General features: G+C 40.3%; 1 protein-coding gene across 1 annotated transcript; it reads left to right on the top strand.

Moving 5' to 3' along the window:
• Positions 1–116,654: 116,654 nt before the first annotated feature.
• Positions 116,655–117,426, top strand: LOC138875655 (putative receptor-like protein kinase At3g47110). Its single transcript, XM_070154508.1, has 2 exons — positions 116,655–116,740; positions 116,814–117,426. Exons 1-2 carry the CDS (start codon positions 116,655–116,657, stop codon positions 117,424–117,426), a joined length of 699 nt encoding a protein of 232 aa, XP_070010609.1.
• The last annotated feature ends 26,753 nt before the right edge of the window (positions 117,427–144,179 follow it).

Below are 144,179 nucleotides of genomic sequence, written 5' to 3'. Positions count from 1 at the left end.
ACATGACGGTCCAGGACCGGAGACGATACAGGAACTTTGCATCCAAGCGCCTGATCCACCCCTCCAAGTCTAGGTCCGCCTCGGGATACCAAGCAACCGCTGGAGAAAGCGCAAAGGGGATTATCATGACATATAAAAGAATAATTGAGTAATGGCTAAAGAAAAGTTCACTCACGCTGATCGTTCCATCGCTCTGGAAAGGGTATCCTCCAGGCCGGGATGATATCCGAGGTCCTCACTCAAACGAACCTGCTCATCGATCCCCGGTCCTTCCCCTCGTCAACGCTTGTGAAGAAAGATTTCTTGGACCGGTGTCGAAGCTTGATTAAGCCTCGATACAGCCACGGGCGGTACAACCTGATCAAATGGCTGAGGGTAAAAACCTCATCCGTGACCCCTTCTGTAAAATGTCTGAGCATCAACACAATCCTCCAAAAGGACGAGTAGATCTGACCGAGGGTCACCCGATATTGAGCGCAGAAATCAAGGATAACCGGGTCAATTTCCAAAGGAGGGGATCCAGCCGATTTACTAGGGCGCAAGGTGAATGGGTAAGTGTACACATAGAGAAAGCCATCCTTAAAGTCAGTAATGTTGTCACGGTAGTTAGTAATTTCTACCTCCACTGCCTTACACTATCGGCAGTCCTTCTTCACTTTGTCGACATCGGTCACGATGCTGACGTATCGGGATACATGCTCACATCGACCTGGTGTAGATGATGGAGTTTCTATGTCGAAATCATCTGATGTATCAGTATCGGGAGGGGTCAATTGTTCCAAAGTGGGAACCGATTTATTTTCCCCCTCAGGCGATCGAGACGACGATGCAGTATCACCCCGTTGAGGGACCGTCCTAGAAGTCCTGGCCATAGAAGATGGTAAAACCTTTTTCGTAAAGAGAAAGAAAAATGTAAAGGTGTCAAACTGCAAAATTCTGGGTTAAAATCCTGAGAAAAGGATGAGGAGGGGGAGTATCTAGCAGTCGAAATATTTATAGCAAACGCAGGGGAAGCAGAAGATACGAACCTACGGCAGTTCATGAGCTTATCGATTACCGCATTTGATGGCTGCCCTGCACGGTTCCCTGGGACATGGCATTTAATGCTCTTAGATAGTTGACGTCAGGGCAATGATGGCCTCGAGATGACGATTCAACATCGTTTCCTATCACTCTGATCTAGGAAATACGGAGACTATCTGTGTATGGCGAAATCAGGATAATCCATCTCCTGCCATTAAGGCCTGTTCAGAATATCGAGATGACACCTCGAGGCTATGAGATCGAGATCGGGCTCTCTATCTCGAGGATCATCCGCGGTCCTGCAGTAGGTCCGAGGCTCAAGGGTCCGTCCGCGACCCGACAAGACTTATGAAGATGGGGAACTCCCGAGACGAGCAGCTAGAGTCAATATGCCCTGGCACCATGCCATGCCTAGTCGTCCCATCCCCGTGTCTTCACATTTAATGCATTATGTATCATGTCGTGTTCCCCCGCCTATATAAGGGGAACCCATACAACTTTATAAAGGACTGATGTTGCTCCATTTCTCCCTAAGTGCAATAATATCTCTCTCTCTTCTTTCTTCTAAGCCATTTGTTCTCATTGGACCGAGGCCACCTCGCATTCATTATTTTCTTACTTGTTCTACGCCCATCTAGCTGTGTAATGGCCATAAAGAGCCTCACTTAATCGTATTTTTTCTTGTTATCCATTCCCCGACTGTCCCCGATAGCTCGAACCTGGCTCGAGCCTTGGCCCGAGGCCTCTATTGATCTGCTCCACGTTCGGGTAACAGGCCCTTTCAGTTTTCTTACTACTTTGTCTTAGCTCACATCTTATCTTCGCACTTAGAATTTCAAGCATCAACTGCCCGAAAAACTAGCTCGGGAATAGATCACGTATTTTTAGAACCCCATTTACAAATTTAATTGTTGTTACCATTTTCATGGTAAACATCCTCTCTTTTTATCTCAGACCGTGTGATATAAGAATTCATGTACCTAATAATATGCTATATTTTCAGCAATGCCTACAAAGAGTACGACTTCCAAGAAGGTAAAGTCCGTGGCCGGTGAGACTACTAGTCGAGCGCCATGAGTTACTAGGGCTCGAGGAGAGTTTCATAGCGAGGTTCCATATTAGACTTCACATACCCCGCCCTTTCCAGAAGAGATCCGAGGGGCACCAGCTCCAGGGCCCGCCCCTGTACATTCAGTACCTCAGCCGGATGCACCGGGTCAGGAGATGAGAGATGCTATTCAGTTGTTGACCCGATTAGTAGCTGCACAGGCTCGGCATCAGGAAGTAGGTATTGGTCATGCAGATAGGTCCGTGAGTGCGAGGGTTCGTGACTTTATTAATTTAGACCCTCCAGTATTCACTGGAGCGGATCCAAATGAGGACCCTCAGGTATTCATTGATAGAGTGCAGAGGATATTACGGGTAATGAAGGCCACTGTGACTGAGTCAGTTGAGCTAGCTTCCTATAGACTCCGAGATGTTGTAGTTAATTGGTACGAGTCTTGGGAATTGTCCAGAGGTGAGGATGCCCCTCCAGTAGTATGGCAGGAGTTTACAGAAGCTTTTCTTTGTCATTATCTGCCACCAGAGCTTAGGCAAGCCAGAGTTGGTAGGTTATTGACCCTTTGACAGGGTAACATGAGTGTTCGGGAGTACAATCTTCAGTTTAATTTGTTGGCTAGGTATGCTCCCACTATTGTATCTAAGATGGAGGATCGAGTTCACCGGTTTGTAATGGGATTAGAGACTCACTTGCTTAACGATTGTATGTCGGTCTTGCTTCATCCAGACATGGATATTTCTTGTATTCAGGCATACGCTCAGGGTGTAGAGGAGCGTAAAAAGAAACAGAGGGCCGATCGTGAGCATGATAGGGCCCAGAATAAGAGAGCGAGATCTTCAGGTCCTTCTGGTGAGTTTCGAGGTGGTCAGAGGCAACATTACCTGAGGTATCCAGCCCAGCCATCGGCTAGCGCACCCTCTCAGTTTGGCGGTAAGAGATTCGATCGTTCCACATATTCAGGGTCTGGTCAGAATTTCAGGGCCTCAGGTTCTCAGTATAAGGGTGAGTCAAATCAGATGAGGCTGCCCTTGCCACGATGTGCTTAATGTGGTAAGCAGCATACCGGGCAGTGCCATATGAGATTAGGTATTTGTTATACGTATGGTTATCCGGGCCACGTTATTAGGGATTGTGCGATGAGAGGTGATGCAAGCATAGCTCAGCCAGTGGGATCTGTAGCTGGTTCGTCATTATCAGTACGCCCCCTGGGCAAGGTCCCCAAGCACCAATGAGTCGTGGTAGAGGCAGAGGCAGAGCATCTAGCTCGAGCAGCCCTTAGAACCACATTTATGCGTTGGCAGGACGACATGACAAAGAGTCATCGCCTGATGTTGTTACATGTATATTATCATTCTCCTCCTATGATGTATATGCGCTGATTGACCCAGGTTCCACCTTATCATATGTTACTCCATTGGTTTCTAGTAAGTTTGAAATAAAACGTGAATTGGTTAAACCTTTTGAGGTGTCTACACCTGTTAGGGGCTTGGTGATAGCTAAGCAAGTATATAGGGGTTGTATAATAGTAGTTCATGGTCAATCTATTGTAGCAGATCTAATCGAGTTAGATATGGTAGAATTTGATGTTATAATGGGTATGAATTGGTTGGCTTCTTGTCAAACGTTGATTGTAGAGCAAAGATAGTCTGATTTCAATTTCCAGGGGAGCCTGTCTTGGAGTGGAAAGGTAATAAGGCGTCACCGAGAGGAAAATTTATTTCCTACCTCAAGGCAAGGAAGATGATCAGAAATGGCTGTATTTATCACTTAGTTCGGGTTCAGGATGTGGAAGTTGAGTTACCAACCATTCAGTCCATCCCTATGGTGAATGAGTTTCCCGATGTTTTTCCCAATGAGATTTTGGGTCTCCCGCCAGAACAAGAAATTGAGTTTTCTATTGACCTACTACCAGATACTTACCTAATATCTATTCCTTCCTATAGAATGGCCCTTGCAGAACTGAAAGAGTTGAAAGAACAACTAATGGACTTGCTTGAAAAAGGTTTTATTAGACCTAGTATGTCACCATGGGGAGCACCTGTTTTGTTTGTGAGAAAGAAAGATGGTTCCTTATGAATGTGTATTGATTATAAGCAACTGAATAAGGAGACAATCAAGAATACGTACCCGCTCCCGAGAATTGATGATTTATTTGATCAGTTACTAGGTGCCAAGTGTTTTTTAAAGATAGACTTGAGGTCCGGGTACCATCAGGTAAGGGTTAAGGATGAAGATATTTCTAAGACAACATTCAGGACTAGATATGGGCACTTTGAATTTCGGGTTATGTCGTTCGGTCTGACCAATGCCCCAACAATATTCATGGATTTGATGAACCGTGTGTTCAGGCCTTTCTTAGATCCGTTCGTAATTGTATTTATCAATGATATATTGGTATCTCGTTCAGAGGCTGAGCATGCAAATCATCTACGTACTGTGCTCAGAGTTCTACAAAAGGGGAAGTTGTATGCAAAATTCTCTAAAATGTGAATTCTGGTTGAACTCTGTAGTTTTCCTTGGGCATATCATTTCGGGTGAAGGCATCCGGGTGGATATACAAAAGATTGAGACAGTGGAGACTTAGCCTAGACCCACAATACCGACGAAGGTTCGTAGCTTTTTCGGTTTGGTAGGTTATTACCGGGGATTTGTAGTGGGATTTTCTTCCCTTTCAGCACCTTTGACAAGGTTTTAGGAAGACACGAGGAGGGATAAGAAAAGATGAGTGAAAGGGTGGCGAGAATGGATAAGTCCTTGGGGTTAAGTTCATAAGAGAGCTGATAGTTTCTCTAAGTTATAGAAGGCTCAGTATGGCCTGAAAGAACTTAAAGGAGTCTAAGACTAGTAACTTTTAGAATAGATGAAATACTACCCTAATAGTGGGATACAGGCGTAATTGTGATGGATAAAGGATGAAGTTTGGGCCTCTAAAGAGGGGAATTTCCTAAATTGTAAAAAAAGTAGGATACCCATGTAAGTTAACTCAGAAGGGAACTATGTTTCAATGGACCAATCCTTGTGAACGGAGTTTCCGAGCATTGAAGGATAGATTAACTTCAACACCGGTTCTATCGCTCCCAGAAAGGACCGATGGTTATGTTATCTATTGTGACGCTTCAAGCGTAGGATTGGATCTTGTGCTGATGCAGCTTAGTAAGGGTTGTAGCTTATGCTTATGGACAACTACGTAAGCAAGAGAAGAACTACCCGACCTACGGTTTAGAGTTAGCCTTGGTGATTCATGCACTAAAGATATGGAGGCACTACTTGTATGGAATTCATGTTAGTATCTATGCGAATCATAAGAGCCTCCAGTATATCTTCAAAAAAAGAAGAAGAAGAAGAAAAAGGAATTGAATCTACGTCAAAGGAGATGGTTGGAGCTACTTAAAGACTATAACATTGATATTTTATATCATCTGGGGAAGGTGAACATAGTAGCCGACGCCTTTAGCCGTAGATATATGGGTAGCCAGTCATATTTATAGCCAGAAAAGAGGGGAATAGCCTATGAGGTTCATCAGCTAGCTAGTCTTGGTAGTTCGGTTACTAGACTTAGGTGATATTGGAAATACTATTCAATATACGACAACATCCTCTTTAGTAACCGAAGTAAAGAAATGCCAATACGAGGATCCTGTGTTAGTTCATTATAGGGATACTACCCTCCAGAAGGAGAAGACACCGTTTGAAATTACAGAATATGGGGTCCTCAGATATCAAGGGCGATTATGTGTGCCTAATGTTGCAGGGCTATGTCGGCAGGTTATGGGAGAAACTCACTATTCTTGTTATTCTATTCATCTAGGAGAAACAAAGATGTATCATGATATCAGGGAAGTGTATTGGTGGGACGGAATGAAAAAGGATATAGCAGAATTTGTTGCTCAGTGTCCTAACTGTCATCAAGTTAAGATTGAGCATCAAAAAGCTGATGGATTATTGCAGGCTATGGAGATTGTGACTTGGAAATGGGAAATAATCAATATGGACTTTATCGTAGGCTTACCTCGTACTCAGCGTAAGTTCGATTCGATATGGGTGATTGTTGATAGGCTTACAAAGTTAGCCCATTTTCGGCCCGTTAGGACTACATATTCCTCAGAGGATTATGCAAGACTTTATATTAAGGAAATAGTACGACTGCATGGTGTCCTTGTATCTATTATCTCGGATAGAGGAGCTCAATTTACAGCTAACTTCTGGAGGTCCTTCCAAAAAGGATTGGGGACTCAAGTAAGTCTTAGTAACATTTCATCCCCAGACAGACGGACAGGCTGAGCGTACTATTCAGACATTGGAGGATATGTTACGAGCTTGTGTAATAGACTTCAAAGGTAGTTGGGATGATGATCTGCCGCTTATTGAGTTCGCATATAATAATATTTACCATTCCAGTATTCAGATGGCTCCATACAAAGCTCTTTACGAATGGAAGTGTAGGTCGCCTATATGGTCGTTTGATGTTGGAGAATCTGGATTGCATGGGCCAGACCTGGTTTAGCAAGCTCTAGAAAAAGTAAAGCTTATCCGGGATCGACTATTGATAGCTCAGAGTCGTCAGAAGTCATATTCTGACGTGCGGCGATGAGATTTAGAGTTCGGGGTTGATGATTGGGTATTCTTATAGATGTCACCTATGAAGGGTGTGATGAGGTTTGGCAAGAAAGGCAAACTTAGCCCACAGTATATTGGGCCTTATAGGATCATTCGGAGAGTGGGCCAAGTAGCTTATGAGTTAGAATTGCCCTCGGAGTTGGAGTCTGTCCATCCGATTTTTCATGTATCTATGTTACGAAAGTGCATTGGCGATCCTACCCAACTGGTGCCTATGAATGATGTACAGATTACAGAAGACTTATCATACGAGGAAGTTCCGGTTGCCATCCTAGACCGACAAATCTGCAAGCTGTGGAATAAGGAGGTAGCCTCCATGAAAGTACTTTGAGGAAACAACAATGTGGAGGAAATGACTTAGGAGGCCGAGGAAAACATGAAGTCTAGATATCCCTACTTATATCCTCCTCCAGATAAGGGTCTGACTGAGACGTTATAATCATAAGGTACGTGTATAAATTTTTGTGTTGGTTATTGTCGTTGGTCATGTGAGGCCATTGTCGTTATTCATAATTATGGTCCCATGTGTCGTTAGGTTATTAAGCTTTTACGGGGAGAGTTGGTAGTGGTGTTGTTACAAAGGCGACCTTGCCAAAGTTATATAAATCACGGGCAGTTGAACATTCGAGGACGAATGTTTCTAAGGGGGGAAGGATGTTACATCTCGCATTTTTGTACGTTAAAATTTCGTTTTCAATTAACCGACGTAGACTTGGGGATGATATCATCTTGACGTTAACGTATTTACGCTATTTATAACAAGCAATAAATAAGTGTTATGAAGGATAAAGGGGTACACGGATTAAAGAAAACGAGGTTTGTTGAAAGTGGCCAATTTGGAATAAAATACGGGTCAAGCGATAATGCCCAATAATTATAAACTAGTACCATGCAAGTTACCATATGACCACGGTAGTATAATATATAAAGTATATATGAAGTATTTTAAAAATAAATAGATTTTTAAGTAATTTGTGGTAATATTTAAATTATGCGGTTAATTGGTTAATTACCGGGTAACGGAACATTACCCAGTTAACTAATAAGTGGGTAAAGATTATAATCTTCACCCCTACTCCCCACGTGACAGAATGCCACCATTCAAGCATATGACTCATCGTCATATATGCTTGTATGGCAATGTAATGTGTAAAGTCATTTAATGACTCATAAGAATGAGTCATTTTAAAGAAATACTTGATTAACTTAAAAATGTTGGGTTCCTTTTGGATAGTCCAAGTCTAAAGTCCAAGTCTAATTCTTGGTTTTAATTTCAAAAAATAGAATTCCAACATTGAGAAAATGTTAAAGAATAGAATTCCAACATTTCAAATCCAAGCCAAGTTCGTTCCAATTTCAAGTAAATCCAAGTGTAAAATTCCGTTCATATTTTGTAGAAGTAGATTCGTTCAAATAATTCAAGAAACAGGTATGTTAAGGCCATCTCTTCTTTCTTTTGGCATGGTCTAAATTATACTGAAGAAACGAGCAAACACACAGTTTCCATAAATTACTCTATTCATAGAAATAGTAGGGGTGTCTATATTCTTGATTCCCCATGAGAATTATTATTATCTTCTGTTCATGGGTCTCAGAATAATACACAGTTGAAAAAGTTTATCCGGAAGGAATGTTGAGATTATTACGTATTTTTCATGCATTTCACACATTTATACATATGCATTGACCCATGGCCAGATGGCGTTATATACGCGTATATATGTATATGGGATATGGTAAAAGGTTACGTCGTTATATACGCACCACCACCTGATCAGCTGGTATATGTTAATGATGTCCCCACAGTGGCCGAGACGATATGATGGGATGCCCTCACTGGCTTGATGATATTATGTACACCCATACCTATGTATGACACGACATTTGTACGCATGTGCATGACGTTATAAATGTTTAAGAATTTACAAAATTATTAAGATTTAAAGACGTGTTTCTATATTTCATGTTTCATCTATGTTTGTTACATACTAATTTTCATGCCTTACATACTCAATACATTTTTCGTACTGATGCCCTATTTCACGGGGCCTGTGTTTCATGCCCGCAGGTGCAGGTAGGCAAGCTGACGACCCCCCTTCTTAGGATCCCTGATCAGCAAGAGTTGGCGTGATCCACTTGATTTGGAGCTACTTTGATTTTGGTACGTTACATTTGTATATATATATATATATATGTATGTATGTATGTATGTATGTATGTATGTATGTATGTATGTATGTATGTATGTATGTATGTATGTATGTATGTATGTATGTATGTATGTATGTGTGCGTGTGTGTGTGTGTATGGGTGTGACGTGGCTCAGTCCAGTCTTTGTACAATTATGTTTCCATTAGAGGTCTGTAGACAATATGTCTAGTTGGGTTGTATGTGGCCTTGTCGGCTTTCAGTTTTGGATGTATAGTTGTCTATAGCAGCCTTGCCGGCTCGCCCACTATATTCTGCCTGTATACGTACATATGCCTTAAAGGCAGGATTCCTTCTTGTATGTTATTTTCGTAACTCAATAGATGTTATTCAGGCTCATATCTTAGACGCATGCTTAGGGGCATTTGACAGGTAGGACTCAAGCACCCGTTGCGGCCCATCAATTTGGGTCGTGATAGTACAGAATCCATAGAAGGAACCTCCGCACTAGAATCACGCATATAAGTCTAATATGCCAAACACCCCTTCTCAACCATACGCCAAGCCTCCAAATATGAAACCGCCCTGCTAGTGGAGTGACTGAGAATCCCTCGCCACTTTAATCTAGGAAACCCTGGCATGTCTAAAGTCATAGTCTTGGCATAAAAATCCAAGATAGCGTGATATGGAGAGAACCAATCCATACCAATAATAACCTCAAAATCCACCACATCCAACAACAAAATATCAACTACTGTATCATAACCTTTAAAGATAACGACACAAGACTGATACATCCAATTAACTACTATAGAATTTCCAACCGGTATAGACACAGAAATAGGAACATCTAGAGAATCACGAGGCATACTCAGATGCGAGGCAAAATATGAAGACACATAAGAATCTGTGGAACCCGGATCAAATAACACAGAAGCATCTCTATGATAGACTGAGATAATACTTGTAATAATTGCATCAAACGACTCCGCCTAAAGTCTAGCTGGAAATGCATAACAACAGGGCTAAGCCTGACCTCTACCTCTCGGATGGCCTCTCACTAACTGGACTTCACCTCTAACTTTCTGACCTCCACCTCGGGCTGCCTGACCCCTACCTCTAGTTGGCTGAGCGGGTGGTGGAGCAATTAGTGCTGGAATCATAGCACGAGTACACTGTAGTGGCATACTGCTCTGAAGTCTGAGATAATACCTCTTGATATGACTCGTACCTCCACACCCAAAGCATTATCTTAGGTGGCATGACTGATGCATCTGAGGCTGAACATGACAACCCGAATAACCACTATGATAGCTCTGAATTTGTGATGCACTAATGGGAGATGAAGGTGCACTGAATGGTAGCTTCTCAGACTGAGACTCATAAGCATTACGGCTACCTGAAGTACTATGTGTAACATGTAAAGTTGTCGGCCTGATAAGATGAACTTTATTAAAAGAACCCCTGACTCCAAACAGGGCACTACTAAATCCTCCAAAATTATGAGGCCTCTTGTCAGAGGTTGTCTACCTAGACCGGCCCTTGATGCGCTCGATCCTCCTAGTGATCTCCCCAACCCGAGTAAGAGAAATACCATCTTTGGTCTCTCTAGCCATCTGTAGCCTGATGCCATAGGTAAGGCCATCTATAAACCTCCGTACCTTCTCCCTCTCAGTAGGGATCAGGATAGCTACATGGCATAATAAATCCACAAATCTGGTCTCATACTGAGTAATGGTCATGCAACCTGCTGGAGGTGCTCAAACTGACTATGAAACTCCTCTCTCTGAGTGAAGGGAATGAACTTCTCCAAAAACAACTATGAGAATTGAGTCCATGTAAGAGGAGGTGAACCTGGTGGACTTCCCTAAACATACACCTGCCACCACCTCTTGGCAGAACCATGCAATTTAAACACTATAAAATCAACTCAGTTGGACTCCACTATACCCATGTAGTGCAATATCTCATGGAAACGGTCCAAGAAGTATGGGGTCTTAAGAAGGTGCACTAAAGTGAGGGGGAAACAACTTGGTGAACTTGTCCAACCTCTTCAGCCCCTCATCTGACATTGCAGGTCTTTCCTCGAGCTGTATATTAATAACAGGTTGAACTTCCCAACTGGTAGAGCTGCTAGGGTCTGATACCCGTGAGCCAGTTGCTCTGGAGTGTGAGTAGCGGGAGTCTAGGCTCCTCCCCTAGCCTGAGATAGGGTTGGTGCCACAAGAAATATACCGGTCTGTGACATACTCTCCATCAAGCCAATGATGCGTACTAGGGCGTCCTGAAGCAATGGGGTAACAATGAGCTCTGGGACCTGTCCTGGTCCTACTAGCTCGGTTGGAACAGGGATCTCAACATCCTACTCTATTTGAGGGTCAAAAATAGGTGCCTCTATGAATGCTCTAGGATGAGCTCTACCTCTACCTCGGCCCGGCCCCTACCCCTGGTAGTGGCTGCAACTTGGGGCTCCGGCTCCTAATTAACTGCAGATGTTGTATGTGTCCTAACTATCTGTTAGAGAAAAAGAGAAGAATTATTCAAACTCAGCGATAGAACAAAATTGCACGATAGAGAAAGAAAGAAGTGAAATTTTCTAAAGCCTTGTAGCCTCTAGAAGATAAGTATAGACATCTCTGTACCGATCCTCAAGACTCTACTAAGCTTGCTCATGAATCGTGGACCTATGTAACCTAGGACTCTGATACCAATTTGTCACGACCCAAAATCCCAACCAAGGGGCCAAAATGGCGCCTAATATCGGCTTGCTAGGCAAGCCAATATTAGGTAAATAATTAAAATAATTTTAAAAGCAAATTATTAAGAAAATAAGACTGAAATACTTGAAATATGTAATAGAATCCATAAACAGCGTTGTCTAGTCTAATCCTAGAAACTAGTGTCACAAGTACATGAGCGACTAGAATACTACAAACAAAGTCAGAAATGAAATAAAAAGTAATACAAATATGAAGGAGACTACAGGGTCTACGAATGCTGTGCAACTCAACCTCAAGTCTCGAAAAAGGATGGGTCCGAGCAATATCCTCTAGCGTCACTGAGACCAATACCGAAATCTGTACAAGAAGTAAAGAAGTGTAGCATGAGTACAACCGATCCCATATACTCCCTAAATGCCGAGCCTAACCTCATCAAAGTAGTGACGAGGCTAAGACAAAACACTCACTATAAATCTGTGCAAATATAAGTGGAAAACAATAACGGAATAGAGAAACAACAAACTAATATAAAAACAGACACAAGAAATACATAACAGAGGGCCCCGGAATATCATCACTATTGAGTTTCACAACACAGTAGGGTAACGGAAACCAATAACCAAGAATAACCATAATACAACTTCTCCGTTATGGCGCACAACCTAATCCACATATATAATACTAATATCGTTGCAGCGTGCAACCAGATCCACATATCTGTATAATACCATTATGGCGTGAAACCCGATCCATACATATATATATATATATATATATAATACTATTGCGGCGTGCAACTTGATTCAAAAAAGGGAACTAAACGTATAAATTCTCTATGACAGTCCAATATAACGTAGTAAAGTAAAGTAGAAGCAAACAAGGCGAACAATAGTAAAAGCATCTCCGAATAACATGTAAAAGCATAGAGCAAGTAAAGGTGGACAATAAATAAAGGCATAAATACATGAAAACATATAGCAAGTAAAGGAATGTAACAAGTGAAGAAATGTAGTTAACAAGTAAAGACAAGTAGCAATTAAAGCATAAAACGAGTAATGGCATGGAATAAAATAAGCCATGATATAAATGAAAACATGCAGTTAAGTAGTCCACCCTGCATGCTCTAACCCATGATAACGTATATACACTCTAACCTTGCATATACGCCACCCCGACAGATAAATAAAGTAGTAAATAGACCAATAGAGTTATATTTCCCTCAAGTCAAGGTTAACCATGTTACTTACCTCTTTTCGGAACACAATCAATAATCAACCATGGCTTTTTCTTTAGAACAAGCCTCCAAACCAATCTAATCTAGCCAAATATCATTCAAGCAATTTAAAACAAACTTTAGAAACTACCCACGAATGAAAAAGATTCAATCTTGATTATAATTGAAAAAGTCAACAAAAAGTCACCCCGGGATCACATGGTCGGAACCCTAGATTAAGACCAAATCCTGATTTCCATTCACCCTTGAGACCGAATATATGATTATTTCGAAATCCGGCCTCAATTTGAGGTCTAAATCTCAATCCTACAAATTTCCTAAATTTTATCAAAACCCTTAATTTCTACTTTGAAATTCATAGATTTGATAATTAAATTCACGAAAAAGTAATTTAAATTGATTAAAAACAAGTTAAAGTTGTTTACCAATGAATTTGGAAAGATACTCCTCTTCGAAAATCGCCTCTATGGAGTTTAGGATTGAAAAATGGTGTAAAGTGAGCTAAGTCTCGATTTTTCAACTTTTATCCAGCTGCAGATGTTGCAATTGCGAACTCTTGTTTGCAATTGCAACCATCGCAAAAGCAAACCACTGATCGCAAATGCAATCATTGTCCCAGCCACAGAGTTGTCGCAAATGCGACATTTCCTTTGCATTTGCGAAGGACCCCTTCATCGCAAATGCGGTGTTGGTTCCCCAAGTACACGCAAGTATACGTGGCCATCAAGTAATAAAATGACTCGAAAGTCGGATGTCGAACCCACAGAGACTTAGATTAACCGTTAACTAAGCGAACTAAAATCAATTTACTGTCCAAGATAATCAAAGGTTTAACTTTTCTATTACAACTACTATTGCAAAATTTAAACACGTAACCAAGGGAGATATAGATTCCAGGGTTGTGGTCGGTTTATCAATCCTATTGAGTTCGTAATTACACCTGTTAATCCAAATTATCTATAATTGCTAGTTGACCGGATCATGTATATAAATAGCTTGTTCCGACAATACTATCCGTCTATCCATAATATATCAACCCTATATTCTTATGGTCTTGAATCTATCATGAACGAATATAATATGGTATTCAACTAAGCAAGACTGTTAGGTATATTACTATCCTAACCGCGAAATCTTTCCCCAGGCCACGGGTTCAGAAATAAGCTCTCTCCAATTCTACTCTAATCTAAACACGACATCATAGCATAGATAGTAAATAGAACTCAACTGCTGGCCAAATAATTAAGCAATTATGCACAAAATTAGAGAAAAAACCAAAGATGAAAACTCGAATAAACGGTAATATAATTAATAAACTTCAATATTCATGACAACCACAACCCTAGAACATGAAGTTTAGCTCCACATAGACATGATAGCAAAATAACAAATCATCAAGAAAAAGTAAAGTTTACTAAGTTTGATGGAAGAAAGATGGAATCTGATGAATTCCGGCCTCCACGGCGGCTCCGTGCTCTCCCTTGGTCTATAGTTCGTCAAAATTTATGTTTAAGGACTATTTACAGGTGTAGGTAAAAGGCTTAGACAAAACAACCAAGTCCAAGACCTAAAAGGAGACAAGAATAGTTTTAAAACTGGACCCACGAGGGCTGCGCAACTCGATGCTTGTCGCGAGAAAACAATCACGCGTTGCTTGGCCTCTTCAAACACATATGCTATAACGTGACTTTGTCCAAGGTAATCTCCTTAAGTTTACTTTCATTATTCTTCCATTTTTATGTCTCCCATAATTATGTCACAATGATACTATGTCATAATGAGCACATCATTACTGCCCACTATATTGTAATCAATTAGGAGAACTTCTCATGAGCCAAACAAAATGAGATCCTCTATCAATTACTTGAACTAATCACATCATCTTGGTCAAAAGAAATTTCTTCTCCAAAGTATCTACATATAAAATATACTGAATTAAACACAAATATAGTACAATTTAGCATTAAAGTATACAAATGTAAGGTATGTAAGGCACAAAAAATATATAATTATAGTCGAACATCACTACCCCACACTTAAACGTTGCTCGTCCTCGAGTCAACCAACAATTCACTCTATCTTTGAGGACTTTATATGTTACATAATCGAATCACAAATACACCTATGACTATGGTTGATAGCAACAATTAAATCTTAGCATATGCATACACTTCTCTTAACTTATGCCATACTTCAAAAATATTTACAACAAAGACAACACGCTCATGCTCCTAGTCTCAAAAATCAACTAAATGTCACAATGCACTCGTGGCTTGAACACTCAACATCGTAGAAAAGTCTAATAATGTCATTTATCCCTCGTGAATCTATGTGCCCTCACAACAACAATAAGAGCGTAATTTGAATCCACACATTCAAATCTCATGATCAAATATAATTTAAGGACTCACATATACCGAAGAAAATCTCTCACTCTCACAAAAGAAGTCGCATGCCTGCAATTAGTTGTCACAACCCCAAAACCAATCCGGTCGTAATGGCGCCTATCATGGAACTAAGCCAGCCGATACAATCCCAAAACCAATCATTATTTTCATTCTTAGGATAAAAATCAAAGCTACATAATGATAAACTTTTATAAAGTGTTTAAAATAGAATAATAGTACGGAAAGAAAGCCCGACATCAAGGTGTCACTAGTCATGAGCATCTACTACAACTGTATGACAACATCAATAACAACATGGCCGGGAAAATCACAAAAATACACTAAGGGAGAATAAGGAGGGAGAAAAGCAGGGCTTCAATCGCCGGGCAGCTACCTTGCTAACTCCGATGAACCTGCCACTGAGTAATCTACACCCGCCACCGGGTTTAGAAATACCTGAATCTGCACACAAGGTGCAGGGAGTAATGTGAGTATGCCAACTCAGTAAGTAATAAAGGTAAATAGAGACTGAGCAGTAGGAAACAAATAAGATCCATATCATGATAAACTCAGTAAGCACAACATGCTTTCAAATCAGAATATGAGTCAAATCATCTCATTTAAAATCTAGTTTTTGGTAAAAATCATTTGAAGATGCTTTCCAACAGCTTCAATAGAGGTTCAATGAAGTTTACAGTAAAAGTGATGAAGATCATAATCGGCCCCTCGAGCAAAACATAGTTCGTATACAGCCCCTCGGGCAAACATGAATCATAAACAGCCCATCGAACAAACCTCTCGATCACTCATATACATCTCAAAACATAAAAATCTCAGTGGAAATAACAAAGCCAAATCTGTAATTAAATTTCGAACATCTCGTAAAAACTCTAGTTTCAATGAAAGTTGTTTAAAATATTCGTTCAACATTTTCAGCAGAGGCTTAATATAAAGAGGAGTGAAAATAGCAATTTCATAAAAACAAGCCCCTCGGGCAAAGTATGACTATATATATATATTTAGCCCCTCGGGAAAGCTTCTCAGTCACTCGAGACTCAACTCTCATCAATCAGTGCTCACACTCAAAACTCACGCTCAATAGATACTTTATATATATATATATATATATATATATATATATATATATATATATATATATATTTAGCCCCTCGGGCAAGCTTCTCAGTCACTCGAGACTCAACTCTCATCAATCAGCGCTCACACTCAAAACTCACACTCAATAGGTACTTTATAATAACTGCTGCAGCGTGCAGCCCGATCCATAAATATATCGTCGACTGCGCTCACTAGGGGTGTGCAGACTCCAGAGGGGCTCCTACAACCCAAGTGCTATATCGCTGCGGCGTGCAACCCGATCTAATATATCGCTACGGCGTGCAACCCGATCCATATATCGCTGTGGCGTGCAACCCAATCCATATACATATATTTATATATCGCTGCGGCGTGCAGCCCAATCCATAATTATATAATCCTCACCAACAGGCCCTCGGCCTCTCTCAGTCATCAACCTCACAAGCCACTCGGGCTATTAATAAAACAGGGTGCTCAACCTAAAATATCATTTTGTATGCATCAAAGGAGTAATAAATATTGAGTTATGAAATCAATAAAAACATAACATGACTGAGTACAGATCTTACGTCAAAACAGGGAGGAGACAATAAGGAAAAACCCCTAAGGGTGGGTCCAAACAACTTGGCACGAGGCCCAAATATGGCATTCAGCCCAAACATAGTAATATTTTCCAAAACACAAGTGTATCAAACAGTTTTCAGTCAAATACGCAACTTACGAGTCGCGATGGGACAAACCAAGTCACAATTCCCAATGGTGCTCGCCCACACGCTCGTCGTCTAGCACATGCGTCACCTCAATATAGTGAAACAAAGTGAAATCCTGGGTTTCATACCCTTAGGACAAGATTTACAATCATTACTTACCTCAAACAGGACGAAAATCTACATCGCGATACCCTTGCTGATCGACTCGGCCTTAAATCACCCCGAATCTATCCAAAATCAGAATCATATCATCAATACATGCTCAAACCCGGCCCCCAGGCCCATGTCTCGAAATCCGATAAAAATTGCAAAACCAGAAAGCCCATACCCTCACGAGTCCACCCATCTCATATTCACCGAAATCTGACACCAAGTGGCCATCCAAATCCCCAAAATCAACTCTCTAAATTTTCTTCCATTTCCCCCAATTTTCACCACAAATTCCCAAATTAAATGATAAAAATCAAGACACAATCATGGAATTTAACCAAATTTGAGTGAAAGAACACTTACCCCAATCACTCCTCTGAAAATCCCCTCCAAAATTGCCTTTTCCTGAGCTCTCTAATGAATTTTGTAATTATGAACTCAAGCCCTTATTTTTGAACTTAAACATTCTGCCCAGACGATTCCTTTATCGCGATCGCGGAAATTGCCTCGTGATCGCGAAGCACAAAATGGACTGCCCCTCATATAACCTTACGCGATCGCAGAAATGCACACGCGATCCCAGATAACAAACTCACACAACAACGCGAATGTGACCCTCACTACGCGATCGCGTAGAGTGATTCCTTCACCTCACGACTGGTCCAAATCCTTCTTCGTGAACGCGACCTCAGCCACACGTTCGCGATAGCCAGCTCCATAGACCTTTGCGATCGCAGACCCAAATTGGCGATAACATAGAACAATTTCCCAGCTGCCCTCAACAGACCTATGTGATCTCGGCCCTACTCTTGCGATCGCATATAAGGAAACTAGCAGAAGAAAAATACAGCAGCAACAACAAACTATTTAAAGCCAAACATACTCCATAACCACGTGAAACTCGCCCGAGGCCCTTGGGACCTCAACCAAACATACCAACACTTCCCATAACATCATTCAAACTTAGTCGAGTCTTTGAATCACTCAAAACAACACCAAAACACTGAATTCACCTCGGATTCAAGCCTAAGAACTTATAAACTTTCAAATTTCACAAATGATGTCGAAACCTATCAAATGACCTCCGAATAACCTGAAATTTTGTACACACGTCACAAATGACACAACGGACCTACTCGAATTTCCGAAATTCCATTCCGACCCCGATATCAAGATTTCCATTGCCAATCGGAAAATGCCAAATTTCCAGTTTTGTCAATTCAAGCTTAAATCTACCACGAACCTCAAAAATACATTCCGAACACGCTCCTAAGTCCAAAATCACCCGACGGAGCTAACCAAATCATAAAGAATCCAAATCCGAGATCGAATACTAAAAGTCAAGACTGAGTCAAGCCTTTCAAATTTAAAGTTTCAAGCGGAGAATCATTCTTCCATATCTATTCAGATTAACCTGAAAACCACAACCAACGATTTACATAAGTCATAATACATCATACGGGGCTAGTCATGCCTGAGAACTTGCGAGCAAAGTGCAAATGCTCAAAACGACTGATCGGGTCGTTACATCCTCCCCCACTTAAACATGCATTCGTCCTCGAACATGTCCAGAGTTATTCTAAAAGCCAACAAATCGCTGTATAACCTTACCAGGCACATACCCGGGGGTGCTCCCACGTCACCCTGTCTCATATAGGTCCGATATCACAATGTAACTGAAATTTAACAATCCAACCTAGCCCATTAACCTTAGACCCAAATTTCCACTTCCGAAATTATCTATAAGATCAAAATCTCACATCTATACTCTGAATAAGTCTGAACAAGCTGTAACAAACCATACATGTAACCTTAGATGCAATTACATGATATACCACATAACTCAAACACTCGTAGCGATAACTTCTAATCACGACAGCTGCTCAAAACAACCAAATACTGATAATAAGCCTCTTATCAAATAAAGACCCATTCCAACACTTTTATATACTGCCAATGATGAATGAAACACACAGAAAGTCATAACCATTCCTCAGATCAACCATTCATGAAGCTCCCTCTCCTTTGGCAAGGACCATAGTAAATTTTTAAGCCCAATCCCGATATTATCCTTCCAACATGCTGAAATCGAATCCGATAGTATTCATTCAAGATCCCAATGACCTCATCTCATCCAATATGGCTACTCTAGTGACATGACACATCGATACAATCTCAAGCCACATCCCATGCATCAATATGCAACAGTCCAAATATACTCAAATCATGGAATGTGAATCAAATGAGAGAGCTGTACCGCAAGCTTACCAATACCACCACAACACGATGCTAAAAACTCATCACACACCGTAGGACCAGAACACACGAATCCAACCCGAAGGATTATACCTCCACATAACTTCGCTACAATGAAACGACCCTTTCCAAACACTGGTCCACATGAATCACCTCAAGCCACCAGGTTCAAAGTCAACAACCATACTCCAATTGATTTCTAGTACCAAAAGTGAATCACCATAACCACGGAGAGCAAGCGGCGCAATGACACATCGGCCCGAAAGAACATACCCAATGCGCAATCAATCGTGCAATACCCAAATACTCATTTCGCTCAAATTCCGCTATGAAGCTCAAATTGAACCGCATCATATGTGCATATAACCAACGAATCACAACTTCCTTGTAACACAGAAGAGTAAATCATAGATCACTCCAGAACACGAATAAGCTCAACAATAATCGAATGGCACATCCCTCAACAATAGTAGTTCGGAGTCAACAAATCTGACCCAGTGCAAAACACACATCCAGTTGGCCTACCTATGAACCCCAAGTCAACTCTGGTCACCCACAATAGATAAATAACCCTCTAAAAGTCCACAGTGACTGAACTACAACACATACTACCCTCTGACCAACCTTAGCTACATTTTCACAGTCCACAACCACGAAACAAGCTACTCATGAAAACTCTCAGTCTCTAAATCCATAGAACATATGAATCACCATCTCTAGTCTCAACTCCACCGCTTGAATGTATAACACACATCTAATATCCAATCATTCCATGAGGGATACTCCTATAATTCTTCTATACCACCAAGCAAACTCGAATATCAGCAGTCGATCAAACAAGAGAGTGCCGCAATACCAATAATGTCATGCCTCGAGCCTGGGGCGAGATCGGCACCCAGTGCCTCACCTATCCTTGCATACCACTTACGAGTAAGAGACTCTGAACATGTAATGTCATACTTTGGCCATGGTCCACATTACAAAATAATGTGCGATGCAAAATATAAGACTGGATAAAGACTAATGCTGACTAAATGTCGACATAAAGCTGGGCCGGCAAGGCCATCATAATTACTACAACTGACAAGCTAACAAAATATATGTATAGGGCCTACAAGCCCAACATACTGCACTAACTAACAGGATATGTCTACAAGCCTCTACTGATAGATGTACTGTAATCGGAACAAGGCCCCGACCTACCCATAACCTATCTACATATATACACAAGATGTACACAAAACTTCTAGACCCGGCAACTTCGAAGGACGGGGAGCTTACCGATAAAGCTGAGCTCGGGCAAACACCTACTGAGGAGGTCTACCCGTCTGTCTATCTGAACTTGCACGCAAGAAATGCAGCACCCCTAGAAAGGGACGTCAGTACGAAATAATGTACCGAGTATGTAAGGCAATGTACTGAAAGCTGAAACTGAACTGATAATATAATAACTGCAAGTAGGTGGAAGTCAAAGATAATATGAATATATGCTTAACTGTTGATACTGACTCAACTCTCTCAATATATTAAGTAAAATAGCTGTCTGGCCTTATTAGGCTTGGTATATATATATAAATGATCTGCGGTAGTAGGTTCACTCATAGGCGCTCATTCATACTAGGCTCTATATCTCGACCATCTGGGCTCGCTCATAGACGTTCGGCCACAGTAGGCTCGGCATATAACTTACCATCTGATCAGAGGTTGCCCAATAGGCGCCTACCCATCGATTATAGCTCGATGGTAATGAAAATACTTTAATACTGTATATATAAACTCTCTACTCTCTTGACTGGAAGAAAAAAATACTCAATTGAATATGAAGTCCTGATCAGGAGAATATTGCAACTTATAAGACTAGGAAAATATACGTAAATTTCGGGATATGAAATTTTATTTATGCCTCGTTATCAAACTCGTGCAGTTACAAGATCATGACAAAATAAAGGAAAAGCTTAGCCTTAACATACCTGGAGTAGGGAAAAATCCGTATGATGTTTTTGGGAAAAGGTTGCACCGTACTCCTTTAGAACCGTAAAATTTTACGTTGCTAATAATTCTCGTTGGATCCCTTTTGGTTGCAAAAATTCATGTTTCTTAACATAACGCTTAGGATCTGACTGGAGTATTTTTGAATGAAACTTGTTGAAAGTTTTTAGGGTAGCTAACATTCCCCATTTCTTAATGGTGGTGTCTTGATATGGAAAATGTTTAAAGTTAAGTAAAGGTATGACTAACATGTTGTGACACCTAGTAAGAATAAGTGTTGTTGTAAGAATTAGCCACCTAATCAAGAAAGACTCTTAGTCATTTCTTTAACTAATTACCACATTTTGGGTTATGTAGTCTCATAGTTTAATTATTAATTAGGTAATATCCCACTATCCAGTAATTAACCAATTACCCGCATAATTAAGAATTATCTTAAATTACTTAAAATTCTACTTATTTTTATTATACCTTATATATCATACTATCATGGTCATATGGTACCTTACATGGTACTAGTCCATAAGTATCGGGTATTATCGCTCAACGCGTAGTTTATCCCAATTCGACAACCTTCAACAAAAATCATTTTCTTTAATTTGTGTACCCCTTCCTTCATGACACTTACTTATTGCTTGGTATAAATAGCTTAAATATGCTAACATCAAGGTAATCTCAACCCCGCGTTTATGTCAGTTTACTGAAGACGAAACTTTAAGTATGAAAAATGTGAGATGTAAGAAATGATGTATCATTAACTCAATCACATTGCCCTTTCTGAAATGTATACCATCATACAGCCACACCAATTAGTAATATCATTTGCCTAACCATCTGAAACTACCCGTGTTGCCTAAAACTTTATGACCTTCCTTTAGGAACTGAAATGTGACCTTACACATGTAATCTCAACCCTACACAATATACCACATATATCATTCCATCCTTTGTCAAATATGGGGACTTCATAATCCATTCCGAGCCACAAGTAACTACGTACTCAACTAGCCAAGAACTTTCCATTTGATCTCACCTAGAAGAAAATCATTATACATCACATACTCCTCACGCCAATAGAAAATATACATCTCTAACCGTGGTAGAAAACCATCAAGAACCCTCTGAATCCCATTTGCACAAAACCAAACCGTCAGGACTGAATCCTTTTAACGCAACCAAGTTATGTAGGTCACCAAAAACCCAAGAGCATTGCCATGAAACACATGTAGAAACCCATTACCTCATAAGCACCCAAAGAACTAATCACAACCCTTACCATACCGATCCGCCCTACTACCAAGTTGTTCTATTTATTCGAGTTCCTTCTGAATTCCCTTCAAATTGATACTTCCCCTCGCTATAATATCGCAATCCTCGACCCAGACTCACTACACGAGACCCAAGCATAAAATCACACCGTTTAAGGCTCATAAGCCGCTGAACACTCTCTTAGATATCCCCAAAAGCACCACATTTCAAATACTTACCCTGAAGAGACTTCCTGTGAATCTAAAGCCATTAACTTCACCCTCCTGATACTGATATATATAATCCATAATGATGTAAAAATGCCACAAGTCTTAACACCAACCAATGAAATCCTTAGTTTCTAGCCAAATACACATCCTGAAGATCTACAATTATTACATGTAAATTTTGAATCCTTTAAAACCATTCTCGGGTGTCATCCACTCTACTCAGGTTTCAATTAAACTGATCAAATGAACCGAATGACATGTGCCCCATTAGCACTCCAACACCCTAGGAAGTAACCCCACCTTAATGCAACCAAATAAATTCCTACTCATGCACATTACGTCCTTCACCAATAACACTCAAGTCATTCCATGATTCCTGTAACCCATAAAGCATAACACAGCCCCTACCCAAAATTTCCTTTACTCGAGTCATCCTCGATTATCAACCTTTGTAAGCCATAACTGATTCACTAGTATGCCTCAAACTGGAACCAACATAGCAAATAACTAGGCAATCAGCTGATCAATAGCAGACTTCCTCACATGGCTTAATGCCATAGATCAAACACACAATAACTCACAATGCCTATACTCTATTACTGCCATAAAACCATAGTGAGATTAAACTCAATCCTTCATAAGCTCGTGCAACACAATCATCTAATACTTCAAATCATCTGAAAATCTCACATTCACAGTGGTAACAGTCAAGACAACTCCCATACGCGATCCAAACTCAAACATCGACACATATATTTCACTGGTAAAAGAGGTGTTCTAACAAATAACATAAGGATCACACAAAATTTAGAACACTTCGCTGGAGATAACCTACCTACTTAGTCTCAAACTAACATCTCTTTATACTCTTCCACCGTCATAAACATCACACAATCACTTAATTCTTCATAAGTCTGAACTCATATCACAACGTGAAATCTACTTCACTCCCCAACTAGACAACATGAAAAGATCCTTCAACACATCCACAACTCGGGGCTATGCATCAAATCACGATGGAAATCAAGCACCAGATAGTTCTTTCTACCCTTAAGCAGACCCTTCTCATCACATTCAAATCATATGAACACATCTTACATTCACATCATACTCATCACGTAGCCATCTAGTCATCACTTCCCCAAATAGGGACACTATCAAACATATAAATCCAAAAGGATGTGCTCACACAATCAACACCTCAGTGCTCAAGCTACAAGCAGAGCATGGCCTCAAGTCCTCCAGACTGGCCCAACACAACACACAAAAATCACATCTCGCCCCTCGATCAGGGAATCACAAGCCATCGATGCACAACTGATACCGAGCGCTCATGCGTGCATACGAACACATGGAAGGAATTCAAAGAGTTACATTTCAAGCTAAATCAATGACGCACGATAAGAATTCAAGAATGTGGGATTTCCTAAAGGTTTTACAACCTCTCAAAGATAAGTACAGACGTCTCCGTACTGATCCCCGAGACTCTACTAAACCTGCTCATGACTCGTGAAACCTATGTAACCTAGGCACTGATACTAATTTGTCACGAACCCAAAACCAACCCGGTCATGATGGCGCCTATCATGGAACTAGGCCAGCCGACACAATCCAAAAGCCAATAATTATTTTCATTCTTAGGATAAAAATCAAAGCAACATAACGATAAACCTTTATAAAATGTTTAAAATAGAACAACAGTGCGGAAAGAAAGCCCAACATCGGGGTATCACTAGTCATGAGCATCTACTACAACTGTCTGACAACATCAAGACCAACATGTCCGGGAAAATCACAAAAATATACTAAGGGAGAATAAGGAGGGAGAAAAGCAGGGCTGCGATCGCTGGGCAGCTACCTTGCTAACTCTGATAAACCTGCCACTAAGTAATTTACACCCGCCACCGGGTTCAGAAATACCTGAATCTTCACACAAGGTACAGGGAGTAATGTGAGTATGCCAACTCAGTAAGCAATAAAGGTAAATAGAGACTGAGCAGTAGGAAACAAATAAGATCCACATCATGATAAACTCTGTAAGCACAACATGCTTTCAAATCAGAAGATGAGTCAAATCATCTCATTTAAAATCCAGTTTTTAGTAAAAATCATTTGAAGATTCTTTCCAATAGTTTCAGTAGAGGTTCAATGCAGTTTACAGTAAAAGTGATGAAGATCATAATCAGCCCCTCGGGAAAAACATAGTTCAAATACAGCCCCTCGGGCAAACATGAATCATAAACAGCTCCTCAGGCAAACCTCTCGGTCACTCATATACATCTCAAAACATAAAAATCTCAGTGAAAATAACAAAGCCAAATCCGTAACTAAATTCCGAACATCTCGTAAAAACTCTAGTTTTAATGAAAGTTGTTTAAAATATTCGTTCAACATTTTCAACTGAGGCTCAGCATAAAGAGGAGTGAAAATAACAATTTCATAAAAACAAGTCCCTCGGGCAAAGTATCACTCATATATATATATATATATATATATATATATATATAGCCCCTCGGGCAAGCCTCTTAGTCACTCGAGATTCAACTCTCATCAATCAGTGCTCACACTCATGCTCAATAGTTACTTTATAATACCCGCTGCGGTGTGCAACCCGATCCATAAATATATAGTCGACTGCGCTCACTGGAGGTGTGCAGACTTCGGAGGGGCTCCTACAGCCCAAGTGTTATATCGTTGCGGCGTGCAGCCCGATCCATAAGTATATAATCCTCACCAATAGGACCTCGGCCTCTCTCAGTTGTCAACCTCACAAGCCACTCGGGCTATCTGTAAAACAGGGTGCTCAGCCCAAAATATCATTTTTTATGCATCAAACTAGTAATAAATACTGAGTTATGAAATCAATAAAAACATAACATGACTGAGTACAGATCTTAAGTCAAAATAGTGAGGAAATAATAAGGAAAAGCCCCTAAAGGTCCAAATAACTTGGCACGAGGCCCAAATAAGGCATTCAGCCCAAAACATAGTAATATTTTCCAAAACACAAGTGTATCAAATAGTTTTCAGTCAAATACGCAACTTAAGAGTCGCGACGGGAGAGACCAAGTCACAATCCCCAATGGTGCTCGCCCCCACGCTCGTCATCTAGCATGTGAGTCACCTCAATTAGTGAAACAAAGTGAAATCTGGGGTTTCATACCCTCAGGACAAGATTTACAATCATTACTTACCTCAAACCGGACGAAAATCTACACCACGATGCCTTTGCTGCTCGACTCGGCCTCAAATCACCCCGAATCTATCTAAAATTAGAATCATATCATCAATACATGCTAAAGGAACAAGGCCCACGCGAAAATTATCAATCTAAATCAAAATCCCCGAAATTGCTCAACCCGGTCCCTGGGGCCCACGTCTCGGAATCCGATAAAAATTTCAAAACTAGAAAGCCCATACACTCACGGGTCCACCCATATCAAGTTCACCAAAATCCAACACCAAATGGCCACCCAAATTCCCAAAATCAACTCTCCAAATTTTCTTTCATTTTCACCCAAAATTCCCAAATTAAATGATAAAAATCAAGACACAATTATGGAATTTAACCAAATTTGAGCGAAAAATACTTACCCCAATCACTCCTCTGAAAATCCCCTGCAAAATCGCCTTTTCCTGAGCTCTCTAAAGAATTTTGGAATTATGAACTCAAGCCCTCGTTTTTGAACTTAAACATTCTGCCCAGACGTTTCCTTCATCGCAATCGCGGAAATTGCCTCGCAATCGCGAAGCACAAAATGGACTGCCCCTCATATAACCTTACACAATCGCAGAAACACACACACAATCGCGGATAACAAGCTCACACAACAACGCGAATGCGACACTCACTATGTGATCACGTAGAGCAATTCCTTCACCTCACGACTGCTCCAAATCCTTCTTCGCGAATGCGACCTCAGCCACACTTTCGCGATAGCCAACTCCACAAACCTTCGTGATCGCTGACCCAAATTGGCGACCGCATAGAACTATTTCCCAGCTGCCCTCAACAGACCTACGCGATTGCGGCATCACTCTTGCGATCGCATATAAGAAAACCAGCAGAAGAAAAATACAGCAACAACAACAATCTCTTTAAAGCCAATCACACTCTGATAACCACCCGAAACTCACCCGAGGCCCTCGGGACCTCAACCAAACATACCAACATATCCCATAACATCATTCAAACTTAGTCGAGCCTTCGAATCACTCAAAACAACACTAAAACACCGAATCTACCTCAGATTCAAGGTTAAGAACTTATAAACTTTCAAATTTCACAAACGACGCCGAAACCTATCAAATCACCTTCGACTGACCTGAAATTTTTCACACACGTCAAAAATGACACAACAGACCTACTCCAATTTCCAGAATTCCATTTCGACCCCGATATCAAGATTTCCACTACCGACCGGAAAATGCCAAATTTTCAATTTCGTCAATTCAAGCCTAAATCTACCACGAACCTTCAAAATACATTCCGAACACGCTCCTAAATCCAAAATTACCCGACGGAGCTAAATAGATAATAAAAAATCCAAATCCTAGATCAAATACTAAAAGTTAAGACTGAGTCAAACCTTTCAAATTTAAAGCTTTAAGATGAGAATCATTCTTCCATATCTATTTTGATTAACCTAAAAACCACAACTGACGATTTACATAAGTCATAATACATCATACGAGGATAGTCATGCCCGAGAACTGGCGAGCAAAGTGCAAATGCTCAAAACGACCGGTCGGGTCGTTACATCGGTACTATAGGCATGTCCATAATTTAAATCTCTACTAATGTAGGCTCGCTCGATCTAAAATCAATTAGGACTTTTTCATGGTTGTAATGTGGGTTAATGGACGGGTAGGATATATTTAGGAATAGTGACTCAACCTCCTACCACTTTAACACATCACATGATAACTTAAGCACAAATTTCTCAATCCACTTTAATTTCACAACTTCAAGCACTCCCAATAATATTCCCTTTTTCTTTAAGCACTACTTTAATTTATACCCCACTAGCAAGAACAAGACAACAATTTATTCACCTATATTTTTCCTTCTATTTTTTCAGATTTTTCTTTTTTTTCTTTTTTATTTTTCAATTCCGATAGTGGTATATTTTTTTACAATACAAGTGCACCTTTATTCCTTTCATTGGTTCCACTCAAAAGCCACCCCACACATAGTCCCTTCTCACTCCTTTTAGCGCTCATCTCATAATTAAAGTGCTTTAAGAGGCAAAAGGATCAAAACAACATCAATTAAGAATAAAAAGTGTATAGGCTTGTAATGTGGGTGCCAAATAAAAGTCTATATGCTCAAAAAGGGTTAACTAGGGACAAATTTTATTTGTGATAGAGATAACGCTCGAATAGTTCAAAGAAATCCTAAAATCATTTTTCAAACCGAGCTTCACCTAAACATTCGCTCCGACTTACATATGGGGTAATTCTAGATACAAGTACAATGACATGGACTACCCAAAAATCTCACTTCACACATGGCACATGATTCATGAAGTACGGTTTCATTCCGACTCTCAAACTAATGCAAGTATTCACAGAGCCAGAAGATATTAAGCATTAAGCACAGAGTGAATATAAGTCAAGAAAATGAGATATAGGCGTCACAAATTATGCTATCCAAATAACCAAGGCATCATAATCAATTTCAAAACATAGGGAAGATACTACACATGCCAAAGTCTAAATATGCTACTATAAAACAAGTCAAAGGCTCCTATGAATATCATCTTTCTTCCGCTATTTATTCCCTAAATTCTAATCTACTATAAAAATAATAAAATAAGAAAATACTACTACCCGGTTCAAACTACATCCCATGAAAAAGAACCGAAGTACAAAGAAAATTATGGGGGATTATTACTACCTAAAAAATTAAATAATAAAAAGACATATTTTTGGATTTTTGTTTCGACTTTAATCCCTCAAGAAAACTGTCGAGGAGATCAAATCTTTGGGAAAAGTTTAATTTTTCTACCTTTTTCGATTTTATTTTATTTTTCTTATTTTTCACTTTTTAAAAAATAAATTAAGCTACTAAAATACTACACAACTACGAAAAAAGTAAGAAGCTAAAATCAAAATAAAAAGTTAACATTTTCTAGCATACTACTTCTAATTATCTAGAGGAATTGTCCCACCCCATACTTAAAAGAGTGCAACATCCCCAATGCACAAATAAAGCAAAACAATAACGAGGGTGGACAAGAAATTCCGTGAAAGGCCAAATGCCGAAGTAATCACGACTCATGAGGTACTCAGACTTTCCCCAGACATGGTCCTTTGTGTGGGCACCCTACACTTAGTTCACACCATCTAGCTTGCTTTTGCACTATTTCAATGCCTTTGCTTACTGTGCTTATAAACCTACAAAACAAAAACAGACACTACAACAATAATAAGATAAAAATAAAAATAAAAATAAAAGAAAGAAGTAAAGCTGGGTTGCCTCCCAACAAGTGCCTGATTTAACGTCGCGACACGACTTGAATTATTTTTGCCTCCACTCGTACTTATGAATTGAGTCCCTAATTTGATTTCAAGCTTTCTGTTATGCTCCCTGGGCGGTGAGACAACTTTAATTGGGCCAAGCAACCAATATCGCATTTTACACTTCTTGGCCTTCAGATGAGGTATGCAATTCTGTCTCTCTAGCACAACGAATTCAAGAATGTAGCCACCCCGTTCTTCATCCATTGGCTCATCCAAAGGCTCAGATGATTCGATTTCAATGTCATCATCCAAACACAATGTTGAAAAATGTATGGAATGAGGACCAATACGCCTTAACCCTAGAATTGTATTACTTTTTACATCCTCATATTTACATGCACTAGACTCTTCAAATATAATATTATCTGCTTCCTCGCATGGCTCTAGTGTACTTTTCTCAACATAGGCATCATCAACAAATATATGCTCGAATGATTGACTCTCCAATTTTAGCTCCTCAATTTGGCGTATAATCTTTTTTTCAACTTCACACAACTTATTACTATTTTGTTAGGCGTTAGACGCATCAACCTTTGCAATCAGTTGAGCACCCAAGTCATGAATAGCAGTGCCAAAATTTTTGATCTCTTGTCCCAGTCCAGCTCTTCCTTCTATTAAGTCTTTCATCCCGTCTGTAATTTTTCCACTTTGAGCCTCATATATTTCCAATCTTTCAGCTTGTTCCACCAGCCAAGTTTGACTCAAAATCTCCTATTTTTCAAAATGTTCCTCTTGTTGGTACTCGCTCTCTTCATTTAATTCTTCCATATCGGCCTTCATTCTTGTGATTGCTGCCCTCATTCTTTTCATATCTTTTTTGAGTTCATCCTGTTGCTCTGCTACTTGCCTCAGAATACTCCTAACATATGGATTACGTTCCATATCCTACACTTCATTTCCCTTATCAAACTCACAAACACTATTAGCAAGATCATAACAAGGTCTCAGAGAAGGATGAAAATAATTAGGACAACCATCCCAATGGCCATCTTGACCACCACACATATTACAAATATTCCACTCAAAGGATTGAGATTGTGCACGCAACTCGCTCCCGGGAATATTCTGACAATTTTTCCACCAGTGGGTCCTCCAGAATATGGACAAGTATCATCAAAATAATAATAACCATCATTCAAACAATTTGCATTCCAAGATGCCATGTGAAAGTAAGTAAAAGAAAAAAAATACTAGCTAAATAAGAAAATTACAACTTGAACAAAAATCAATTAAAAGCTTAAATGTAACGATCCAGCCGGTCATTTTAAGAATTAACGACCCGATCCCCTATTAACTGCTTTTCCCATGTTTATTTCTGCTATTGTGAATTGTTGGGAGGATTCGTTTGGAGTTTCGGAGTGTTTTGGAAAACTTAGTCTCTAAATGAGAGTTTAAGCTTTAGAATTTGGACCGTAGTCGGAGCAATATGAAGACGACCTCGGAATGGAATTCCGTTAGTTCCGCTAGCTCCGTTGGGTGATTTAGGGCTTAGGGACGTGTTCGGATTATATTTTGGAGGTCCATAGCTTATTTAGGCTTGAAATGCCGAAAGTTGAATTTTTGAAGTTTTCGGTTCGATAGTGAGATTTTGATATAGGGGTCGGAATGGAATTTTGGAATGTTGAGTAGGTCCGGGGTGTCATTTGGGACGTGTGTGCAAAATTTCAGGTCATTCAGATGAGGTTTGATAGACTTTTTAATCGAAAGCAGAATTTGGAAGTTTTGGAATCCTTAGGCTTGAATCCGAGGGTAATTTGGTGTTCCGGTGTCATTTCGAGTGTTTTGAGGATTGGTACAAGTTTGAATAGTGTATTGTGACTTGTTGACATGTTTGGTTGAGGTTCCGAGGGCCTCAAGTGAGTTTCAGGTGCTTAACGGAAGTAGAATTGAACTTAGGAAAATCTGAAGCTTTGCTGAACCTGTCATAAATGCACCTGCGTGTATGGGACCGCAGGTGCGACACCATAGAAGCGGTTAGGGGACCATAGGTGTGGTCTGAGTCAATGTTGAAATTGGTCACAAATGCGGCCCAGGTACCGCAGAAGCGGCACCGCATCTACGGGTAAGAAGTCGCAGGTGTGGAAGTTTGTGCTTTAAAAGTCACAGGAGCGGTCTATTTGCCGTAGAAGTGGGACCACAGGTGCGGTTCCATGGTCGCAAAAGCGGATTCGCTAGTCAAAAAAAGGTAAGAACGAGGGTTTGAACTCAAAACTTGGAAAAAATGATTTGGAGCTCGGTTGAGGCCGATTTCTCAAGGGCTTTTGAAGTAGAAACATTGGGTAACGTTTTCTATCCTAATTTTGATCCTAGAACCATAATCTATTGTTGTTTCCTCTTCTAATTAAGGAAATTGGGGGTAAAAGTTTGGAAAATGGGAGAAGGTTTCCCCAATTGGAAATTCGAGTTTTGAATGAGATTTTGACGTCGGATTTTGGTAATTTTTGTTTGAGTATGTTCGTGAGTGATTGGGGCTCTGAATTTGTAAATTTTATCCAATTCTGAGACGTGGGCCCGGGGGACTTTTTTGGCATTTTTCTTAAATTCGCGTGTTAGCTTCGAATTAATTAGTTAAATTAGTTACTTGAAGTTATATTTACATTATGCAATCACTTTGAATAGATTTGGGCCATTTGGAGTCGGGTACTCATGGAAAGAACGTGATTTCGAGTTGATTGAGCTAGTTCGAGGTAAGTGGCTTGTCTAACCTTGTGTGGGGGAACTCTCCTTAAGATTTGGTATTGTATTATGTGAGTACCGTGTACGTGATGTGACGATTGCGTACACGTGTTAATTGTTGAAATCCTGTTTTCATTAAGTAAAACCTATGTTTTCTTGTAATTTGAAAATACTTGTACTTGAAGCCTCTTGTTTAGATTAGGAAAAACATGCTTACATGAATTAATTGTCTTACCTGTCTGAATTGCCTACTCGTACTCTGTGCAACATTAATGTTATAGGTTAGGGGAAAGTTGTGAATATTTCTACAGCACAATAAAGTGAGACTAGCCAGTTAGGAGTTAGTCTGAGGATGCTACTGGTCATCTACTAATGCAGATCTTTATCTGCTGGTTTTTACTATACCATCCATCTATTTCGTATTTCGTATTCCGTATTTTATATCTCTTATATTGCTGTTATTTTATTATGAGTCTAGTGATGGTACTAATATATCGTCTCTTGTTACTTTCTTGAGCCGAAGGTCTCCTGGAAACAGCCTATCTGCCCCTCGAGGTAGGGGTAAGATCTGCGTACATATTACCCTCCCTAGACCCCACTTGTGGGATTATACTGGGCCGTTGTTATTGTTGTTGTTGTTGTACTCTGTGTAGCATGTTAGAGTAGAAATTCATGTTTAATTCTTGAATAGAACTATATATTCTTATGAGATGATTGTGTGTTTACTTTGGGACAATATCCAGGGAGATCCCCCTGCTTGTTTAATTTGGGAATACGAATCAGTATTCCGGTAGATCCCCCTACACATTTATGATTGGGACTACGGGACAGCACCCGATAGATTCCCCGTACTGGATATTTACTTTGGGACTACGAATTGGTATTCCGGGAGTTTCCCTTGCACATTTATGATTCAGACTATAGGACAATATTTTGGGAGATCCTCTTGAGAAATTTACGTTTGGGACTACGGGACGATATCCCAGGAGATCCCCTGTTGCTATTCATGTGTACTGAGTTAGATTCTTTCTGTGATTTTATTCATTATAGACTGATAGCATTTTAATTATATTGTCGCATTCTATATTGTTTTACCTTTTTTTTCATCTATAATCAGTAGGGCCCTGACCTTCCTCGTTACTACTCGACCGAGGTTAGACTTGGCACTTACTGAATACCATTGTAGTGTACTCATGCCCTTTCCTGCACATGTTTTTCGTGTGTAGATCCAGGTTCTTCGGCTCAGCCATACTTCCAGTGAGGCGAGGCGATCTTCAGAGACATCGAGTTATATCTGCCACATCCGCAGACCGATGAGACCCTCTCTATTCTCACTTCTAGCTTTAGCTCTCTTGTATTTACTTTTGTTTAGATATTCTGGAGTTAGAACACTTTGTAGTTATTACACAGCTTGTGATTTCATGGGATTATGGGTTTTGGGAGTTGATTCAGTTTGAGAGATTATATTTGTATATGCCGAGCGGCATCTTAATCGTTTTATTATGTTTTATCCGTAGTTTTTGGCTAGTTTTTATCTTTCATTTCTTTTTCCACAAATCATTAGGCTTACCTAGTCGTAGAGACTAGGTGCCGTCATGACAATTCACAGAGGGCGAACTTGGGTCGTGACATTAAATTAGATAAACAATTAATAACTAAGTCCCCGACAACGGTGCCAAAAAATTGTTGGTTCCCCAAGTACACACAAGTATACGTGGCCGTCAAGTAATAAACTGACTGGAAAGTCGGATGTTGAACCCACGAAAACTTAGATTAAACGTTAACTAAGCAAACTAAAATCAATTTACTTTCCAAGATGATCAAAGGTTTTACTTTTCTATTACAACTACTATTGCGAAATTTAAACATGTGACCAAGGGAGATATACATTCCAGGGTTGTGGTCGATTTATCAATCCTATTGAGTTCATAATTACACTTGTTAATCCAAATTATCTATGATTTCTAGTTGACCGAATCATGTATATAAATAGCATGTTCTCACAATACTATCCGTTTATCCATAATATATCAATCCTATATTCCTATGGTCTTGAATATATCATGAACGAATATAATACGGTATTCAATTAAGCAAGACTATTAGGTATATTCCTATCCTTACCGCAAAATCTTTTCCGGGGCCACGAGTTCAGAAATAAGCTCTCTCCAATTCTACTCTAATCTAAACACGGCTTTCCCAAGCATAACATAGATAGTAAATATAACTCAACTGTTGTAACGACCCGACCGGTCGTTTTGAAAAAATTAAGCTCTGTTTGGCAGCGTAAGGTCTGAAACAGCTTCATAATATGTATATCAACTAGTGTGCATGGTTGTATTAAGTTACCGGGGGATTCGGAGTTGAATTGGAAGAAGATTCTAGTTTTGAAAACTTAAACGGTGAGAATTTGACCAGAATTAGACTTTTGAGTAAACAGCTTCGGAATGGGTTTTGGGTGATCTCAACAGCTTCGTATGGTGATTTTGGACTTAGACACACATCCGGATTTGGAAGTCCGTAGAGTAAATTGAGGCAATTAGGCGAAAGTTGGAAAAAGTTGAAGTTTGGAAAATGGACAAGTTTGACCCATAGTTAACTTTTGTGATATCTGGGTCGGAATGCGATTCTGAGAGTTGGAGAATCTCTGTTATGTCATTTTGGACTTGTCTACAAAATTTGGCATCATTCTGGGTTGATTTGATAGGTTTCGGCGCGAGTTTTGAAAGTTGGAAGATTTGAAAGTTCCTAGTTCGATTCATGGTGTGACTCGTAGTTTCGGTATTGTTTGTTATGATTTGAGACCTCAAGCAACTCCATGTTAGGTTATATGACTTGTTTGTATGTTTAGATGGGGTCCCGAGGGCCTCGGGGTGTGTTCTAGGTGGGCTACGGGTATTTCTCCCCCTATTTTGAACTGTTGTTCTGTCTTCTGGTGTTCCCTTCTATGCGATCGCATAGGCATAGCCGCGATCGCGAAGGCTCATTTGGTGGCTAATAATTTTCCTTCTTCGCATTAGCATATAACTGCCCGCGATCGCGTACGTATATTTCTACCTTCTCCGCGTTCGCAGTCCATCTCCCGCGTTCGCGTAGCTCAGATATCACAACTGGTGACTTCTTCCCTTCCTCTTCTGCGATCACATGCATAATCATGCAGTCGCGTAGTGCATTTTTGGGCAGTGGCCATTTTCTTCTTCGCAATCGCATTGATTCTTCTACGATCACGATGTACAATTCCTAGGCAGGCGAATATAATCTTCAAATCGAGGGTTAGGCCATTTCCACTATATTTTGAATTTTAGACCTCGGTTTTGGGAGCTTCTTTGTGGGGTTTTTCAAGAAATTCAATTGGGTAAGTGTTCTTCACCTAGAATCTAACATATTCAATGATTTTATCTTCATTTTCATCATTTAATTTGTGTTTTTGGTGGGGAAAAATGTTGGTTTTTGAAAAAAAAATTAAAATTAAAAATCATAATTTGAGGGACCAAATGACATCAGAATTTAATAATTTTTGTATGGTTGAACTTGTATTGGAATGGGTATTCGGAGTTTTGTAAAATTTGTCGGGTTCCAAGGTGCGGTCCTGGAGGTCGACTTTTGGACCAATTTTTGAATTTTGTTAAAGATTGAAACTTTATGATTTGGAACAGTTTCTTATGTGTTTTATATGTGCTTTGAAGTTATTTTGGTTGAATTTGAACCGTCCGGAGGTCTTTTCACCCGAGAAGTGCATTATAGAATATCGGTTTGTCGTCTTTGAGGTAAGTATCTTGCCTAACCTTGTGTGGGGTATTTCCCCTTAGGATTTGAGTCTTTTATGTTGATTGTAATCCGTGTACGCGAGGTGACGAGTGCGTACTCGAACTTAATTGTGGATAGTTGGCCTTTTAGGGTTCTTAGGTTCTTATATTCACTAGGTATGGAGTTATTCTTGATATGAAAGAGTTCCTATTTACTAGTTTCACCTTTTCATGCTTTAATTGGAATTAATTGCTTATGATTTATTCTTATTGCCTATTTGACTCTTATTTTGTTTAACGGAAGATTTTTACCTCTTTTATTGTCTGGCTATCTTTCGTAACTGCTTGTCTTTATTGGAAATCATTATAATTTCTCATGTAATTATTTAGTCTAAATTGTGGTTATGATTATCTTCCCGCTGCTCATCCTTAACTGAAATGGTTATATATTCTTCGTGATTTGCCCAACCTTAAAAGAAGTTTAGATATCCTATATTTAGTCGGCTTTTACTTATTTGGAATTATTTGACTAGTGTTAGCTTTATTGTTTTGAACTACATATTGTGGGGTTGTTGATACATATTATTTCCTCCCTTGTTGAGCTGTTCTTACTACGCTTAATACTCTCTATTGTTGTTATTCCTTGTGAGCTAGTTTTACCGTCTCCTTGTGATCGAAAGTTCTTGAGTTGATTACTTGTCGTGTTCTTATATATATTGTCATTGTTGCTATTGTACTTGTTGTGGTGGTGCACGAGTTTTCTACCGTGCGGTTGTTAATATTGTGATGCACAAGGTTTCTGTCATGCGGTTGTTGTCGTGGGGTTGCACGAGGTTTCTGTGTGCTATTGCTACTACTGATATATTGCACATGCAGTTTGACAAGGCGGGATATGTATATATGCTTATATGTGGGTTGCGCATGTGGCGAGACAAGGTGGGAACATTATGATGCACGTGTGGCGAAACAAGGCGGGCATTTACTATATTATGGTTGAACATGTGGCGAGACAAGGTGGGCTATGTCAGGGATTGATTGTGATGATTTGTGATGGCCTGGGGGCATTCTTGCTGTTCGATATTGTGTTGTGGTATGCTTACTTGTATGATTTTTATCTCGTGGAAGTTGTGAGGAAACATCTTACGTGTTGTTTGTTCTTTTCCTTATGCTTATTAGCTGGTAGGAACTATGTTAGAGCACTTGTACAAGCATACACGTAGTTGAACACTCCCATTGGATATGAAGTTCTCTTGATATTGCTGAGTTTAGATGTACACCCTCGTTTACTTGTCATATATGTGAGAGTAGCTCTAATTAGTAAGTGAGTTGTCAGCGTAACCATGAGATGTGATGAGGGAACAAGATGCCAAGTATTAGTGTTCATGTATTAAGACCCGTGAGTTGTAATTTGTGCGAGATTTCATATTTCGTGGAGTTGTTGGCTGAGACCTGTTGTGAACACTATCGTAGGTTCTGAATTATTGCTTACCTTTATTGTGTTGTGATTCAGGATTTGGGTTTGTGTTGTCGTTCGCCCTTCTATGTCTTTATTTTGGTATTTCCCCTATTACTTGATGTATCTTCCCTTATTGAAATTGTAGTATTGTTAACCATTTCGTGTAGTCTTTATATATATACATCATGTTCCGTATTCTTATGCTTATATTTGTATAAGCTTATTAGACCGATACGTGTCTTGACTGTTCCTCGTCACTACTCCACCAAGGTTAGTCTTGATACTTACTAGGCACCTCTGTGGTATGCTCATACAAATCTTCTGCACATCTTGTTGTGCAGATCCCAGGTATCGATTATTAGTAGCTGTGTGGATCATTGCTGAGGAGACTCAAGGTAGACCTACTGCTGCGTTCGCAGGCTTCGAAGTCACCTTTTTACTTGTATTCAACTGTTTTCACTCTTTTCAAACAATTTATGTAGAAGTGGTAGTTAACTCTGTAGAGCTTATGACTTGTACTACTGGGTTTTGAGAGTATGATCATTGTATAAAGGATTCATTACAAATTTTTTTTAAGATGATACTTATTATTGTTGTTCTCCCGTAAATATTTGGCTTACCTAGTCCTTAAGACTAGGTGTCGTCACAAAACCCAAAGGAGGGGAAATTAGGTCGTGACAAATTGGTATCCGAGCTCTAGGTTCATAGGTGCTACGAGTCATAAGAGAGTTTAGTAGAGTCTTGCGGATCGGTACGGAGACGTCTGTAATTATCTTCGAGAGGCTACAGAACTATTAGGACAATCTCACTTCTTTTATTCCTATCGTGCAAGCTTATTGATCTCGGTGTCTAAACTATTATCATTCCATTCTCTCACAGATGGTGAGGACACGCGCTGCAGTTATCGATGACGTTGCTCCCGGAGCAGGTGTCGCTGGAGGCAGAGACAGAGGTCGAAGAGTGGTACGTGTCATAGCTAGAGCACCTACCAGAATAGTTGTTGAGGAACTGCCTGTAGCTCCAGTTTTGGGGAAGGTACCGGAGGCGCCTGCTGTTACCCCTGGACTTTAGGAGACCTTAGCACAACCTTTGAGCATGTTTGGTATATTGGCTCAAGCAGGGTTGATTCCGGCTACACTAGCTACTTCACAGACGGGGGGAGGGACTCAGACTCCTGCCACCCACACTCCAGAGCAACAAGTTTATGTAGGTCAGGTTCCAGGCGTCATGGCAGCACAACCTGTAGTTCCAGTTTAGCTCGCAGTCAGGGCAGCAACATTTGAAGAAGAGTAACTTAGGCTTGAGAGGTACAAGAAGTACGACCCTCCTACCTTCAGTGCTTTGGCTTCAGAGAGTGCACATGGTTTTCTGGAGGAGTGCCATCGCATTCTCTGCATTATGGGTGTTGTTGAGACGAGTGGGGTTGCTTTTACTATGTTCTAGCTTAGGGGAGCGGCTTATCAGTAGTGGCGGGCATATGAGTTGGGAAACCCGGCTGAGTCAGTTTCACTTACATGGGTTCAGTTTTTAGAGATGTTCTTGAGAGAGTTCGTACCATAGTCCTTTCGGGATGCATGGCGTGTGGAGTTTGAGCAGCTGTGCCAGGGCACTATGTCAATAGTAGAGTACACCGTCAGATTTAGTGATTTGGCCAGACATGCCCTGATTTTGGTTTCTACTGTTCGCGAGAGGGTCCACAGGTTCATTAAGGGACTCCATCCCAGCATCAGGACTAGCATGGCTCAGGAGTTAGAGATAGATATTTTGTATCAGCAGACCGTGAGTATTGCTAGGAGGGTGGAGGGCATGCTGGCTCGAGAGAGAGAGGAGAGAGAGTGCAGACGAGATCAGGAGAGAGAGTTTAAGGAGGCGAGGAGGCCTCGTAGACCGGGGAGATCTGCTGGTCCTTATTTTGGAGGTAGGGTGCGACATGGTAGAGGTTTTGTGGGTCATCCAGTTCAGTTCGCGCTTTGCATAGTGACTTAGGTGTTCATAGGTCTCGGAATACCCGTACCACACAGTTCCCTCAGCCTCATCAGTAGAGAGGTTTCTTTGAGTGTGGAGATACTAGCCATATGGTGAGAGATTGTCCCGGACTTTAGGCTGATGTGTCACATCGAGGTATTCAGGCGAGTAAAGGGCGCCCAAGAGAGGGAGGCCCGGCTTGTTGATGTGTTTCATATAGTAGGCTTAAGGCCGCTATGCCAGATGATGTCATTCAGGTATGCTTTCGGTTTGTTATGGAGGGGCACCATCCGTATTTCATTTCAGTTCTGCTTATCAGGGTGAGTTCCCCTATTTGTTGCTCCACTTATGGGTGCGTTCCATGATTTGCACTCTGTTTATGTGATTACCCTGTTGGGAGGTTCTATGAGTGATAGTCGTGCCTATCATCTGTTTCTAGGCCTTGTTGAGAGTTATGAGACTAGTAGTAAATTCCTGTTGTCCTTTTCGGTAGGGTTGATGTAATTTATGAGCATTTTTGGCTACGAGCCATGATGTTTATGCTCCACTGGTGTGGGAGCCAGTACGTGTTGTAATTTTGTTGGCGGAATTGATCTAGTGAGAGTTTCTAGCTGGTTTGATGTGTACCCTACTTGTGATTTAGATTTGAGGGCGGGACCCTCATGGTATCATGTGATTTGTTGTGTTGAGACCAGGCTGCGTATAGCGGTGAGAGTTATATCAATGTGAGACCCTTGTGATCTTTTATATGCTTTAATTCTTTCTTGTTAGATTATTTTGTAGATTAGTATTGATAGAAAAATTGTGATTGTCGGGCTTGTTTGATAGTTCCCTTATGTGTTTTCCTTTCCATATTTAGTCATTTCGTTCTGTGTTTCTTGAGTTTTAGCTTATGGGATGTGTACCCATTTGTATTAGTTGTGACTTGGTGATTCGAGTGTTTAGCTATGTGGCTTTCGTGGTTATTGTATCATTGCTAGTGTTGTGGAGGTTTGAAATGGGTTCCTATTGAATATGAGGCTTATGGCCAATGCTGAATTTGATTTCGGGTAGATATAGTGATCAGAAATGTTACTGTGGTCCCATGTGTGATGTGTCATGCTGTGTGGTTGTCCTATATGGGCGTTGTCATAAGTTGATGCAGCTGGTTGAGATTGATATCGGATATGGATTTAGGATTGGGTCTCTTGGAAATGAATGGGGGATGATAATCCTGGCTCTAAGGCTTATTGGTATTGCTGGAAAGCCCAAAAACTTCAGTTGAGATGATTTCGTCAGGTTTACGTGGATTGGGGTGACGTGGGATCACCCCGCGGGTGTATGTTGGAAGTGTGTATTCAGTGACTTGAGGACTTCGAGGTGAATCTTGGCACGTTCGAGGACGAACGTTGGTTTTAAGAGGAGGATGTAACGACCTGACCGGTCTTTTTGAGAAAATTAAGCACTATTTGGTGGCGTAAGGTCTGGAACAACTTCATATTATGTGTATCGACTTGCGTGCATGGTTGAATTACTTTACCAGGGGATTCATGGTCAAATTGGAAGAAGGATTCTAGTTTCGAAAACTTATACGGTGAGAATTTGACTGGAATTGGACTTTTGAGTAAACGGCTCTGGAATGGGTTTTGGGTGATCTCAACAGCTTCGTATGGTGATTTTGGACTTAGGCGCACGTCCGGATTTGGAAAAAGTTGAGGCAATTCGGTGAAAGTTGGAAAAAGTTGAAGTTTGGAAAATGGAGAAGTTTAACCCATAGTTGACTTTTGTGATATTAGGGTCGGAATGCGATTCCGAGAGTTGGAGCAGCTAAGTTATGTCATTTTGGACTTGTCTGCAAATTTAGCGTCATTCCGGGTTGATTTGATAGGTTTCGGTGCGAGTTTTGAAAGTTGGAAGATTTGAAAGTTCCTAGTTCGATTCATGGTGTGACTCATTGTTTCGGCGATGTTTGATGTGATTTGAGACCTTGAGCGAGTTTGTGTTAGGTTATATGACTTGTTTGTACGTTTAAATGGGGTCCCGAGGGCCTCGGGTGTGTTCTGGGTAGGCTACGGGTATTTTCCCCCCTATTTTGAACTGTTGTTCAGTCTTCTGGTGTTCCCTTCTATGCAATCGCATAGGCATAGCCGCGATCGTGAAGGCTCATTTGGTGGCTAACAAGTTTCCTTCTTCGCGTTCGCATATAACTGTCCGCGATCGTGTACGTATATTTCTGCCTTCTTCGCGTTTGCAGTCCATCTCCCGCGTTTGCATAGCTCAGATATCACATCTGGTGACTCGTTCCCTTCCTCTTCTGCGATCGCATGCATAATCACGCGGTCGCGTAGTGCATTTTTGGGCAGTGGATATTTTCTTCTTCGCGATCGCATTGATTCTTACGCGATCGCGATGTACAATTCGTAGGTAGGCAGAATATAATCTTCAAATTGAGGGTTAGGCCATTTCCACTATATTTTGAGTTTTAGACCTCGGTTTTGGGAGCTTCTGTGTGGGTTTTCAAGAAATTCGATTGGGTAAGTGTTCTTCATCTAGAATCTAACATATTCCATGATTATATCTTCATTTTCATTATTTAATTTGTGTTTTGGGTTGGGAAAAATGTTGGTTTTTGAAGAAAATTTCTAAAATGAAAAATTATGATTTGAGGGATCAAATGACATCGGAATTTAATAATTTTTGTATGGTTGAACTCATATTGGAATGGGTATTTGGACTTTTATAAAATTTGTCGGGTTTCGAGGTGCGGGCCCGTGGGTCGACTTTTGGACCAATTTTCAAATTTTGTTAAAGATTGAAACTTTATGATCCGGAATAGTTTCTTATGTGTTTTATTTGTGCTTTGAAGTTATTTTGGTTGGATTTGAAACGTTCGGAGGTCCTTTCACCCAAGAAGTGCATTATAGAATATTGGTTCGTAGTCTTTGAGGTAAGTATCTTGCCTAACCTTGTGTGGAGGACTTCCCCTTAGGATTTGAGTCTTCTATGTTGATTGTAATCCATGTACGTGGGGTGACGAGTGCGTACTTGGACTTAATTGTGGATAGCTGGCATTTTAGGGTTCTTAGGTTCTTATATTCACTAGGTATGGAGTTATTCTTGATATGAATGAGTTCCTATTTACTAGTTTCACCTTTTCATGCTTTAATTAGAATTAACTGCTTATGATTCATTATTATTGCCTATTTGACACTTATTTTGCTTAACTGAAGATTTTTACCTCTTCTATTGTCTTGCTATCTTTCATAACTGCTTGTCTTTATTGGAAATCATTATTATCTCTCATATAATTGTTTAGTCTAAATTGTGGTTACGATTATCTTTCCGCTGCTCATCCTTAACTGAAATGGTGATATATTCTTCGTGATTTGGGCAACCTTAAAAGAAGTTTAGATATCCTATATTTAGTCGACTTTTTCTTATTTGGAATTATTTGACTAGTGTTAGCTTCCTTTTTGTTGAACTACATATTGTGGGGTCGTTGATACATATTATTTCCTCCCTTGTTGAGCTGTTCTTATTATGCTTAATATTCTCTATTGTGGTTATTCCTTGTGAGCTAGTTTTACTGTCTCCTTGTGATTGAAAGTTCTTGAGTTAATTACTTGTCGTGTTCTTGTATATATTGTCATTGTTGTTGTTGTACTTGTTGTGGTGGTGCACGAGGTTTCTGCCGTGCGGTTGTTGATATTGTGATGCACGAGGTTTCTGCTGTGCGGTTGTTGATATTGTGATGCACGAGGTTTCTGCCGTGCGGTTGTTGATATTGTGATGCACGAGGTTTCTGCCGTGCGGTTGTTGATATAGTGATGCACGAGGTTTCTGCCGTGCGATTGTTGTCGTGGGGTTGCACGAGGTTTCTACCGTGTATTGCTATTATTGATGGGATATGTATATATGCTTATATGTGGGTTGTGCATGTGGCGAGACAAGGTGGGAATATTATGATACACGTGTGGAGAAACAAGGTGGGCATTTACTATATTATTGTTACACACGTGGCGAGACAAGGTGGGCTATGTCAGGGATTGATTGTGATGATTTGTGATGGCCTGAGGGCATTCTTGCTGTTCGATATTATGTTGTGGTATGCTTACCTGTATGAGTTTTATCTCGTGTAAGTTGTGAGAAAATATCTTACGTGTTGTCCGTTCTTTTCCTTATGCTTATTAGCTAGTAGGAACTATGTTAGAGCACTTGCACAAGCATACACGTAGTTGAACACTCCCATTGGATATGAAGTTCTCCTGATATTGCTGAGTATAGATGTACACCCTCGTTTACTTGTCATATATGTGAGAGTAGCTCTAATTAGCAAGTGAGTTGTCAACGTAACCATGAGGTGTGATGAGGGAACATGATTCCAAGTATTAGGGTTCATGTATTGAGACCCGTGAGTTGTAATTTGTGCGAGATTCGGTATTTCGTGGAGTTGTTGGCTGAGACCTGTTGTGAACACTATCGTAGGTTCTGAGTTATTGCTTACCTTTACTGTGTTGTGATTTAGGATTTGGGTTTGCGTTCTCGTTCGCCCTTCTATGTCATCATTTTAGTATTTCCGCTGTTACTTGTTTTTTTTTAGGTGGGCCGCACTTTGATGACTAATGTCACTTAATCTACTAAGTGTTTGCCACCTTTCAAGTGTTATATAAGAGTCACAAGATTATATTAATGGACTTCCACGTGGGGAGAGGTTAAGCTTATCCCAAGTTTATAAATTAATTACACATAATTTTTAATTAACTTGTTAATTTCCCCATTAACCAATAATTCACATAATTAAAAATTATTTTAAATTGCATAAAATAGTACTCACTTTTAATACACTTTATTTACCCTACTATCGTGATCATGGGGTACCTTGTATGGCACTACTCTATAAATACCGAGTATTTTAGCTCAGGCCGTATTTTATCCAAAATTGCCAAGCTTCGAGGAAACTAATTTTCTTCGATTTTCTTACCCTATCACCTTTAGGAATTTACTTATCCCTTGTTTGAAATAGCATAATACTTGTAACCTCAAAATAATCTCATTCCCGAGCTTGCGTTGTTTAACTTTGCGACAAAACCTTAACGTTCGAAAATGCTGGATGCAACATCTCATTCCCGAGCTTTCATCAATTCACTTATGGAATACTTTCATATATGAAAACATGGGGTGTAACATTATTCACCCCTGAACATTCATCCTCAAATGTTAACTCATGCACTTGTCATTTTCGTTACTATGTCTTTCGAATATTTTAGTACTCTCCTTGCCACCAAGGCAACCGTTTTGTGAATAGTTACAAAGTCTAGGGTATTCCCCCCCCTCCTTAGTACTCTTTCTCATACCATGACTTGTGGTCAAAATTTTTCCAATCTCGTAAATGTTGCTACCTTCTGTCATGCAGTCTGTATGTCTCTGATTTTGTAAGTGCGCATATGTGACTTTTCTCTCCTTTTCCCTCCAGCCTTTTGCCAATCTCTAAGCCTGACTTTGTAAACATATACAAATCTTGACAAGATGTCCCTCTAGTCATCTATAGGTATACCTAAAGTTCTTTGCTCGGTACGTTTTTTGAACTTACGAATGTTCATATATCTTATTTCATAGATCCGCTTATCCATTCGTATGAGTTTACTACATCTAGGTAGGTCATACTGTACCATGACTCTTACTTTGATTTATCGTTACTGAGGTCTACTACCGAACTCCAGGTTACTTATGTTACTTATCCCATATGTATAAATCTAAGTCCTTAAATGCTTCCTCATTACTTATTCATCTTAAGAATGACAGCCTAATTTCACCTCATACATTGTGACTTGTGTCCATCCATTATTGATTCACCTAAATATTGATCTACAATATACCATTGATAACTTGAAACCTCTTACATAATCACTAGGGCTCATGTTGCATCGTGGAACATTTGAAGTGATTTTTCTGATCCATTTGGGGTTATAAGATACTATACTTCCATAACCATATTTCATAGCATCCCAATGTGATTCACTTACATGGGTATTTTAGTCTTGTACAATTCTTGAAATCCCTTTATCAATCACAATTACACCCTCATTCTATTACTAGGGCAGTATTCCATCTCTTCTAAATGTTACTAGTCTTAGACTCTTTTGAGTTCATTCGGCTATATTGAGCTTCTACAACTTAGAGAAACCATCAGCTCCTAAAATCCTATCGCTTTTCCATACTTTGGCTTGCGATATATCTATTTATATTATTCGCAACCTTCCTTCAACTTGTTTGCACCATAAATTTCCTTATGTTATTCTGGAACATCAAGTGAGTAATCACATTGTCTCTAACTCCTCTTTACTCCCTTAACTAGACATCTAGATACTTAGAAACCATGGGCTGGAAGGTATGTCACTAATGACACTGCTATTATTCTTTGATACTGGATCCCAAAATGTCTAGCCCTCTATCTGAACTACAGATTAATCACAACCTTCTTATTTTGAGTATCTCGTATGTTGTCCACCTTTACCTTACTTACCTTAAAGCCTCACATCATATCTTCTATCACTTTCATGACCTCTCCTCCAAAAAGGTATAATTCACATCCTCGTCTTGAACTTCTATTATAATGCATGCACCTCTTTACACAATCTTGTGAGAGCTTCATACTAACTTCTTATGAGGCTGGGACACATCTAACTGGCTTTATCATAGAGCCGTTATAGAATATATCTAATGTACTATCTCTCTTGTACCTCTGATATTAAGACTGATTCTACAATGTTCTTAATCATGATGTCTGTAACTTTCTGGGTCTAATAGGCAGACTCCTAATTTACGTAGTTGATGTAACTTTCTAGTTTCCTCTTCCTTCTGATTAGCCTTTATGTAGGCTTAAGCTATCTTCCGACATGTGGCTCATGGCATTTAGTTATTAATTTAGCCTTTTATGGACGCTATGGAAAACCATGATATAATCTTTCTAATGATTTAATCCTTTGTCTATGACTTGGACCCAATTCCTTCTTTTAGCTTATACTAGAGTCTTCTATGGCTGATCATTAATCAAATAATTCCTTTCGTTCCATTTTAGCTTTCTTCAAATGTAAGCAATTGGTTTTTGTAAGGCCCCAAAAAATTTCGCTATGTAATTTGGGATCGCAAGGTGCCACGTAGGCTATTATAATATTTTATGTGCTATTAACATGGTGGGCATCAATTGAATTTGGAAAATAAGTGTACAAGTCTTATGGTATGTAATATGTGGTCTAAGAAAGGGCCTAAGTCTAAGTCAAACTGGAAAATTTCATAATAGGCTAAGATTCCAAATGAGTTTGCACTAGTCCATAATTTGAACGAGCATATATAAATATGTATAAGATATTATGTCATTAATAACCTATCAAATGAAAGGTCTTTGATTCTAGTTTCCAAAGCTTTAAACCGTTCGTCATTCGGACACTCCTACCAGAAGTTATGACCAAATTACCATAGCAACGCAGAATTTTGTACTACCGCGCCGCCCCATGCGGCGCATGGCACGCCGCGCCTGTAGGAATTGAAGAATGGTCCGAAATTTCAATTCCAGACATATTTTGAACAGACGCGCCTCGCCCCACGCACCGCGTCTGTTCAAAAACGGGTTTTTAAGACCCGAACCCCATTTCATTTAACTTGATTGAGGTTTATTTTTTTGGGAAATTTCTGGTGTTCTAGAGAGAAGGGAGAGCGATTCTAGAGAGAGGAAAGGGGAAAACTAAAGATTTCACTACTCTTCCTTGAAATCGCATCAAAGGGTTGCTAACTCTTCAAAGAGGTAAGAATTTCTTTTCCCCAATTATTCAATTTCGAAATCTAACTAGAAATGGGTAATTAGTAAGATGATTCTTGGATGTGAGAGTATTAGTTATTCATGCATGTACAAATTAGGTTTGTGGGAAGATTGTTGATCATAAAAAAGTAAAAATTGGGTTGGGGAATGAAGGGAATCTTGTAAAAGAGATTTGAAATCAAGATGCACAACTAGTAATTGATAAAAGTCTCAAATGAGCTAAAATTATGAATATTTTCATAATTCGTGTTCAATTTGTTATGTCTCAAAATAGATTGAAGTTGCTAGAATTTCCGGAATATTGTAATAATTAAAGGAATTCTCAAGAAAGGTATGTATGGATAAAACCCTGTCTCTTAGAAATTGAGCTTCCATGGTGCCCGTGTAAATGTTGTAAGTTCAAAATGTGATTGATGCAGTACTTGTTATGTTAAGTTAATTATTGTTGTGAAAATGTATGTGGTAGGTACTTGTTCATGTGTTTAATATGTTATTCTTTGTAAATAGAGGATGTGTGGTGAACATGATCTATGTGCTAAATGCCTAAATGTCATGCCAAGGTTACTTTGGGGCTAATATGCCAAACTTGATGAATTCCTCTCTATGCTTATGATTTAAATTGCCTTTGTATGCGCCTATGATCTTAAGTGGCAAAGTAAATGTTTAAAATGGGAACAAATGTGAAATGTGAATTATGGAATGTAGAAATTGTGGCCCCAAGTGCCGGTAAACTAATATATGTATAACCAAAGATTAGAATGAGAGGAATAATGGAAAATGGTAACGTCTCGGGGAGGAGGCTTAGCCGATCGGGCCGTGATAGGACGCCATGATATATACACATGGTGGTAATGGATTGATGATTGAAACTGGAAAGTGTGAATGAAATAATGGTAACGTATCCGGGAGGCGGCTTAGCCGATCGGGCCGTGATCGTACGCCATGATATATACACATGGTGGTAATGGATTGACGATTGAAACTGGAAAGTGTGAATGAAATAATGGTAACGTCTCCGGGAGACAGCTTAGCCGGTCGGTCCGTGATCGGACTTCGCTCAAAGAAGCGGTGGCAAAGTGGATATGATGCAACAGTGTGGGATGCTCAAATCTAAAATTTCAGAAACTATGTGAAAATCATGTGAACCTCCTTATATTGTTGACATGGTGCTTATTTGAAACTTTGTTGTCTTTATGATTTCCTCTTTATTCTTGTATGAAAGTTCTTTCTAACTAGATGGTGTTTAGTTATACATACTAGTGCTATTTGATGGCACTAATGTCCCTTTTGCCGAGGGTGCTACGTGTTTAAATGGATGTAGGTGTTTCTATAGAAGGGAGTGTTGGTCGCAACTAGTGCTGCATCATCCTTTCAGTTGACCTGGTGAGCACCACTTCGTTTCAGGGTCTTGTTTCATCCGTTCATCATGTACTTTGTATTTGAGGTATAGCCGGAGCCTAGTTACCGGCATTTTCATATTACATTACTCTTCATTTGGGTTTAGAGGCTCCGTAGATAGGTTGTGGGTAGTGTCGGGTATTGGAATTAAAGTAAAAATATTGATGTTTGGAAAAGATTTATAAAACTTGTAACACTTTGATAATTATGATTTAAGTTGCTAATGGAAATGAAATAGAAGTTGTTAATGAAATACTTACTATGTATGATTAATGGAGTCCATCTCCTATTTATTCATTAATTAGATTGGGTAGAATGAAACCTAATAGGCTTGCTCAGTCGGGTTTACTCGGTTGAGCGCCGGTCGCGCTCCTCGGATTTTGGGGCGTGACACTTTTCTTGGTCTATTTGCCCCCTTTTTCGTACATACTTAGCTTATCTGAGTTCTCACGCATGCCGAAGTTTTTGTGCAACTCAAACGGTCTCAAATATTACTTTTGGTTTTACTCCCCTTTCATTAGCCATGGTAAGTGCAAATTTCTTTTGTAGTGCATAAAATTTTCTGGTTATACTGTTGTTACACAACCATTTCCTCTTTAGGTTATTGTGCTTTGGTTGAAGTCTTCTTCCTTATTTCCTCAACTAGTCTTTCATTGTAGTACTTGGGGGTGAGGGGTGGGGGATCCTTCGACTCTTGTAAGGCTGCAAGCTTATCACATTGTATGCTTGACAAAATTTTTGTTGATCTTCCTTGCCTACAATTACCCGTAGATACTTATTTCCATGCCCTTGTGGTTGTAGGGTTACTTCTGAATTAATATTTTGGTTGTCTTCATAGTGGCACTCTCTTTTATTTACGTAACACTCATACGATAACTTTTTAACCTCCCCAACTCCTATATAGATATATTTCAAGGATCACGATATCATAATTGTGAGGTTGAATTCCCCATATTGGGGTTCCCTATGTTTACCTTGCACGATTTGTTGATTTGTTTGTATCTTCTTGTCTAGCCATAGATAGGCTCTTCCTGAATTAACTACTAACTACTTGTTGGCCCATTCCCGTATCAATATTCCTTGTAATCTTTCTTGGGTCATTTCTTTTGTCTTAACTTACCTCTCGCATTGGCTCCTTATTAATCAATAACATCTCGGCTAGGAACCCTCACTTCTTCTCCTTGACGCCGTGTTTGCATAATAATCTGGTATCATAGCATATTTGTAGGCTTTAAATAAGTGCAATCTCATCCTTTTTTCATTTTATCACATTCTTCCTTTACCATTCCATAATTACTAGAACCACTTAATTCTGACTTAATGCCACCTCACTCCACATTCCCCCCTTTTATGGAAGTACTAATATATAGCGTTACAACGATCTACCTATAAATGTTTTGCCTCTTCATCATTGGCGTCTTCTCATATTATCGATGACCCTTACTCGCCTTGCAGTAATCCTTTTGTACCAAGGATAACGAAATTCCTTACTCGCGAGGGTGGCACTTAGTGTAACTAGCACATAGAGTCCCTTAAGCTTAACTTTTCTCATATTGCTTGCTTTAAGGAAGCGTCTTCCTGAATGACCATTCTCTGAATTTCTCATGAATCTTCTTCTGTTGTCCATACTATTATCGCCGGAACAAAATCTAAACTTCTCATGATGCCGAGTATTATCCAATCACTCAGTCCTTAATTCACGTTTAGTTTATCTTGTTCACCAGCACATACTGATTTCTATTACTCTAGGGTCTCACTTTTCCTTCTGGTAGTTGCATTGGAGTCACGAACTTATTTCTAGAAGTGATGATATGACTTCATGGCCTATACTCTTTTGTAGTCTCAAGGCCTGTCACCTCTCGTCTTTTCCTTCCCTAGACTATAGACTCTATAATACTATAATCCTTTTGACCTACCGTTGTCATCCATGTATCACATCTTACTCTTAATTCTTCATTAACTCTCTTCTTCTATCCTGCTAATATTTTTGTCTATCATTTTATTTTGAAAACTTCAACAAGATATTCTTTTGCTTTTAGCTCCCCCTTGCTCTATCCACTGGCTCTTCAGGTTGCCTAGCATTATCTCTCTACTAGGGTCGGGAGTCATACTAAGATAATATTTATCCTTTCCAGGCTTCCAATCCCTATCTTTGTAGCACTCATATCTAGCTGTACTATTTTAGAGTGCACCATCTAGTTGTCTCACAAGGAGATCAATTACCATGTTCGCACTATCCTTCGGAAATGTCAACTAACTCTACCAATCCATCCCCTATCTTGGGTTACTCTAACCCCAGCCAGATCCTGATAACCCGTCCTTCTCTTAAACTATATCTGTTAGCTCCCATAAGGCATAACTGAGATCAGTGTGGCCGATTGTACGTACTTTTGTTACTGTTTAAGGTAACTAAAATGCTTATATCTCCCTTCCTGAATGGTAAATAATGATAATCTTTGTTAATTGGGTACCTCATACCCTTCTTCACCTTGCTTTTTTTACATGTTGAAACTTGTGTCTTCCTTCCGATTATGTTATTCCTTTTTACCGTAAGAGTGGATAAGTATTCTTGCCTTAGGGATCCTTACCGGGGAGCTTACACATCATAGTATACACATGATCTACTAAATACATCATATTTATCCATCATAAGCATGATGCAAAAATTGAGTTCCTCTAACTCAACTCTTCCAAAACTATATCTCTTACCAACCGTCTTTCTGGATGTAGGCATCATTGTATTACAAATAAGATAGAGTTTAGGAAATTGAGTTCTTACGACTACGCTCTACCACACGATCTAGAGTAAGAAGAAAGAGTGGCAGTCTTAAATGCCCTGTAGCCTCCTGCTTATAAGTGTGGTGCACGACACACCCATAAACAAGACTCTACTAGACACGACGTATAGGCTCCCTAGGACAGAACTGCTCTAATACCACTTTTGTAAAGACCCAAACCTATGGGCCGCAACGAGCACCCGACACCTTACTTAACCGAGTACTAACAGAACATATTTTTCTTATTGTACTTTAGTTGGAAAATGGGCCAAACGGGCCGTTATGGGCTAACTAGAATAAACATAGAGTAATACTCAATATAGTATGACCCAACCTGATATAAAAACTTATACATGTGATATACGGACCTATAAGGACAACATATAAACTCAAAACATAGGCTGGTAAGGCCATACAATCATTCGTATACATGACATATGTCTAGAAGCCTGTAAGAGTACACACTTAGCATAAAGGTTGGGACAGGGCCGCCATACCAAACAATATGTGTCTAAATCATACTGACCAAACAAGCAACTTCGGAGCAAATGGAGCGCACCAACATCTTCCGCTGAGCTGATAGCCGACTCGAAGGACTCTCGACCTATCTATCGAAACCTGCATGCATGAAACACAGCATCCCCTGGCAAGGGATGTCCGTACGAATAATTTATCAAGTATGTAAGGCACATAAATAAGTACATAAAAGACATGGAAGAAATATAGAGTAAATGACTCAACCTGTAAGTCTGGATAACTCTTTAAATCGTGAAATACTTATAGTGTCATGCATATGCATATGAATGTCATGTCATGCATAAGTACATGTGCTCATAACATCAACAAGCCTTTGAGAGCATCCCATCATATCATCTCGGCCATTGTGGGCAAAATCATCAACGTATACCAACTAATCAGGTGGTGGTGCATATATAACGTCATAACCTTTTTCCCATATCCCATATATATATATATATATATATATATATATGCGTATATAACTCCATATAATCATGGGTTAAAGTACATGTATAAATGAATGCAATGCACGTGAAGTGCGTCAATAAAATCTTTCAAAGTGTCATAAGACCATTTTGCCTTTGAATAATGACATGAAGTAAACTTTTTTCAACTCAAGTATTTTTTTGAGACCCATGAACATATAATAAAATAATAGGACAATGGAAATTCAAGAACATAGGCACCTCTAATACTTTTATGAATAAAGTCATTTATGATAGTTGTGCATTTTCTCGTTTTGTTTGTGTCGTATAGATCATGCCAAAAGAAAGGAGGGATAACCCTAACATACCTGAGTCGATTCTCTTGACAATCCCTATGACACACGTTAATTGTGACAAAACGCATAACGGCGAGTTCGAAATAGGGAACAATCTGTATGAAATGCTCAAAGCAATAACATTGCTACTGCAAAATCATCTTTATCGAAACTTTTTCTCAAGAGATTTATAATGTTCTTATGTACATAAAAGGGAATGTTTGCTGAAACCTTTCTCAAGATAGTATAAAATGTTGCATTTGTGTTGAAACTCTCTTTCTCAAGAGATTTATAACGTTACTGCTCATTGTTACTATCTATCAAATAGAAAGTTTTGCTGAAATCCTTTTTAAGAGACTATAATGTTATCCTTGTCATATTTATTGCTCCATCTGTTGCAATTTATGTGAACCTATTTTATTTTTGGTCCGTTCCAAAAAGAATCACCCTTTTCTAAATTTGTTAACAATTTAGCTTAAACATACAATTCTACCCTTAATGAAATACTTTTATAACCACACAAATACTTTGGGCCTCTTTTTGACTTGTTTAGGACCACAAATTCTAAAAGTCTTCATTTTTTTTAACTCTGTGCCCAGTCAAACAGGTTCACATAGATTGGAACGGAGGGAGTATTATTTTGTATAGGTGGGCCCCAATTTGATGACTAATGTTAGTTAATATACTAAGTGGTTGCCACCTTTCAAGTATTATATAAGAGTCACAAGATTAAATTAATGGGCTGCCATGTGGGGAGGGGTTAAGCTTATCCCAAGTTTATTAATTAATTATCCACAAATTTTAATTAACTTGTTAATTCCCCCATTAACTAATAATTCACATAATTAAAAATTGTCTCAAATTACTTAAAATACTACTCACTTTGAATACACTTTATGTATCCTACTATCGTGGTCATGGGGTACCTTGTATAACACTAGTCTATAAATACCGAGTATTTTAGCTCAGGCCGTATTTTTTCCCAAATAGCCAAGCTTTGACGAAACTCATTTTCTTCGATTTTCTTACCCTCTCAACTTCACGAATTTACTTATCCCTTGTTTGAAATAGCATAATACTTGTAACCTCAAAATAATCTCATTCCCGAGCTTGCGTCGATTAACTTTACGATAAAACCTTAACATCTAAAAATGCGGGATGTAACATCTCATTCCCGAGCTTTCATCAATTCACTTATGGCATACTTTCATGTGCGAAAACATGGGGTGTAACATCCAGAGGCCACTCCTTACAGTGGTGCAAAGTTACCTGTAGCTTATCCAGGTACCGCTGCATTCTATCCTCTCGAACCTCGAAACTCTTATTTACCTTATTTACCACCTATAGAGAATTACACTTGGCCTCGATGACTTCTGCTCCCAAGCTTTTGGCTAGCTCGAGACCTGTGATCATGGCCTCATACTCTTCTTCATTGTTAGTTAATCTCGAAGTTTTGATAGATTGCCTAATGATATCACCCGTGGGTGGCTTCAAGACAATGCCAAGTCCGAACCCCTTCACATTCGAGGCATTGTCTATGAAAAGGGTCCATACCCCTGATGCCATGCCCGAAGTCAACAGGAGTTCTTTCTCCACTTTGGGTATGAGGGTTGGCGCAAAATCGGCCACGAAGTCAACTAAGATATGAGGCTTTTTGGCCATTCGGGGTTGATATTCGATATCGTGCCGCTAAGCTCGACGACCTATTTGGCCAACCGGCTCAATAACTCGGACTTATTCAAAACATTTCGAAGGGGTACATGGTTAATGCACATATAGAATGTCATTGAAAATATGGTTTTAGCTTTCTAGATGCGCTTATTAATGCAAGTGCTAATTTTTCTAAGTGAGGGTACCTAGTTTCAGCATCTCCCAGAGTTCGGCTGACGTAGTAAACAGGAAATTATGTACCTTACTCTTCTCAAACTAGTACCCCACTTATTGCTATCTCGGACACTGCCAAGTATAGATAAAGTTTTTCATCTACCTTCGGGGTGTGAAGCAAAGGCAGGCTCGATAGATATCGCTTTAATTCTTCTAAGGCATGCTGACATTCCGGGGTCCATGCAAAATCCTTTTTCTTTTTGAGCATGGAAAAAAACCAGTGACTCTGATCTAATGACCTCGAAATGAATCGACCCAGAGCAGCTATTCGACCTGTTAACCTTTGCACGACCTTCACACTATCCACGACCGTGATGTCTTCGATGGCCTTGATCTTATCGAGGTTAATCTCAATGCCCCTATTCGACACCATGAAGCCGAGGAACTTACCCGAGCCGACTCCGAAGTCACATTTCTCATGGTTGAGCTTCATGTTGTATTTTTTCAAGATTTTGAATGTTTCCTACAAATGAGTCAAATGGTCCTCTACGCGCAGGTACTTAACCAACATATCATCGATGTAAACTTCCATTGTTTTACCTATTTGTTCTTCAAACATTTTGTTAACTATATGTAGCTCCTGCATTTTTTAGCAACATGACCAACAAGGTCTGATATCCAAATACATATACGAAAGGAAGTTAAGGAAGGAGAAAGGGGAACTGCATTTGCCAAGCAGCTACCTCGCAATCTCCAAAGAAAGTTCCCAACTGGTAATATCAACAACCGCTACCGTCTCCCGAGATACATGGATCTGCACACAAGGTGCAGGGGGTAATGTGAGTACACCAACTCAGTAAGTAACAAGTCCAAACTATGGACTGACAGGTAGTGACGAACCAAACCTCAACACGTAATGAAATAACTGTACGGGAAAAGTAGACATGCTTGTAGTTCAAATAAAAGCTCAACAGTAAGTATTTACAGTATGACCAGTACAGAGTGTAATCTCAGTAAAACTCTAAGTACCAATGCACAGATAGCATGATCAATGTTCCGTATACCTCCACTCACAAATGCTCAACCACTCGGTACTATATATAGCAATCCAGCCCAGGGAAGATCAATCCCGAAATATATACATCACTGACCGTAGTCCCCCAGTACCGAGGAAATAGGCCAATCTAGCGTCATGGAGAAGATCCATCTCCATACCAATACTTTGGACAAGATCCATGTCCATGGAAGATCCATCGCTCAATATCATCAACTGCGCTCACTGGGGGTGTAAAGACTCCGGAGGGGCTTCTTTTAGCCCAAGCGCTATATCAATGCCAGCGAAGGCATGATCAATATATTGCTACAGCGTGTAGCCCGATCCCATACTGTCAATCAATATCCGGCTCTCGGCCTCACTCAGTCAATACTCTTCGGTCTCATAGACACGGGCTCCAAAATGTCATGATACTAGCCCGAACAATGATATGATATGTCAAATAGCAATAATCGAGACTGAGGCATGATATAATATGCATGAACAGGACTGAGTATAGAATATAAATGAAGCTAATGACATGACAGCAAGAAACGACATCTCGGGTCTCAACAGTATTGGCGTGAAGACTTAACATGATAATTAGCACAATTTGCACCTCATTAACTTAATCACATAGATACAACACAGATATCAGCAAGAAAGAGTCACTAAGAGGTACTCTGGAATGATCAAGGCTGCATTTCTCACGGTGCATGCCCACACGCCTGTCACTTGGCATTTGCGTCACCTCAATAGTAATCGTAGAACACATAGTTCGGGGTCTCGAACCCTCAGAACCATGTTTGGAAGTGTTACTTACCTCAAGCCAAGCCAAACTCTAGCCCGCGACGCCCTTTCCTCTCGATTCGGCGTCCAAATGCACCGAATCTAACCAAACCCAGAACCATAACATCAATATATGCTAAGGGAACAAAGCCCACGTGAAAATAATCAAATTACATCACAAATCCCAAAATTGGTCAAACCTGACTCCTGGGCCAACATCTCGAATTCAAATAAAATTCACAACACTAGAACCTTTACACTCTCACGAGTTCATACTTAACAAATACACAAAAATCCGACCACAAACGACCCCTCAAATCCCTAAATCAAAGTCTCCAATACCAAGACCTAATATCCCAACTTTCCTCCTTAATTTTCCACTAATACCATGATTAAAAAATGGAAAAATTGCCATAAACACAAATAATAAGGATTAAGAAGCTTACCCAACTAAAACCCTTCGATTTCCTTGAAAATTCACAGCCCTAGCTCTCTTCCCGTCTTCTAAAATGGCGAAACTTAGAAAAAATTTGTGAAGGCATCGATTTATTTGTTATGCACAGCGATACCGCATCTGCGGTCCAATTCCCGCACATGTGCCTATCCAACCGCTTCTGCAGTTTTTTATTAAATCTCCCTTACCGCACCTGCGCTCAAATATTCGCACCTGCGCCTTCGCAGGTGCGCTCCACTCTCTGCATCTGCGGCTTCTTCCTTCTTCATCTGTGGCCGCATCTGCAGCTTAATCTCGCTCCTGCAGTCATCGCACCTGCGGTCCCCTAATCGTAGGTGCGGTTATGACAGAACTTAAGTAGCTTCAACTACAAACTCCAACTCCCAAACTTCCCAATAACTATCCAAAATCATCCCGAGGCCCCCGGGACCTCAACCAAAAGTACGAACAAGTCACATTACAATATTCAAACCTATACCAACCTTCGGAACATTCCAATAAACATCGAATCATCACAACACCCTCGGTTCAAGCCTAAGATTTTCAAAATATCCGAATTCCGCAAATGATCAAAAAGTCTATGAAACCACTTCCGAATGACCTGAAATTTTGCACACACACACACACACATTACACAACGTACCTATTTCAATTTCCAAAATTCCATTACGACCTCGATATCAAAATTTCCACTAACAATCGGAAAGCGCCAAAATTCAAACTTCGCCAATTCAAGCCTAAATCAACCATAGACCCCCAAATTACATTTTGATCATGCTCCTAAGTCCCAAATCACCTAACGAAGATATCCGAACCATCAGAATTCACATCCGAGCCCTTTTTCACATAAGTCAACATCCGGTTGACTTTTTGAACTTAAGCTTACTCAAAAGAGACTAAGTGTCTCAAACCTATCCAAAACCAATCCGAACCCGAACCAACTAACCCGATACAACAAAACACAGCTTAACAAGACATAAAGATGAATAAATAGGGGAAAATAGAGCGGGGAACTCATGAAACGATCTGACGTATTTTTACATCCTCCCCTCTTAAACAAACATTCGTCCTCGAACGAGACAAGAAACATACCTTAAGCCTCAAATAGGTGAGGATATCGGCTCCACATCTCTGCCTCGATCTCCCTGGTCGCCTCCTCCATGGGCCGACCTCTCCACTCCACTTTCACTGAAGCTATATAATTTGATCTCAACTTTCGAACCTGACGCTCCAGTATAGCCACTGGCTCCACATCATAAGTCAAGTCACCATATAACTAAACCGTGCTGAAATTCAAAACATGCGACGGATCGCCAATATACTTTTGGAGCATAGAAACATGAAATATCGGATGCACACTTGATAATCTGGGTGGCAAAGCAAGCTCATAGGCCACCTTCCCAATCCTCCGAAGCACCTCAAAAGGTCCAATGAACAGAGGACTCAATTTACCTTTCTTCCCAAATCTCATAACACCCTTCATGGGTGAAACCTTTAGTAGAACCTTCTCCCCAACCATGTACGACACATCACGGACATTCCTATCAGCATAACTCTTCTATCTCGACTACGCTGTACGAAGCGGTTCCTGAATCACCTTCACCTTGTCCAAAGCATCTTGCACTAAGTCTGTACCTAAAAACCTAGCCTCACCCGGCTCAAACCAACCAACTATAGATCTACACTGTCTCCCAGATAAAGCCTCATATGGAGCCATCTGAATACTCGACTAATAACTGTTGTTATAAGAAAACTCTGCAAGCGGTAGAAAATGATCCCATGACCCTCCAAAATCAATAACACAAGTGTGCAACATGTCCTCCATTATCTAAATAGTGCGTTCGAACTGTCCGTCCAAGTGAGGGTGAAAAGTTGTGCTCAACTCAACCTGCAAAGTAAACAAAATACCTCAATCTGAAATGATGGAAACGGGGATACTATGCAAGTGAACAATCGCTCGGAAATAGATCACTGCCAACCACTTTGAAGAATAGGCAGTACACACAGGAATAAAGTGTGCGGACTTGGTCAGCCGATCCACAATCACCCAAATTGCATCAAACTTCTTCAAAGTCCGTGGGAGTCCAACTACAAAGTCCATGGTGATCCGCTCCCTTCCACTCTGCAATATCTATCTGCTGAAGCAAGCCACCCAGTCTCTGATGCTCATATTTCACCTGCAGACAATTGAGACACCGAGCTACAAATCCCACAATATCCTTCTTCATCCTTCTCCCCCAATAATGTTGTCTCAAATCCTGGTACATCTTTGCGGCACCAGGATGGATGGAATACCGCGAGCTATGGGCCTCTTCTAGAATCAACTCCCAAAGCCCATCTACATTGGGCACACATATTCGGCCCTACATCCTCAAAACCCCTATCATCACCAATAGTCACATCGCTGGCATCGTCGGGCTGAACCTTGTCCTTATGGACAAGCAAATGAGGATCATCATACTGGCGCTCTCTAATGCGATCAAACAAGGAAGACCGAGAAATCACACAAGCTAATACCCGACTGGGCTCCGAAATATCCAACCTCACGAACCGATTGGCCAAGGTCTGAACATCAACTGCAAGAAGTCTCTCCCCAATAGGAATATATGCAAAACTCCCCATACTCATAGACTTCCTACTCAAGGCATCGACCACCACATTGCCCTTTCCTAGATGGTACAAGATAGTTATATCATATTCGTTTAGCAGCTCCAACCATCTCTGTTGCCTCAAATTGATATCCTTATACTTGAACAAGTGCTAGAGGCTACAATGATCAGTAAACACCTTACAAGACACACCATAGAGATAATTCCTACAAATCTTCAATGCGTGAACAATGGCAGCCAACTCCAAATCATGAACAGGGTAGTTCTTCTCATGGGGCTTCAACTAACGAGAAGCTTATGCAGTCACTCTACCCTCCTGCATCAAAACACACCTAATACCAACTCTTGAAGCATCACAATACACTGTATAAAAACCTGAAGCTAATGGCAAAACTAACACTGGAGCTGTGGTCAAGGCAGTCTTGAGCTTCTAAAAGCTCGACTCACACTCATCCGACCACATGAATGGAGCACCCTTCTGAGTCAACTTGGTCAAGGGTGATGCTATAGATGAAAATCTCTGATCGAACCGGCGGTAATAACCCGCCAAACCAAGAAAGCTACGAATCTCTACGGCTGAGGATGGTCTGGGCCAACTCTGAACCTCCTCTATCTTCTTTGGATCAACCTGAATACCCTCACTGGACACCACGTGCCCCAAGAAATCCACTAAACTGAGCTAAAACTCACTCTTGGAGAACATTCATAAAGCTTCTCCTCCCTTAATCTCTATAACACAACTCTCAAATGCTCTGCGTGCTCTTCCTGACTACGCGAGTACACCAGAATATCATCAATGAACACAATGAAAAACGAGTCGAGATAAGGCTGAAACACGTTGTTCTTCAGATGCATGAACGTTGTTGGGGCATTGGGCAACCCAAAAGACATCACAAGGAACTCATAATGACCATAACAGGTCCTGAAAGTTGTCTTAAAAATATCTGAGTCCCTGATCTTTAGCTGGTGATACCATGAATGGAGATCAATCTTGGAGAACACCCTCGCTCCTTGGAGCTGGTCAAATAAATCATCAATGTGAGGCAAATGAGACTTTTTATTGACTGTGACCTATTTCAGTTGCCTATAATCGATGCACATCCTCATAGTGCCATCCTTTTTCTTCACAAATAAAACAAGCGCACCCCACAGTGACACATTAGGCCGAATAAACCCCTTATCAAGGAGTTCCTCAAGCTGCTCCTTCAACTCCTTCAACACCGACGGTGCCATACGATACAATGGAATAGAAATGGGCTGAGTGCCCAGCATCAAGTCAATATCAAAGTCAATCTCCCTGTCAGGGGGCATGCCCGACAGGTTTGTAGGAAATACATCCGAAAAGTCCCTCACTACCAGAACTAAATCAATGGTAGGAGTCTCTGCACTGACATCCCTCACAAAGGCTAAGTATGAAAGACAACCCTTCCCAACCATTCACTAGGCCTTCGAGAAATAAATCACCCTACTGGGGACAAAATCAGTCAAATCTTGCCACTCAATCCGTGGCAACCCTGGCATAGCCAATGTCACTGTCTTAACATGACAGTCCAGAATAGCACGACAAGGAGATAGCCAATCCATGCTCAATATCACATCAAAGTCAACTATTCTAAGCAAAAAGAGATCCACTCAGGTATCCAAAGCCCAAATAGTCACTACAAATGACTGATATACATGGTATACCACAATAGTATCACCCACCTCCGTAGATACAGGAACAAATGAAATAAGAGACTCGCGGGGCACATCAAAATAATGGGCAAAATATGATGACACATATGAAAAAGTGGACCCAGAGTCAAATAATACAGAGGCATCTCTATGGCAGACCGAGATAATACATGTGATCACAGCATCTGAAGCAATAACATCTGGTCTAGCTGGGAGGGTATAAAACCGGGCCTGACTACCACCTGATCGACCTCCCCCTCTAGGGCGACCCTTAACTAACCGACCTCCACCTCGAGCTGACTGAGCAGGTAGGGAAGTAATTGGTGCTAAAACCGAAGGCTGACTCCTCTACTAGGATGAACCTCCCATAAGACAGGGAAAGAATCTCTTAATATGACCCAAGTCTCCACACTCTAAGCAACCTCTCCCAGCAAATAGTGGTGGGGACTGAAGGGAGCCCCGCGCACCGAGATGCCCACTAGAAGAACTAGGCATAGATGAGCCCTGAACTAATGGTTCCTGAGTCGAACTCTGAGCTGGAAGGGAACTAAGAGACGAGTGACCCTGGTGGGGACTGAAGGGAGCCCCGCGCACTGAGATGCCCACTAGAAGAACTAGGCATAGATGAGACCTGAACTAATGGTTCCTGAGTCGAACTCTGAGCTGGAAGGGAACTATAAGAACCATGGCCAGATGACCCACCATGGTGACTTGAACGGGCTGGCTAAGCATGTCTGAATGAACAGCCTCTGCCGTGTTGAGGCTAACCTCCCAAAGGAAGACCACTGAAGCTACCAGATCCCCAAAACCTCTTGGCCTCCCTCTCATCTCGCTCCTGGCGGCGAACTGACTCTATCTCTCTAGCAATGTCAACCACCTCCTCGAAAGGAGTGCCAAATACTCTCTCTCTGCTCAGAAAAATCTGTAGCTGATAGTTGAGGCCATAAACGAACCTCCTGATACTCTCCCTATTCGTGGGAAATAGCCAGATAGTATGACAGGACAACTTAGAGAATTACATATCATACTGCGATATGATCATATGCTTCTAACACAGCTGCTCGAACTACCTACGCAGCTCCTCTCTGCGGGAATACGGTACATACTTCTCTAGGAAAAGAATGGAGAATTGATGCCAGGTAAGGGGCGGTGCACCAAAAGGCCTACACCTCTCATACGCTTCCCACCAAGTGAAGGCATCCCCAGAAAACTAAAAAGTAGTAAATGAGACCCCACTAGTCTCCAGAAGACCCGCTGTATGAAACATCCCCTAACACATATCCAAGAAACCTTACACATCCTCGCTCTCTACACCACTCAAAGTCGGAGGCTAATGTCTACCAAACCTCTCGTATCGACGCTGCTTGTAGTTAGGCATAATGGGAACCACAAAATCCTGAGCAGGTGCAACCGGCTTGGCTGGTGGTGCCTCTAGTATCTACAGTCCCAGAATAACCTACTCGGGTGTACGAGCGGCAGCAGTCTGAGTGCCTCTCCCGGCTTGAGAAGTAGCTGCTGTCGTAGAAACTACGACTGCCCGAGCAAGACTAATGTACACGGTCAAAATCTGAGTCGAGGTCTCCTAGAGACCCGTAATAACAATAAGCATAGTCAGTGCCTAAGTTGGTGCTGCTGGAGCATCCCCCGCTAGAGTCTGGTCATGAACTAGGTGGCGGGTGGATCTACAGGTGCTGCCCTAGCTGCTGTACGGGCCACACCCCTACCCTTACCAAGGCCTCAACCACGTCCTAGACCTTTAGTGACCCCAATTGGTGGTATTGGTGGTCGTCCCTCCTGACTGGTAGCACGTGTCCTTACCATCTGTGAGAGAATAGAATAACAGAAGTTTAGTTACCAAAGTCAATAGAATCGCACGACAAGAATTAAAGAATGTGAAGTTTTTCCTAAAGGTTCCACAGTCTCCTGAAGATTTGTACAGACGTCTCCGTACCGACCCACGAGACTCTACTAAACATGCTCATGACCCATGAGAGCTATGAAAACTAGTCTCTAATACCAACATGTCACAACCCAAAAACCGACCCAATCGTGATGACGCCTATCATGAAACTAGGCCAACCACTTATATCCACAAACTCCATTTTTTGATTTAAAACTTAACAAAAACCATATTTTTAACAAAATATCCAATAAGATAAAAGTAGAAATCAAAATCCAGCGGAAAGAAATGCAAACCCAACCTCGTGTGTCACTAAGTCATAAGACAAAACTACTACATTTGTTCAAAATAACATGGCCAACAAGGTCTGAGAATATCCAAATACATATACTAAAGGAAGATAAGAAAGGAGAAGGCGGAACTGCGGCGCCAAGCATCTACCTCGCAATCTCCACAGAAAGTCCCCATCTGGTAAGATCAGCAACCGCTACCATGGCCCAAGATACCTGGATCTGCGCACAAGGTGCAGGGGTAACACGAGTACACCAACTCAGTAAATAACAAGTCCAAACAATGGACTGACAGGTAGTGACAAACCAAACCTTGACAGGTAATCAAATAACTGTATGAGAAAAGTAGACATGCTTGCAGTTCAAACAAAAGGTGAACAGTAAGTATTTACAATATTACCAATATAGAGTATAATCTCAGTAAAACTCTAAGTACCAATGCACATATAGCATGATCAATGTTTCGTTATACCTCCACTCACAAGTGCTCAACCACTCGGTACAATATATGGTCATACGACCCAGGGAAGATCCATCCCAGAATATATACATCACTGACCATAGTAATTTAGTACCAAGGAAACAAGCCAATCTAGCCTCATAGAGAAGATCCATCTCCATACCAATACTTCAGACAAGATCCATGTCCAGGGAAAATCCATCCCTAAATATTATCAACTGCGCCCACTGGAGTGTAAAGACTCTAGAGGGGCTTCTTTTAGCCCAAGTGCTATATCAATGCCTGTGAAGGCATGATCAATAACTTGCTATGACGTGCACCTCGATCCCATAATATCAATCAATATCTGGCTCTCGGCCTCACTCAGTCAATACTCTCTAGTCTCACACGCAAGGGCTCAAAAATGTCATGATACTAGCCCGAACAATGACATGATATGTCAAATAGCAATAATCGAGACTGAGGCATGATATAATATGCTTGAACATGACTAAATATAGAATATAAATGAAGCTAATGACATGACAGCAAGAAACGACCTCTCGGGTCTCAACAGTGTTAGCGTGAAATCTTAACATGATAATGAGCATGATTTGCATCTCATTAACTTAATCACATAGATACAACACAGACATCAGCAAGAAAGAGTCACTAAGCAGTACTCTGGAATGATACAGGCCGCATTTCTCACGGTGCATGCCTAAACGCCCATCAGTTGGCATTTGCATCACCTTAGTAGTAATAATAGAACACATAGTTCGGGGTCTCGTACCCTCAGAACCAAGTTTGGAAGCGTTACTTACCTCAAGCCAAGCCAACTTGTAGCCCGCGATGCCCTTTCCTATCGATTCGGCCTTTAAATTCCCCAAATCTAACCAAAATAAGAACCATAACATCAATATATGCTAAGAGAACAAAGCCCACGTGAAAAATAATCAAATTACATCACAAAACCCGAAAGTAGTCAAACCCGACCCCCGGGCCCACATCTTGTATTCCGATAAAATTTGTAACACTAGAATCCTTACACTCTGTTTACCGTGAAAGTGGTAACAACAATAAAATTTGTAAATGGGATTCTAAAAATACGTGATCTATTGCAGAGCTAGTTGTTAGAGCAGTTGATGCTAAGAATACGGAGTTTAATGATGAAATGTAAGCTAAAACGAGATAGTAATCGAATTGAAGGGCCTGCTGCCCAGGTGTAGGTTAGATCGATGAGGGGCCTCGGGGTCGATGACAGGGTCGAGTTTGAGGTATCGGATATAGTCGGGGATGGAATAACAGTTGAGGATATAATTAAACAAGGCTCTTTATGGACACTACTAGGTTATATAACAAAGAGCAAGTAAGAGAATGATAGATATTAAGGTGACTTCGAGCTAATACCAAGCTATAAACAAAGAACAGATAAGAAGGCAATAAAGCTAAATGGCTTTGAGCCAGTGAGGGAAAGCGAATTAGAGAGGAGAAAGAGAGATAAGATATTATTGCACTTGAGTAGAATGGTTGGAGCTCTGCCTTTACAAGGTGTTAGCGACTCCCCTTTTATAGAAATGGGGAAGTCCCAACTTCGTACAAGATATGTTGCGTGATAAACGAAATAAGATAGGACAACTAGCTAACTTTATGATGTACGCGTGGACTGATGTCGAGCCGTTTGAATAGACCTGATCGACCCCGGGTGTATTCCTCGGGAGATCCCTACGTTCATCAGGGCTTTAGTCGACAATATCCTTGGCAGGATACCAGCCGAACTTGAGAGGCATGACAGGATCGAGATTTCGAGCTTCAGGGATCACCCTTCGAGGTATTAAGTCAAGGAGAAATCGGCCTCTCAGATTTCACCGTGCACAGATAGTCTCTGCGTTTCTTAGAGGGAAGTGATAAGAAATGATTTTGACACCCTACTTCTCGATCTCTCATGACGATGTCGTGCTGACGGTGCAGTCCCCTTTTTATAGGTGTAGAGGCGCCACACCTTTCTGCTTCTCCAGGATTATAGGAAATGTTGTGATTCTTTGATCTTCGTTACTATCGGTTCAGCTTCTATGAACGCATTGATTGTGCCTGTTGTTACGCTTTTCGAGGTTGGTAATGGCGCCATCGGTTACTTTGCTCTTCCTATAAATAGGACTTTTCGTGGTTGGCTTTTTATCCAAATTTCCTGTGATACCTATCTTTTCTTCCTTTCCCACTCTCTTGAATTTATGTCATATGGCCATGCTTGGAGACTGTGGCCTCAAGATATTACGCCATGTGTACTGTGACCCAACCCTCAATCCTGTTTTGATTGGGCGAAGTTGTGCTACTGTGATGCTGTTGTTGTTGTTGTTGTTGGCCTGGGGTGATGAGGTGGAGGACCAATATCCTCCGACCCTAGGGATACTTTGGATTATGCACCGCTGCTCAAGAGGGAGCTCGGATTATACACCGTTGCTCACCCTCCTCCCTTGGCTCGGTATGTTATATCCCTTTTGGATTCTAGGGGGGTGTGTTGGCGGTTCCTGCCAGCTGTTGCCTTCCGAGCCGAGGCGACATCTCAAGAAGTGGCTTCAAAACGGCAGTACTGGCGGAGTTCTTACTAGCCGAATTTTTCACCCAGCCACTTCTCATGTTCTTCCGGCTTCTCCTTCATCATTTTGCTCTTCTCCCCTGCCTTCTTTTTCCATACCCTCCCTTTTTAAGATGCAATTCCAGGAGTATTGGGATGTGGCCCCCGAGGGGGTCGGACTTGGAAGATATTGTCTTTGAGGTCCTATGCATGGGAGGATGATGACGGAGACGTAGCATGAATAGGCTAGGTGCTTCGGCTCCTACTGTATGCATATCGCTTGTACTTATTCACTTTTTCGTAGGGATCCCCTATGGGAATTTGTAGCCATATGTAATGTAATCATATGTATGGACCCCTCGAGGGTCGTTGTAAGCGAATACTTGTATAAATACAAAGATATTTTCTTGATTTCTTCCTTCGACACTTGCTGTATCTCTTTATATTTTTGACAGCTTCGAGTGCATAATCATGTTTCATCGCCTGTGATACTGGCCTTGAGTATTCTTCCCGGTCTTTGGTTGATGAAACAACTTTATGTGAGGCCATTCGTGATTTCCTGAACCAGACCCGAATTAGGCCAATAGCCTCTGGCCATCGGGACCCTTTCTCTCCGTGAAAGCTTGGATAATATCTTCGGGATTTATAATGGCCTTTGAGAAGAGGCTTGCCTGAGGACTTGCGGTCTAGGGAAACCGGTGACTTCCTGGAGGCATGACCGTGCTCCGGGCCGCCCTGGTCATTACCCAGAATCTATTTTGCACGAGCGTTTGTTAGGGACGCCCATTTCTTTGTAAATTAGCCTTCTTTCTCGGAGGCTTTTTGTGAAGCCATACGCCAATTTGGTGAAGGCATTGTTGGTCAGCTGGGGCTCTGTCTTGCTACGGCAGAGGTCTTCAGGGTTGAGCATTACCTCGAAATCGGAGGCGGTGCTAGTGGTCGGTGCTTTTAATTGGTGTTGAATTGTTCCTGCCCTTTTCACATGTAGCCGTGATGTTGCTTTCGCTTCTCGGGGGTCTTCGGGGTTGGATAATTTCATGATGTTGGTGGGTCGTGCCCTTAGCAGCTGCTTATTCGAGGCATGGTAGAGGCCGGGCACGGCGATAAATGAGATGTGTGTTTTACAATCATGAAGGAGGTTTTATCGGGGCGAGACGGGCCTGTGCTTTTGAGTAGAGTGAATCATCTGAACCTGGCATTCCTGGAGTCCTAGGTTCTGGAACAGTAGTTCCTTTGGGCCAACAATGGTTAGGCCATCAGGAAGGTGCTCGGTCGTTGAGCAGGTTTGCCAGCTTGACTTTATTGAAAGTTTCAGCATGATTCTTGTATTCCGCATCCTTCTCCCCCTATTGAGCTTTCCTTGTGTAGGCCTGCGATAGGCTTATGTCTGAGCTGCTTTGTCAAGGGGCCAGACCTCAGAAAATTCTGGGCGAGGGCGAGTCCCTTAGGCTCCTTACCGAGGAGAAGGAGGTCGAGTTGCTGCATTGGTGATATGACGCGTACCGGAGCTCAAATTACGAGAGCTATTTGATGGAGCAGGTAACCTTTTGTAGCTCGTGCTTTACTCTCTTTGTCCCTCAAGGTTAACCCCCTTTTTGTTATATTAGCTGCAGAAAAAGACGGAGGCTTTGGAGTACCTCAAGGACGACATCGACCACGTCAAAATTGCATGTGGTGAGCTAAGGTCTCAGGTGCAAGCTCAAGTTTTAAAGGAGACATGCGCCTCAGCCAAGGTCCCCACCTTCGAAGTCCAACTCCGCTTGGCTCGTGATAATGCCAAAGTTCAAGCGGATATGATCGGGAAACTCGAATCTGACCTCTCGAAGATTAGGGCAGAGATAATTGATGTCCGGGCTGAAACGACACTAAGCCGAACCAAGGCTGATCAGGATATGGTGATTCATATGAAAGAGGTTGCAGACACTCAAGTCAAGCTGAAGTGAGCCCTCGACCGGGAGAAGAGGATCGAGGAATATGTTCGTTGCAGATCCCGAAGAGAAGTACTCGAGGAGATCGGTGCGAGGGTCTTTGTTCTCTAAGAGGAATTGGCTCGAGCAAGGGCGGACGAGCGTGACACGCCGTCACTTCTTGCTGACGAGGCGAAGTGGGAACCCGACAAGCTGTAGCCCTTTGGAGTGGAGCATAGATTTCGCCGTTTTGTCGCTTTGTATTTGATAGATGTAGAGCATGCCTGTAGATAGAGAGTTCACCCTTCTTTTTTTTCTTTGTGTATGTAAGATAAGAGGAAACTTGAAGCTTTATTTCTTCCGCATCTTTTTTTTTGTTATTACTTTTGACCAGGCGAGATGGTTTCAGTGTTTGGCGGGATCCTCGTAGGTCTGGAACTGATCGGACAGGCCTGGGGGCTTTTAAGTGCAATCATTGATGTGAGCGGGTGTTGGGGCCTCCGTGATTTGCCCTGTTGTTTAGGCTCAGTCTCCGAGCCAGGCTTTGACTCGAGCTTTCCTGCCCTTAAATCATATATGCCCGTGCGGGCAGGTAGTAATTGTTCCCATTTCTTGCCCTAGGGCATTTTCCATTTCGACTATTTTGGGTTCAGTCTCCGAGTCGCGTTGCGATTCGAGGTTCAAATTGAGCCTCAAATTTTATCCTGCCTGCATGGGCGGACGACGATGGCCTTTTGTGCTTTGGATTAAAGTGACATTACAGGTGGGTAGCCCGGAGGCTCACTCAGCTAGCGATAGTGGCATTTATGCCGTGCACTTAAGCGTATTATAGTTTAACCATTTTGAGTCCAATCTTCAAGTCGAATTGGGACTCGAGGTTGAATTGACCCTCAAGTTTTATCCTGCCTGTATGGGCAGACAACAATGGCCTTTTCTGCTCTGGGTCGAAGTGACCTTAAAGGTGGGTGGCCCAGAGGCTCAATCGGTTGGCGATAGTGGCATTTATGTCGTGCCCTTAGGCATATTGTAGTCTAACCATTTCGGGTCCAGTCTCCGAATCGCGTTGCGACTCAAGGTTCAATTGACCCTCAAGTTTTATCCTGCCTATATGGGCGGACGGTGATAGCCTTTTATGCTTTGGGTCTAAGTGACCTTACAGGTGGGTGGCCCGGAGGCTCACTCGGCTGGCGATAGTGGCATTTATGCCGTGCCCTTAGGCATATTATAGTTTAACCATTTCGGGTCCAGTCTCCGAGTAGCGTTGCGACTCGAGCTTCAATTGACCCTTAGGTTCTTTTCCTACCTGCATGGGCTAGCAATGATTGCCTTTTGTGCTTCGGGTTGAAGAGACCTTATAGGCGCGTGGCCCGAATGCTCACTTGGCTGGCGATAGTGGCATTTATGCTGTGCCCTTAGGCATATTGTAGTTTAACCATTTCGGGTCCAGTCTCTGAGTCGTGTTGCGACTCGAGCTTCAATTGACCCTTAGGTTCTTTTTCTGCTTGCATCGGCAGGCAATGATGGCCTTTTGTGCTTCGGATCGAAGAGACCTTATAGGCGCATGGCTGGAAGGCTCACTCGGCTAGCGATAGTGGAATTTATGCCATGCCCTAAAGCATATTGTAGTTTAACCATTTCAGGTCCAGTCTCCGAGTCGCGTTGTGACTCGAGTTTCAACCCTCGGGTTCTTTTCTTGCCTGCATGGGCGAACGACGATAGTGCCTCTTATGCGGTTTTTGTCGTTGAGACCTTTTAGTATGTGACCTGGAGGCTTGCATAGTTAACTATTTTGGATCCGGTCTCCAAATCGGGTTATGATTCGAGCTCATTTTAATCCTCAAGTTGTCAATTTTTTAGCTGGCGACAATGGCTCTTACGTTGTTTGGTCGTAGAGACCTTTTAATATGTGGCCCGAAGGCTTGCTTAGCTGGAGACAATAGCTCTTACGCTGTTTTTGCCCGTGGGATTTTTTTGTAGGCTTTGTTTTCCGCTCGTTAAGGTCCTTTGAAATAGTTTTGCCTGACCCATCATCGGTTCTAGAAGAACCTCGATTTCAAGTCGTTATCGGCGATGTTTCGAGCACCTTTGAAGGTTCATCGCTCGTAGACTGAGTAGGTCGATGCCTTTGTGATTTGGAGCCGACATGGTCGAAGCTCGTTTTTACGTGTTGAGGGAAGCCTGTTTTAATCAATATTTTCAGAAGTATATTCAAAATAGTGGCCTGCAATTTTGTTTAGCGACGGTCGAGCATCCCCGAGTCGCGTTAGTTTGGCTGTATCAGCCATTTTTACTATAGTCATATGTGTTTGGCCGGAGCCATATTGATCCCGAGTGACAGTTCAGGCATTTACACCGAGAGTATGCCCTTTCGGGACTCTTACAAATGTGACGTATAGCCTGAACTTCGGGGTTTTCATGCCTGTTGAGGTCTTATAGTTTGTTGTGCCTGTTGAGGTCTTACAGTTTTTGTTGTAATGTAGAATAGATCTAGTTACGCCGAGTCTGCCCGCTAGAGGTCTTACAGTTTTGGGTTTTCCAGCGCATGGCGATTAATGACAGTCACCGAGTCATCGAATTTGTTTAAGCATGAAGACCGCTTTTCGTGAGCTCGGAGCTGCCTTGTAGGGGCTTTATAATCCCAAAGTTCCGACCTTGGGGTTGTGCGGGTGCTGAATTGCTGATGTTAAGTCTCTGATTATCTCGGGACGTGTTTGGTGGAGAGGTTCCTGTCGAGAATACACTGTGATTTCCTCGCTTGGAGAATGAGATGATGAAAGACATTCTTCGATCCATTGCCGCAATATATATTGTTGTGTTGAGTCGACCTATATCGGGTCGAAGTCGCTCGAAGGTTTGCCTTGCCTAAAATTGTTTTGTGATTTCAAAGCTTCAACACTGAGGCCGTCGGGGCGTTTTGAACCGTTAGCATCCACTCCCGAGTTTTCGGGACATTTCTGGTGAAAGAACTTGATACCCTACTCTGAGAAGGAGTTCCCTCCCCCCCCTTTTTTTTTGACAAAAGGTATTTTTTGATTACTTGGTACAATAGTACATGTTTTTACCAACGGGGCCTGATTATATCGGCCGTTTGGTCAGATACATCATTTTCCTACAGGAGACCTCATTTGGTGCTTTTCAAAACTCCTACGAGCAGGCAGCTTTCTGGGGGGAATGCCCCTCGCCTACTCAAAAGTCGTCCGCAGGGACAATCTTGAATATTTCTTGCGGAGTTCCCCCTTAAGTGGCTCGCAGACGTTGCCTCGTTAAAAACCTGCCGGTAAAAACCCTTCTTCTAGGATAAAAACTCTGTCGAAGGAAAAGAGTGCAGCTGGTACGCCTTTGGGGCCTCGAGGTCTTGCAATAGCACTATTGTCCTGGCAGCTCCGGTTGGGTGCCTGCACGAAGGTTAATTCCGAATTTGAAACAATAGAAAAAAAGAATGGTCGTACCTTGAAATGAGATATACCGGCAATGCTTTAGGATTGGTCTATTGTCAATGCCCGAGGGCGGAGATGCGGCGTGGATCTCTACTTTGTTTTGTCAAGTTCGACCTAGGGCGAGACCGGGTTTGCTCGTTGGTTTATTCGGGGGTGGAGGCAGGAGCGTTGGTACCACGTCATGTATAGCAAACATTTCCCTTGCCGTATGTTGTTCCCTGTAGACGGTTTTGATCCCATCCTTTCTCAGGAATTTTATCACCTGGTAGAGGGTGGATGGTACTTCTCTCATGCAGTGTATCCGAGGCTGTCCAAATAAGGCATTATACCTCATATCTCCTTCGATGACATGGAATTTGGTGTCTTGAGTTGTGACGGCCACGGTAACCAAAAGGACAATTTCTCTTTTTGTTGTTTAGCTCCCCATGTTGAATCCATTGAGGAACCGAGTGGCGGGCGAGATTTGTTCGAGCAGCCCCAGCTGTTCTATCACCTTTGACCTGATGATATTGGTCGAGCTACCTGGATCCACAAGTACACGTTTTATCTGAAAAGAATTTACAAGAAAGGAGATTACCGGGGCGTCGTTGTGAGGTTGAGACAGGGCCTCGGTGTCCTCTTCGCTGAACTTGAGGGCGTCTTCGGAGATATATACCCGACTTCATTTTTCTCATGTGATGGATATTTTTGTTCTTCTCATTACGGGTTCCTGTAGGGTATCGGCGCCCCCATGATCATGTGGATGACGTGTTGTGGCTTGTTTGCCTCATTTTTCTTGGTTTCCTCCCTCTCTCAGAATTGATTTTTGGCCCAATCGCTGAGGAATTCTCGAAGGTGCCCTTTGTTGAGTAGTCAATCCACTTCCTCTCGTAGTTGATGGCAATCCTCGATCATGTGACCGTGCGTGTGGAACTCGCACAATAAGTTGTAATTTCTCTGCGAAGGGTCTGACTATATTGGTTTGGGCTACTTGACGTCTCTGATCTTGTTGATAGCAAACACAATGTCTGAAACATCGATGCAGAAGTGGTATTCCGATAAGTGGGGCGCATTTGTCGGCGCTATGTTTCGATCGGACCTGGTTCTATTGACGAACCCTCAAGGGTCCTGTCCTCGATCTATCCTCCAATCGTTGCAAGGTAGGTTGCACCTTGGGGCGTTCCTTCTGTCTTTGAGGTACGGCTTGTACCTCTCTTTGTTTGGTTTTGATTTTTTCACCAGGAGTCTGTTTGGGTACACTGAGCCCGAAGGGAATCCCAGTTGGTCGTCCTCGGCCTTGATCTTTGACTGGTACCGGTTGTGGACGTTCGACCAGGTCACGGCCGGATATTCGATCAGGTTCTGCTTCAGCTGTTTCGAGGCCACCGAGCTTCGTTTGTTCAGGCCTTAGGTGAAGGTCTGTACTGCCCAGTCGTCGGAGACTGGCAGTAGCTCCATCCGTTCCATCTAGAAGCGGGACACAAATTCCTGCAGCATCTCATTCTCCCTCAGCTTAATTTTGAAAACGTCAGACTTCCTTGTTGCTACCTTGATGGCTCTAGCATGTGCCTTGACGAAGGAGTCTGCTAGCATGGCGAATGAATCAATGGAGTTGGGAGCCAAGTTGAGATACCACATCATGGCTCCCTTCGGAAGTGTTTCTCTGAATTTTTTCAGCAATACAGACTCGATCTCGTCATTCTTTATATCGTTACCTTTTACTGCACAGGTATAGGCAGTAATGTGTTCATTGGGGTCAGTGGTACCGTTGTACTTAGGGAGTTTCGACATTCTAAACTTTTTGGGAATGGGCTTTGGGGTCGCTTCCTCGGGGAACAACCTCTGTATGAACTTCTTCGAATCCAAACATTTTAGGACCGGGGGTGCTCCCGGAATTTGATCCACCCTAGAGTTATAGGTTTCGACCTTTTTATCGTTGGCTGCAATTATCTTCTCACCTGACTCGATCTTTTTGGTGAGGTCCTCAGGCATCTTTACTATGGCAGGGTCAACCACTGACCTGTTATTGCTTGATATTTTGGGCACTTGCTCGGCGGGGGGAGCTGTCTTTGGTGCCGCTGTGTTGGGAGTTCTCGGATAGCTATGCAACTGAGCAATGGCCAGCTGCTAAGGGAACAAAGCCCATGCGAAAATAATCAAATTACATCAAAAATCTTGAAATTGGTCAAACCCAACCCCCGGCCCACGTCTCGTATATCGAAAAAATTTGCAACACTAGAATCCTAACACTCTGTTTACCGTGAAAATGGTAACAACAATTAAATTTGTAAATGGGATTCTAAAAATATGTGATCTATTCCCTAGCTAGTTGTTAGAGCAGTTGATGCTAAGAATACAGAGTTTAATGATGAAATGTAAGCTAAAACGAGATAGTAATCGAACCGAAGGGTCTGCTGCCCGGGTGTAGGTCGGATCGATGAGGGACCTCGGGGTCAAGTTCGAGATATCGTGATAGTCGGGGATGGGATAATAGTTGAGGATATAATTAAACAAGGCTTTTTATGGCCACTACTAGGTTATATAACGAAGACCAAGTAAGAGAACGATAGATATTAAGGTGACTTCGAGCTAATACCAAGTGATAAACAAAGAACAGATAAGAAGGCAATAAAGCTAAATGGCTTCGAGCCAGTGAGGGCAAGTGAGTTAGAGAGGAGAAAGAGAGAGACGATATTATTGCACTTGAGTCGAATGGTTGGAGCTCTGCCTTTATAGTGTGTTAGCGACTCCCCTTTTATAGAAAGGGGGGAAGTCCCAACTTCGTACAAGATACGTTGTGTGATAAAAGAAATAAGATGGTACAATCGGGAGATCCCTGCGTTCATCGGGGCTTTAGTCGACATTATCCTTGGCAGGATACCGGTCGAACTTGAGGGGTGTGACGGCCTCGAGATCCCGGGCTTCCAGATTTTGGCCTCCCAGATTTCACCGTGCACACACTCTCATGAGTTCATACATACCTAATACACAAAAATCCGACCACAAACGACCCCTCAAATCCCTAGATCAATGTCCCTAATACCAAGCCCTAATCTCCCAACTTTCCTCCTTAATTTTCCACTAATACAATGATTAAACAATGGAAAAATGGCCATAAACACAAATAATAAGGCTTAAGAAGCTTACCCAACTGAAACCCTACGATTTCCTTGAAAACTCACAGCCCTAGCTCTCTTCCCATCCTCAAAAATGGTGAAACTTAGCAAAAATTCACGAAAGCATCTGTTTATATGTTCTGTCCAGCGATACCACATCTGCATTCCAATTCCCGCACCTGCGGGACCGCTTTTGCGCCTATCCAACTGCTTCTGTGGTTTTTCACTAAATCTCCCTTACCGCACCTGCGCTCAAATATCCGCACCTGCGCCTTCGCAGGTGCGCTCCACTCTCCGTATCTATAGTTTCTTCCTTCTTCACCTGTGGCCGCATTTACTGCTTAATCTCTTTTTTTTTTCGGTCATCGCACCTGCAATCCCCTAACTGCAGGTGCGGTTATGACTGAACTTCAGCAGCTTCGGCTGCAAACTCCAACTCCCAAACATCCGAATAACCATCTAAAATCATCCCGAGGCTCCCGGGACCTCAACCAAAAGTACGAACAAGTCACATTACACTACTCAAACTTATACCTATCTTCGGAACACTCCAAACAATATTGAATCATTAAAACACACTCGGATTCAAGCCTAAGATTTCCAAAATTCAGAATTTTGCAAACGATCAAAAAGTCTATCAAACCACCTCCGAATGACCTAAAATTTTGCACATACGTCAAAAATGACACAACGAACCTACTCCAATTTACGGAATTCCATTTCGACCCCAATATCAAAACTGCCACTACCAACTGGAAAGCGCAAAAATTCCAACTTTGCCAATTCAAGCCAAAATCCACCACAGATCTCCAAATTACATTCCGATCATGCTCCTAAGTTCCAAATCACCTAATGAAGCTATCTGAACCATCAAAATTCACATTCGAGTCCTTTTTAACATAAGTCAACATCCAATTGACTTTTTCAATTTAAGCTTACTCAAAAGAGACTAAGTGTCTCAAACCTCTCCAAAACAACTCCGAACCCGAACCAACTAACCTGATACCACATAACACAACTGAACAAGACATAAAGAAGCAAAAATGGGTAAAACAGAGTGGTAACTCATGAAACAACCGGCCGGTTCGTTACAGTTCTTAAAGTTATGATGAGACCGCTCAAAATACGAATATGATCACAAAATTGAAGTCTTGCTAGATACAGAATAAAATTTTATACTAAATTAAATTTAACTATACTAAATAAGTTGTCAAGACCCAAATTTCATTATAGGCCGTGATGGCGCCCAACTCCGTTGTTAGGCAAGCCAACCCTAATCAACTAGCGAATCCCAATATTTTTTTTAATCTTAAACTTTTAGACAATCGAAAATTAACGAGTTCATAATAATAGAAATACATCCAAAGATAATAGTCTACAAAGTGCATGCCATGAACTAGTGTAACTAGTACTAGGACAAGTAGTAGAATGTCCAAAAATACTAGTATCTTATTGCCTGAAATAGAATAGACAGTAAATGACAATAAACAAAAGAAGAGACTCGAGCATGCTACTGAACGGCTCAGGAGGGGCAGATCATCGTGAGATCTCGATCAAGAATCAGGAACGTGCACCGGACAGGTAGCTAGATGCGCCTGCCTTAGATCCTGTACAGTTAAGTACAGAAGCATAGTATGAGTACAATAACAACATGTACCTAGCAAGTATCTAGTCTAACCTCAAAGAAATAGTTACGAGGGGTCAACTTGACACTTACTAAGGTCAATATCAATAATATTTAAGTGTTACGCTATGCATGAATAACATGAATATGATGATAGTCCCAAAACAAGGAGAAATGGGATACTGCTTCTTAACAAGATATCAATTTCAGTCATGTTATGCAATAAGTACATTTCAAATCATTTAAGCAAAGTATAACACGGAAGAGTTCCACATAAATAACATGCGCACATTATGCTGACGTCGTACGACCCGGTCCGACAAAATAATAAACTGTGCACTGCTAGAGGGTCGAATGGCGCGAACCATAAATACATCTATTTCTACCGAGGCGATCGTCCCGATCCACAAATAATAATTTATTATCAAGTAAGCATACATTTCTCATTTATAGTCAAATAAAATCATACAAGTTCTCAAGAGACTACAATTTTCTAGCACGGCCTAAGTGATCTTAGTAGCAAGCAAGGACGTAAGCATTTGAAAGTATGGCATGATACGTGTCCTAAACTACCGGGACAATTAGCATAATAGTAGCTACGTCTGAACTCTCATCACCACGTGTGTACGTAGCCCACACAAATAGTCACATACATCTATTTAATTCACCAATGTGGTTATTTTCCTCTTTCGAGATTAGAAAGGAGACTCACCTTGCTTCAAAGCTTACTTCCAAATTTCAAGAATGCGCTCAAACCCTCAATTCAGAGCCGAACGATCCAAAACTATTCAAACGGGGCAAGAACTAGTCAATACATGCTCAAGAGTTCATATTCTAACTATTAAAGTAAATTCCCAACCCTAAATGCAAGGTTCCTAAAATTCATCCTCGGGCCCACTAGTCCGGATTCTGAAAATATTTGAAGAAAGTTGTTACCCATAACCTAAGAATCAAGAATATATGATTTTTACTTCATTTGATAACGAATTTTGTGGTTAAATCTTGTACTTATCAAAACCCTAGGTTTTACTCTAAACCCATAATTTTCACTAATTTACATGGTGTAATCTACCCCTAAACTATGTATTAAACTCACATTAAGTGGAAATAACTTATCTCACAATGCTAGGCTGAAATTCCCCCTTTGGAAGCTCCCAAATCGCCCAAGAAATGAATGAAATGTGTCAAAAATGACACATTTCTCGTATTAAATGAAGGCACTGCCTTCAGCGACTTCCGCACCTGCGATTAGGGGACCGCATATGCGGTCTCGCATCTGCGAGGATTCGTTCGCTTCTGCAGATCTGGGCCAGGCTATCTGGGGACGCATCTGCGGTCTGAGGGCCGCTTCCAGGATTCTGATTCTACGGAAGAGGAGCCACATCTATGGAACTTGGGCTTCTCCCCTTGGGCTGCATCTGCAATTGGTGAGCTGCTTCTGCGGTCTCGCACCTACGACTGGCCAACCGCAGGTGCGGTTATGATAGAGCTAGAGCTTCAACTCCTTTTAAAGTTTTCTAACTTAACTCGAGCCTCGTCTAATTGACGCTTAGGGCCCCCGAGGCCCCGCCCGAACATATCGACAAGTTTGAAATTATAAAACAGACTCGCTCGAACCCTATGAATGCCTGAAACAACGCTAAATCTAGGAATCACCCCTAAAACCAATTGAATCAAACTTATGAACTTCAAGTACTTTAATTGTCATGACCCCAAACCACTACGGTCGTGATGGCGCTTATCACAATACTAGGTCAGCCGATTCAACACTAATAACATAAAGGACTTTTGTATATTAATTTTTTTTTCTAATCAAACATGATCACAAATCTTTCATTTTAATATATCAAAATAAGCCAAAAAACAAATACGCAAATACATCATACATGATCCAATCCTAGTGTCACTAGTCATGAGCCACTAAAATACAGTTCGATACTATCCACCCAATATAAGATAAGATTGAAATATTTAATACTAAAGATAGGAAGGAGAAAGGCAGGGTTGCGGACGTCGTGCAACTACCTTGCTATCATAGAAAAAATACTTTGAAGGCAAAGATCAGCTCTCACTCGGATGCTCTGGCGCCTGGATCTGCACACAAGGTGCAGGGAGTAACGTGAGTATACCAACTCAGTAAGTAACAATTATAAATAAAGGCTAAGTGCAATGATGTGCATTTAAATCATATACATAGTCTAGCATAGAATCTCAATGGAAATAACAGAGTCAAATCAGTAATTCAATTTTCGAACATCTCGTAAAAAACTCCAATTTCAATGAAAGTAATTGAAAACATTTGTTCAACTTTTTTCAATAGAGGCTCCGTATAAAAAAGAGTGAAACAGTAATTTCATAAAACAATCCCCTTGGGCAAAGTATCACACATATATATAGCCCCTCGAGCAGGCCTCTCAGTCACTCATGACTCAACTCCCATCAATCAGCACTCACACTCAGCACTCCTGCTTAATAGATATCTCATAATAACTGTTGCGGCGTGTAGCCCGATCCATGAACATATAGTGGATTGCGCTCACTTGGGGTTTGCAGACTCTGGAGGGGCTCCTATAGCCCAAGCGCTATATCTCTGCGGCATGCAGCCCGATCCAACACATCGTCGCGGCGTGCAGCTATGTTGCTGCGGTGTGCACCCCGATCCATAAATATATAATCCTTACCATCAGGCCCTTGGCCTTTCTCATTCATCAACCTCGCATCCACTTGGGCATCTCAGTGAAAGCATAGGGAACTCGGCCCAAACAACTTTTATATATTTAAAACAGAGTAATGAAACTGAATAAAAAATAAACAGGTAAAAATCATGACTGAGGATATGTGTTCGAATCAAAACAGTGTGATGAAAATAGTAAAATACCCTTGAGGGTCCAAATAGTACGGCACAAGGCCCCAAACATGGCATTCAACCCAAGTTAACAGATTCATTTCTAAAACACAAAGATATCATATAGAGTTTATCAAAATATACAACTCTACGGTTGATACAGGATGGACCAAGTCACAATCCCTACGGGTGCACGCCCACACGCCCGTCACCTAGCATGTGCTTCACCTCATTTATCAAAACAATATGAAATTTCGGGGATTCATGCCCTCAAATCAAGATTTATAATAGTTACTTACCTTGAGCCAAACAAGAACCTACTCCGCGATGCCCTTGCCCCTCGACTCGGCCTCAAATCGTCCTGAATCTATCCAAAAATCAGAATCATAACATCAGTATATGCCAAGGGACAAAACCCAAGAAAAATTATCAAATTAACTCAAAAATCCCAAAATTGGGCAAACCCGACCCCCGGGCCCACACTCGGAACTCGATAAAAATCACATCACTAGAATCCTTATCCTCCCACGAGTTTATACATACCAAAATCATCAAAATTGGACCTCAAAAATGTGCCCTCAAATCCCCAATTTATACTCTCCAATTTCAAACCCTAATTTCCCAATTTTCACCCCTAATCTCTTCAATTTATACTAGGAGTCTTTGCATTAACGTCCCTCACAAAAGCTAAGCATGAAAGACAACCTTTCTCAACCATCCATTGGGCCTTCAAAAACGAAATCACCCTACTGGGGACAAAATCAGTCGAACCTCACCACTCAATCCGTGGCACACCCGGCATAGCTAACGTAACTGTCTTGGCATGACAGTCCAATATAGCACGACACAGAGATAGCCAATCCATGCCTAATATCACATCAAAGTGCACCATACAAAGCAATAAAATGTCCACTCGAGTCTCCACACACCCAATAGTCACCATACACGACCGATATATGCAGTCCACAACAATAGTATTACCCACCAAAATAGATACCCGAACAGAGGAAACAAGAGACTCACGGGGCGTATCCAAATAACGAGCAAAATAGAATGACACATATGAAAAAGTGGAACCAGGATCAAAGAACACAGAGGCATCTCTGTGGCAAACTGAGACAATACATGTAATCACGGCATCTGGCCTGGCTGGGAGTGCATAGAAACGGGCCTGACCACCACCTAATCGACCTCTCCCTCTAGGGCGACCCCTAGCTGACTGACCCCCACCCCTATCTGCCTTGGTAGGTGGTGAAGTATCTAGAGATGAAGTCGAGGGCTGACTCCTCTGCTGAGATGGGCCCCCAAGAAGATGAGGAAATTGTCTCCTCATATGCCCAAACTCTCCACACTAATAATAACTCCCTTGTGCGAGGGATGGGGACTTAAGGGAACCCCTAGCACCGGATGACTGGCAGAAGGACCTGGCATGGAACAGCCCTCAACTCATCGAGCAAAGGACGAACTCTAGGCTGGAAGAGCGCTAAGTGATGAATAGCCCCGATGTGAACTGTGAGAACCATGGCTAGATGATGCCCTATGATTAACTGGGTGAGCTAACTGAGCATGTCTGAATGGACGACCTCTGCCATGCTAAAACTGGCCTCTCAAAGGAGCACCACCAAAACTACCAAATCCCTGAGACCTCTTGGCCTCCGTCTAATCTCGCTCCTATTGACGAGCTGACTTAATCTCTCGGGCAATATTAACAACTTGCTAAAAGGTAGCACCCGACACCCTCTCTATGGTCCTGAGAATCCGAAGTTGATATGTGAGGCCATCCACGAACCTCCTGATCTTCTCTCTATCCGTAGGAACCTACCAAACAGCATGATGAGCTAGCTCTAAAAATCTCATCTCATACTTCGTCACAGTTATATCATCCTGACGCAACTGCTCGAACTGCCTGTGCAGCTCCTCTCTGCGATATTGTGGCACATACTTCTCCAAAAAGAGAGCAGAGAATTGCTGCCAGGAAAGGGGCGCTGCATCAATAGGCCTACGCCTCTCATAAGCCTCCCACCAAGTATAGGCAGCTCCTGAAAACTAGAAGGTAGTGAACAAGACCCCGCTGGTCTCCAAAATACCTGTTGTCCGAAGGATCCTCTAACATTTGTCCGAGAAACCCTGGGCATCCTCGCCCTCTACACCACTGAAAGTCAGAGATGAAGTATACCAAACCTCTTTAATTGACGCTGCTTGTCGTCAGGCATAACTAGTACCACGTAATTCTGAGCAAGCGCAACTGGCTGGGTTGGAGGTGCCCTCGGTGTCTGAAGTCCCTGCACAACCTACTTAGGTGTGCGAGTGGTGGGAGTCTGGTGCCTAAAAAGTAGTTGCGGCCGTAGTAACTAAGACCGCCTGATCTAGGCCAGTGCACACTGATAGAATATATGCTAGAGTCTCCTGAAGTCCTGGAATAACAATCGGCACGGTTGGTGCCTAAGCTGGTCCTATTGGAGTGTCCGCAACTAGGACCTGATCGTGAACTAGGGCAGCTGGTAGATCTACATGTGCTTCCCTAACTGTTGTGCGGGCTACACCCCTGCCCTTACGATGGCCTCGACCACGACCTTGGCCTTTAGTGGCCACAAATGGTGGTACTAGTGGTCGTCCGTCCTGACCGGTAGCACGTGTCCTCTCCATCTATGAGAGAATAGAATATCAGAAGTTTAGTTACTAGAATCAACATATTCGCACGACAGGAATTCAAGAATGTAAAGTTTTTCCTAAATGTTCTGCAGCCTCTCGAAGATAAGTACAGACGTCTCCCTACCGATCCGCAAGAACCTACTAAATCATCTCATGATTGGTGAGACCTATGTAACCTAGGCTTTTATACACACTTGTCATGACCCCAAACCACCCTGGTCATGATGGCGCCTATCACAGTACTAGTCCAGCCAATTCAACACTAATAACATAAAGGTCTTTTGTAAATTCATTTTTTTCTAATCAAACATCATCACAAATCTTTCAATTTAATATAACAAAATAATCGGAAAACAAATACGCAAATACATCAAACACGGTCTGATCCTGCTGTCACTAGTCATGAGCCACTATAATACAGTCCGATACTGTCTACTCAATATAAGATAAGACTAAAATATATAATACTAAGAATAGGAGGAGAAAAGCAGGGTTGCGGACGTCGTGCAGCTACCATGCTATTGCTGGAAAAATACTCTGAAGGCAAAGATCAACTATCACTCAGATGCCCTAGCGCCTGGACCTGCACACAAGGTGCAAGGAGTTACGTGAGTACGCCAACTTAGTAAGTAACAATTATAAATAAAGGCTGAGTGCAGTGACGAGCATTTAAATCACATACATAGTCTAGGATAGAATCTCAATGGAAATAACAAAGTCAAATCAGTAATTCAATTTCTGAACATCTCATAAAAACTCCAGTTTCAATGAAAGTGTTTTAAAACATTTGTTCAAAATTATTTATTAGATGCTCGGTATAAAAGAAGAGTGAAATATTAATTTCATAAAACAAGCCCCTCGGGCAAAGTATCACACATATATATAGCCCCTCGGGCAAGCCTCCCAGTCAATCGTGACTAAAAATCTCATCAATCAGCACTCCCACTCAATAGATATCTCATAATAACTGTTGCGGCGTGCAGCCCGATCCGTAAGCATATAGTTGACTGCGCTCACTAGGGATGTGCAGACTACGGAGGGGCTCCTACAGCCGAAGTGCTATATCGCTGCGGCGTGCAACCCGATCCATATACATAAACATATATTGTTGCGGCATGCAACCTGGTCCATAAATATATAATTCTCACCATCAGGCCTCGGCCTATCTCAGTCATAAACCTCGCAGCCACTCGGGCATCTCAGTTAAAAATCAAGAAACTCAGCCCAAACAACTTTCATATATTTAGAACAGAGTAATGAAACTGAATCAAAAATTAAACAAGTAAAAATCATGACAGAGGATATGCTTTCGAATCAAAACAGTGTGAGGAAAATAGTAAAATACCCCTAAGAGTCCAAACAGTACGACACAGGGCCCCAAACATGGCATTCAGCCCAAATTAACAGATTCATTTCTAAAACACATAGATATCATATAGAATTTATCAAAATATGCAACTCTATGGTTGCTACGGGATGGACCAAGTCACAATCCCTATGGGTGCACACCCACACGCCCATCACCTAGCATGTGCATCACCTCATTTATCAAAATAGTACGAAATTTCGGGGCTTCATACCCTCAGGTCTAGATTTACAATAGTTGCTTACCTCGAACCAACAAGAACCTACTCCGCGATGCCCTTGCCTCTCAACTCGGCCTAAAATCTTCCCGAATCTATCCAAATATCATAATCATAACTTCAATATATGACAAGGGACAAAACCCAAGAAAAAATTATAAAATTACTCAAAAATCCCGAAATTGGTCAAACCCGACATTGGACCCACATCTCGGAACTCGATAAAAATCACGTCAGTAGAGTCCTTATCCTCTCACGAGTCAATACATAACAAAATCATCAAAATCGGACCTCAAATGGCCCCTCAAATCCCCAATTTAAACTCAAGCCCAAATTTCCTAAATTTTCAACCCTAATATCTTCAATTTCCATGTTTAATCAATTGAAAGTCACCATAGATACGAGTATTAAGTTCAAAAATCTTACCTCAACAAGTTTCCCCTTGAATCCATCTTTAAAACATTCCAAAAGCTCTAATCCCGTCTCAAAAATGGTGGAAATAGGAAAAAATTCGCGAAGGGTTTAATTTATACCTTCTACCCAGGCATTTCAGTACCTGCGGCCCAAATCACGCTTCTGCGGACCGCATCTATGGTCAAAATAACCGCATCTGCGCCCAAGCACCACACCTGCGGTCCCGCAGATGCGCCAGACACACTGCACCTACGGTTCTTCTTCTGACGGCCAACTTCCGCATCAGCGGTCTCCTCCACGCACCTGCGGTCCCCAATCCGCAGGTGCAGATGTGACAGAAGCAGCAAAATTTGCTGCATCAACTTAGTTCAATTCCTTTCGTCAAATCACCCTTAGATTCAAGCCTAAGGATTTCAAAACTTCTGAATATCGCATCCGATCCAAAAACCTAACAAACCTCATCCGAATGATCTGAAATTTTACACACACATCACAAAAGACACGATGGACCTACTCCAATTTCCAGAATTCCATTCCAACCCATATATCAAGATTTCCATTGTCGATCGGAGAATGCCAAATTTCCAATTTCGCCGATTCAAGCCTAATTCTACCACGGACCTCCAAATTACATTCTGAACACGCTCCTAAGTCAAAAATCACCTAATAAAGCTATCCGAACCATCAAAATTCACATCCGAGAACTTCTACACAAGAGTCAACATCCGGTTGACTTTTCCAACTTAAGCTTCCAAATAAGAGACTAAGTGCCTCATTTCACTCCATGACCATTCCGAACATAGAACAACCAAAACGATATGATGAAATACAGCTGAATAATACATAAAGAAGCAAAAATGGGGAGAACGAGGTTGTAACCATGAAACGACCGGCCGGGTTGTTACATCAATCTACCTTCAATGTGTCGAAACACACTTATACTACTCAGATTGACATCAAATTTTGCATGCAAGTCTTAAATGACAATAGAGAACTATTCCAGATCTCGAAAACTCTGTTCAGGCCTCAATAACACAAAAACCTGCTCCAAACCAAATATTTAAGAACTTTAAAATCCTTAAGGATTCAACTTACACTATTTGGCGCCAAAACGCTCTCGGGTTATCCAAAACCCGATCCGGACATACGCCCAAGTCCAAAATCATCATAGGAACCTGTTGGAACCTTCAAATCTTTATTCTAAGTTCGTTTACTCAAAGCGTTGACCAAAGTCAAACTTGACCTTTTAAGCCAACCTTAAGGAACCAAGTGTTCTGATTTCAACCCAAACTCTTCCAAATCCCGAACCAACCATCCCCGCAAATCATAAATCACTAAAAGTAAGTACGGGAAGCCTTATTTAAGGTAACGAAGCTCTAGAAAGCAATACGACAAGTCGGGTCGTTACATTCTCCACCCCCTTCAAAAAACGTTCATCCTCGAATGAGTTTTGATTCATAGGACTCCTAGGTCGTTACATTCTCCGCATGTCCTCCTCGGACTCCTAGGTCGCCTCCTTGACTAGATGGCCCCTCCACTGGACCTTTTCCATATAAATCCTCTTGGATCTCAACTGGCGATCCTGTCTATCAACAATGGCAACTGGCTCCTCCTCATAACCAAGCTCTCATCTAGCTGAATAGTACTGAAGTCTAATACAAGAGACAAGTCGGCGTGATACCTCTGGTGCATAGATACATGAAAAACTGATTAAACTCCCGATAAGCTGGGGGTTAAAGCAAGCTCATAGGCAACATCCCCAACTCGTCTCAATACCTCAAATAGGCCTACTACAATAAAAGAGATCTTTAACGACAACTTTTTCATGAAAGGAAATTAATCCAATCGTTATATGTGTACTTATAGAGGCCAATATTTATTGTGGTCGTTAAAGTTATTTTTTACTATAATTTTTACGATGGAATTATTTTCGGTCATTCAAATTATGTCAATCCCCTCGTTAAATATGAATAAAAATAAAAAACAAGTGCTAATTTTTCCCTCCTTTATTTTCACAACCATCTATCCGCACATAACCCCCAAATTATAAAAAAAAACCCTATAATCTCTCGCCTAATGATATCCCAAAACATGCACAACAACTTCAACAAAGAAGAGGCAAATAATCACGAAAAAATAGGCCTTTCGCTGCAACTGGCCACTACTCGATCGGCGAAGAAGTTCTGATATTAACACTATATATACAAAGTAGAGCAAAACTCAACAGATAATCACAAAAAAATTTGGGCTTCTGTACGTAGCTTATAATTTGTCTTCTCTGGTGAATCTATGTCAATACTAATAGGATTTCGTTCTTCTTCTCGTCAAGGTAAACTCAAGTTATAACTACCCGTTAATATTTTTGTTTTATGTTTTGGATTGATTTTCAACTTGTTTTCATAGAAGTTTCGGCTGAAATGTTGGTGGCATTTTGGAACTAGTTTTTTTGGGTTTTAGTTTTCGTTTAACTGTTGCATTTTGGGGTGGTTTTGGGATTATTTTGGAGCTAATGTTGAGCTGATTTTGTCCAAAAAAAGAAATGGGTTTGGGATGAGTTTAATGGATAGGAAGAGAAAAGATGAAATTAGGTATTGGAATTTTTTAGAGAGGGCAACGATGGGCTTGGGTGATATTTGGATGATTTTTCCTTTTGCTTTTTCATCTTTTTTTGTTGGCTTCTTTTCTGATCTCCTCCCTCTATTCTCTCTCCGTCACTCTAACTATGCTCCCCTTGTTTTCGTCCGTCAAGTTATAATGGTTAATCTGTGTCGCTAAACTGTAGTAATAACTATTGTGAAATCGCATTTTTTTTATCTCTCTGCTTTTCAAATATTGGATTTTTTCTTAAAATTATATGTATATTTTTTAGAATTATAGTTACATTGATGCCCTTTATGGCGAGGCTTCTTGTATTACCTCTGATATTTGTTTGCTTGCTAGAAGATTAAGATTTAAGAATCAAACATGCTTGTAGAAATTAGATTTGCCTCTTAATTTGTAACAATATGTGTTTAGATGTGGTGTTTCTTAGTTCTTCAAGTCCATAATCTTTCTCTTCTTTCTTGTTCCAGCAGTGTTTTAATTGGTTAATGTAGTTGACGACTGGGATTAGTTTAGTTTTATTCTTTATATCTTCTTCATCTCGAAAGAGATGATCGTCTTTGCTAAGGAAATCTAGAAAACAAATATACAATAATTAAGATCTGCTAAGTCTGAGATGCCACTTACCAGTTTTGGTAAAATGCTTTATGCATTTTCTGTGTGAATTTCAAGTCACATTATTCAGTCAACTAATGTTAGCACATTTTAGTTAGTTTATGTTGTAGACCTTTGGTTATATAAATTGGCTCAAAAGAACTTTCATCTTATCATAGTCTGTGAATTGTAAACATATCAATATAGTTGAAGTACTGTTGAAAGTAACCGTATAAAATTCACTGAGTTGTTTCCATAATAAATAATCACCAACATGTGGTGATTAATTAAAAGCTCTGAGCAGTACTTTTAACTAGGAGATTGAGGGGGAAGTCACATGTTTTAATTTGGTTTAGGAGAATAAGCTACTTTAGTCTCTTCTTTGTCTGACTTTGCTCTCTTCCCATATCTTGAATCAATGAATGCACATGTAGCTTATCCTTGTCCATTTCAATCAGACATCTATATGAAAGAATGTCAAGTCCTACTACTGAGAAAAACATCATCCACAAGTATTGTAACTGCATAATCTTTATCATTTCCAACAAAAAAACAGACAATATCGAGGAATAGATTCTGTACATCATCATCTGGCAGTAAATCATAGTTGATTCTATGTTTTTCCAGGATCTTATTTTGAGGGATTGCCTTTAGTTTCCTTAATGTACATTCCCACACCTCTATACTTCTGTCACGATGAGAAAAACCTAAAACTTTGAGAGCCAAAGGAATCCCTTTGCAATGATGTATCACATTTTCTGAAAGGACCTTGTGATCTTCTAAAGGTTGTTCTTTTCCAAAAGCATACCAACTGAAGAGTCGAATTGATTCTTGAGCATTCAATGGTATGACCTTATACATCTTACATCTGCAGATCTCACTAGCATCAAATAGGTGTTGACTTCTGGTTGTAATGATAATTTTACTACCCGGATAAAACCATTATCGCATCCCAAATATAACATTTAACTGATCTCTATCGTCTACATCATCGAGAATAAGAAGAATTCTTCTGCAATGAGTGGCCTCTTGAATCTTGCTGACTCCTTCATCGATATTGTATATCTTCTCAACCTTCTTCCCCAGAGCATTTGAAACAAGTTGCCTTTTTATAGTTACAAGACCATCATGTCTTTGTGATGTTTTATTTACATCAACAAGAAAGCTGCTGCCATCAAATTTTTCAAAGTTCATATTGTAAGTTGTCTTAGCTAGTGTAGTTTTACCTATACCTCTCATCCCATATATAGTCATAATATCAATACTAGTTGATCCATCTTGCAACCAGAGATTGATGTCTCTAACTTGAGAATCTATTCCAACTGGATGGAGAGCGACACTTAAAACTGCACGATTTAGTTTTCCTGCAACCATATTCACAATCTCTTTAATAAACTTTGACTCACACCTGAAAATTGGATTGTATTTAATACCATCTAAAGTCAGAAATTAAGCACTTACTCTACAGTGGAACAATTTGAAATCCACTAATATAAAATTATCTATAAACATCAAGCTAGTAAAATTTTACCCATCAGATTTATTCTGTAAGACCATTCCTCCCAATTCAGTAACTTTTGTTAGAGCAGCCTTCCATTCCTTCACCTTCTGCAACCATTCCAGTCTCCTTCCTTCAGTCCCGAATTTATATCTCTCTTCATATATTAAAGAATCTTGTTAAAAAATCCCTTTTTGTTTCCTGACTTCTGAGGGATCCACATCATAAAACACAGGTAGAACAAAACGTCGAAAGTTCTCTTACTCTCAAGTATAAACACAAGTACATCAAGGCAGCTCTCTGAAGAGGTATACTCTTTAGTGAAGACAACAATGAGAATTCTTTATTCATGAATTGTTTTCTACAATTCTTTGCATCCTTTTTCATCTATCTCAAGTTTGTCAACCCTGAACGTGTGATACCAGCATTTGATAAAGCTGAAAAAAGATAATCTCCAAAGGACATGCCTATTTTGGTTGTGAAACTTAGAAATGCATGATAAGCAAACTGAGTCACTCTTTTTTTGTTTTATTAGTCACTGACAAAAGATTGTTCTTTGAGAAGCAATTGTCTAGAACTATAGAAGAGATAAATAGGTGACTACCGACATGCACGCAGTCTAAGAAGATAATATATATATATATCCAAAATTTACATAACCTAAGGTCGACTGATCATTAACTAACCTAGTAAATGACAACAAATTGGCAATACATATATATAGTTGTTACTACACAATTTATCTCTTATTTATCGCAAGTAGATTTGAAAAACCCAAGGTAACCAAAATGCAACTTTAGCACATCTCTATAGTAAGACAAAGGTTCTAGAGTGAGTGTCCCTAACTACTATGTGCAACCTTTAAATGTCAACCTTATGACAAAAAAAGTGTTTAAACAATATGAAAATAGAACTACGTTTACATTTCAGCTTATATGAGCCATAATCTAGAATACTTAAATTGGCGAAATATATCTTATTTGTTTAAGATTAGGACTTAGAGAAACATGTTTCCGGTCCACATTGGGAACATGATGACAAACTGTCATTCAGAAAGTTATATCTATCATAAAATTCATATAACTTGTAACATTTTCAAAACCTAACACACTTCCAATAATAAGTTATTTAACATATTTTTTCAATCCAGAAACTGTTGGAATAATTATAAGAATCCTCAATGGGTATTCATTATATTTAATTTCATTCCAACACAAAACATATTTGTTTGTTAAGGCAAATTAAGGGTCCACTAATATTGGAGATTTTCTTAATCCCATACTTATCTTTATATTGACATTTAAAGGTTAAAAAGGCTTGTAGGAACACCAAGAATAAGTTATATATGATCTACCTAGTTGTTATCACCTACCATCGTATTCGTATTTTGTTGTTGTTGTTGTTTTTATTATTAACTAAGAATATAAAAATGTTGTACTATTCTTTATGTCATGACCCGAATTTTCCACCGTCGGGACCGTGATGACGCCTAATATTGAACGCGCTAGGAAAGCTAGCGTTACTGATTAGTTTACCCTTTAACAATTTACCTGTTGATATAAGATAATCAGCGGAACAAAAATGCGGAAGAACAAAATTTAACAATTTAACTTAATACAAAAACAAAATGCATAATAAAACTCCACCCAGAACTGATGCCCCAAATTTACGGACTGTCTACGAATATTACAATTAGTGGTATGAACAAAGGAATACAAATCTGTCTCAGAAATAGATAAAACAAAAAAGAAGCAGGATAGAAGGGGACGCCAAGTCATGCGGACACCTGCAGAACTACCTCGGGTCTCCACTGGACTGAAGGCAGCAACCTCGAACTATGATCTGTATGGTGTAGTATCGGGATCTGTACAAAACTCCAGAGTGTAGCATCAGTACAACCGACCCCATGTACTCGTAAGTGCCGAGCCTAACCTCGGCGAAGTAGTAACGAGGCTAGGACACGACCAACAGCATAAACCTTTGTAGTTAAACAATATCTAACAGAATAACAATAATAGAAGCTAACAGAAATTTACCAGAAGGGGCAACATGCTATGGGGGAATACTAGAATAAGAAAACACAGAGATAACGAAAACGAAACAATTAAGGCACTTGAACCAATAACACCAAATAATCACAGTACAGAAAAATCGATGCACGGCATCACTCTTCATGCTTTTACTCTCAATCCTCACCATGCAATCAATAATGAAAATGTGCACGACATCACCCTTCGTGCTTTATCACTCTTCCTCACCATGTGAATAATAGGAACGTGCACGACATCACCCTTCGTGCTTTATCTCTCTTCCTCACCATATGCATCAATAAAAATGTAAATGTGCACGGCATCACCCTTCTTGCTTTATCACTCTTTCCTCGCCATATGCATAAGTATGAATGTGCACGACATCACACTTCATGCTTTATTGCTCTTTCCTCACCCAAATAGTAGAAACAATAATATCCCGACAAGGGAATCAACAATATAAACAAATACATCCCGGCAAGGGAATCAACAATATAAATAGTTAACTTTGCAAAAGAAATCTCAACTTGAGCCAATACTCAACAATGGTCAATTATCAAGAAATACCATCAACAGGGATAATCATCAAGTTAAGCGTTAATAGTACATATTAAGAATCACAACTGCCACAGTTTAAGACTCACGGGCATGCTGGACACCAACGTATAGATACTTGTCACCACACCTATACGTCGTACACAACACTAACACGTAGCAAATAAGACACAACACCTACTCTCTCAAGCTAGGGTTAGGCCAAACACTTACCTCGATTCCACAGCCACCAATCAAGCCTGAAATACCATTTTCCCTCTAGATTGCACCTTCAATTCACTTGTATCTAGTCATAATTAGCTTAATAACGTCAATAAATGTTAAAGAACTCCAACCCAATGCTTAATCATAGTTTTCCCAACATTTTCCCTAAAAAGTCAAAAATCGACCCCGGGCCCGCTTGGTCAAAACCTGAAGTTCGGACCAAAATCCGATTACCCATTCACCCAGAGCCCGAATATGTAATAGGTTTTTGAATCCGACCTCAATTGAGGTCTAAATCCTCAAATTTCGAAATTCCCAAATTTCACCCAAAAACACCCAATTTCCCATGAAAATCCTAGATTTTGTGATGAAATATTGTAAAAACATGAAGTAGATTGAAAGATGAGTTAAAAGTTGTTTACCTAGGATTTGGGGAAGAACGTTTCTTTGGAAAATCGCCTATGGGAGCTTAGGGTTTGAAAATTTGAAAGAATGAGTTAAAATCCCATCTAAGTTATAATTTACACAGTCGCAGTTATAGCATTTGCGATAACAGGTTCGCAAATGCGAACTCGCAAGTACGACCAAAGCATCGCAAATGCGAAGCTTGGCCTGGGGTGCTAACTTTGCAAATGCAAACTATTGTTCGCAGATGTGGTGACTGCTAGAGTCGCAAATTGGGACATTGAACATTGCAAATGCGAAGATCCCTCTCCCTGCCCTCTGATCGCAATTGCGATGGATCTTCGCAAATGCGATACTCGCTTTTGCAAGGCAATGCGAAGTCTACAAATCTGCAACACAACAGTTATTTCCTTTAAGTCTCAAAACACTCCATGGCCTATCCAAAACTCACCCGAGCCCTCGCGGCTCCAAACCAAACATGCACGTAAGTCCAAAAACATCATAAGGACTTGCTCATGCGATCAAATCATCAAAATAACATCAAAAACTACATATTTAGCATCATCAATGAAATTCTCAAGAACACCTAAAGTTACTATTTTCACAACAGAGGATCCGATTAATATCCAATCAACTCCGATTCTTACCAAATTTCACATATTCGACTTAAACATTATTTTAAAACCGTACCGAGATCTGGAACAAAAATACGGGCACGATACAATCAAGAGCACACACCATTTCATTTCCAAAAGTCTTTATATTTTCCAGCAAATAATTTTCTTTAAAAATTCTTTTCTCGGGCTAGGGACCTCGGAATTCAATTCCGGGAATACGCCCAAGTCCCATATTTTTAACGGACCCTCCGGGACCATCAAATCACGGGTCTGGGTCCGTTTATCCAAAATTTTGACCAAACTCAACTTAAATTTAATTTTAAAGGCAAAATTTGCATTTTCTCAAATTTTTCACATAAAAGCTTTCCGGATATACGCCTGGACTGCATGCAAATCGAGGTGACAAAAAGGAGGTTTTTAAGGCCTCAGAACATAGATTTGACTGTTAAAATAAGAGATGACCTTTTGGGTCATCACATTCTCCACCTCTAAAACAATAGTTCATCCTCGAACGGGCATAGAAAAGTACCTGAGTTGTTGAAACGATAAGGATATGGGCTCCGCATATCGGACTCAGACTCCCAGGTAGCTTCCTCAACAGGCTAACCTCTCCACTGAACACAAACCAAAGGATAACTCTTCGATCTTAACTGACGAACCGCCAGTCTAGAATAGCTACCGGCTCCTCCTCATAGGTCAAGCCCTTGTCCAACTGGATAGTTCTTAAGTCTAACACGCTGGATGGATCGTCGTGATACCTCCGAAGCATGGACACATGAAACATCGGATGCACTACTGATAAACCTGGCGGCAATACAAGTCTGTAAGCCACCTTTGGAACTCGATCAAAGATCTCAAAAGGCCCGATATATCTAGGGATTAGCTTGCCCTTCTTCCCAAATCTAATCACGCCCTTCTGGGCGACACCCAGAGCAACACTCGCTCTCCGACAATGAATACCACATCACGAACCTTACGGTCGGCATAACTCTTTTGCCTGGACTGAGTTGTACGAAGTCTATCCTGAATGATCTTGACCTTCTCCAAGGCATCCTGAATTAAATCTGTACTCAGCAACCGAGCTTATCCCAGCTTAAACCACCCAACCGGCTACGAACATGTTACAACCCATATCCACACGCGTTAGTTCATGCCATATATTAGTTAACATAAATTCAAGAAGGAATTACCTTTGAGATGATAAGAAGTTAATCCTATTGGTATTAAGTGATACAAGGGTGTATAAGGGTGATTAACAAGTATTAGAAGTTAAACAAATCAAGGATGTGGTAACTCGTATTTTCAGGTAAACCTAGAGGTTCCTAATACACTCAAGTTCATGTATTAAGGTGTTTGAATCATATAATATCCGTATCATAAGTCTTGAAGTTAAACGAGTTATGAAACAAAAGTCGACAAACGTTGTCGCAACTTAGGTTCATAATTTTACTTAAACATTAGGTTAAATATTTTTAAGCTTTTATCCTAATTTACAAGGAATTACGGGGTGATCTACCCACCAAATTAAATATCTACGAGTCTAGTTTCCAACGCATTAAACCATTTGTCAATACGATCTCGGAGTATAGAGATATTCATATTTTCGCAAGCCTGCACAGATTGGTAGATGACAAGTAGGTGCATCACCTACTTGCCAAAATGATAGGACAAAATTAAAAGACCTAAGTCGGCCAAGAGAGGACTTTTAAGGGGTTATGAACTCAGTTATTTCATCCATATTTCAGACCCTCAAAACCAAAGTTAACCCCTGCAACTCCTCCCCAAAAATCCCACACAAACCCTAATCGATTTTCCCTCTCTTTCAAGTTCTATTTGAAGGTAAAACCTAGAGTTTGAAGAACCAAGGGAAGGGCTGAGTTATCCAACAAGTAAGGTAAGTTACTGCCATCTTTCATACATTTTTCTCTGCTGTGAATTCATGGTAATTCGTTCTATACATGTAAGAACTCACGGGACGGTGATCGGAAGCCGTGAGTTCGAGTTATTCACTTGTAGCGGACTGTTTTGTGGACTGTTTTGTGTTGCGTGTTTTACTACTATTTTGTGGAGTTTTGGAGGTGGAAGTGTGTGGAGGAACACCATATGTATGTAGTGTTGTGGGCTGATAGTGATTCGTAACATTTTCGGGTCATTTGACTCAACTACGGTGGTCGTCGTATGTATGATGTAATAAGGTGGTGCGTGGACTATTTTGGGAGGCTCAATATGTTTATTATTGATGTTGTTTGGGATGTTTGGTGATTGTTTGGAATGGTGTGAAGTCATATATATAGGGGAGGTGCTGCCCGTTTAAACGTAAAATAGGTTGTGGTCGATACAAAATAATTATGACGCTTAAATGATAACGATAGTATCGTTTCTCTTATTGTAGACTAAGGAGTTGTGACAATTGCATAGCTTGTGATTGGGGCAGTATATACAAGGTATGTGAGGCTATCCCTTTTCTTCTTTTGCACGACTCCGATTGTACATAATGTAATGAACGAGCTTCCAAAGATACTCTACTCTTAGAAGCTAGCAGTACTTACATTGCCTTCCCTCTTATGGAACGATTGATGTTAATGTTGCTTCTCTTATTTTTATTTTATCAATATTGTTGGTACTTCCTGATTCTTATAAGGTTCGTAATGAAGAGTTGGTCCTAATAACATGTACAGAGGATACCGACCTTACGTCACTCCGAAAGGTTTAGAATGTGATTCCATGAGTCTAGCATGCATTATATATTTGTATCTATTTTACTCTACCGAGCCGCACTATAGTCGGCTGGGTACGGCACATATTGTGCAACCACTGATCAGTTGGGTTTTACCGAGATCCACGTGGCCGGGTACGATTCTACCGAGCCTTATGACGGCTGGGTACGTTTTTACCAAGCCTATTATGGATGGGTACGATATGATGATGATGATGCCCACAGAGGCATATGTTTTAAAAGTTTATGTATACATACATATGTATCATGTATTTCATGTCAGTAGCCCTCAAAGGTACTCAGATGTTCCAGGTTGTATATTCTCTATCCCTGCTTACATTACTGTTCGTATTTATGGTTCCCTGCCTTACATATTCAGTACTTTATTCGTACTGACGTCCTTTTGTTTGTGGACACTGCATGTCGTGCTGCAGGCCCTAATAGACAGGCAGGTGCAGCTCCCCCACCACAGTAGGTTGTCCAGTTCAGCAGTGATTGGCGAGATCCCTTCTCCGGACTTGTCGTGGTCTTGGTATGCATTTCTATTATAGATATTATGGGTATGTCGGGGCCCTATTCCGGCTATGTTGCAGCACTTATGTTCATTTAGAGGCTCATAGACAAGTGTCGACTCATGTATAGTTTGGTATGCCTTGTCGGCTTGTTTTTGTTGTATAGTCTTTCATGGTAGCGTGGTAGCTCATACCTTATATGTAGTTTCTTGATTGTCTGGTCATCCCCTGCAATGTATGTTCATGCCGTTATATTTTATTGCTGGTTGTCCATGATCCAGGTCTACCATTTATATTGATCTCGTCAGCCCTAAAAGATAATAATGAAGGTTAGATGAAATGTACGTTGGTGCTCGGCAAGTATGGTCGGGTGCTAGTCATGGCCCTCCAGTTTGGGTCGTGACAAACTTGGTATCAGAGCAAGTCTGTCCTAGGGATTGTCTATGAGCCATGTCTAGTAGAGTCTTGATTATGGATGTGTAGCGCGCCACATTTATAATCAGGAGGCTACATGACATCTAGGGTTGTTACCTTCTTCCTGAATCTAGATCGTGCGTAGAGTTGAGTCGTAAGTGTTTGTCTCTAATATTCACCTTGTTTTCTTTCAGCGATGCCTTTGACTAGGAAGCAAACAATTAGTAGACGGCTTGATACAACTGTGGGAGAGGGTACCAGTCAGGTGCCCCAAGCTAGAGTAGGCCAAAGTGAGGCTCATAGTGAGATGCCGTCTCATACCTCATCTACCCCGTCTCCTCCAGAGGATATTAGGAGGCACCCAACACCTCCAATTCCTCCGTCTGGCACTAAAGAACAGGGTATGCGGAGTGCTTTGCAGTTATTGACTAGCTTGGTAGCTGCTCAGGCTCATAGGCAGAATACAGGTGCTACTGAGAAACCAGTTAGTACGAGAGTTCGTGATTTTATTAATTTAGACCCTCCAGTGTTTACCGGATCAGACCCCAAGGAGGACCCGTAGACTTTTATTGACCAGGTTCATCGTACACTTCAGGTTATGCATGTTAGTGATACAGAGGCAGTAGAGTTGGCTTCTTATCGGCTACGGGATTTAGCGGCTCTCTGGTATGATAGTTGGGAGAGATCCAGGGGTTCGAACGCTCATCCAGCTGTGTGGAAGGAATTTTCTGAGGCCTTTCTTCGTCACTACTTGTCAGTTGAGATACGACGAGCTAGAGCTGATAAGTTCTTGAACCTTAGACAAGGTAATATGAGTGTGCGAGAGTACAGTATGCAGTTCGATTCTTTAGCAAGGTATGCTCCCCATATGGTGGCCGAGATAAGTGATAGGGTGCATTTATTCGTGAACGGATTGGGACCACATCTGATAAATGAGTGCACGACAGCCTCCTTGGTGGAGGGCATGGATATTTCCGGTATTCAGGCTTATGCCCAAACCCTAGAGGATCGTAAGTGCCAGCAGAGGGCAGATAGGGAGCAGGATAGGGGCCAGCATAAGAGGGATAGATTTGCAAGGTATTCTAATGACTTCAGAGGCAGTGTCAGGCCCCAGTGTTCGAAGAGTTCGGCGCCACCTGTAGCTAGTGCTCCCCCATAGTTTCAGAGGCCTCAATATGATCAATTTACCCATTCTGGTCCAGGTCAGAGTTCGCAGGCATCAGGCTCACAATATCACAGGGATACTAGTTAGACAGGACCCACAACACCACGTTGTGATCATTGCGGTAAGGCCCACTTTGGACTGTGCCGTCGAGGTTCTGATGCATGTTAGTCTTGCGGACAGCCTGGCCATATGATGCGGGATTGTCCTAATAGGGGAGGTGATGGTATGGCTCAGCCGACTTGATCTGTGTCTGCTTCTTCCTTATCAGTTCGACCTCCAGCACGGGGTTTTCAGCAGTCGACAGGTCATGGTAGAGGTAGAGGTGCAGTGTCGAGTTTGAGGGGTGGTCAAAATCGAACCTATGCTCTAGTAGGTCGACAGTATCTCGAGTCATCTCCAGATGTTGTTACAGGTATTTTATCTGTGTTTTCTTATGATGTATATGCGCTGATTGATCCGGGATCTACATTATCATATGTTACACCCTTTGTGGCTAATAAGTTTGGCATTGAACCTGAATTGATAAGTAAACCCCTTGCGGTATCTACTCCGATAGGAGATTCTGTGATTGCTAGAAGGGTATATAGAGGTTGCACTGTGATGATTTGTAGTCGTCAAACCTCGGCAAATTTATTTGAGTTAGAAATGGTTGATTTTGATGTGATAATGGGAATGGACTGGTTGGCCTCATGCTATGCAAATGTTGACTGTCGTACGAAGATGGTTAGGTTCCAATTTCCGGGTGAACCCGTCATTGAATGGAAAGGGAACATTGCTACACCGAAAGGTAGGTTTATTTCCTATCTTAAGGCAAGGAAAATGATCTCAAAAGGTTACATTTATCATCTCGTTCGCGTTAGGGATGCGGAGGCGAAACCGCCTACTTTACAATCAATCCCTGTGGTCAACGAATTCCCAGATGTTTTCCCAGATGAACTCCCAGGCCTTCCTCCTGAAAGGGAGATTGAGTTTAGCATTGATGTGTTGCCTGACACTCAACCGATCTCTATTCCTCCATACAGAATGGCCCCGGCAGAGTTGCGAGAGTTGAAGGTGCAGTTGAAGGACTTGCTGGATAAGGGCTTTATTAGGCCTAGCACTTCACCTTGGGGTGCACCAGTCCTATTCGTGCGGAAGAAAGACGGGTCGTTACGGATGTGTATCGACTATCGACAGTTGAATAAGTCTACTATAAAGAACAAGTATCCACTTCCAAGAATTGATGACCTGTTTGACCAACTCCAGGGTGCCAAGTATTTCTCCAAGATTGATTTACGTTCAGGGTATCATCAGGTGAGGGTTAGGGAGAAGGATATTCCAAAGACGGCCTTCCGGACAAGATATGGGCACTTTGAGTTCTTGGTGATGTCGTTCGGGCTAACAAATGCCCCAGCAGCTTTTATGGATCTCATGAATACTATATTCAGGCCCTATCTTGATGTGTTCGTGATTGTATTCATTGATGACATTCTAGTATATTCTCGTTCGGAGGCGGAACATGCGGGCCACTTGCGGATAGTATTACAGACGCTTCAGGATCGTAAGTTATATGCTAAGCTCTCCAAATGTGAATTTTGGCTGAACTCAGTAGCGTTCCTTGGCCATGTGATATCTGACGAGGGTATTAGTGTCGACACTCAGAAGATCGATGCAGTAAAGAATTGGCCGAGACCTACAACACCATCAGAAGTCCGCAGCTTCCTAGGGCTAGCAGGATATTATAGGCGGTTTGTGGAAGGGTTTTCCTCTATATCATCACCATTGACTAAGTTAACACAGAAAGCTACCAAGTTCCAGTGGTCTGACACTTGTGAACGTAGTTTTCAGGAGCTGAAGAATCGATTGACATCCGCACCAGTGCTCACTCTTCCTGAAGGAACAGAAGGTTATGTGGTATATTGTGATGCCTCAGGTATAGGTTTGGGGTGCGTATTGATGCAGCGTGGGAAGGTGATTGCTTATGCATCAAGACAATTGAAGAAGCATGAAAAGAATTATCCAACCCATGATTTGGAATTGGCTGCAGTAATATATGCTTTGAAGATATGGCGGCACTACTTATACGGCGTCCATGTTGACATCTACACAGATCACAAGAGTTTACAATACATCTTCAAGCAGAAAGAGTTGAATTTGAGGCAGCGTAGGTGGCTTGAATTATTGAAAGACTACGACGTCGAGATATTGTATCATCCCGGTAAAGCCAATGTTGTGGCAGACGCTCTCAGCCGTAAATCAATGGGAAGCTTAGTACATATTGAGGCAGGTAGATGGGGGTTGATTAAAGAGCTTCATCAGCTAGCCAATATGAGAATCAGATTGTTAGACTCTGATGACGGAGGTGTTACTGTACAGAATACATCAGAATCATCTTTGGTAGCCGAGGTAAAAGCACGACAATATGAAGATCCTATCTTAGTACGATTAAGAGAAAGCATTCAACAGTGTAAAAGTATGGCTTTTGGGATCGGAAGAGATGGGGTACTGAGATACCAATGCCGATTATGTGTGCCTAATTTGGCAGGGTTGCGAGAGAAGATTATGAATGAGATTCATCAATCCCGATATTTCATCCATCCCGGCTCGACAAAGATGTATCATGATGGCAAGAAGCAGTATTGGGATAACATGAAGAAGTCTATTGCAGAATTTGTAGCCCAATGTCCCAATTGTCAACAAGTAAAGATAGAACATCAGAAACCCGGTGGATTGCTTCAGAATATAGAGATTCCGACCTGGAAATGGGAGGTGATTAATATGGACTTCATTATTGGATTACCTCGCTCTTATCATAAGTTTGACTCCATCTGGGTGATAATTGATCGACTTACAAAATGTGCCCATTTTCTGCCAGTTAAGACAACTTACACGGCTGAAGATTATGCGAAGTTGTATATCAAGGAGATTGTTAGGCTTCATGGTGTGCCGGTATCTATTATATCAGACCGAGGAGCTCAATTTACAGCTAACTTTTGGAGGTCTTTTCAGAAGGGTTTAGGCACACAAGTGAATCTCAGCACTGCATTTCATCCGCAGACTGACGGACAGGCTGAACGTACCATTCAGACACTGGAAGATATGCTACGAGCATGTGTTCTAGATTTTAAGGGAAATTGGGATGACCAACTTCCAGTCATAGAATTCGCCTACAATAATAGCTATCATTCCAGTATTAAAATGGCCCCATACGAGGCACTATACGGGAGAAGATGTAGATCACCAGTTGGATGGTTCGAAATTGGTGAAACAGAATTATATGGGCCAGATTTGATTCACCAAGCTATTGAGAAGGTGAAAGTGATACAGAAGCGATTGAGGATGGCACAAAGCAGGCAAAAATCTTATTCCGATGTCCGACGTCGTGATCTGGAGTTTGAGGTTGGTGATTGGGTTTTCCTGAGGATCTCACCAATGAAGGGTATTATGCGTTTTGGGAAGAAAGGTAAGCTGAGTCCAAGGTATATCGGGCCATATAAAATTCTTCGACGGATTGGACAGGTTGCTTATGAGTTAGAATTGCCATCCGAATTGGAATTTGTCCACCCGGTATTCCATGTATCTATGTTGAGGAAATGTATTGGAGACCCTTCTCGAGTCATCCCTATCAAAGATGTACAGGTTACAGAGGACCTATCATATGAAGAAGTGCCAGTGGCTATATTAGATCGACAAGTCCGCAAGCTGAGAACAAAAGATGTAGCTTCCATCAAAGTATTGTGGAGGAACAAGAATATGGAAGAAATAACATGGGAAGCAGAAGAGGAGATGAAGTCTAAATACCCGTACCTATTCCAGAATGAAGATAACAAGGATGCTGGTGGAACACATGATACATTGGAAGGTGAAATGGCTCTATGAGGTAAGCAATAACTTGAGAATACTCTTCCTTAATACAAAATGGCGATATGCAGATAATGTACATGTCCATAATGCTTTGCATACTCTTGTAAGGCCATACGTTGAGTTAACCGCTTGCAAGTTTGTCCTCTATTTATGGGAGAAACTTGACCGGAATCCACGATGATTTAAACTCCCCATGAACCCTTACATTCGATGACGAATGTTCCTAAGGGGGGAAGGGTGTTACAATCCATATCCACACGCGTTAGTTCATGCCATATATTAGTTAACATTAATTCAAGAAGGAATTACCTTTGAGATGATAAGAAGTTAATCCTATTGGTCTTAAGTGATACAAGGGTGTATAAGGGTGATTAACAAGTATTAGAAGTTAAACGAATCAAGGATGTGGTAACTCGTATTTTCAGGTAAACCTAGAGGTTCTTAATACACTCAAGGTCATGTATTAAGGTGTTTGAATCATATAATATCCGTATCATAAGTCTTGAAGTCAAACGAGTTATGAAACAAAAGTCGACAAACGTTGTCGCAACTTAGGTTCATAATTTTACTTAAACATTAGGTTAAATGTTTCTAAGCTTTTCTCCTAATTTACAAGGAATTACGGGGTAATCTACCCACCAAATTAAAGATCTACGAGTCTAGTTTCCAACTCATTAAACCATTTGTCAATACGATCTCGGAGTATAGAGATATTCATATTTTCGCAAGCCTGCGCAGATTGGTAGATGACAAGTAGGTGCATCACCTACTTGCCAAAATGATAGGACAAAATTAAAAGACCTAAGTCGGCCAAGAGAGGACTTTTAAGGGGTTATGAACTCAGTTATTTCATCCATATTTCAGACCCTCAAAACCAAAGTTAACCCCTGCAACTCCTCCCCAAAAATCCCACACAAACCCTAATCGATTTTCCCTCTCTTTCAAGTTCTATTTGAAGGTAAAACCTAGAGTTTGAAGAACCAAGGGAAGGGCTGAGTTATCCAACAAGTAAGGTAAGTTACTGCCATCTTTCATACATTTTTCTCTGCTGTGAATTCATGGTAATTCGTTCTATACATGTAAGAACTCACGGGACGGTGATCGGAAGCCGTGAGTTCGAGTTATTCACTTGTAGCAGACTGTTTTGTGTTGCTATTGGGCTGCGTGTTTTACTACAGGCAAACTTTCTCAAGATGTTCTTTATAACAGTACAATAACATGATAATCAATTATGATATTCAAGAGATTATAAGGAATATAAGAGTTTAGTTAAACATGATTATGAATAAACTTACCTGGTTTTGTAACTCGTTTGAATGCTCCATAGCTGTTTTAGATACTTGTAAATAACTCAGATATTTCTTACAAGAGAGAAGATAAGAGAGAATATTAGAGAGAGAAGGTAAGGGTGAGGATGTCTGAGGATGTCCTCCTTCCTCAGATTTACATTCTATATAAAGAAAATTAAAACGACTCTTACTGTTTACAAATGACTCCTACTATTCATGAACGACCTTTACTGTTCATGATTATGACATATACTATTTACTTTATGACTCTTACTATTCATGAACGACCTTTACTGTTCATGAATGCGACTAGTACTATTTACTTTACATTATATGTTTCCAGTAGCTGTCTTCTTCTTTTGTCTTCTTGTTGATACCCAGCCATAATAGGCTTGGTAAAAACGTACCCGGCCGACTATAGTACGGCTCGGTAGAGTAAAATAGATACATATATATAATGCATGCTCGACTCATGGAATCACATTCTAAACCTTTCGGAGTGACGTAAGGTCGGTATCCTCTGTACACGTTATTAGGACCAACTCTTCATTACGAACCTTATAAGAATCAGGAAGTACCAACAACATTGATAACATAAGAATAAGAGAAGCAACATTAACATCAATCGTTCCATAAGAGGGAAAGCAATGTAAGTACTGCTAGCTTCTAAGAGTAGAGTATCTTTGGAAGCTCGTTCATTACATTATGTACAATCGGAGTCGTGCAAAAGAAGAAAAGGGATAGCCTCACATACCTTGTATATACTGCCCCAATCACAAGCTATGCAATTGTCACAACTCCTTAGTCTACAATAAGAGAAACGATACTATCGTTATCATTTAAGCGTCATAACTATTATGTATCGACCACAACCTATTTTACGTTGAAACGGACAGCACCTCCCCTATATATATGACTTCACACCATTCCAAACAATCACCAAACAGCCCAAACAACATCAGTTATAGACATTATGGGTATGTCGGGGCCCTGTTCCGGCTATGTTGCAGCACTTATGTTCATTTAGAGGCTCATAGACAAGTGTCGACTCATGTATAGTTTGGTATGCCTTGTCGGCTGGTTTTTGTTGTATAGTCTTTCATGGTAGCGTGGTAGCTCGTACCTTATATGTAGTTTCTTGATTGTCTGGTCATCCCCTGCTATGTATGTTCATGCCATCATATTTTATTGTTGGTTGTCCATGATCCAGGTCTACCATTTATATTGATCTCGTCAACCCTAAAATATAATTAAAAAAAAAGTTAGATAAAATGTACGTTGGTGCTCGGCAAGTATGGTCGGGTGCTAGCCATGGCCCTCCAGTTTGGGTCGTGACAGAACACTGCCTACCATATAATGCCTCAAAGGGACCCATCTGGATGCTTGATTGGTAACTGTTGTTGTAGGAAAACTCTGCTAATGACAAGAACTGATCCCAAGAACCTCCAAATTCAATAACACATTCTTGGAGCATGCCCTCCAAAATCTGAATAGTACGCTCGGACTGTCCGTCCGTGTGAGGATGAAATTTTGTGCTCAACTCGACCCGCGTACCTAACTCGCGCTGCACTGCCCTCCAGAAATGCGAGGTAAACTGCGTACCTCGATCAAAAATGATAGACACGGGCACACCATGAAGACGAATGATCTCACAGATATAACTCTCTGCCAACCGCTCAAAAGAATAGAAAACTGCCACAGGAATGAAATGCACTGACTTAGTCAGCCTATCCACAATAACACATATTGTGTTGAACTTCCTCTGAGTCCATTGGAGTCCAACAACGAAGTCCATTGTGATACGCTCCCACTTCCACTCAGGAATTTCAATCTTTTGAAACAAACCACCCGGTCTTTAATGCTCGTACTTTACCTGCTGACAATTTAAACACCAAGCTACATATGCAACAATATCCTTCTTCATCCTCCTCCACCAGTAATGCTGTCACAAGTCCTGATACATCTTAGCGGCGCCCGGATGAATAGAATACCAGGAACTATGGGCCTCCCCTAGAATCAACTCACGAAGTCCATCCACATTAGGCACACAAACACGACCCTGCATCCTTAAAACTCCATCATCTCCGACTGTAACCTGCTTGGCACCATCGTGTCGCACTATGTCCATAAGGACAAGAAAATGAGGGTCATCATACTGCTGATCCCTGATACGTTCAAATAATGAAGAACGAGCGTCCGTGCAAGCTAGAACACGGCTGGGATTAGAAACATCCAACCTCACGAACTGATTGGCTGACGCCTGAACAACCAAAGCAAGTGGTCTCTCACCGACTGGAATATACGCAAGGCTGCCCATACTAGCTGACTTCTTGCTCAAAGCATCGACCACCACATTGGCCTTCCTAGGATGATACAAGATTGTGATATCATAGTCTTTCAATAGCTCCAACCACCTCCTCTGCCTCAAATTGAGCTCCTTTTGCTTGAACAAATACTGCAAACTCTTGTGATCTATGAACACCTCATATGACACGCCATATAAATAATGTCTCTAAGTCTTCAGCGCGTGAACAATGGTTGCTAGCTCCAAATCATAAGCCAGATGATTTTTCTCGTGGATCTTCAACTATCGCGAAGCATATGCCATAACCTTGCCATTCTGCATCAACACCGCACCAAGTCCAATAGGAGATGCATCACAATACACTTTAAATAGCCCTGATCCTGTGGGCAGTACCAACACCGGCGCCGTGGTCAAAGCTGTCTTGAGCTTCTAAAAGCTCACCTCACACTCGCCCGACCACCTGAACTAGGCACCCTTCTAGGTCAACCTGGTCATCAGGGCTGCAATAGATGAAAACCCATCCACAAACCAACGGTAATAGCCCGCCAAACCCAAGAAACTCCAGATCTCTATAGCTGATGTGGGTCTAGGACAGTCCTTGACTGCCTTAATCTTCTTAGGATCCACCTGAATACCCTCTACTAATACGGTATGACCCAGGAATGCTACTGAACTCAACCAAAACTCACATTTTAAAAACATAGCATATAACTGGCTGTCTCTTAGAGTTTGAAGAACGACTCGAAGATGCTTCTCGTGCTCCTCTCGTCTGCGTGAATAGATCAAAATATCATCAATGAAGACAATCATGAAGGAATCCAGATAAGGCTTGAACACTCGGTTCATCTAATCAATAAAAGTGGCTGGGGCATTTGTAAACCCGAATGACATCACTAAAAACTCATGATGCCCGTACCAAGTGCGAAAAGCTGTCTTAGGGACATCAGATGCCCTAATCCTCAGCTGATGGTAGCCAAATCTCAAATCAATCTTCGAAAATACCTTGGCACCCTCAAGCTGATCAAACAAATCATCAATCCTCAGCAATGGATACTTGTTCTTGATGGTGACCATGTTAAGCTGCCAATAATCTATACACATCCTCATCAATCAATCTTTCTTCTTGACGAACAACACCGGCGCACCCCAAGGCGAGACACTAGGTCTAATGAAGCCCTTATCAAGCAGGTCTTGTAACTTTTCTTTTAATTCCTTCAACTCTGGCAGGGCCATATGATATGGAAAAATAGAAATGGCCTGAGTGCCTGAAGCCAAATCAATGCAAAATTCAATATCCCTGTCGGGTGGCATATCCGATAGGTCCACAGGAAATACCTCTGGAAACTCACGAACAACGGGAACAAAATCCATAGAAGGAACCTCAGCACTAGAATCACGAACATACGCCAAATAGGCAAAATAGGCCAAATAGGCCAAACATCCATTATCAACTATACGCCGAGCCTTTATATATGAGATAAACCTACTGGTAGAATGACCAGGAGTCCCTCTCTACTCCAAACGAGGCGACCCCGGCAATTCTAAGGTCATGGTCTTGGCATGATAGTCTAATATAACATGTTAAGGGGATAACAATCCATCCCCAAAATGACATCGAAGTCTACCATATCGAGAAGTAGGAGATCTACACGGGTCTCAAGACCCCCAATAACGACCATGCATGAATGATAGACATGATCTACCACAATAAAATCACCCACCGGTGTAGACATATAAACAAGAGCACTCAAAGGATCACGAGGTAAAACCAAATATGAAGAAAAATAAGATGACACATAGGAGTATGTAGAACCTAGATCAAACAGAACTGAAGCATCTCTACTACAAACCAGAACTGTACCTGTAATAACTACATCGGAGGACTCAGCCTTAGGCCTGGTTAGGAAAGCATAACATCAGGGTTGGGCCCCACCACTCTGAACTACATCCCTGGGACGGCCTCCTGCTGGCTGACCTCCACCTCTAGCGGCCTGACCTCTACCTCTAACACCTCGATCCCTACCTCAAGCTAGTTGAGCGGGCGATGGAACACCCGGTGCCGGAACCATGGCACAAGAACCCTGATGCTGAAAACTACTCTAGGCTTAAGGGCAAAATCTAGCAATGTGCCACGTATTGCCACAAGTATAACAAGACTTCAGCTGCTAAGACTGCTGACCCTTAAACTGACAATGACTGCTTAAGTAACCACCTTGAAAACTCTGGAGCGGAGGTGCACTAATAGGAGCTGGTGGTGCACTGTAGGGAAATTTATCAGAATACTGCATATGAGAACCACTGCCACTTGGAGCACCGTGGGAAGCCTGAAGTGTTGAATATAACGGCCTGGGATGATGGCCTCTACCAAAAGAATCCCTTCTTCCAAATGAGGTACCGCTGAATCTGCCGGAATGACAAGACCTCTTGTCAGACCCTTGACTGCTCCCCTGAGCTAGAACCATCTCGACCCGCCTAGCCAAATTGGCTGCATCCTGAAAAGATATCTTGCTCCTAGTCTCCTTAGCCATCTGCAATGTAATAGGCATAGCGAGTCCCTCAATAAAACTCCTTACCCTCTCTCTCTCAATGGGGAGTATCAGAAGAGCATGACGAGCCAAATTAATAAACCTCGTTTCGTATTGGGTAAAAGTCATAGAACCCTGCTGAAGCCGCTCAAACCTCCTGTGGTACTCCTCTATCTGAGTGACGGGAAGGAACCTCTCGAGAAATAGCTACGAGAACTAGTCCCAAGAGAGAGCTAGTGACCCAGCTGGTATGGCCAAACAATAATCTCTCCACTATATCTTGGAGGAACCTAACAGACGAAAAGTAGTAAAGTCGACCCCATTGGTCTCAACTATCCCCATATTCTAAAGAACCTTATGAGAGATGTCCAAATAATCATGTGGATCCTCTAAATATGTACCGCCATAGGTAGTAGTGAAGAGCTTGGTGAACCTGTCCAATCTCCACAAAGCATCTGAAGACATAGCTGACCCATCACCAGTCTGAACTACAATACTCGGTGGAACTACCCCAACTGGCTGAGCTGCTAGAGTCTAAACCTGGGGAGCCATCTGCTCCGGAGTACGAGTAGCGGGATTCTGTGCTCCTCCCCTAGACTGAGAGATGCCTGGTGCTACAGAAAGTATGCCTGCCTGAGTGACACTCTCCATAACGCCCACTAGATGGACTAGAGCATCCTAAAGTACCGAGGTAGCGATGAACCTCTCTAGGACATGAGTTGGGCTTACTAGAACTATCTGAGGTGGAACCTCATCGTCAAACTCTACTTGAGGCTCCGCCTCTGGTGCTGCTGCTTTAGGCTGATCTCTGCCCCTGCCTCGGCCTCTAGCACGGCCTCAGCCTTGTCCTCTGCCCCTTATAGGAGCTGCCACTAGGGGTTCTAGCTGCTGATCAGCTGATAAAGCTATACGTGTTCTCGCCATCTACGAAAGAATAGAGTAGAAGTTCAATTTGCATTGAGAAATCAACTGCACGACAGAGATGAATAGAAGTGAAATTGTTCCTAACTCTGTAGCCTCTTGGGATAAGCACAGACGACTCTGTACCGACCCCTCAGGCTATAATAAGCTTGTCTATTAATTGTGAGACCTAAGCAACCTAGAGCTCTGGTACCAACTTGTCACGAACAAAATTTCCTACTGTCGGGACCGTGATGGAGCCTAACATTGGACCCCTTAGGCAAGCTAACGTTACTGATTAGTTTACCATTTTCCTTTAACCTTTAACAATTTACCAGTTGATATAAGATAATCAGCAGAACAAAATTGTGGAAGAACAGACTTTAACAATTTAACATAATACAAATACAAAATCCATAATAAAACTCCACCCATAACCGGTGTCACAATTTTATGTACTGTTTAAGAATACTACAAATAGTGGTCTGAATGAAGGGATACAAATTTGTCTCAGAAATAGATAAAATAGAAAAAAAGCAAGATAGAAGGGGATGCCAAGGCCTGCGGATGCCTGTAGGACTATCTCGGGTCTCCACTGGACTGAAGGCAGCAACCTCGAACTACGGTCCATATGGTCCAGTATCGGGATCTGCACAAAAGTGCAGAGTATAGCATTAGTGCAACCAACCACGTGTACTGGTAAGTGTCGAGCCTAACCTCGGCGAAGTAGTGGCAAGGCTAGGACACGACCAACATCATAAACCTATACAGTTAAACAATATCTAACAGAATAACAATAATAGAAACTAACAGAAATTGACCGGAAGGGGAAACATGCTATGGGGAATACTAGAATAAGGAAACATATAGATAACGGAAACGAAACAATTAAGGCACTTGAACCGATAATACCAAATAATCACAATACAAAAAAATAGATGCACGACATCACCTTTCATGCTTTTGCTGTCAATCCTCACCATGCAATCAATAATGAAAATGTTTACGGCATCACTCTTCGTGCTTTATCAATCCTCCTCACCATGTGAATTTTAGGAATATGCACGACATCACCCTTTGTGTTTTATCTCTCTTCCTCACCATATGCATCAATATAAATGTAAATGTGCACGGCATAACCCTTCGTGCTTTATCACTCTTTCCTCACCATATGCATAAGTATGAATGTGAACGGTATCACCCTACGTGCTCTATCGCTCTTTCCTCACCCAAACAGTATAAACAATAACATCCTGGCAAGGAAATCAACAATATAAACAAATACATCTCGGCAAGGGAACCAACTATAACCAACTCCCGTTTCAATAGTTAACTTCGTAAAACAAATCTCAACTTGAGCCAATACTCAATAATTGTCAATTACCAAGAATATACCATAACCATGGATAATCATCAAGTTAAGCATGAATAGTACATAATAAGAATCACAACGACCACTGTTTAAGACTTACGGGCATGCTCGACACCAATGTATAGATACTCGTCTTCACACCTATACATCATACACAACACTAACACGTAGTAAATAAGACACAACACCAATTCCCTCAAGCTAAAGTTAGGCCAAACACTTACCTCGATTTCACAGCCACCATTCAAGCCTCAAATACCGCTTTCCCCTCTAGATTTCACCTCCAATTCACTTGTATCTAGTCATAATTAGCTTAATAACATCAATAAATGCTAAAGAACTCCAACCCAATGCTTATTTATAGTTTTACCAACATTTTCCCCAAAAAGTCAAAAATCGATTCTGGGCTCGCTTGGTCAAAACCCGATTACCCATTCACCCCTGAGTCCGGATATGCAATTGGTTTTGGAATCCGACCTCAATTGAGATCTAAATCCCCAAATTTTAAAATTCCCAAATTTCTCCGATAAACACCCGATTTCCCATGAAAATCCCTAGATTTTGTGGTTAAATCTTGTAAAAAGATGAAGTAGATTGAAAGAAATGAGTTTGAAGTTGTTTACCTATGATTTAGGGAAGAATGTTTCTTTGAAAATTGCTTATGGGAGCTTAGGGTTTGAAAATTTGAAAGAATGAGTTGAAATCCCGTCTAAGTTATAATTTACACAGTCGCAGTTATTGTATTTGTGATAACAGGTTCGCAAATGCGACCAAAGCATCGCAAATGCGAAGCTTGGCCTGGGCTACTAACTTCCCAAATGCGAACTATTTTTCGCAAATACGGTGACTGCTGGAGTCGTAATTGCAATATTGAACTTTGCAAATGCGAAAGACCCCCTCCCTGCCCCCTGATCGCAATTGCGATGGATCTTTGCAAATGCGATGTTCGCATTTACGAGCTAGACTTCGCAAATGCGAAGTCTGCAGATCTGCAACACAACAGTTATTTCCTTTAAGTCTCAAAACACTATGTGGCCTATCCAAAACTCAATCGGGCCCTTGTGGCTCCAAACCAAACATGCACGCAAGTCCAAACACATCATACAGACTTGCTCGTGCGATCAAATCATCAAATAACATTAACAACTACTAATTTAGCATCAAAATCAATGAAATTCTCAAGAACACCTAAAGTTACTATTTTCATAACCGAGGGTCCGATTTATATCAAATCACTCTGATTCTTACCAAATTTCATAAATTCGACTTAAACATTATTTTAAACCTGTACCGGGCTCCAGAACCAAAATACGAGCCCGATACCATGAAGAGCACAAACCATTCATTTCAAAAGGTCGTTATATTTTCCAGCAAATAATTTTCTTTAAACATTATTTTCTCGGGCTAGAGACCTCGGAATTCAATTTCGGACATATGTCCAAGTACCATATATTTCTACGGACCCTCCGGGACCGTCGAATCACGGGTTTGGGTCCGTTTACCCAAAAATATTGACCGAAGTCAACTTAAATTCAATTTTAAAGGTAAAATTTGAAATTTTCTCAAATTTTTCACATAAAAGCTTTCTGGATATATGCCCGGACTGCACACGCAAATCGAGTTAACACAAAAGGATGTTTTAAGGCCTTGAAATACAGATTTGACTTTTAAAATAAGAGATGACCTTTTATCACACTTTATATCAACGCAGAGTTTACAATGCAATAAAATGCTTATCCTATATTCTTTATTGTAGTAGATATTTTTACAAATTAGCATCCCTCTTCGCCGAATTAACTCCGCCGGTGTGGTCTTGCTCGAATTGTGGTCCCAAGCCCGAATAAAAAGGATTGTGGTAGACTAGTAGCGAGCGTAAAACTTGTCAATTCATGATGATTCACTCATAACAGATATTGATATTGTATAGCCTTTCTTCACCAAATTATTGAACTAGCGGATGTTTTTTATAAATACTTTTGAACTATGGATTTTCCTTTAGTATACATTTGTACTACATACAAGTTGAAGTGTTTTCTTATTTGTTGGCTTGTCGAGTGAATGATTACTTCTTGCTAATACATTATTTTAATCATATATACATATATATTACATATGCAACATATTATGGCACCTGATAAGAAATGGATGGAACTTATCTATGACCGACTTGGTAATGCTTACAAGCTTGGGGTGGATAGGTTTTTGGATTTTGCTTTTACAAGATTAAGTGAAACGCGTATAATACGTTGTCCATGTATCAAATGTTTTAATACATCTTCGAGAACACGTGAAATGGTTAAGTTACATTTATTGTACATGTAATAATTCAAAATAATACTTTTTGGTATCATTATGGGAAAAAGTTAGGTGAGTCACAATCAAATTCAGAAGATTTAGAAGATGATGATATTGAAGAAGCTTATGGTGAGGATGAAATACATGGGATCCTAAGATATTTATACCCTGTTTTTGATGCAGACAATACGAACATTGATGGTGATGATTTTCTTGAGAGGAACCAAATCTTGAAGCAAAAAAATTCTTTAGGCTTTTAAAGGATTTTGAGCAACCATTGTACCAAAATTCAAAAGTTTCTAAACTTTCTACTATGATTAAATTGCTTCATATCAAAAGTATTGGCGTTGCAGTCATGAGTCATTTACAATGTTGTTGAAGATGTTGAAGGAAGATATATTGCCAGATGAATCAAATTTGCTAGATTCATATTATGAGGCAAAGAAGATAAATCGGGATCTTGGACTTTCTTATAGGAAGATTGATGCGTGTAAGAATAATTTCATGTTATATTGGAGGGATGACAAGTTTCTTGAATCATGCAAAGTTTGTGGAGCATCTAGATGGAAGAGGATAAACATAGTGGAGAAACTAAATTTAAGAGTGGGAAAAAGATAGTGCACACGATTTTACGTTATTTTCCCTTAAAGCCAAGACTCCAAAGATTGTTTATGTCTTCAAAGACATAGCATCATGAAAAAAGAGTTGACGATGGAATGATGAGGCACCCATCTAACTCAATGGCATAGAAAATGTTTGATGAACTTCACCAGTCTTTTGCCGCTAAACCTCGTAATGTTTGACTTGGACTTGCTAGTGATGGTTTTCAACCATTTGGAAGTTCTAGAACCCTGTACAGCATTTGGCCTATTGTACCTATTCCTTACCACCTTGGCTATGTATAAAACAAGAGAATTTTATTTTGTCGATGCTTGTTCCTGGTCCTGAAAGCCCGGGAGATGCAATTGATGTTTATCTTCAGCCTTTGATGGATTAATTAAAGGAATTATGGGAAACTGGAGTGGAGACCTTTGATGCGTCAACCAGATAGAACTTTATATTGCATGCAACTCTATTATGGACCATTAATGACTTTCTGGCCTATGCAAATTTATCTGGATGGAGTACAAAAGAAAAATTAGCTTGCCCATATTGCAATAAAGAAACATCCTCAATCAGGTTAGAAAATGGTAAAAATCAGTGTTATATAAGTCACATACGCTTTCTTCCTTTTAATCACATATGGAGAAATGATAAAGAGTCATTTGATGGCAATAAGGAGCGAAGACTACCACCCAAAGTTTTATCGGGTGAGGATATACTTGATCAAGTGGCTGACTTAGATGGTTTACCACTAACAAAGGATCCAAAGAAGAAGCCTAAAATATCACATGAGAGTAGGGGTGATAATTGGAATAAGAAGAGTATTTTCTTTGATCTTCCCTATTGGAAAACTCTATTGTTGCGATATAATTTAGATGTGATGCATATCGAGAAAAATGTATGTGACAATATTTTGGGGACAATCTTAAATATTAAAGGAAAAACTAAAGATACCATAAAAGCTCGATTGGATTTTCAAGTAATGAACATAAGGAAAGAATTGCATCCAATTAAAAATGGGGGGATAAATATGAGCTACCGACAACATTTTATACGTAATCTCTTGAAGAGAAGAACATATTTTTCAGATTCCTAAAGAACTTAAAGGTTCCGGATGCATATTCATCAAATATAACCCAGTGTTTCAACACTAAAGATCGCAAAATTTCAGGCCTAAAAAGTCATGATTGTCATGTTCTTCTACAACGTTAACTTCCACTTGCTATACGTTGTATGCTTTGCAAATTTGTATGTGAACCTCTTACTGAGTTGTCTTTATTTTTCAACTTTCTTGGAGCAAAATGTTTAACAATGGAATACTTAGAACAGATAGCAGCTCAAATTCCTATATCTCTGTGAAAGTTAGAAAATGTATTCCCTCGTTCATTTTTTTATGTAATGGTGCACTTGCTGATCCATATAGCTAATGAGGCTATGATTGCTGGACCTATTAAATATTGATGGATGTATCTAGTGGAGCGATGGCTATACTTTTTGAAATCTTTAGTTGGTATAGGGCTTGCCCAGAAGGTTCTATCGCGGAGGGATATTTGGCAACTGAATGTTTAACTTTATGTTCAAGGTATTTGCATACAATATATGGAAACCAAATTTAATCGCCTTGAGCGAAATTATGATGGTGGTATTATTGAATCTGATGGAGGTTTAACAGTTTTTTGTTAACATGGAAAAGAATTAAGAGCTAAAAAAATAGGCAAACTTAATCCGGATGAATTAGAGCAAGCACATATTTATATTTTGAAGAACTGCAATTAAATTCAACCATTTCTCGAGTAAGTATTGACTCGGCATAATAATTCACTTATACTTTATCCATGATTTCAATTAAAATAACATGTTATTCTTTAATTTTTTGTAGAGAGTTTTCACAAATTCCAGCTGCTACCTCTCAAAAACATTCTGATATGGAGTTTATTATGATATGATTGATTTTGATAGGTTTTTGAATTGTACAAATGTGATAATAATAAGAAAATGGAAGATTTGCTCACTTTGTCATGTGGTCCCCTGCTATATGTGAGGCGTCTTAAAAATTACATTACTAACGGACATGGATTTCATGTGGAAGACTATGTCAGGGGTTTGAGAACTCAAAACTACGGGGTGATAGTAGTTGGTGAGACAGATGAAGAGAATAAAAATATTGATTATTATGGAGAACTTATTGAGATTCTTGAATTGCAATTTATTGGAGGAAAAAGAGTGATCTTGTTTAGATGTATGTGGTTTGATGTGTATGACCATGAAAAGGGAGTTAAAATGAATGAATATGGCTTTGTGAGTGTTAACCATCAGCGATTATTGAAAACTAATGAGTCATTTGTATTAGCAAACCAAGCATTACAAGTATTTTATGTTAACGATCCTTCAAATAAAGGCTGGCATGCTACAAGAAAAGTTTTACCTCATGATACTTTTGACATTTTGCAAGAAAAGGATGACGATTTGGAGAATTTGGATAATTCTACGCAAATGAAAAGAAAAAGAACTGATGAAGGTTTTTTACCTTTATCATGCATATTGTTAATATTTATTTCCTTGGGCCTCTTGCTTCTCTCTTTTGTAAGATAACTGGAACTAATAATTAGTATGAATTGGTTCATGGATGTTCTTTGATCATATCTTATTAAAGTTGAACCTTTTGTACCGCTAATGATTTTTTTTCTCTTTCTTTCTTGAAAGAAATTGGCAAGAATATGTTGTTGGGCTATGTGGTTTTACAAGTGCAGCCTTGTTGTATCATGTATGTTGTCTTTCTTTTTCTAACCACAGATAAGTTCTTTCATCAGCAGTTGGCTATAAAGTTCTTCCCTTTTTGATAGGAACTAATATTGATTTCTGCTTTTCAGTTATTGAGTGATGCGGAACGATGAGATGTAATACTGGAAAAAAATCTAGCTTTATAAACAACCATGTCTATACTTCTGTTTTGTGCACTTATGTTGTTGCCAACTGGATGGATCATTCTGCATGCTTGTATCTTACATTTCACATAAGCTTCTTGGTTATGTAATCCTTTTAACTGCAATTTTTGTTTTCTGGAATAATGCTAAATATGAGCGGAAAGAATCTTACCAGGAAGGAGGGAGAGTTGTAGAATTGATTTTAATCCTTGACTTGGTTAGCCTAAAGTGTTCTCACTGTCTAGGTTCGTGGTTGACAAGGATCTGTACTATCATTGGATAGAAGAGATGAAAGGGAAACGGATAGGAAGTACTCTAGTTCTTCATATCTAGAAGTGCACAGGCCAGCTTTTTGATGAGGGAAAGCTCTCTGCATATTTGAGAGGAGTCAGGATCTAGTGCAAGTTTTCCGTACTATAGGGAAACTAAGCATGGGTGACTCTATTCTTAGCAAAATAAATTTTAATCTTTGTCAAGATGTGTCCTTCTGATTAGAAAAGAAAATGTACCAGTAGTCAGATTTAAGGAGTTCAATCTTGGGCACCTTTGCCAAATGTGTTATCGAATGTATTTTAGCTATAGCCTTCAGTTTAATTAGCATTATAGAGAGGATCAGATTCATAACACTACGTTGACCTTATAGTATATCTTCGAACTCATTCAGTTCCGTAGATCCACTGCCCTTTATTCCATACTTCTTTCCTTCACGACAGAACATTTCCACTTGCATTGGTTACGTTCCAGTAGTCCTGTGATGTTGCTCCAGGTGAAACTTATTGTGATATGTTTTTGGCTCAGATAAAGTTTTTTGCTCTTGAATTCTAAGTTATAAGTAGGTCAGGAAGGATAAAATCTTATTTTTAATAGTCTTTCAAGTCACTATCTGGAGAAATGCCCCTTGGTATATGTTTATCTGGAAAAATTTGCAGATTTATGTGAACCTAAAAAGCCAAAAAAGGTGAGAGGAAAGAACAAGAATAAAGATGTAGTAGGTCTCAAACCCAAAGAAAAGTTTAGAGTTAACTTTTACAACAATCGGGTTGTTGGAAAGCATCAAGCCTCATTATCGAGACACTTGGGTATATTAGTTCGTGATCGTAATATGTGTCCGTTTCAAGTACATTCATGGAAGGACATCGGAGAAGATAAGCCGGAACACATGTGGCGAGCTGTTACAGTAAGTATTTAAACCACTATTAAAGCAATACTTTCTTTTTTGAATTGCTCTTTTCAGGAAAAAATTTCATGGGATATAATCTTGAAAATTGCTCTTGAGAAAGAGAAGTTTACTGGCCATATTTAGCAGCACATCTTCTCGTCCATAGTTAAAAATTTATTAATGAAGGCAATGTCTTGAGTGACTTTCTTTATTTAGTAGCACATCTTCTGTGAATCTTTATTTTTAAGTTGGTTTTTTGCATTTATAAGTTGTCTTGAATCTCTGTCAGTGATCTCTACCAATTACATTGTTAATAGTTTGAAATAGTTTATGCTTTACAAAGCTTCTTTACATTGAAGTGATCTCTGCCTAGTTTGGGCAACTTTCAATATTTCGAAGATTTAGACTTTTTTTAGAATCATCTATGTGGTAACATACCAAATGGAGTTACAGTTTCTCTCAATCTTTCTGTCAATAAATTGTCTGGTCCTTTGCCAATGGAAATTGGACCTCTAAACAATCTTGGGAAACTGGATGTTTCTAATAACATGTTGTCGGGGAAAATTCCTAGTATCATATATAGGTAAGTGTGTAACATTAGAGAGCCTTATTTTATCTGGCAACTTTTTTGAAGGTACAATTCCTTCATCTCTCAGTTCTTTGAGAGGTCTTGAGAAGTTGGATCTTTCTCGCACAAATTTCTCCGGCCAGAATCCAAGATTTCTGCAGCAAATTTCTCTAAAAAAATTAAATTTGTCTTTAAATCAGTTCGAAGGTCAATTTCCAACTGAAGGGGTTTTCAGTAATGCAACTGCAATCTCCATAACTGTTAATAAGAACCTTTGCGGAGGTATACCAGAATTGAAGTTGCCAACATGTCCAAACACTGAACCTAAGGGAAGAGATAAATCCAGTAGCATTAAGTTAATGATCCCTCTACTTTCTGGACTTCTAGCACAGGTCTTGATAATGTATTTAGTCATAATCTTTCGGTTAAAAAAGGCAAAGAAAGAGTCGCCTTTAATATCTTCACCTACATGGGGGTTTCTTTTGAGAGTTACTCATGAGAACTTATTTAGTGCAACAAATGGATTCTCTTCTGCTAATTTTATTGGGAATGGTAGCTTTAGTTCTATTTACGAAGGGGTACTTGATCTAGGTGAACGATTAGTTGCGGTGAAAGTGATTAACATTGACCAACGAGGGGCTTTTAAGAGCTTCATGTCTGAGTTTGAGGCCCTGAGAAACATTAGGCATCGAAATCACTGACAGATGTTTTACAATGCTTTGTAAAGAAGCTTTACAATGCTTTAAGATGGATCTATTCTATAAACATATGTTTAACACATTAATTGCATTTGTAGTTTTTATAGCGAGCTACAATACATATTTAGTTTATATTATTAATTCATGGCAAAGTGGTTGCATTACTAATTTGCCTTTTTGATAATTTTCAAGTCATTTCCTTTCTTGATTGATGATTTTGCAAAATATTGTAAGATAAATTTGACAGTGATGACATGAATCATCAAAGATATCATGTCTTCAACCATATGAAAAAGTTATGGACTAATTGGAGAGGATCATTGCACAAATATGTGAAGTTTAAGCCATTGCATGAAGCTCTAAAAGATGTCCTGAAGGAGTTAGACAAGAGTTATTGGGAAGGGTTGGTCAAAGAATGTTTTTAAATGAAAAATTTAAGGTAAGACTTTATAACTACTTTTTAACTTCTTATTATTGTAAGTAACAGTTCATGATTTCAATGGTTTGTTCTTAATATAGGAAACACGTATTAGAAATTGATCAATAGGTCTAAGTTGAGAATGCCTCATCGTACGGGTAGCAAGCCGATTAGAGAAATTATTTACGAACTGGTAAGTGCACAGTACAATCCGATTCATATCCGCTGAAGAGTGCTTTTTCCAGTTTAATTTTTGCACCTTGAACTGCAAACTATACTGTTTATTGGCTTTGATTTTACATGTTTGGTTTTGCAATGTTACAGAATTACTAATTCTAAAAAATGCAACAGAATAATATGGAAGTAAAGGACTTGACTGGTACTATATAACTTGGTGATTAATAGTGACTGTTCTGCTGCAGTATAATAGTGATCACTTGCTGCAGAATAGCAGTGAGTGGTACTAAAATGCAATAAAAAAAATGCAACAGAATAATAGTGACTGTTCTGCTGCAGTAGATCACTTGCTGCTTACTTTAGTTTCAGTTCTCCGTGATTTCATAGCTTAATGCATGTCAAAATTGCTGGTTTTTGGTAGAGTCAGATTGTAGTAGCCTACATCCATGTAGCTCCATATAATCTTGAATTTTCCTTAATGGCTATATTTTACCTTATGTCTATTTCATCTCTTTTTTACAACTAGATGCAACAAGGGAGGCATAAATTAGAGTTTCGTAAGTTCATCAATCTACTCTCTCTCTCTTATTTAATATGCAAAATACCTTTTTTAAAACATACAAAGTAGGCATAACTATCCCAAATTTGATGTCTAGGGAATCTTGCGGCTTATCCATAACACCTGAGGATAGTAGCAATTACAATTAACTAGGTGATTAAAATTGTTACTAATAAGCCTTGCAGTCCAGCACTACTGAGGCAGGTTCTGATGCTACTTGCTCAAAACTAAGGGGGGATCTTCAGGCAGTGTTTAATATCTTTGTTTGACTTGTTTATTTAAATGTGAAGGGAGGCAAAGACGGTAATCCACCGAACATGGCTACTATCTTCTTTGAGACTCCGAAGAAACGCGACACGCTTGTTGAACCTGAAGCTAGTGAATAATAAGTATGCTTAATGATGAACTTCATTTTACATCCTTCATTTTATTTTTATGTATTTTGTTATTTTAAATTTTCTTGTATTTTATAGGCTGAAATACAAGAGCTGGTACAATCTGAACCATCTCTTACGAATATCGAGGTAATAGAAAGGTGTTTCGGACCTCAAAATAAGAGTCATGTCGTGGGATTAGGGGGTGGTATAACCACTAAGGAGTTGAAAGGCGGTGGCTCCTCAAAGGCTACAGTCCTGATTGAGCTAAATGCAACTCGAAAAGAAAAAGAGTCAGTGCAGACTTAGCTGAATGCAACTAAAAAAGCAAAAGAATCTTTGGAAAAACGTATGAACGACTTTGAGTCTAAGTATGATCATCATATAAGCTTACTAGTTGATCAACCTTCATCAGCACCATCTACAAATCAACAAAGTACAAGTTAAAGTATTTAACAGGTGCGTAAGCTTTCTACCAATTTTTACATGATGAATATCCTTAAATGAGTTTAGTGAAATCTTTTATTGTTAGTTAAATAAAGTACTGACCTTGATATATGTATAGTTACTCTAATAATCTAATTAGATATTGTGCATCTCAGATTCATTGTTTGAACATATAATATTATATGTGCTTGGCAATCTAAAAGATGCAAATTCATGTGAACCAAATTCACAGTTTAGTATCTTTTTACTATCTTGTGTATTAAACAAGATATATGTGGTGATTCTGAGTCGCAAATGAAACCCGAGATAATGAGTTTTTATATATTTTCTGGGTGAGCATTTCTTAAGGTTTTTTACAAGAGAAAAACATAGTCTTGTAATTGTTGTTTTCATCTTAATTAGTTTAGTTATCTTGTTTTCATGTAAATGTTTCAGGGCCTTCTTATGAATCTGTCTTCGAAAAATGTGTTTGTTTACTTTGTTTATCGATCTTGCTTGTATGTGATCACTCTCATTTTCTTCTTAAACTTTTCCGTTTGAGATCTTTGAAAAAAAATATTTAAAAGAACAGTTAGAATCTGCGTTTGGTTATGCATCAGGTTGGGAGGTTCATGGTTACTAAGCAAGCACTAACCAGCCCAGAGACTATCTTTTCTATTTCGAATAAAAGAGACGTTGAGGTTCCTAGGACCTTCTTGAGCTATTTGGTTGAACTGAAATTTTAGTATTGATGCACAATGTTATATAGATTTGATAGGTTATGAGCTGAAAAAGCTATCGTATATTTTGTGACCATGAGTTTGTTTTCCATCCAGCAAAACCAATTTGAACTTTTTCTTTAAATTATTTTGGCTCCAGTTGGTTTGAGATTATCATGACAGGTTTCACACAATGCCAGAAAGCTTCTATTCACATTTCAAGTCAAAGAATTTAGGAGTGATGATGTTTTCTCCCCTTGTGATAGGCATGAGGAAATTTTGAGCATGTCATATTTTTTTTTATGATGACTATCTGTTTAACTCAAGTAGATAGTGCATAAGCGTATATTTGATTGCGGAAAAAAAGAGGAGATTGCAGTGTTAATGGGAGTGTTATGAAGAGAGAAGCAACATTGTGCAAATGAGGGTATAGTAATATTTTTTTGTATGATATCATTTGCTCCCAGTATTATGTCTATTATACTATTGGCGAGCATTTGTAATACGTTTCATGATACTCTTAATGTTGGATTTAGTAACGTTGTTATAAGAAGCATTGGTTGTTTATAGTATTTCGAAATGTTCTTTGCTTCGTTGTTTACATTTTACTGTGTGGTAGAAACTTACCAATATTAAATCTTGTTTTCTTACTCAACTAACTAATTTGAACCTTTTTAAACAGATAAAGGGCCTGAAGAAGTTTGAAGAATCACCCTTAAAGATAATTCCGAGCAAGTTGAATTAGCAGCTGGAATTATTGAAGAACAATGGAAATCTATTTTGTTTTATTAGGAGTTGTCGTTATCTGTACAAACTACTATATCTCTTTAATTTTCTGTTTTCTTTAAGGAATTGAAAAAAAAGAATCATGCAATTTGGATGTAATATATTATTTCTACTTTGATGCTATAGTTCTTTATAATTAAAAAGATATTTTATGTCAATATTGACTTCATTCTTTGAATCATGTTGAATGCGTGTAATATATTTATTAATTTAAATCTCAAATTAGTGAAGGAAAATTTTGATTTTTGAAAAGCATGTCGTTGAAAGTACATACAACTAACGAATGGAATTCTGGTCGCTAAACACTAATAACGATTGAAAATTTGTTATTGCTAGTGAAGTGTTTAACGACTGGGACGATATTTAACGATGGGAAAATCCCCTCGCAAATGTTGGTATAACGACTGGATTCCTTGCCATCGTTAAAAGAGTTTTTATGATGGGATCAAAATCCGATCGTTTACCTTTAACGACGGAGGCACTAACGACCGGCGACGACCAGTTTTTACCCCATCGTAATTGACTAATAATGACCAGATTTTGAGTTTTAACGACCGAATTTTCCATCGTTAAAGGCCTATTTTCCTATAGTGGCCTATAAACCTAGGGCTCAACTTGCCATTATTTTCGAATCTCATAATACCCTTCATCGGTGAGACTTTCAAGAGAACCTTCTCGCCGACCATGAATGATACATCCCGCGCCTTCTGATCTGCATAACTATTCTTCCTGGACTGAGCTGTGCGAAATCTTTCCTAAATCAACTTTACCTTTTCCAGGGCATCTTTCACCTAATCTGTACCATAAAACTTAGCCTCACCAGGCTCAAACCACCCGATAGGACAACGACATCGCCGAATATATAAAACCTCAAATGGGGCCATCTCTATACTGGACTGATAACTATTGTTGTAAGCAAACTCGACCAAAGGCAAGAACTGATCCCACTATTCTCCAAAGTCAATCACACATGCTCAAACCATGTCTTCAAAAATCTAAACTGTCTACTCCGACTGCCCGTCGGTCTACGGGTGAAATGCCGTGTTGAGCTTTACGTGGGTCCCTGTAACGGCGCGACTGGTCGTTTTGAGCAATTTCATCCGGTTCGGCAGTTTGAGGTTCCGAGCAGTGTCATATTATATGTATCTACTTGCATGCATGGTTAGATTCTATTTCCAAATGAATCGGAGTAGAATTAGAAGAAGGAATGTAGTTTTGGAAGCTTAAGCGATGGGAATTTGACTGGAGTTGGACATTTTAGTAAACGGCCTCAGAATGGGTTGTGGGTGATCTCAACAGCTTCGTATGGTGATTTTAGACTTAGGCGCGCATCCGGATTTGGATTTGGAGGTCCGTAGGGTAATTTGAGGCATTTCGGCGAAAGTTGGAAAAGTTGAATTTTGGAAAATGGAGAAGTTTGACCTATAGTTGACTTTTGTGATATCAGGGTCAGAATGTGATTTCGAGAGTTGGGACAGCTCTGTTATGTCATTTTGGACTTGTCTGCAAAATTTGGCGTCATTCCAGGTTGATTTGATAGGTTTCAGCACGAGTTTTAAAAGTTGGAAGGTTTGAAAATTCCTAAGTTCGATTCATGGTGTAATTCGTTGTTTCGGCATTGTTCGATGTGATTTCAAACCTCAAGCGAGTCCGTGTTAGGTTATATGACTTGTTTGTGTATTTAGACCGGGTCCCGAGGGCCTCGGGTGTGTTCCGGATAGGCTACGGGTCATTTTCCCTTATTTTTGAACTGTTGTTTTCTTCTTCTGGTATCCTCTTTTGCGATCGCGAACCGCCTTTCACGTTCGCGAAGCTTTGTTGCTGACCACCTGGAAATCCTTCTTCGCGTTTGCGTAACACACCTCATATTCGCGAAGCCCTACCTTATCCTTCTCCGCGTTTGCAGCCACTCCCTCGCGTTCACGTAAGCATCTGTTCTTTACTCTCCGTGTTCGCGTCCCTTAGCTCGCGTTTGCGATGGCTTTTCTTGGCAACTTCAGTTTCCCTTCTTCGCGAATGCGATTGTCCTTCCTCATTCGCAATGCACAAAATCTGGGTGGACAGAATATAATTTCCAAATCGAGGGTTACACCATTTTCATCATATCTTGACTTCTAAAGCTCGGTTTTGAGAGCTTCTTTGTGGGTTTTCAAGCAATTTGATTGGGTAAGTGTTCTCCACTTAGAATCTAACATATTCCATGATTTTGGCTTCATTTTTATCATTTAATATGTGATTTGAGGGGCCAAATGGTAACAGAATTTAATAAACTTTGTATGGTTGAACTCATATTGGAATGGGTATCCGGTTTTTATAAAATTTGTCGGGTTCCGAGGTGGGTCCTGGGGGTCGACTTTTGGACCGATTCTTGGATTTTATTAAAAATATAGACTTTATGTTCCGGAATATTTTCTTATGTGTTTTATTTGTGCTTTGAAGTTAATTTGGTTAGATTTGAGCCGTTCGGAGGTCTTTTCACCCGAGAAGTGCATTTTAGAGTATCGGTTTGTCGTCTATGAGGTAAGTATCTTGCCTAACCTTGTGTGGGGGACATCCCCTTAGGATTTGAGTCTTCTATGCTAATTGTTGTCCGTGCACGCGAGGTGACGAGTGCATGCTCGGACTTATTTGTTGGAAATTTGCCTCTAGGGTTCTTAGGTCCTTATGTTCATTATGTGCAAAGAATTCCGTTATGATTGAGTTTCCTAATTGCTTAAGTTACCTCTATATGCTCCATATGATGTTAGCTTTCCTCTAATTCTTACGTGTTACTTGACCCTTAATTGCCTTAATTGAAGTGATTGCCCTCCTTATTGTTTTGATACTTCTTAGTTGTGAGTTCCTCTATGACTTCGTGCACATTTCTATGATTCATACGGTGAGGAAGAGTGATAAAGCATGAAGGGTGGTGTCGTGCATATTTATATAATTCCTATGGTGAGTAAGAGTGATAAAGCACGAAGGGTGATGCCGTGCACGTTTCTATTAATTGATTGCATGGTGATGATTGAGAGTAAAAGTATGAAGGGTGATGTTGTGCACTTTTAGTTTGTTGTGTTTGTTTGTTGTTATTAATTCAAGTGTTTTAATTGTTTAAATTCCTTTACTGCTGTGATCCTTTGTGTTGGAACCTACAGTGTTTCCAATACCCCGCCATATATATATATTTCAATACTTCAAACTTAAACAATTGTTACATCTTTAATGCAATTAGCTTCTCAATTATGTTCCCTTAAACCGTCTGAGGTTGTATTTAACTTAAAAAGGAATTTCTACTAAGTTTTAAGTTATTAACTCCCATGTTAAAAGTAATAATTCATTCGATGTTGTATTCTAATTGAAGAGGGTACTTTCTTTACTCAAAGTGTTTCTAAAAACTACTTCATCTTTTCTCGTTGATTTCCTAATGGGTTTAGAAATTGTAATTTACTTTATGTTATGTAAATGAAACTTCTTAAACATCTTGATTGTATTTGTTCGGACATTATGTATCATATGTCATGTGGATTTTGTTGTTAAAAGTGAGATGGAAAATATGTTGGCACAAGGTGCCATGTGTGCTGAAGGTTCGGAAGTTGAGATTATGATACGAGAAACCGAGGATTGAAATGGACGGGATTGTGTATTAGATATGATATGATTGATTAAGTTGGAATTGCCTTCTTTATTTGAATACATTCTTACTTGTATCTGTCCCTGTTATGTCAGTGTTGATTTACTTGGTTGTCTGATTTACTTGGTCATCGTTCGTTACTATCTGTGTTCTCCCTTTAATGTCCCTATTGTTTCTATTTTGATTTCTCTTCGTTGTTGATATTACCTCGTTATTTTTATCTTGATATTTTATTATCATATCTTATTCATTTCATTTGACAAGTAGGTATCTTGACTGTTCCTCGTCACTGCCCTACCGAGGTTAGTCTTGATACTTACTACACTTTTGTACATTTTTGTGTACAGATCCAGGAATTTATCGATAGTTGTTGTGCAGATCGTCGTGGTGGAGACTCAAGGTAACCTGCTGATGCGTTCGCATCGTTTGTATTTAAATTCCATTGATTCCTTCTTGTTTTGGAACAGTGTTGTATTTATTTTGTATAACTACTCTTAGAAAGGCTTATGCCTTGTATCACAGGTTTTGGGAATTGTAATTACTTAGAGTTATTAATTTGAAGTTAATAAGTGTTAATGTTATCTTAGTTAATGTTAGGCTTACCTAGTTTAGAGACTAGGTGTTATCACGATTCCTTCGGAGGGATTTTTGGGCCGTGACAAGTTGGTATTAGAGCTCTAGGTTCATAGGTGCTACGAGTCATAAGCAGGTTTAGTAGAGTCTTGCGGATTGGTACGGAGACGTCTATACTTATCTTTGAGAGGCTATAAAACTATTAAGATAATCTCACTTCTTTCATTACTTATCTTGCGATATTGATTCATCTCGAAGTATATAACTTATGTTACCCTACATCCACTCATGTATGATATTACGCTCTCAGTGTCCGCTATGCGCTAGTGGTTCGTGATGCTACGGACGGGCTACGAAAGAGTCAGGGATGCTCAGGCATTGTCTCAACGTGTCGTGTAGACTGAAGATATAGAGGTATTGAGAGACTATTCAATTGTTCAAATGGAGGTGCAGTGATTTCCAGCATTTGGTGGGTGAGTGCGAGCTTCGGAAGTTTAATTGATTGACTAGTCGTCACGATTATGGCAAGGCCACGAGGTGAGTGTTGATTGGGGACAGTTGGTAGTACTGGAGTACCTTGTGATTTGTGTTGTACTAGCTGTGAAGGTTAGTTTTGCGGATCATCACAAGTTGTTTTCTATGGCTTTGCGCCAAGTGAAGGAGTCCAATAGTGGCATTAAAATTGCAGAGTAAAATTTACACCAGTTTTAGCCTGAGGTATGTGTGTATGTGGTATTGGTGGGTTCCCAGATTTTGTGTACGACCAAGGTTTGAGATCTTATGAGGGATGATGTTTGGGCTTACGGTATTTCTGTGTCATTAATGAATCTACATTTCAGCATCAAAGGGAGTCAGAGGAACAACTTAGATCCACATGAGGTCTATTCAGCGTAGGTATTGTGGTTGCAATAGAATGGGATGCTTCTGAGGAAATGCGGTAGTTTATGAGCTTCTGGCTATGTGGTTCGTGTTAGGATCACTGTATTTGGGACTTTGATTGGTATTATTGCATATCGACTATTCGAAGAAATGTGTCAGCTCTATGGCGTTGGGTCAACATAGGGATGAAGCAATTGGTCCTTTGAATAAGAATTCTCTACTGGTATTTGTGGCAACACTCTTGGATTGGACGGTTCGTGTGACTCGGCTTGAGTCGAGTGTCTACTATGGGCATAATTGTGGATTTCTCCTGGATAGGAATTAGCAATTAATAAGGTGTTGGCATTGTTGGCCATCATACGTGAAGAATGTGTATTTTAGAAAGGACCACGAGGTTTGGTTTGCGGGTGCGTGGCTAGTAGCATGGTGATTACTGGGTTTTGAGGCATTCGAGGTTCATGTTTTGTTTACGTGGCCAGGAACTCTATATGAGTGCTTCAGCAGAATGATAGGGTGTAAGTGATATATCGGCCATTTGATTTGCGTAGTTGTGTTTGAGTATGGAAATTTTAGTTTTCCTGAGATTTTGGGGCTAGATGCCCTCATATGTTGACCATTTCCTGTTTGCAGATTATGAAGAAACGTTGAGGATGAGGTAGTTAATAGCATGCATGATTTTTAGGTTGCTATGGATTTTTGGAAAGGATATTTACCTATTTGGAAATAATTAGGATTTGGGTTGGGGGCTATTTGAAAGCTCAATGAAAATATATATATTGTGTCAGATCAAGTTTGAGTGCTCTTGTGAGGTTGTCATTATGGTTGTGTTATCAGGCAGAATAGATATTATTTGTGCCCCTAGCCTATCATATGTTCTACTCGTTTATGCTGTGTTAGGTGGTGAGGTGTATGATTATTCCCCACGCATCTTGTAATTCTTTTCAGGCCTTATGGAGATGCGGGCGAGATAGCCCTCGTGATGTTGATTTGCTCATTGTACCTTAGTTGTGCTTGCTTCTTTCATGTTTAGCACTTTTATTCATTTTCCTACAGTTTTATTTGTGCAATCTATTGTATTTGATATTAGTATTTATATAATTAGTGAACCAGATCATTTTGGCCCAATAAGCATTTGGGAGTGGGCTGAACGTTGCAACGGATGTTATGTGGGATACCCCCTTTTCCTCGTGTTTATCTGGTGTTGTGTTTTCCCTCTTTGGGACGATTTGATGAAAACTATACTTTTGTTGTTACACATATTGTACTCGTTAGATAAATTCTTATACTTTTCTTTTCTTTAATGGTGTTGCATAATTGAGTTATTGATGGTTTTGTGTACGAATTGTGTAATGTGAGAATCTGTGTGGTGTCGTGATGAGCTATTAATTGTGTTGCTTGTATTGGCTGAGATGCGGTTCTAAGACCAAAGATTAGTACTATGGTATTGGGGGTGAGGAGTTTTTGGAGGTATGAGGGTGTTTCTACTAAGATTTGGGTGATGGACCTTGGCGGGCGAGAGAGCTTCTTGACTTGTTGTCTTCAAGAGCAGCTATGAATATCCGCATGTTTCTTTATCATGGGCAGTGTTGTGGAGGTTGGGGAGGTAGAGGTCGCCCTAGAGGGGGAGGCCATGCCAGATACTATGCCCTTCCTGCCCGTACTGAGGTTGTCGCCACTGATTCTGTCATCACAGGTATTGTCCTGGTTTGTCATAGAGATGCATCGGTTTTATTTGATCTATGCTCCACTTATTCTTATGTGTCCTCTTATTTTGCCCTGCATTTGGGTGTATCTCAGGATTCTTTGAGTTCCCCTGTTTATGTTTCTACTCATGTGGGAGATTCACTTGTAGTGGACAGCGTTTATCGGTCGTGTTTGATTGCTCTTAGTAGTTTTGAGACCAGAGCCGATTTATTATTGCTCAACATGGTAGACTTTGATGTTATCTTGGGCATGGACTGGTTGTTGCTCCATTATGCTATTCTTGATTGTCATGCCCAAACTGTGACGCTGGATATGCCAAGTACACCGCGAGTAGAGTGGAGGAGTACTTTAGATCACACTCCTAGTAGAGTTATTTCCTTTCTTAAAGCTCAGCGAATAGTTGAGAAGAGGTGTGACATGTATCTAGCTTATGTGAGAGATGTCAGTATTGATACCCTTGCAGTTGATTCAGTCCCAGTAGTACAGGATTTCCCTGATGTGTTTCTAGCTGATCTTCCAGGTATGCCACCCGATAGAAATATTGATTTTGGCATTGATTTGTTGTCGAGCACTCATCCCATTTCTATTCCTCCTTATCGTATGGCCCCTCTTGAGTTGAAGGAGTTGAAAGATCAGTTATAGGAATTGCTTGTTAAGGGCTTTATTTGGCCTAGTGTATCACCTTGGGGTGCTCCTGTCTTGTTTGTGAAGAAAAATGATGGTTCTATGCGTATATGCATTGATTATCGCTAGTTGAACAATGTTACAGTGAAGAACCGGTATCCTTTTCCTCGTATTGATGATCTATTTGACCGGTTACAGGGTGCACGAGTGTTTTCTTAGATTGACTTGCATTCAGGTTACCATCAGTTGAAGATTCAGGAGCTATATATCCTGAAGACTGCTTTTAAGACTCGGTATGGTCATTACCAGTTCCTTGTTATGTCATTTGGGCTGACCAATGCCCCAACAGCCTTTATGCATTTGCCTCACAGCGTGTTCCGGCTATATCTTGACTCGTTCGTCATTGTCTTTATTGATGATATTCAAGTATATTCCCAGAGTTAGGAAATTCATGAGCAGCACCTGACGATAGTGCTTCAGACTTTGAGAGAAAAGAAAATATATGCAAAGTTCTCGAAATGTGATTTCTAGTTGGATTACGTGGCATTCTTAGGTCATGTGGTATCGAGTGAGGGAATAAAGGTGGATCTGAAGAAACTGGAAGTAGTGCAGAGTTGGCCCAAACCATCCTCAGCTACAGAGATCCGTAGTTTTCTTGGCTTGGCGGGTTATTACCATCGATTTGTTGAGGGATCTTCATCTATTGCAGCACCTATCACCAGGCTGACCAGTAAGGAAGAGTGTGAGGAGAGCTTCCAGAATCTTAAGATAGCTTTGACTACAACCCTAGTATTGATATTGCTTACGAGTTTGGGGTCTTATACTGTCTATTGTGATGCGTCGAGGATTGGTCTTGGAGAGGTATTGACACAGGACGGTAGAGTGATTGCCTACTCATCCAGATAGTTGAAGGTACATGGGAAGAATTATCCTATCCAAGATCTCGAGTTAGCTGCTATTGTTCACGCCTTGAAGATCTGACACCATTATTTGTACGGTGTTCCTTATGAGATTTATACTGATCACCGGAGTTTGCAACATCTGTTCAAGCAGAAGAATATTAATTTGCGGCAGAGGAGGTGGTTAGAGCTGCTAAAGGACTATGATATCACTATCTTATATCACCCGGGCAAGGCAAATGTGGTGGTAGATTCTTTGAATCACAGGGTGAAGAGTTTGGGGAGTTTTGCTTATAATCTACCAGCATCAGAGAGTCCCATGGCGATGGATGTTCAGGCCTTAGCTAGCCAGTTTGTGATATTGGATCATTTGGAGCCCAGTCGGGTTCTAGCTTGTGTGATTTCTCGGTCTTCCTTATTTAATTGTATCATAGAGCTTTAGTATAATAACCCACATTTGCTAGTCCTCAAGGACAAGGTTCTGCATGGTGATGCTAGAGATATGACTATTAGTGATGACGAGTTATTGAGGATATAGGGTCGGGTATGTGTACCCAATGTTGATGGGTTTCGGGAGTTGATTCTATAGGAGGCCTATAGTTCGCAGTATTCCATCCATCCATGTGTCGTGAAGATGTACTAGGATTTGAGACAGCACTATTGGTGGAGGCAGGTGAAGAAAGATACAGTTGGGTTTGTAGCTCGGTGCCTCAATTGTCAGCAGATGAAGTATGAGCACCAGAGACCAGGTGGTTTGCTTCAGAAGATAGAGATTCAGGAGTGGAAGTGGGAGCGGATCACCATGGACTTCGTAGTTGGACTCCCATGGACTTTAAGAAAGTTCAATGCCATTAGGGTTCTTGTGGATCGGCTTACCAAGTCCGCGCGTTTCATTCCTATGTGTACTACCTATTCTTCATAGCGATTGGCAAAGATTTATATCCGGGAGATTTTTCCTCTGCATAGTATTCCAGCTTCCATCATTTCAGATAGAGGTACTCAGTTCACATCACAGTTCTGGAGGGCCATACAGCATGAGTTGGGTACTCGGGTGGAGTTAAGCACAACATTTCACCCCCGAATGGGCGGACAGTCCGAGCGCGCTATTTAGATTCTTGAGGATATGCTCCATGTGTGTGTTATAGAGTTTGGAGGTTCTTGGGACCACTTTTTGCCACTGGCAGAATTTGCCTACAGCAACAGTTATTAATCCAGCATTCAGATGGCACCGTATGAGGCTTTGTATGGTAGGTGGTGTAGATCTCCCGTAGATTGGCTTGAGCCGGGTGAGTCTAGATTATTGGGCACAGACTTGGTTCAGGATGCCTTAGAGAATGTTAAGGTGATTCAGGATATACTTCGCACAGCCCAGTCCAGACAGAAGTGTTATGCGGACCAGAAGGTTCGTGATGTTTCCTATATGGTTGGAGAGTGGGTCTTGCTTCAGGTTTCGCCTATGAAGGGCGTTATGAGATTCAGGAAAAAAGGAAATTGAGTCCGAGGTTTATTGGTCCTTTTGAGGTATTGAGACGTGTTAGGGAGGTTGCTTATGAGCTTGCCTTACCTTCTAGCTTGGTAGGAGTTCATCCGGTATTTCATGTTTCGATGCTCTGGAAGTATCATGGTGATCCTTCACACGTGTTGGACTTCAGTTCAGTCCGGTTGGACAAGGATCTATCTTATGTTGAGGAGCTAGTGGCGATATTGGACATGTAGGTTCGAAAGCTGAGGTCAAAGAACATTGCATCAGTGATGGTTCAGTGGCAAGGTCAGCCGGTCGAGGAGGCGACTTGGGAGACCAAGCAGGATATGCGCAGCCGTTACCCTCATCTTTTCACTACTTTAGGTATGTCTTTATGATCGTTCGAGGATGAACGAATGTTTTAAGAGGGGGAGGATGTAACGACCCGGTTGGTCGTTTTGAGAATTAACACCCCGATCCCGTATTAACTACTTTCCCCATGTTTGTTTCTGCTATTGTGAGTTGTCGAGAGGATTCGTTTTGAGTTTCAGAGTGTTTTAGGACACTTAGTCCCTAAATGAGAGCTTAAGCTTTTAAATTTGGACCGTGGTCGGAGCAGTGTAAAAATGGCCTCGGAATGGGATTTCGTCGATTCTATTAGCTCTGTTGGGTGATTTCGGGCTTAGGGGCGTGTTCGTATTGTGTTTTGGAGGTCCGTAGCTTATTTAGGCTTGAAATGCCAAAAGTTGAATTTTTGATGTTTTTGGATCGGTAGTGAGATTTTTTATATTGGGGTTGGAATCTGATTCCGAAAGTTGGAATAGCTCCGTAGTGTTTAATGTGACTTGTGTGCAAAATTTGAGGTCAATCGGACTTGGTTTGGTAGGTTTTGCCATCAGATGTAGAATTCATAAGATTTCAACTATATTAGACTTGGATTGTAGAGTGAATCATGGTTTTAGCGTTGTTAGATGTGATTTGAGGATTGGTCTAAGTTCGTATGATATTTTATGATTGGTTGGTGTGTTTGGTGTAGGTCCAAGGGGCCACTGGTGAGTTTCGGATGCTCAACGGAAGTGAATTTGGACATAGGGAATTGCTGGTGTTGTTGAACCTGTCATAACCGCACCTCTATATTTGGGACCGCAGGCTTGGTGATCGCAGAAGCAAAAATAGGCCAAGGCTTCAGAAACCGCAGTTGCGGCTGAGTGACCGCAGATGCAGAACAGCATATGCGGCCAGGTGACCATAGATATGTTCCCATCCCGGTTAAGTGAATTTCACACCTGCGATGCCTTTTCCGCAAGTGGGGGACCGTAGGTGCGTCCCCCCTGACCGCAGATGCAGTAATCGCTGGGCAGAAATAGAGAAAATCAAGGGTTTGAGTTCATAACTTGGAAAATCAAATTGGAGCTCAAGGGAAGGCGATTCTGTGGGGATTTTGAAGAGAAGATCATTGGGTAATGATTCCTAATCCCTTTTTGATTGTATCCCATTAATCTAAGCTTAAATTCATTAATTAATTTCAGATTTGGGGTGAAAATTGGGAGAAATGAGGAAATGTTCTTAGGCCGAGTTTTGGGATTTTTATCGAGGTTTTTGTATCGGATTTGAGTGATTTTAGTATGGTTAGACTCGTGAGTGAATGAGTATTCATAATTTGTGACTTTTACCTGATTCCGAGACATGGGCCCAAGGAGGATTTTTGGGCATTTTTTTATTTTCTTACTTTAGCTTCGATTCCTTTAGCTAAATTCGTTGTTTGTAGTTGTATTTACATTATGAAATTTATTTGATTATATTTGGGCCCCTTGGAGTTGGATACTCATGGAAAGAGCATGATTCCGAATTGATTTTGATCCGGTTCGAGGTAAGTATCTTGCCTAACCTTGTGTGGGGAAACTCCCCATAGGATTTTTGGTACTGTTGTTATATGAGTGCCGTGTACGTGAGGTGACGAGTGCGTACTTGTGCTAATTGTTGAAAAAAACCATTTTCATTAAGTAAATATCTATGTTTTCTTGTAATTGAGCAATACTTGCACTTGAAGCCTTTTGTGTAGTTTAGGAAAAGCATGCTTATGTGATCTAGTTGTCTTACCTGCTCTAACTGCTTACTTGTATTTTGTGCAACATGTTTAGAGTAGAATTCCTATTTATTCTCGAATAGAATGGTAGATTCTTTCTTGATATTATTGTGTGTTTACTTTGGGACTACGGGACTATATCCCGGGAGATCCTCTTGCATGTTTACTTTGGGACTACGGATCAGTATTCCGGGAGATTCCCCTGCACGTTTACATTTGGGACTACGGGACGGTACCCAAGAGATTTCCATGTACTGGATATTTACTTTGGGAATACGGATTGGTATTCCGGGAGTTTCCCCTGCATATTTATGATTCGGACTACGGGACGATATCCTAGGAGATCCTCTGTACATTTACGTTTGGGACTACGGGACGATATCCTAGGAGATTCCATGTTGCTATCTCTATGTACTGAGTATATTCTGTCTGTAATTTTACTCTTTATCGACTGTTAGTGTTTTTAATTGTACTGTCACACTTCATACTATTTTATTTTGTTAAATATATATATATAACCAGTAGGGTCCTGACCTTCCTTGTCAAAACTCGACCGAGGTTAGGCTTGGCGCTTACTGGGTATCGCTGTGGTGTACTCATGACCTTTCCTGCACATATTTTTCGTGTGCAGATCCAGGTTCTTCTGCTCATCCGTTCTATCAGTGTGGTGGGCGACACCAGAGACTTCGAGATATATCTGTCGCGTCCACAGACCTAGAAGTCCTTCTCTATTCTCCCCTTCAGCTTAGACTTCCTGTATTTCTTTTGATTATATATTCTGGACTTAGAACACTATGCAGTTTCTATAGCTTGTGATTTCATGAGATTTTGGGTTTTGGGAATTTGTTTCAGTATTGTGAGCATCTATTGTATATGCCGACATGCATTTTTAAACTCCTTATTTATGTTTTTACTTGTAACTTGCCAGTTTCGTATTTTACTTTCCTTTTTCCGCAATTGGTTAGGCTTACCTAGTCGTAGAGACTAGGTGCCGTCATGACAGTTCACGGAGGGAGAACTAGGGTCGTGACAATGTTATAGCAAATATAAGAAAAATATATATATATATATATGAGACCGCTCAAAATACGAATATGATCAAAATCGAAGTCTTGCTAGATAAAGAATAAAATTTGATACTAAATTAAATTCAAATATACTAAATAAGTATATCTCATTTAGATAATCTCACTAATGAAATTAAAAGCCAAATTTGTATCAATAGTTTATAAAATAAATGTACGTAATACAAAAAATAATTATAAAAAAATTCAATAGATTTGAAACATTATAAAAGAATTTTGTTTTAGACTAATTCAAAGTTATATTTTAAAATAAAATGTGATATATATGTTCCCGATAGAGAATTATCAGATATCAATAAAGCATCATACTTCAATTGGAATTTTCAATTGAACAGAAAATTGAAATTCTATTTATTTTGAGTATAGATTAAAAAGATTTTGTACAAAGAGGAAAATAGAGATAGTACGGGGATACTTATATTTTTAAATATATTAAAAAGAAATAAATTTAATTATTAAATAGTACAAAAATATTATTATTATATTTAAATGATGAAAGAAATTCGAGTAAGAGGATAATAGTTTAAAATACATTAAATTTCAAGAATAATTTTTTTTACATTTATTGATGACTATTAAAAGGGTAATAAACAATATTAATAAAATATAACAATATTAAGTGATAAATAATGCAAAAACTATAAGCAAGGAACAAAAAGAGAAAAAACATTATGTCTAAAAATGTAGAAGCATAAGACTATTTGAATTTGAGATGAATTATAAAGTGCCGTAAGAATTTTGTTAAAATAATATAATTTAATGTGCTCAAACATGACAGTCACAACATTACATGTATAATATTCTTTTATATTGACCGTAAAATAAAATACAAGTGTCAAAATGAAGAGGTTGAGTTATTACGAATATAGGAAAAAGAAAACAAATTATTCACTTTGAGATTTGAAAAATTATTTCATGTCCTCCTTCTAATTAATATCAAATAATTATTTATTATTTCCCTTAAAATTGGATAAGAATTAAACTTATAAGTGGTTTTAAGGATATGTGATTTCACTTGGCACAAACTGAGAAATATGAGAATTAATGTTACAAATTAACTGTAAAATAAAGCAAAGCAATATAATGAACGGTTATGGCCTTCGAGCTAGATTGCCCACGAACTAACAGAGTATGCCAAAAGTATGAACTAAACAACAGAGCTTAAGAGAGAAAATGTAATGTATTGCTTTGTTATGCATGAATATCATGATTACAAAATGATTAGAATCCCCTTTATATAATAGAGGAATTATGTTTATGGTACAATTCCAAATATAGAAGGAAAACCTGTGATTGGCTAAATGTCCGGTCTTGAAGGTCTTGAATTGATACGTGTAGAGATTTCCGCCACGATCCTTGCCCGATCACGGATATCTCGGTTTTCTGTTATTCGACTTTGGCAGGCCTCCTTCGATCTCGCTCGATCTCTATCCCATTTTGGTCTCGATCACTGTTGGTCTCGTTCTTGATCGATTACTGATTAATGAGCTTAGCAACCCCATCTTCGTGCCATGGTTCGATACAAGGCGAGGCCTATCTTTGGCCTGCCACCCTGATTTTGGTTAGCCACACAAAATTAGGGAAGCCCGATTTTAACCGTATACAGATAGTTCCCTCCTTTTTTGGAGTGTAATGACAAGAAACGAATTGAGTCTTCGAACTTCCCCTCGGTTTATCATGACATAAGCGATGATCCCGACTATGACGCCAATGACAAGTGGGCACTAAAACGTTCCGTCGGTTTGGATGTCGAGGCATTAAATGCATGTCAGTTATTGTCGTCCACTACTGGTTCTGAACCGTCGTCTTCAACCTATAAATGTACCTTCCTTCTTTTTCCCAAATATTACTTTCAATCTCTTTCATTCTAATGTTAATAGTTCTTTGCATTCTTCAGAGCTTCCTATCTCCAAATCATTGAGTTTCTTTGCTTGTTCTTCCTAAAAGACCAAATATTCCAATCTCTATTCTTCCTTGCTTACAAAAATGGCCAAAACATATAGAACTATTCTGCGAAAGGGGACTGTATCATCGTCACGGTGGCCGGCGACGGAGCCACGCCCTGAAGAGTTTTACCCCGAAGGGTGTGTTCTTGATTCTGATTTCAAGGTTGAAAAGACTTCCTCGGTGTCGGGCCGATGCGAGCCGATATCGAGGTATATATGCTCGATAACCGAAAAGTTCCTCTCCCAGGTTAAAAAAGATTGGAACTAGGGTAAAAAACAGGTGGTGGTGCCTACTCCAGAAGAGGCAATCACCACCTATGTGAAAGGGTTCTTAAGTGTTTACACTTACCCTTTCACGTTGGGTCCCTTGGATCCGATCAGTATAGACTACTGCAAGAAATATGAGGTGACTCTCAATCGGATTCATCCCTCCTTCTAGAGGATAGTGATATTACTCTATTTTTTCTCAAGCAACGTCGATGGGCTTCCCTTCACCCTCGACCACCTCATACGCCTATATAGTCCCTAACTCTATCGAAGGGGACTAATAAAGCTTCAACATTGAGCCACCAGGGCACCTTTCTCGAGCATAGATGAGGACAAAGACCGGGGCTAGATGGGCTGATTCGTTCGAGTGAAGACCTCGGACTTGATCCCAGCCGAAAGTATGCCATTTCCTGAGAAATGGAATATGAAATGTAAGTGTGACTCTGTCCCTAATTTTAGTCCCCCAAGTGTAGTACTGGGTCAGGATCCTGATATCGCAATCGACATACGCTAAGCGCGCATGGTGTGATTTTGCGAGGGGTCAATGGGAGGCTAGTATCCATGCTAAGTTTCTCTCCTCGACTTAATGATTTGACCATTGTTCGAGTATTTTTCCAAACTTACTCATTTCTATCCTTTTGGTTTTGGGAAGGAGGTGATGATGAGGCCTCCGTTTGGTGATGAAGAAATCCCTCCCCCATCATTTGTTTCGAAACTGGTAGGGGAGAAGAAGAGGAAGAGGGCTTCGACTTTCGCAAACTTTGAGAAGCAGAAGCTCAAAAAGAAGACAACCCGTAAACCCAAGGGAGACATCATCCCTTTAACAATGGACTCAGTCTAGTGGCTACTACATGAGCCCGAAGAGGATGAAGGAGAAGAGAATGAAGATGATTCTAGGCTAGTGGCCCATGCGCGATCTAGCACCAAGGTTCGGAGAACTTCGGAACCAGTGGGAGTTTATACTGCTCCACCTAGGCTTGATGAGGTCGAGGAGGAGACTTTGGCCCATGTCCTTGAGCCAAGAGTAACCGAAGATGCTTTACCTCGGGGCAAAGAGCCTATTGAAGAGGTAGTGGACGTTGGTGCAGAAACTGGGCTTGAGTTGCCCGAGACGGAGGCAGTGCCTCAAAGGACCCATTATGCGGCCACATAATAACAATGCGAGCCACATATCTGCCGTAGAGTGAGTCAGTATGTTGGCCAAATTAAGGACAACTATGCAGCCAATTATGCGATCGCATAATCGATAAACGGGCCGCATAGTCATCGGATAACCTCCTTGGAATTTTTGCATAGGGAAGTTCTACGGTGCATTATACGACCGCAGAACAGGTATGCAGACTGCATATTGGTCGCATACCTGGGTAGAGTATCCAGGTCTGAGGGCCACTTTTGCGGTCCCTTTTGCGGGCCACATATCTGTGCGACCGCAGATCGAGTCGGGACTCCTATTTTCTAACTTTTAAAACCCGACCTCATTTCGTTAAAATACCCCATTAGACCCTTTTAAGCTAACATTTACTATACTTAAAGTGAGAGCAAGAGTTCTAAAGGGAGAAAGTGATCCTCACCAAGCTTCTACTCAATCCTTGCCCAAATCCTTGAAGATTATCAAGAAAAGTTACTAGGCCTTCATCCTAAGAGGTAAGAACTTGTGCCCTAACATTCAATTTCGAAATTCCTACTAAAATAAGTAATTAACAAATGAGTTCATGAGTATAAATGTTGATTGTCTTGCATGCATGTATGATAAAAAGGGTATGGGGAGATTGTGAGCTAAGAATGTAATAAATGGGTGTAGGATGATAGAACATTTTCCACAAAAGACCTTAAAAATTCATAACGCCCACTTAGTGTTTGATAATGTGCTCGAGTGAGCTAGAATCTCGATTATCTCTCTAATTGTTGGTTCAACTTGTAATTCTCATAAAATAGATCGAAGTGGCTAAGAGTTCCGGAATTTATGTAAGAATATAAGAAAAAGCTCTATTGAGGTATGCAAGGCTAACCCTATTCTTCTTAGTATTGAATTCTTGGTGTCCGAATAGTTGGCGTGAGTTCCGGATTGATCACACTAGATGTATTGCATTAATGTATTTGGTTGACAGATTTTTGTTCTGAAATTGTTCTATGTGTTTACTCTGAAATCATGATAGTTGAAAATGTGATTATGTTCTCCAAGTATTCTTATCTTTTCTTATGTGTGCATGCCTTATATGATAACCCCTTATCAACATGGATGATGAAACTACATGAACGAATAAATAAGGGGAAGACTTGAATTGTAACAATGTATCCAAGTGCCAAGGAATAGACTAATAAAAGAGGTGTGTGGTGCCATGTAATGGAAAAATGGAAAGAAAATAAACTAAGAAATAATTGAAAGAGGTTATGTCCCAAGTGAGATGGCTTGGCCGATTGGGCCGAGATCAGACGCCATGTTGTACACATGGTGGCATTTACATTGGACTTCTGATTATCATTATGAATTTGGATATGTCTCACTTGGGATGGCTTAGCCGGTCGGGCCAAGACCGGACTCCGTGTAAAATCAGGGTGGCATTATGGGTTATGGCACTTGGCACTAAAGACTATTAACCTAAAGGAATGGAAAGACTTAACTGGAACCATGTGAATCTTATTTGGTGTTTTCCTTGTAATCCTATGAAGTACTTGCTGATGTTATAACTGCCTTCTATTTGTTCACTGTTCATCCTATTAAGAATTGTGTTTGCCTTACATAGTAGTACTATTCGACAGTACTAACATCCCTTTTGCCGGGGGCGCTACATCTTTGAATGGATGTAGGTGGTACCATTGCCGATAGTTCTGATCGCAGATAGTGGTGCTCTCTTTCTCTTTTCACATCTGTCTTGGTGAGCCCCTATTTCTCCCAGGGGTTTTGTAGTTCTTCTTTTGTGTAAATTTCTATATTTTGAGGTATAGCCGGGGCCTTGTTTCCGGCATTGTCATTTTGGTCTTTTGTATCCTTAGAGGCTCCGTAGACGTTTATGTGGGTCATGTATGGGTGCTGGGGTGGTGATAGGATCACATTGTATTTTGAAACTTTTCTCCACTAGACTGTCAACTGTATATACTTTTGGAAACTTAACTATGGCACGTTGTATTTAAGTAAGAATCTAACTAGCAATGTTTATGCATTTATATAACATGTGTCTCTCTCCCATGTTTAATAATTGGTAATGCATTACTTCTTCGGATATAGAATGAGTCGGGTAAGAAAGGCTAGATAGGCTTGCTCGATCGGGTTCGCTCGGTTGCGCGCCAGTCGCGCTCCTTGAGGATTGGGGCGTGACAGGAATCCCTCTTGTTTCCTTTAGTTTTTGATTCGATGATACGCGACGCTCAAGCCGCGGAGACTTGTCACGGGAAGGGAGCCCATGGAGAGGAAGCCTTTTACATGGTTATTTTGTTGGGGTAGAAGATTTCACCTGTCTGAGTGACTTAGAGGTGTCACACCCCCTTTTTCATAGAGCGAAATTGGGTTTATAACATTTGGAGGGACAACTCATTCCTTTTGGGAATTGCGTTTGTGTTTGAAGAGTCACCACCTAATGATTAGGGTGCATTAGGATACCAAAAAAGTTTGATTTTGAATAACCAGAGATTAGGGTAAGGGCTTGAAAATTATTCCAATGGGAAGGTGTTAGGCACCCCTCAGAATCCACTAGTGCATTTCCCGGCCAGACAATTATTGTGGATTTGGGGTGCAATTAACATATAGACAAATAGGGCTCAAATAAGAGGGGTTTCATATAATGGTTTGCAAATAAACAAAGTTTGGAAGAGCAAAGAAAGCCGATTTTTAACGACGGAGTTGAAATGATAAAAGAAATAAAGAAATAAGGGAAAGGGGTCCTAGGTTTATTAACAATATGGATCACCCCACACAATGCCCGGTAATCACTCCTCAATGAGGGGCTACACGTGACATTATCGCATGGTCATCATATCCATATCTACCCTTCCTACCCCGTTGAGGTATGTACATCACGAATTGGTCTCGTTTACTTATTTCATGCTATTACCCGTCCCAATCCTATCAGTCCCGGAGGCATTTAGGACTACTAATCCTAAAAGGGAGGGATATTAGGCTTATTTGTAGTTTCAAAGGAAAAAGCTCTAAGGCGACATACAAGACACGTATTGCAAATTGGGGAAAGCATATAACAAGCAGAGGATTAGATATACCTCCTTAAACAAAAAAGCATGTAATTAGCATGACTTACACATACTGTTTAGGTCTGATTTAAAAGGTATTAAAGATGAGTGAGAGGAAATTGTTGAGACAGTTTCAGCTTATCACATAACTCAGATAAGAAGTCCGAATCAGGCCTGCCTGCTGGTTGTAATTATTCACAGAAGCAGATTCAGTTTATATTTATTACCCTAGGGCTTACCTAAGTATTTCAAGGGGGTCCTATAGGCATGAATCTATTGAACTCTGAAGGTGATGAGCTAGTAAAACTTGGAATGAATTATTTAAAGTCTTATATGCATACTTGTTAAACTAGTTAAGTGAGGGACTCAAATTATTAAAGAGAGACAGAATTTAAACTAATTGATTACAAGTTCTGCAAATGATGATATCCATTATTACTGATTTTAGATCTAACACTGAGTAAGGCAAATCAGATTTTTATTAGAAACTCCTATAGACCTGCTTTCTAGGCGTTATTGATTTTAAACCTTTATAGACGGGGTACCTAAGTGCAGAAGTGTTTGAAACCTATAGACATGATATCTAAATTCAGAAGTGGTTTAAAACCTATAGATATGGTATCTAAATGCAGAAGTTGTTTAAAACCTATAGACACGGTATCCAATGCAGTTGAATATGCAGAATTCAGAATGATCCTATAGGCATGGTTTCTATATGTGATCGAATATGCAAAATTAGAACAACCTATAGGCATGGTTTCTATATGTAATTGGATATGCAGAATTAGAACAACCTGTCGGCATGGTTTCTATATGTAATTGAATATGAAGAATTCAGAATAACCCTATAGGCATGATTTATATATGTAATTGAATATGAAGAATTCAGAATAACCCTATAGGCATGATTTCTACCCTTTGCATGCATAGTTACCCACCCCTTTTCACTAGCCAGCTCCAAGTGTTTATTACAACTTATTACAAACCGGAATAGTAAATTACATCAGAAAATACAAATAAGAGTACAACTAGAGGTAGCCTGATTCTGACTTCCTCACTGAGTTATGAGATAAGCCAACTCAAAGACCATTGATCCAAAGCCTTTCTCAACTTGAGTGTGTCAGATTTCCCTAAGAGCCTCAATGGGACTCCGGGCAATGCTCACACCCAAATTGTATTATCAAAATGGGAATAAGTGCAGTGTGGAAGGGCCAGCCCTCAAGTGTCCAAATTCAGATGGAGCTAAAAGGGTCCCAAGGCAAGGCTCACAAAGGGGGGGGGGGCAGAACATAAAGTCTAAGAGAGAGTGCAAGTGCAGAAACAAAACTTTAAGAACTAGGAAAGTAAAGAAAAGGGAAAAGGTTACTGGGAAATAGCTACAGAATTGAAACTTTGCACAAAAGGGGGGTCGGGGATTGGGAACTGATTGCAGAGAGCCCATGCTTGGCAAGGGTAAGCTTTGGGCATACACATCAATGTAGATGCTGCCATGCCTATAAACCTACTAGAACATACAACAACAAAGAATCATAGGGGTTAGGATCCCAGGGGGATCAAGCTTGAGTCATGGATAGTAATATTCAGTACTGTCATACCTCAGGCAAACCATAGTATCAAACACATTGGGGCAGGGGTTTGGGGTTCATAACAAGACAGGCAGAAGGAAATTACAGCATGCTAAAGTAAGTATTGAATCATACATAAGCGGTAGACAGATAAGAAGGTAAACGTATTAAGTAAACTCATTGTTGTGATTGCTGAAAATCTTAATCAGAACATACCAGTTTCAAAGAGGCAAAGTACAATAAAAGCAAGTAGGAGGACTTGAAAGCAGGCCACAATACAAGTAACAAGAGAGAATGCTTTTTGAAGGAGAGTGTGAGTTTAGAAAACTAAAAGTGTCTGTGTGTGTCCGTGTTAATAAGAAAGCCAGGTATTTATAGTTTGAAAATAGGCAGAAAACAAGGCAAGAAAATAATTATAGAACCGTGTGCCAATTAAGATCAATCATTATAAGATTTATTTAATTAAGGAGTTAAAATCAAACGGTAACATGCAAGTGCTAAATAAGGAAAGAAATCACATAGGGCTGAATATGACCAATAAGGAAGTATTTCCAGCATAGTACAAGTACACAGTAAGTAATAAAGGATAGGTTTATCAGACTCTAATCAAGGAAAGGTCTGTAAGAATCCAATACCAATGTAATCAAGGTAAGGGGATTAATCAAATTGAGTAGAAAAGGTAAGGGTCGAAAATTCAAAGGAAAGTATTCAAATAGGTCCAAGAAACAGGGAAATCAGTACAACAAGGAAAGAAACAATTACAAGAGTGCAATTAGAATTACACAAAGAGGTTTGAAATCAGTCCACAATTAAGGGTTATTTTTAGAGGGAAATTTAGTATATAAAAGAGTACATAACATTAGGCATGCGAGGCTGAACTTATGACAAAGAGAATAATCACATGACAGTCACATAGGTTAATAGAGAAAAGGGAGAGTATCAGAAACATGCAAAAGGGTCCAGTAGAAAGACCTTTCTGAAAATACAGTCGAGTTTCAATGATAGCAGGAGATCAAAATCACATGAAGCAACAAAAGTTGAAACAAAGATTTTGAAACTCAGTCGAGCAGTAGATGAAACAACTTCAAAAACTTGAATAGGTCCAAAGAGATTAGGGTTTTGAAACTAAACAAGTTCAGAGATGAGGAACAAGAAAATCACAAAGCAAATAGTCTTAAAACTCGAACGAACCCCTAAATTTTAGGGTTTTCACCATCAATCGAGTATAGAGATGAAAGACAAGAGAATCAGGCAAAAAAATATCAACAAAAAAATAAAATCAGAAACCTTAAGAAAGAACCAAGACTTTTAACATAAAGAAACACAGTAGAAGAACAACATAAGAAACACAGTAGAAGAATCAACACAAGAAACACAGTAGAAGAACAACATAAGAAACACGGTAGAAGAATCAACATAAGAAACACAGTAGAAGGTCAACATAAAAAACACAGTAGAACATGTTAAAAATTAGAAAAGCTTTGAAATGACTTAACAGAACCCTAAATCGGAAAAGGTAAAGGTTTTGAAGGTAATGTTTTGAAAGAAACTTTGAGAAAACGTTTAAAAGCTCAGAGAAAACACAGATCTACAACGGATCTAAAAGAATCAGAGGAACCTCGAAGGTTAGGGTTTCGGAAGAACCCAAATGGTGAGAAAAGCTTGGAAAGTCATTGATCTAAGCAGGAGAAGTCAAGATCAGGCTTGAAAAGCCATAGCTAACCGGAGCAAGGTCGGAGACAGCTATAGAACTCGAACGAAACAAAGTCTAGGCCAAGCTTCTTAAAGGTCTGACCTTGAAACCATAGTAATCACGCGTGTAGGAGTCATAGGAGGCCGGTACAGGCCTTTAATGACTTTGGAAGCCATGGATTTAGGCGATTTTAGGGTGGAAACGGAGGTAGGCGGCTAGGGTTTGAGAGGAGCTTGAGAGAGAACTGGGAGAAGGGGGAATCTAAGGGCGGATACAGAAGGGAAATGACTAGGGTTAGGTGGTAACTGGGAATTAAAAAGGAAAGAGCTAACGGAGGCCGCTGATCATTTTGATCAACGACCTAGATTGAAGGGGAATCTGGGTGGGTTATTTTAAAGGGTCGTGTGTGGGGTAGATTAGGATATGGGCTGGGTAATTGGGTTCTGGGATTGGGTCTAATTAGAGGTTCAAATCCGGCTAAAATTGAAATGCAAATGGGCTATCATTTAAATAGCCATTTTTCCCTCATTTATTTTATAAAAATAGTAAAATAATTTCTGAAAATAAATTAAAGGTACTAAATGATTAATAATACATAATTATTTAATTAAAAATATTGGAGTCAATTTTATAACTATAAATACAATTAAATCTTAAAAGAGGTCAATAGTGCAATTATATGCAATTTAGCTTTAAAAATACCAAATACATTTATAAAA

Source organism: Nicotiana sylvestris, chromosome 8 (assembly GCF_000393655.2).
Source record: "Nicotiana sylvestris chromosome 8, ASM39365v2, whole genome shotgun sequence".
Lineage (NCBI taxonomy): Eukaryota > Viridiplantae > Streptophyta > Magnoliopsida > Solanales > Solanaceae > Nicotiana > Nicotiana sylvestris.
This window is presented reverse-complemented; position numbering and strand designations above follow the sequence as displayed.

Coding starts and splice junctions, on each gene's coding strand:
- LOC138875655 (XM_070154508.1), top strand. CDS start 116,655: ATGGAAATTGGACCTCTAAACAATCTTGGGAAACTGGATGTTTCTAAT. Junction 116,741..116,813: donor ATTCCTAGTATCATATATAG/GTAAGTGTGTAA, acceptor TTCATCTCTCAG/TTCTTTGAGAGGTCTTGAGA.